General features: G+C 46.8%; 1 protein-coding gene and 1 long non-coding RNA gene across 5 annotated transcripts; both read right to left on the bottom strand.

The window, feature by feature from the left end:
- Positions 1-1,765: 1,765 nt before the first annotated feature.
- Positions 1,766-6,509, bottom strand: LOC122475068. Its single transcript, XR_006295085.1, has 2 exons — positions 4,502-6,509; positions 1,766-3,553 (listed from the first exon to the last, which is right to left on the bottom strand). It is a non-coding gene; the product is annotated as an uncharacterized LOC122475068 (long non-coding RNA).
- Positions 6,510-11,140: 4,631 nt separating this feature from the next.
- Positions 11,141-88,494, bottom strand: SPIN1 (spindlin 1). Of its 4 annotated transcripts, none has more exons than XM_043566715.1 (6): positions 88,305-88,494; positions 51,087-51,296; positions 34,570-34,618; positions 25,152-25,405; positions 19,974-20,207; positions 11,141-14,635 (listed from the first exon to the last, which is right to left on the bottom strand). In XM_043566715.1, the coding sequence occupies exons 2-6, from the start codon at positions 51,136-51,138 to the stop codon at positions 14,436-14,438; spliced, it is 789 nt and encodes a 262-aa protein (XP_043422650.1). In that variant the 5' UTR covers positions 51,139-51,296; positions 88,305-88,494; the 3' UTR covers positions 11,141-14,435. The 4 variants fall into 4 exon arrangements, with proteins under 4 accessions (XP_043422650.1, XP_043422652.1, XP_043422654.1 ...); XM_043566717.1 differs by lacking the exon at positions 88,305-88,494 and adding an exon at positions 87,641-87,774; XM_043566719.1 differs by lacking the exon at positions 88,305-88,494 and adding an exon at positions 87,641-87,774 and having other exon boundaries at positions 25,270-25,405.
- Between the last annotated feature and the right edge of the window lie 33,402 nt (positions 88,495-121,896).

Below are 121,896 nucleotides of genomic sequence, written 5' to 3'. Positions count from 1 at the left end.
GCGTCTAACTCAACTCCGTTCCATCTTCTCTTGGGTCGTCTTGTTAGCGTTCCTTCTAGATTCTGGATACCGATCCTTTTATCAGCATGATCCGCCAACACTTCTCCCCGTCTGTAGCTTCTCTCATCCACGATAGCTCACGATACAACTTTCTGGCTTTGGTGACATCTAACGTGTCAGCCTGGCCCTTTATGGATTCGCTTTTGGGGGTGGTATAGGAGAAATCTCTGCGAACCCAGGGCCACGAAGACTCTCACCTAGGATTTCTTCCGAGTTTTCCAGTGTTAGCCCTTACGTTCAGGCTTGTCCATGGGGCACTCTGAGTTAGTATTTGTATACAGTAAAGGGCCAAACTACATCCTTCTGCATGTGGATATCAAATTTTTCCAGCTTCATGTACTCATCTTCTCCCTGTTGAGCTGCCTTGGTGCCTCTGAGGAAAATCAACTTACCGTGAACGTTAAGTGCTGGTTTCAGGATTCTCATTTGTAATTCCAGAGAGAGACTGATCTAGACAGATCCTTATACCACTAACACACTATTTTAATTATGGTACCTTTACAGGAAGTTCTGAAATCAGGAAGAACTTTATCCAATTTTGTTTTCACTATTCCTTTGGGAATATTGGGAGGCTTTTGTATGTCCCTAAAAATTTTAGGGTCAGCTTAATTTCTGCAACAAAGCCTGCAGGGATTCTCAGAACGATCTCCATATTAATAACCAATGAGTCTTCCAACCCAGGAACATGAAATCCCTAATGTTTGCAGTCTTCAGTGTACGATCTTGTATTAAATTTATTCCCAAGTCCTTTAATCTTTTTGTTGTTGTATGGATAGAATTAATTTCATTTCAGAAAGTTCACTAGTATATAGGAAAATGTGGTTGACATCTACATATAGATCTAGGTTTCCATCATGTTGAATTCATTAGCCCTTAAGATTTTTCACAGAATCATGTCATCTGCAATAAAAACTTTTTCTTACTTTTCTCTCTGGATGCTCACTATTTTGTTCTCACTGGACTCCAGTACAATGTTGAGTAGAAAGGATGAGCGTGGATGCCCTTGACGTTCCTGATCCTACAAGAAACACAGTCATTCTGCCATCACGGGGTACGATGTTAGCTGTAGATTATTTTGTTTTTAAGATTTTATTTTTAAGTGATCTCTACGGCCAACTTGGGACTTGAACTCACAACACTGAGATCAAGAGTAGCACGCTCCGGGGAATGAGCCAGCCAGGTGCCCCAGCTGTAGATTTCTTATGGAGGCGCTTCATCAGGCTGAGAAAATTCCCTCCTTTCCCACATTTTTTGTTTTTATTATGAATGGGTATTACATTTTGTCAAGTGCTTTTTTCCCACCTGTTGAGCTGACTTGTGCCTTCTGTTAATATGGTGGAATGAATACATCTGGTTTCTGATATTAAAACTCACTTGGTCATGTACCTTAACCATTCTATACAGGGACATCTTGTTTATAGCTCTTCACAAGTACTGCTTTTTTTAAGATCAAAGGTTTGTGGCAACCCCGCATCGGAGGTCTATCAGCATTTTCAACAGCATCTACTCACTTCTTATCTGTGCATCACATTTTGGTAATTCTTACAATATTTCAACCTTCATTATTATTATATTTGTTATGGCTATCTGGGATTAGTGACTAGAACTCCCTGAAAACCTCAGATAATGGTTAGCATTTTTAGCAGTATTTTTAAATAAGGTATGTACCTATTTTTAGACATAATGCTATTTCACACTTAACAGATTACAGTATAAACATAACTTTTATATGTACTGGGAAACCAAAAAATTCATTTGATTCGCTTTATTGTGACATTGGCTTCTGGAAAGCAACCTGCAGTATCTCAGAGATGTGCCTGTGTGTCACTAGAGTTGATGAAGTTTCTGTAGCTATACTCAGAATTCATGAAGGATACCGGTCCACAATATTCTCATTACGTTTTTGTCTCGCCCTACTATCAGGGTAATAGGAGCCTCAGAGCACACAGCTAGTTAAGTATACCCCTCTTCTATTTTCTAAATCTGTGAAAAGATTGGCATGATTTCTTCTGTCAACATTTGGTGGCATTCACCAGTGAAGCCATCTGCCCTGGCCCTTGGCTTTGTTTCAATTTGTTAAAGGCCTACTAAAACCCTCCATTTCTTCTTGACTACATCTTGATAGCTTGTGTCTAAGATTTTTCCATCTCACTTGACTTGTCCAGTGTGTTGGCATGAAGTTGTACACAGCATTTATTTACAACCCTAACTTCTGTAAGGTTGTTAGTAATGTCCCCTCTTTTGTTCTTGGTAATGGCAATTCATGTCTTCTCTGTCACTGTAGCTCAAAGTATGACAAACTTGTGGATCTTTTTGAAGACCCAGCTATTGGTTTCGTTGATTCTTCCATATTGTTTTTGTTTCCTATTTCACTGATTTCCATACTAATCTTTATTCTTTCCTTCTGTTTCCTTTGGACTTCTGTTGCTTCTCTTTTTCTAATTTTTTTAAGGTAGAATCTTAGACTATTGATTTAAAATCTCTTTAACAGAGTATTTGCAGCTATAAATTTCTAAGCATGGTGTAGCTGCATCTCATAGATTTTTGAGGTACCGTGTTGTGATTAACACTTACTAGGAAGTAATAATCAATTTATAAACACTTCTTTGATAATCACTTGTTACAGTTTTTGCTATAGTCAAACTCCCTTCCAGGAGGGTAACAAGGAATTTAATATAAAACATAAGATTGTTATAGCTAACTAATTCAACTCTGTATCGCATATACTGGAAAGTCACATTAAGCATATTATGATCTCTCTTTCTCTGCACAGTCTAGGAAGCAGGCTGGTGTGAGCTCTCTGGAGAGTAAACATGGATGCACTTGGTACTACACCGTTGCACACACACACCCAAGTCATAACTGGGATGGTCTGTGGGTTGAGATCCACCCTCTTAAGGACAAACATCAATTCTGTGAAACACACAGATAAGGTGGTTACTCACAGAAATTCCAAGGGTATATGACAAATGCATTGTGATAAATACTATTATTTTGTTCCTATAATAAAGTAGTTGTTTCTTATAATAAATAATACATATCTTCCAAAGTCATAAGGCAACATCAATCCATTTTCCAGGGTTATGTTAACACAAGGATGCAAGAGCATCTGCGAATAAAAATCATTCTGGTGTGGGGTTCCTTCTGTCCGGCCATTCAGGTTTTCTTCCTGCGTTGCTCTAAAACTCAGCAGTTAGGCTTTCAGGAAGAGAACAGAGCTGATCTAGAAGGCAGTTTTGTTTCAGATGGAGCCATCAACATCATTAGGGTGCCGATGCCGGAGGGTGGTTCTCCATCCAGAAGGCCAACAGCAGACCAGGGCTGCCTAGCTGAGGTCACAGGGGAACCCACAGCCTGGCTCATGGACGGCTTAACACAGGAATGCCACAAGCCGATAATCTGAGCAACCGCGGAAAGCATTCGCAACTTGAGCCATTTCCAGAGTTCCAACGTCCTTTAAGAATAAGATTCTTGTATTGATGTAAAACGTAATCTGGAGGTTTAAAACAGAGGAAGAGTCAGGTCACAGTCATTAGAGACATAAAAGCATTGCCTCATCATCCCAGAGTTACAGCTCTGCGAATACTAAAAAAACCAAACCCGTGACTTTTAAGTGGCCCCGAGACCCACGATGGCAAGTCTCAAACATGAATGTGCATCAAATTATTCTGGGTTTCAGGAGTTTTCTTAGACTGCAGTTTCCTGGGCCCTGATGTCTGTGTACTTGTGAAGTCCAGGGGTCTGCATTTTCACTATGCCTCACCCAGACCTCCTCACACTGTGATCGGGAACACTGGACCCAGGTGGGTTAGCATCTCCTTCTTGCTGATCATTTTTAATGACCATCCACTTCTGATGATTAACAACATCTATGTACAGTAAATTCCTATATCTTGGGTCTGGAACCCGTCTGCCTCAGAGGAGTCCACAGCTTAAAGCACCATGTCAGACACTAAGGAAAAAGCACATAAAAGCCACTTTTCACAGACGGGAAGGTAGCAACTAAGTTTTCTGGAAGGGCTTATTTGGGCTTATGACGACCGTTTTAATGGCCTTCGTAAGTATGTTCAGTGCTGACAGCCTAAGGGACACAGCGGCCTGGAGGAGGCCAAGTGGCCTGGGGGAGGCCGAGCAGCCACCGGGGCAGGTGGATCTCCCACCTTCTGTCTCTGTGCCCCGCTGACCACACGGCCATCTTCCCAGGGACTACACTCACACTGGCTACCAGCCTGGGCCGTGCCGCAGACGTCGCAGCACCAACACAAAGGTGGCCCGGGACGCCCGCCACAATGTTATGGGAATGCTGGCCGGTGGCCAGATCCCCTGAAAGAGAATGGGACAGCTGGGGAGCTTCCCAACTCCAACACGGTCTCAGCTGAGCACTCGGCCGACCAGAGCAGGGAGCACTAAGGATGGTATCCCGGGTGAGCCTGGGACGCACCTGTTCCGAGCGTTCTGTCCAACACTCACAGGTGCCCCAGTGCTGCATGAATGACTTTCCTTCTTCCAGCAAAGTGCTTCCGTCTATGTCCCACTGGGAGGATTTTCTTCTCAAGTCACTCGAACCCAGAACTGTTTCAAAGGATACTCTAGATAGTACTTCCCAGGGAACTAGGTCTTAACCCATCTGAAAACATTCAAGACACAAGATTCTTAAAATCTTGCCTTTAAACATCATAACAAATCAAGCGCAAAACTGAATTAACATGATCCTTAAAAAGGATCCCGAAAAAAGACATGACAATTTTACCTTATTTACAGACATTATATTTTCACAAAGTGCAGAGGAATTCTGGTAGTATGTTTAGTTAGTAATAAAAGGAACTTCATTTTCTTAGAAAAATGAACAACTAGTCTCAGAACAAAGCAGATGATTATGATGACCTCTAAAATCAATTTCAAAAACTTTCTAATTTACCTTTAGTTCAGGGCTGAACTGGCATGTAAACTACTAAGTAAAACCTACAATTCCTTCCAGAGTATCAGGAAAACATCCAAGTGCCTTGGTTTTCAATTTTCTTTCTTGAAAACACTTAAATGTTTTTGAAATCCACCAAATTAAACAATATCCCATCAGAAGGGGAAGGCTGGTCTTTTTTTCCAAAGGAGTGGAGGTAACCCCACGGAGCCCTGCTAACTCAGCAGCGGCCATGAGGATGGGTGTCCAGCCGAAACCACACAGCTCTTCACCCCACGGCCAGCTCAGTGTAGCAACTACATAAACTACTGATAAACAGGGAAAGCACAAGACACATACTTTTAGGATGTTTCGAATAACGTAGACATGGAAACTAGGAAAAAGGGTTTGGACTTTTCTGATGGTAAACGGGAAATGGCAGGACAGCTCTCTGGGATCCACACTGAAGCTGCAGGGGTGTGCACGTGCCCTGGGAGGCGGCCAGTAGAAGGCCCGGGCCTTGGCCCTGCTCCAGCGGCCCTGGTGGACTCCGCACTCTGAACGCTCGCTCGCGCGACTGCTGGACAACTGGGAACAGTGCAAACCCAGAACACGCGGCAATCTGCGCTTTGCATTGTGTCCCATGCCGCTCTCTGGTTGCACAGAGAAGTAAACTGCCCCAGCGACAGCCAGAGGACAAGGGCTCCTCCGGGAGCACAGCGCAGCGGGGAGGACACTGGTTAGTAACAAATGCTGTCATGACCCCAGGCTCATCGGCCAGCACCCTGACATAATGGGGTGCGAGGCAGCTCGCTGACCAGGTGATCAGCGGACAGCCTGATGCAGGGATCCTCAGGGCAGGCATGAGCTTGACCACTGTGCACACAACACTGTCACTTACTGATGACACATTTTTGCAAACACTGATCATCTTTCCTGAGTGCTTTAAAGAAAGGGGAAATTGTAGTAGTATTCTGGATAAACAAATGAGAAGTTTGGAGGTTGAAATAAACCATATAGGGAGAGATGCTGGGGCTCAGAGACGTTTTCAAACAGAGAAAAGAGACCAGACCCCAAATCCTGCCAGGCTGGTCTCCTGGGGCCTTGTAAACTGGCCCCGTGAAGGCCAGGCACCACACTTTGCATTTCCCGCAATCACAGCACCATGTAACCACACACACTGGCATGTCTGAATCACAGACCAGTGACCACAAGGTTTAGGAGCAGTTTTGGTCAACTGCCCCTTGGGGGTCACAGCTCTGGGATGGTGGCAACCACACCCATGTCATCTGGAAGAAAAGCCATCTCCCATGGCACTGCTTAAAAATTCACAACTAAAGGATGGGGGACTTTCAGATTAAGTAAGTATACCTGTTTTGTTCCTTATGCAGTTGTTGGTATATGTCCACATTTACACAACAGACTAGAGAAAACGTACGCTTTTGCCACTGTCTGAACGGCATTAAAGCTCAATTAGGTCAGAACTAACTTGCTTCTAAGTTGTAATAAAGATTCGCAGGGCAGCAACGTTTGCAATGCCCGTCTTAAGAAGTTCAATTAGGGGCGCCTGGGTGGCGCAGTCGGTTGAGCGTCTGACTTCAGCCAGGTCACGATCTCGCGGTCCGGGAGTTCGAGCCCCGCGTCGGGCTCTGGGCTGATGGCTCGGAGCCTGGAGCCTGTTTCCGATTCTGTGTCTCCCTCTCTCTCTGCCCCTCCCCCATTCATGCTCTGTCTCTCTCTGTCCCAAAAATAAATAAACGTTGAAAAAATAAAAAAATAATAAAAAAAAAAAAGTTCAATTAAACCCTCTCCTCCAGATGGAGACCCCCAAGTTCTAAAACATTCCAGTATCTGCTTCCTCAGGACAAGAATGTGCTCTTGGAGCCCGCACTCCGCAGAAGATGCAGGTACGCACCAGCCTCCAGTCTCTCCTCTGAGTATCTTGCTGGCTATTTCTTTGGGGCGCACATTAAAACGGAGTAAGAATCTGTGATACTTTAAGTAACACAACCAGCTTCCCTTAGAAAGTGTGTGGGGACCAATGCTAATTATCCACACCAGAAACTTAATGATGGAAATCAAAACCTAAGGTGAGTTTTAACACCTGCAAATTTTTCTTCCCCTAGAAACCTGATCAACTTTTTAAAACTCCAGTTTGGGGAGGTGGGGGCAATTTCAGATTATAGTAGAAAGGAGAAGCAAAGCGGAGATGCAATTCACGGTGCATCAGGCCCAACTCTAGGTGGACGAGGCAAGGATCACCACGCCCCCACCCCACCCCTGCACAGCACAGCTACTCTTCCCGGGACATCTAAAGAACACGGCATCCCTGTGTGGCTGCAGGACGCTCTGGAAGAAGACCTGCTTTCTACATTACAACAAACCGGGCCGTCAATGGACTTTCTCGAAGCAGGAAGGACCCCCACGACCGGGTCCTGCACAGCAGGGTGTAGAGGACCCCCCACGATGACGCTGAGAACACAAGCAGACTCACGTGCGTCCCTTTATTCACAAAGGTCAGGGTCACAGTCTACTTCTCCATCACGATCAAACAGAAACTGTAGAACACCCCGCTGACACGTCTACAGTGCTTTACGACAACGTGTGGGGATGCTGGGAGATGCCAGTATTCCGGGGAAAGTACCAACGAGAACCTCCCTGCTGACGTCACAGGACCCAGAAAGCGTGAGCGGAACTCAACAAAGGAGAGCGGAACATGGCAAGGCCTGAGGGACAAAGCCATCTGTGTGAGGCAGGCCCTGCACGACTCGGCACATCCCCTCTGCATCAGGCTCCAGTCTGCACTGCGCTGGACACAGGCGCATCTACAGGGAGTCAGGCAGGGCTCCCACTCACACATGAGAGCAAGGGAAGGGGTGAGCTGACGTGCCCGAGTGCGCCCAGGGAGGCAGCTCCCACACCTAGAGCTCTGCGATTCCCTGCCTTCCAGGGCATGAAATTTACCCACCCTTTTATATCGAAAGAGAACATTAGGGCCACTTTAAAAATAATCAGTCTGTCAAAAGTAATGCCCCGCCGGAGCACCTGGGTGGCTCAGTTGGTTGAGTGTCTGACTCTTGATTTTGGCTCAGGTCATGATCCCAGGGTCATAAGATCGAGCCCTGCATCAGGCTCTGTGCTGAGTGTGGAGCCAGCTTGGGATTCCTTCTCTCCCTCTCCCTCTCTCTGCCCCTCTTCCCTACTCGCTCTCTACAATTAAAAAATAATAAAATAAAAAACAATGCCCTGCCAATAAGATTTATTTTCCTTGTTAGAAAGCCCACCCAAATTTGAATATAGGGCTATGGGCTGCACTGTGTCCCCTGAACCACCAGCTGGAGCCCTAACCCCCAGGACCTCAGAATGGGACTGCATTAAATGAGTTTATATGGGAGGTACCTGACCCAGTGTGACCAGTGTCCTTATAAGCAGAGGAGATCAGGATGGATACACATGGAGGGACAACCCTGTGAGGGCACGGGAGGAAGACAGTATAGTATCTACACTCCAGGACACAGGCCTCAGGGGAAGCCGGCCCCACCCACGCCTGCATCCCAGACTTCCAGCCACCAGCACAAGGACAGGGTCTGTGGTTTAAACGCCCCTGTCCCATCTGGTATCTGCTGCAGCCACCTGAGTTAATGAACACACCAGCATGCAGTGTCCTTGCAAACACTCCCTTCAGGGGCCCACCACATGCGTGATGACTCAGGGCACGACCCTTGTTAAAAACAGACAATCACGAAGTAAAACAGAGAGAGGGCCAGTGAGGACAGCTGACACACATCGGTATCCTTGTGAACGTGTGTGAGTCAAGCAAAGGGACACCCGGTAACAGGTGTCAGTCTCCCCTCCAGCTGCAGGACAACACAGACCATGGGTTCCATCCCCTCCAATCTTCCAGTCCCTAATGCCTGCTCCCCTGAGGGCTGTTCTGAAGAGGACACAAACCCAGGGCTTGAGACAACTGGACCTTAGCCTTACAGGACAACCCAAAGCCACATTTGCTAAAATAAGGTCCCCATACATGACACGCAGAGTCCCCAGTGAAGAACCACCTCTAGGGACAGAGCCACTCTGCATCTCCCTGGTGGGTACACCCAGCACATGTCACGTGTACACACACACACACACACACACACACACACACACACACTCCTGGGCAGAAGCTACCAGATTGCTCACACACCCTTCAGAACACAAATTCAAGGCAAAGCTCTAGAGCCACTTTTGCGTCTACACCCCAAAGTCCATTCAGAGTGCAAATTCAACCTGGACCCCTCAGCAGCTCTACCTTAGCACTGACGTTTGTGGAAGGCCTGAGTCTGTCCTGTTCACATCATACCTGCCACAGCTGTTCCAACTCACAGACAGCTTGGAAGTTACGTGCATGTCTGATCCAGTGAAGGGCCCTGGGTAGCTGATGCGCTGTTTTGGGCGGTGCTCCAGGAGCACCCAAGTCCAGAGCACAGACTGAAGGTGATGGAGGACAGAGGTAAGAGGCGGCAGGATGCGCCCACATTGCAGTCAGCAGCCTACTCACCCAACAGGAACGGCCAGCACAAAAACGAAACGCGAGCCAGTGCCCGCACTCCAGTGTCACTGTCGCCTGGACTGGCAGGGATCAATGCGCCACCTGGTCCAACATCCTCGCATAAAAACTAAGCAGAAAGAATGCAAGGTCAATTTTAGGCAAAATGATGTGCCAAGGCAATAACCCTAAAAGCTGAGTCAACTAAGCTGAAGGGTTTCACAGTGAGTAAGAGGGCAGACAGAGACCATCTGACAAAGTCCACAGAAATAACTCAAAGACTCACTCACCTAATTCTCTGAGACTCGGCAGCCTCAGACCGTACAAACATATGACACAGAACAAACCAATTACTGTAAAAATTAGGTGTGAGGTTGTGGTGTTCTGTGGGTATAAGAAATGCAGCTTTTGTAAGAATATGAATGTAATGACATATTTAAAATATCTTTAACTATAAAATAGTTTCTACAATCTCGAAAGGGAAATTTATATTTCTTCAGCATAATTGGAAAATAAGAAAACACTTCCTGCCCTCACTTAGGAAGCAAGGGTACAAAACTAGCCACAGAGATGGCTGGACTTTGGGTCCTTCAGATCCCTGCACTGAGGCTGGTGATCCTCCTGGACCAGACACGTGGCCTCCACGCCCTCCTCATCGGCACCACGGAGAAAAGGTGCGCCTCCCCTCCCCCCATCAGAAGTCTCACACGGCGATGGCCAAGGACTTCAGAGCATCTGTCACGCTTTACTCACCACCAGCGCCGTGGCCGTGCCGAGAGCGGTCAAACCGGCAGGCCCACCCATGATTCTCCAAGCCGTGCAGACCCGCTCGCTGGCCTATAGACGGCAGCCAGCGACCATCAACTTCTGACGAGACTTGCTGTCATTTGTAGGGAAAACGCTTCCCGAGCTACATGTGCAGTAGCACAAAAAGGCTGAGGTGTGGCAGGAGGAGGACGCGAGATCCGGCCTCCAGCGGGCGGGCACCTCCACCCAGCCCGGGCCGGGGGGGGGCATTCCTGCTGCCAACTCTGGCAGCGAGAAGGTGGCCTGTCCTACCCCAGCCTTAACCACAAGATCCTTTGGCCCAACTCAATAGGGAAACAGCAAAAAACAAATGTGATTACAGACACATTGTGAATCTACTTTCTTCCTGATCATGATCGCCCAGAAGATAAAACACAACACGCACCCGTCCCGGCCATTAGGCCATTACCTATGCGCTTCCTCGTCCCTGCCGTCAAGACATGGGGCTTTCCCCCTACAGACTCACCAGTTGGTACTGAAGTATTAACAGCATTACAGGCAATATACAAAGCAGAACTAGATGTGAAAGTATAAAATACATATTATTTAATTCTATTTAAAACAATTCAGTTTAAAATTTTATGATAAATTTTCTCATTAGCGGCGAATCACAAACTGAATATTTTGGACTAGTGAATGTATTTGGGATATTGATCACTGCCCCTCTCCCCTTGGGAATTACTGAGTGTTACCATTCAAGTAAAAGTCGGACTTCTTTCTGTCTCTGCATATATCTGACATTTACACGTGGTGAAAGGATCTTAAAGTAAAACTTTAAAAACTTTTTCAGAAGCAGGTTTAACACATCACATTTTGCTTATGAGCACAAAATTTACAGTCAGAAGTTGCACATAAAGGGTTTATTTTAAATGTTTTAAGGATAGGATAGAGTTACATCATAATTATAAAAATTACTTACAGAATTAACAGATTTATATTGTTTATACTTCTAAATGCAGAGAACAGGGAACTGTCTACACATTGTATAAAATAAAATTAAAATTAAAAATGAATTCAAGCTTGAAAGATGAGGTCATTTACCTAATTTTAAAATGCGAACACGAAGACCTCTGAACTATACACATTCGTTCAAACTGCACTAACGGTGGAAAATACAAAAAGCGCAGCATTTCCAAGGAACCACAGACATTTCAACCATAATTATTTTCTGTTATAATAATTGTTCCTGTTTTGTCTTTGGAGAACTTTCTTTTTTTTTTTCTTTTTTTTTTCTTTTTTTTTTTTTAAGACAATCAGCTTAAGAATGTTTTCAGGCACTACAATTTGTGACAATCAGAACAGTCTTCTAATGGGTCCACAGCGTTCAGAGATTCAAGCCCAATGCACTTCGGGGTTTGGCACGTAAAACAATAATAGGAATGAACTCTGGCTTAGAAGTAACTGTGAGAGTTTCAAGAATGCACAGTCCCTTCAAATGCTGCACGACAGACAGGGCTGGAAAATCACCTTCTGCTGGCACTACACTGCTTCACCAGTGCATCTGTATCCTACGACCACTACAACAGCACAGGAAGCAAATATACAGACAGCTGAAAACAAATAAAAACAAAGATAGAAAACAAAAAACCTAAATATCTCTCACATGCAAGTTCAGTTAGTTACATTGAACATCCTACTTAGAATAGAGCATGCAAAAAAGGATGGTCTGCGCTTAAGGTTCTCCTCTGAAGCTTCACGTGGCAGCCAGACGTCACACGCACACGACACAAGAACACTACAGCAGGTCAGTGAGGAAGGCCAGGACATTTTATACAGGTTCAGGTCTTGTGCGGTCACAAGTCCCGTGATAATTTTGGAAACTAATGTTGGGCTCCCAGAACAAGGAACCAACATCCCAATACCAGGAAAAGGCAAGCAATGCATGCAGATCGGAAACGTGAGCCTAAAACGAAGCCTGAAATCCCGGGCAAAGGAGTGGGATCAGTCACCACAGAAGTGGGAGTTAAGCCGCCGAAAGAAAAGAGAATGGGGCAAATAAAAGAAAACAACAAAAAACCCCTTCCCCTTCCTTCCGCCCTAACGGCAATACATGGAACGCTGACTAAAATGAGGACGCCAATCACGTGTCACATTCGTCTGGAGAGCGGCAGACCGTGTGGTACTGAAGGTGCTAGGGGTACTTGCAGAAAAACCACAAAGCAAGTCAGTAAGTGATGCCGGAGACGCCTCCCCGGACCCGCCCCACCGGATGCTGCCAGGGGACACCGGTTCTGCAGCCCAAGGCCTCTGTGCCGCGCTCACGCCGCGCACGCGCCGGCCGCACCCACCCTCCGGGCACGCTTGTCCACTGGCGCTCAGGGAGCCGGGCTCAGCCTTGAGATTCCCATGCAGGGACTCTTAGAAGAGCCACCAGGAAAAGAGGTGACAGACGTGCAGCAGGACACCTGTCCGAGCAGGAGGAGCGTCTGAGACCAGGCACTCGGCCGCCGCCCGAGGTGAGGTGAGGCGCGGCACGCCACACACCGCGGACACCGGGCGCTGCACCAGAATGGGGCGCAGGGCTACCATCCAACAGCGCGACAGCACGCGGACTTCCCGAAGGCAAAAGCGGGGGCCACGCGAACCACACGTGGGGAGGCCTTGAGGTACAGGATCTCCAACGCTGAGGCCACGTGGCCTTCTCGTACTGGACTGACAACACACGCACTCAACCTTCTGCCCAAAATGCAGGGAAGGTTTCCAACCTCCGCAGGAGACTGGTGTCACGTACTGCCTCTCTCCTAGCTGCCAAACCATCAGGGCTCATCCGACACAAGGCGACAGATGGCCATGCCGCCACTACCCCCACTTCTGCAGTTCTACTTCGGTCTATTCCTTGCGGGAATAAGCCACGGAAGCTGGTGCGGTGACGGACCCCGACGTGGTAGGGCCCACAGGACGGGAAGTGTCCACATCCACAGCACACCGGGGGCAAGACCGTAACAGCACCACAGAAGGTGTCAGGGGACCGAAGCTGTCATCTGTCTAGATGTTCTTTGTGGGGAAAAGCCGGGGGGGAAAGCCTTCTGACCACAATCACGTATCAGTAAGAACGGTAATAAAAAAAAGTGTCCCAGAGAACTTGTTGTTGGAAGGCAGCAATGCCATTCTTCAACTTGAACTTCTAATACGAAACCACTAGGTTCTTCCAGGAACTTACCACATACACACAAACCACTGACGCACTGCTGCCTCTCAAATCCATGTACTAGAATGCAGACTGCGGACTCGTACAAATAACAGACCAGTTGTGCCGTCCAAAATACGCCCGCATCACACTGTGTGGACCAAGTACCTGGGCTTCGCTTTAAAAAAAAAAAAAAAAAGTACAGTAAAAAATGTAAACAAAAATTTACAAAGCTTAGAATTAAAGGCAGCTTTTTACCCAGATTCCTGTTTTGTTAAATCCTAATGTGGGTCCAGCAACTGCTCACCAATGATTCATGTTTGGACTCACAGTTTAAAGCCTCCAGACTGAAAAGGTGTCTGAACTTCTGACTTTGAAAACAAGCTGAACATCCCTGTGTCTCCTGTGCCCACATTTAATTTTAAATAAGCAGCAGTAATATGCTAAGTATGACTGACTTCGGACAAGTACTCCTGTTAAACTGGAGAATATTATTTACCCCCCGCCCCAATCCACAAAGAAATGACTGCCAATTAAGTGTATGTGTGCGCGCGCACGCACAGATCTATGTGTGTGTATATATTACATATGTACACACACAGATATAGATAGGTAGATATAGATACATACATATCTCAAAAAAGGCAATAACAAAAATACCAAACTATGCTTGCATTGTGGCGGCAGAGTCGGAGAGCGCAACAGTGGCGGAGAAGTGGGGAAGATCTACTACAGTTTGAAATGACTATGGGGCTAGCCTAACTTGTACCAAACTTGCCTGTTAACTCCCCTCCAGACAGACAGACTTCTTTTAAGAGGAAGGAGTTCCTTACACAAAATGCTTTGTGTTCACATGAATTTGTACTATTCGGAACAAAACCAGTTCTGCTGGCAGAGATTGTGGGTTCGCAGGGACATTTAAGCTTTCATTAAACTGGAAAGCAATCAAGTCTTTATGTCTACAAATTATACATATAATAGTTCCACAAATTTGGCGAAGTCCATGATGCCATCTAGGACGTTTTCACCAAATCGTACACGTAGATATGGAAGTCGTCATCAAACTTGATGAAGTAGACGGACGGTTTGGCCTCCACTTGGTGGATGACCATGCCAGTCCTTTTAGAGCCGTCCTCTTTGGCATATTCCACTTGTTTGCCTACCAGGCTGTCCACAACTTCTCCTGGTTCCCTTTCTGCTGGAGGAGAATCATCTGCATTAAACAGGGGAGGAAAAAGAATTTGAAGTCAATTTTTCAGTATGTACCAACTAACAGGTCTATTTTAATAATAATTTTTTTTAATTTAACATTGCCCCCACTTTCTTACACCATACACAAAAATAAACTCGAAATGGATGAAACACTTAAATGCAAGACAGGAAGCCATCAAAATCCTAGAGGAGAAAGCAGGCAAAAACCTCTGTGACCTTGGCTGCAGCAACTTCTTACTCAACAAGTCTCTGGAGGTAAGGGAAACAAAAGCAAAAATGAACTATGTGGACCTCATCAAGATAAAAATCTTTTCCACGGCAAAGGAAACAATCAGCAAAACTAAAAGCCAACCAATGAAATGCAAGATGATATTTGCAAATGACATATCAGATAAAGACTTGGTCTGTAAAGACCAAAATCTATAAAGAACTTACCAAACTCAACACCCAAAAAACAAATAATCCAGTGAAGAAACGGGCAAAAGACACGAAAAGACACTTCTCCAAAGAAGACATCCAGATGGCTAACAGACACATGAAAAAATGCTCAACATCACTCATTGCTCATCATCAGGGAAATCTCATCAAAACCATGACGAGATACTGCTCACACCTGTCAGAATGGCTAACATAAACTCAGGAAACAACATGTTGGCGAGGATGTGGAGAAAGAGACACCCTTTTGCACTGCTGGTGGGAATGCAAACTGGTGCAGCCACTCTGGAGAACAGTATGGAGGTTCCTCAAAAAGTTAAAAATAGAACTACCCTATGATCCAGCAATTGCACTACTAGGTATTTATCCAAGGGATACAGGTGTGCTGTTTTGAAGGGGTACATGCACCCCAATGCTTATAGCAGTGCTATCAACAATAGCCAAAGTATGGAAAGAGCCCAAATGTCCATCAGTGGATGAATGGATAAAAAAGATGTGGTGTGTGTGTATACACACACACACACAGACACACAGACACAGACACACAGACACACACACACACACACACACACACACACACACACACACAATGGAGTATTACTCAGCAATCAAAAAGAATGAAATCTTGCTATCTGCAACTATTTGGATGGAACTAGAAGGTATTATGCTAAGTGAAATTAGCCAGAGAAAGACAAATATCATAGAACTTCACTCATATGAGGACTTTTAAGATACAAAACAGTTGAACATAAGGGAAGGGAAACAGAAATAATATAGAAAGAGGGAGGGAGATAAAACATAAGAGACTCTTAAATACAGAAAACTGAGGGTTGCTGGAGGGGTTGGGGATGGGGGAGATGGGCTAAATGAGTAAGGGGCATTAAGGAAGACACTTGTTGGGATGAGCACTGGGTGTTATACATAGAGGATAAAAGACTAGAATCTACTCCTGAAATCATTATTGCACTATATACGCTAACTTGAATGTAAATTTAAAATTTTTTTTAAAAACTTAACATCCCCAATTCATCCTGATTATCTACACCCAAGAGTCAGCAAACTTTTTATTCAAGGGCCAGACAATAAATATGTGAGGACTGAAGCCATGTGGTCTCTGTACCAACTACTCGGCTCTGCCTTATCAAGTGAGAACAGCCTCAGAGAATATACAGATGAAAAGTGTGGCTGTGTGCCAATAAAACTTTATTTACAAAAACACTCTGCCGCCCCCTCCCACCCTCAGGCCATAACATGTGAAGGATTCTGAAAATCATGACCAGAAATCCCTGAGGCTTGTGTTTAATTACAGCTGTGACTGCCTGAGGAGGTGAGGACCACACCAAGGAAAAGTCCAGGGAAAAACCTAAATCCACAAAACTTCTTAAAAGAAAGTTGGAGTTCCTTCAAAACAGGCCTTCAGAGCAGACAACACCTACAGGGGGGCGAGAATACGCTGCTTAAACTTCTCCCTGGTCTTTTCCTGCGAATCCTTTTTTTTTTTTTTTTTTTAATTCTTTTTTTCCACGTTTTTATTTATTTTTGGGACAGAGAGAGACAGAGCATGAACGGGGGAGGGGCAGAGAGAGAGGGAGACACAGAATCGGAAACAGGCTCCAGGCTCCGAGCCATCAGCCCAGAGCCTGACGCGGGGCTCGAACTCCCGGACCGCGAGATCGTGACCTGGCTGAAGTCGGACGCTTAACCGACTGCGCCACCCAGGCGCCCTTCCTGCGAATCCTTAAAGTGTCTTTCTCCTCCACCTCATTCCACTGCACACCATCGTCCCAGCCCAGGTTCAACATAAGAGACTTCTGCTCTGGAAACAGGTGCCGAGTGAAGCCCCTCCCCAGCCCAGCCATGACAGGATCTCTGAGGACCGTGGAGGCAGCGCACCTCTCAGACGAGCCCCCACCCCGAAAGCCTGAGTGCTGGAGAACACCGTCCCGAGCGCATAGGGGCTGCGAGGCGTCCCCGAGTGCACTCGGAAGGACAGCCAACTGTCCCCTCCAGCAGCGAAGACACAGGGGATGGGGCTGGGAGGTTCCAACTCCACCTCCAGAAAACTCTTCAGGGCCCGAGCAAGGCGAGCCCCTCTCTGTGTAGCCCAGCTCTGGCCCTGGAGCTCCGCGCGGCCCGTTGGCGGCCCGAGTGCCCAACTGCACTAATGACAGTCCACCTCACTGGCCGCGGCAGGTCCTCTTGCCCGAGGACGCAATCCTAACCCTGCTACTCTGACCACCGCGCGACACAACGCCAAAGTATGACGCTATCCGACCTGGGCAGGGAAGTGATGCCGAACCCGAGGTGGAAGTCCTTTCTTCCTCAGCAGCAGCACGGGCCCTCCCCGCTTTCGGGGCACTTCACGTCCACAAAGTTCCAAGTGTGTGGTTACCAGGCATGCCACAGCAACTGAGCCGAGAGGTGAGGGGCTCGCACAGAGGCCGCCCCAGCAGGGCATCACCACGGGTTCCAATGGTAACTTAATTTCCGCTCTTGCAATGCACGTAGCGAACAGGGGAGAGACGCTGGGGGGTAAGAGGGGCTGGGAGACACTGGGGACGGTGCAAACGCCTTCATAGTTTCCATCAGCAAGACAGCAGCTCTAACAAGGATACTTCTCTACCAAAAAATTAAAAATCAACTTCATATAGGCTAGAGAAATGCTTTTATTTTGAATTTTTTAATGTTTGTTTATTTTTGAGAGAGACAACATGAGTGGAGGAGGGGCAGAGAGAGAGAGAGAGAGAGACAGAATCTGAAGCAGGCTCCAGGCTCTGAGCTGTCAGCACAGAGCCCGACGTGGGGCTCGAACTCACGAACCGCGAGATCATGACCTGAGTGGAAGTCGGACGATTAACGCACTGAGCCACCCAGGCGCCCCAGGCCAGAGAAATGCTTTTAAAGAATGCTCTCATGAGAATTAAGTTCCTGCTATTTAAATACTTCCTGTTACCACCCGTGGCAAACGTACACAAGGCAGAAAGTCAGGGCCAGATGAGCACACGTCAGAGCAGTTTCCCTGACTGGCTCGTTGGCAGAACTCAGCAACAGAGATGGTTGTCACACCGCTCATGTATCGTGCGTCCGCCAGCCCCACCTGTTCAGGCCCAGGCACCCCTGTGTTGGGAGAAAGGCTAAAGAGTACTTTCAAAAAGAAAAGGCTTACCCAAAAGTGAAATTAAGAAAATAGTTCCATTCATAGTAGCATCAAAATGAGCAAAATGTTTAGGAATAAATTTCACAAAGGAAGTACAAAACTTCTACTCTGAAAACTACAAAACACTGTTGATAGAAATCTTTAAATCTCGGCAACGGCAGTATAGCCCATGCTCGTGGGTCAGAAGGCGTCACGGTGTCAAGACGGCAGTTACCCCCCAAGTTATCAGAGCTTCGACACAATCCCTGGATGAATCCCAGCTGACTGCTTTGCAGAAATTAACAAACTGATACCAAAATTCACGAAATCGCAAAGGATCCCGAAGAATCAAAACAATGGTGAAAAAAGAACAAAGTAGGGCTCAACCCTTCCCAGTGTCCACACTGACTCCGGAGCAGTGTGACCAAGCGCCGGACGTACGCAAACACAGCCTGGGGCGACGAAGCAGGGCTGAAGCCCAGTGGCACCCCCCACACGTCTGCAGCCAACTCCCTCTCAACAAGGCGGCAAAACCACCCAACAGGGGAGGGAGCAGTCTTTCCAAATAATGGTGCTCAGACAACGTGCAGGAGAATGAAGATGGACCCTCTCACCACATCGTAAAAGTTAGCTCAAAATGTATCAAAGACCTAAATAGAACTAAAGACCCACAGGTAAGAGCGACACCTACAAGACTTTTAGAAGAAAACAAAGAGGTAAATCTTCAGAACCTTGAACTTGGTAAAGACTATCAGAGAAAACACCAAAAGCACGAGCTACAGGAGAAAGAATAAATTGGACTTCGTCAAAATTTAAAACTTCTGGGCTTCAAAGAACACCATCAAGGAAGCAAAAAGAAACCGACAGAACAGGAGAAAGTGTCTTCAAGTCCGACGTGTCAGGAGACCTGCACGGAGAACACAGACCCAGACAAGTCAGTGACAGACAGGTGGCCTGACTGAACAGGCAGACAACGCGAACAGACACTTCTCCAGAGAAGACACAGAAATAGCCAACAACACGGGAAAAGGTGCCCGATGTCTCTAGCGATCAAGGAGATGCAAACCAAACCCATGACGAGCTAGCATTTTGCAACCATGAGGACAGCCAGAGCCAAACATCAGGTAACACAAAGGGGTGAGGGTGTGAAGCAATCAGAACCATCAAACATGGTCGGAGCATGTGCAGAATGGTGCAGTGGCCTTGTGAATCAGTCCGGCGGTCCCCCACACAACACAGCAGTAACCACAGACCCATCAGTCCCACACCTCTGTGTCCACCCAGGAGAAGGGAAGGCAAACATCCACTCAGAAACCTGCGCACAAAGGTTTATAGCAGCATCCTTCATAACGAGCAAGAGGCGGGCGACAGCCCATACGTCCATCAACAGACAGGTGGATACACACGCATAGATTACACTTGCACTTGGCCAGTAAAGGAATGAAGCACCGACACATTACAACTTGGAGGAGCCTGAAAACACTGCGCTGAGTGAAGGAAGCCACTCGCGAAGGAGCCCGTGTTACATGCTCCATTCACCCCCACATCCACAATCTAGGACAGATCTACACAGAAAGCACGTTAGTCTTGGCAAAAGGTGCAAAATTTCACAATCTACACTCGGTGCAGGACTAAAAGAATCATCCCTTAACCCTAGTAATCAAAGTAAGAAAGATGAATCTACAAAAAATAGTTAATCAAATATCTTGTTCTAAAATTCAAGTTCCTTTGGAATTATCAAAAATAAAAGCTGACAATCCACACTTACTTGAATCGGGCATGATGCGAAGGTCGCCTTCTTTATAATCATCTAAGAGCTGGTACATGTACAAGACGGGGTCCTTCTCGTAGGTGATGTAGAACCACGTGTTCATGATAGGGGCGCGAGCCAAGACCATCCCCCTCCACTCGTCCTTGGAGCCATCCTCTGTCTCAAACATGTGCTCCACCGCCTTTCCGATCATCGTGTCGGCCAGGTGCGCGTCGCTGATTCGAGAGCTTGCTGGGGACAAGAAGCAGACAGCGGTTCATACAGGATCCTACCGACACGTACTGTGTGTGAAGACTGAATTCACACAAGGAGATGGCCTGACGTGTGAGCAGCACAAGAATCAGCGGGCTGGCGCCCAGGCCCCACTGGAGTCCACAGGCTCTGGGGGTCCCAGGTCAGTCACTGCGAGAACCTGCTTTCCTTCTTTTTGTTTTCCGAACTCAACTGCTCTTGGTGCGGTACCTTGTAATTAGAACTTTCAATGGTTCGTTCGAGATATACAGTGGGTTTTGGTAGGTTTAATAGCTATTTTAAACTTCAAGGGGCGCCTGGGTGGCTCAGTCGGTTGAGCATCCAACTTCGGCTCAGGTCATGATCTCACGGTCCGTGAGTTCGAGCCCCGCATCGGGCTCTGTGCTGACAGCTCGGAGCCTGGAGCCTGCTTTGGATTGTGTCTCCCTCTCTCTCTGACCCTCCCCCATTCATGTTCTGTCTCTCTCTGTCTCAAAAATAAATAAAAACATTAAAAAAAAAAAACAAAAAAAAAAACTTCAAGATAATTCTAGGCTTGCCTGGAGCTGTAGAACAGGAGCATTCCCACGCACTCCTCACCCACCTTCCCTCTGGTAACACCTTCCATGACCACAGGGCAGTTATTCAAACTAAGAGGTCACCCTACCCCAGGCCTGAGGTCTTCCTCTGGGTCTATAATCTGTTTCCACAGCAAGCCAACTGCTCCTGGCGCTACACCACACTGGGCTGTGCTTTCGCTTGGAACGCCCCAGGGCTTTCACTTCAGCATCTGAGTAACTGCTTCTCAGCGCCAGCCCAGCCGTCCTCTCCCTCCTGCCTCCTGCCAGGGCCCTGCCTGCACGGTCTCCTCCCAGGGGCTCTCCGGGACCAGGAGTAAAAGCCCGGCCGAGACCATTGCCTCCTCCGGCTTTATTCGTTAATGGCATTCCCCACCATCGGCAGTCATCCTGCTTGGCCCGGGCACCCGGGAGGCAAGCACAGACCCCTTCCGTCTGCTTTCCGATACCAAGAGCACCGCACTCTGACACCGGCCGTACAAATTAATCGACGGCCCTGCCGTGTTCGTTAAGGGGCAGGTGGAAAATCACAACCTAACTTGTTTTTAATACTGGGAAAATTACAGAAGGTCCTAATGATTTTAAGGTTTCTCTGGCCCTCGCATTTTAGACAACTGTCTTTTAAAAAAAAGCACTTCTATTTTACTCATTCATAAGTGCTTTTACTTCTGTTAAAATTCAAAGGAACACAGAATTTCTGAAGATACTGCTAGCCAATTTTATCAGAAGGACACTCTAAATACATATGGTGCTTCTCTTTGCTTACATATGCAATAACTATCCAAAATTACACAAAATTCCCCAGTGTGCACTAAAAGCCCACTCGCGTTTCTTCAGAAGTTCTCAAACTTTTTTTTTTTTAATTTTTTTTTCAACGTTTATTTATTTTTGGGACAGAGAGAGACAGAGCATGAACGGGGGAGGGGCTGAGAGAGAGGGAGACACAGAATCGGAAACAGGCTCCAGGCTCGGAGCCATCAGCCCAGAGCCTGACGCGGGGCTCGAACTCAAGGACCGCGAGATCGTGACCTGGCTGAAGTCGGACGCTTAACCGACTGCGCCACCCAGGCGCCCCTCAAACTTTTTGATCTCAGGACTCCTGTATAATTTTTGAGGATCTAAAAGAGCGATTCTTTACATGGATAGCTACCAAAATCTGCTACTAGAAATTACAAGTAAGTCTAAAAATATTTTTTAGATACTTACATAAAGCATTTTTAATAAAAAATAACCATATTTTCTAAGATTTAGTAAGAAGAGCGGGATGATTGTACATTTGTTTTAATCTCTCAATGTCTAACTTCACAAAAAGAAAGCTAGATTCTCCTATCGGCTTCAGCATTCTGAAACATCTGTTACACGCTCTTCTGGTTGACATATGAAACCCAGCCTCACAAAGATGTGTTGTTGAAAAGGGGGAGTATTCTATTAGTCTTGTCAGATAATTCCAGATACTCTTGTGACACTACGTCACAGCTCAACAAGCCTGTTAAAGGTTAACCGCATGCAGAATCTGAAATCATTATCAGTAAACCTGTCACGCTGTTCTGTTAAAACTCACTGATCTCCAAAATATGTAAAGAATCCCTACAACTCAACAAAATCAAATAACCTGATTGGGAAACAGGCAAAGGACCTGAACAGACATTTCTACAAAGATGACAGACAAGTGGCCAAAAAGCATATGAGAAGGTGCTCGACATCACTAATCACCAGAGAAATGCAAACCAAAACCGACAAGAACAACTGGTGTTGCCGAGGATGTAAAGAAACTGGAGCCCTGTGCACTGTGGGTGGGAATGTGAAATGTTACAAACACTGTGGAAAACAGGACATGGGCTCCTTAGAAAATGAAACACAGAATTACTGCATGATCCAGCGATTCTGCTTCCAGGACTATCCTCAAAACAGAGGAAAGCAGGGGCCCGAAGTGCCTGACCGCCATGTTCATGGCAGCACTCTCCACAACAGCCAAAAGGTGGAGGCAACCCAAGCAGAGCGACGGGCGAGCCGAATGCGGGGTCGACACGATGAGTACCGCTCAGCCTCGAAAGGGAAGGAGATGCTGTCACATGTTACGTGGGCGAACCCTGAGTACACTATGCTGGGAAAGGAAGTGGTCACCAAGACAAATATTCTATCTAATGGTATCTAATGTGACCCAATTCATAGAAACATAAAGTAGAAGAGCTGGGGGGGGAGGTGGGGAACGGAGCAACAGATTTACAAGATGAAAATGTTCTGAAGATTTGCTCCACAACAACCTGAATGCACTTAACACTAACTGAATTCAACACTTAAAAATGGTCAAGGTAGTGAATTTCACGTTCTGTGTTTTTACCGATGTCACAAGCCTCCTGACCTCGAGGGCCCCTGACCACACATGGGGCACCCATACACTGTGCCACCACAGGCCTTCAGGCCGGGTCCCCTCCTTAGCTTATCGCAAACAAAACTGCAAGTACAGTCTGATGTATAACCTGAGGCTGATCGTGAAAGACGGTTTCCTTCCTACGTGGAACGTAAGCGAAGGGCAAATAATCTTCCAGACTGAAGCATGCGAGAAGTACCAGAATTAACTACTCATTAAATTCAGCACGTGAAATACTGCTGGGTTGCATAGACGCCTTTGGATTTCCTTTTTAAAATGCTTTGCTTTTTACAAAAACAAGCCTGATCTCCCATTGGAAACAGTAAGAAAACCATTAAGCAACTCAAGTCCATCACCAGAGATACTTATAGATTTGGGGGTGTCTTGGTTTGATCAAATCACGTTTTTACCAAGAGGAAATGACCTCCTCTGTCCTATGATGACAGAAGAGCTCACACAGGCCGGCAGGGCAGTCTTACCCCAAAAGGGACAGACTAAACATCTAGATCAGAAAAAGGATACACGACAATTACTTAGTACAAACAATGGATTTGAAAGTCTAGGTTTTTTTTTTTAATTTTTTTTTCTACGTTTATTTATTTTTGGGACAGAGAGAGACAGAGCATGAACGGGGGAGGGGCAGAGAGAGAGGGAGACACAGAATCCGAAACAGGCTCCAGGCTCCGAGCCATCAGCCCAGAGGCCGACGCGGGGCTCGAACCCACGGACCGCGAGATCGTGACCTGGCTGAAGTCGGACGCCCAACCGACTGCGCCACCCAGGCGCCCCTAGGTATTTTTTTAAAACCTGAAGGTAAGACTCTTCAATGTAAGTTTCTCACACTGGAAATAGGCTAACGTCAAGATCAAGAGGAAACAGAGGATGTGCCTCGTGAGGAAGGAGGAAGGTCCAGTGGCACCAAGAACAGGTAAAGACGTGACAAATGCCAGAGATGTAACATTACACAGTTACCTTTGATAATAATAAAGACATGAAGATTTCTGCGAAAACAGAACTGTATTTACACGGGATAAATATAGATTTAGCATCGTCATCTAAAGGGAAGGCAAACAGAAAACTTGCTGCTCTGGCAAAGAGTTAACTTGCTAGGGAAGCACGTGTGTCCCAAGAACACAATGGCAAAAACAAAGGGACAAGGGAACAGAGTAGTTTCCCCTTTTGACAATCTGGCCCCACACTTCTACCCACAAGTCCACATCTGCTGAGACTGGGTTTGTTAACATAGAGGCTTTTCAAGACAATTCCAAAAGGATCAACCAGCGCTCAGGCACGAGCAGCATGGCCGTGGTAAGAAGAAAGCACTTCAAAGTGAACACTCTTTAAGAAAGTAATGTTAACGTGGGTGCGCCCTACTCATCCTAGAAATGATATTTTACCTTATCCTTAAAAATAAAATCAGTCGTTATTATTTAACTGACACCTTAAGCCTTAAGGAACTAAGCTCTATAAGGGGGCTTATTTGTACAATATTTAAGAAAAGAAAGGGCCGTTCATTTCCACATTGTGCAAACATCCATCTAAAGAATGCAGACTAAAGCCCACGGGTTTGGGCTGCTTGAATTTTGGCTGAAAATACAGTTATCACTTATGTAATAACACACAATGAAAGATATACTTCACATAAGGATTCTAAAGTAAGTGCATAAGCTACTATAATCTGATGAAAGAGATACACAAGATATTTGAGCTAACAAGAAAACATTCTTACCCATCAGAGTCCACATGAACAGTGAGCAAAACGTGGGAAATAATGTTAGAAATTATCAGTTTGTCAATTTGTTCAGCAATCATTTCACACATCTTTACACCCCTGACTTGAACTGTGGTTTCAGGTGACTGACTTAAGAGTATATCAGGAGTGCCTGCACTCCAGAAAAAATAAAAATACCAATAATGCAAAAGAATAATCACAAAGCAATCACTTCGACAATCATTTGTAAAGAATACAACACACAAATAGTAAAGAGAACTTACCAACTCTATCGGGGAGGACTTCGAGCGCAGATACTCTTTCATCTTTATTAAGTTCTAGTCCATAAACACAGTCAAATCCATCGTATTTTATAAGATACAAAGAAGGATTTACAGGCACCTGGTCCAGAACGGTTCCTTTCCACTGGGTGACAGGGCCATTCCCCTCCTTCCACCCATGCTGAATCCTGCAGCCTACGATGTTCCTCCGGGGCTGGGAAACGGGTTTGCTCGGCCCCACACTGCTCCGATGTTTTCTGCATTCACACATAACACACGTAAGGTATCATGTCAGAAGTACACACCCCGACCCCCAACCCTACTGCTAGTGAGCATGCTCTCCGGGTCCAGGCGCCCCCAGGGGCCCTCCGGGTCACCGTGTGCACACGTCCTGCTCCCTGTGCGCCCTGTGGGCAGGCGCAGGAACAGCACTTGCCACAGCAACTTCACCCTGATATGGAACACGAGCATCGCTTTCTCAACTGTGAGTTTCTATTACTGCAGGCAACTCACAGTGACCTCGGTTAATCATAGAGAAGGGCTGACCGCATAAAATACGCATACATGCACACGGCTTTACAGAACATGAACCCGCTTCTCGTCAAGCAGAAACGTGCAACTGTTCAATCTCACCCACTGTGGCGCCCACATGATGAGCCCCCACCACCTTAATCAAGGAGAAAAAACTAGACCTTTAACTTCTCTTTAACCAGCAGTCCAGGCCGGCTGGCATCCAGGCATTACACCGTTAGTACTTCTCTAGGAAACAGACTCTGACTTGAATTTTGAAATTGTAACTTGAAACAAGACTTGAATTTTGACAAACACTTAATGTATTATCAGAAATTATTGGAGCAACACCAAACCACATTCTTTCCAGATTATTAACAATTGGAAAATCTACATGCAACGTTTACAAGCAGCACACGTGGGTCCTGGTATCAGGGAAGGCATCTGGGCTCCACCTAGGAGTCTCGGACAAGGAACCAAGCTGGGCGTGGACAGAGAGGACAGCCAGGCCCCGGGGCACTGCACATGCTCAGCCGAGAACGTCCGGTGGTCAGAGATCTCTCGTCTACACCACGAGCGAAAGTCGTAAGCAACTGGCATACACACAAACTTTGAAAAAAACAATTTATTGTAGGCTGTGATATTTAAAGCTACGATGTACGGACTTTCAAGGAGGCGAGCTGGTAAATCTAGAGGGAGTGTGACACAGAGGAACCTTGAACGCTGCCCAACGAGGTCCGCATCTGTTGGCGCAGGCCTTTCCTCAGCAAGAGGGAGATCATCCCAGATGGAAAACTGCTCACGTCGGGTGGAAAAGGGCTCCCAAGGTTCTGAGCGGGTTTTCTGCAGGCGCCCAGCAGACCTGCCTTCCAGGAGGATAGGGTTCACAGGCTGACAAGGCAGGGGGGGGGGGGGTGGTGGCTGAGAAGGGAAGACCCCACAGAGCCCTACGGAGACAGAGGGGCTCGGAGCTCTGCAGGGGATGGCCATCCAGGGAGCCACCGCCCTCCTCACACATGGGGCCCGAGAGGACAGTGGCACGGCCGCACATGGATGACACGGAACAGTCGGGAGGCACACGCACAGGCCATCTGCCCACAAGGGAGGGAGATGGAAACCGTTCCCCACAGCCAGGCATACACCAGAGGCCAGAGCAGGGAGTGAGAACCAGAAAGGAAGCCGTTTCAGAAACGAGGACTAACCCAGAGGAGCACGGCCAACAGATGCGGCGGGGCCCGCCTGGGAGGACACGACACAGCTGTGACTAATGGACATGGGCTCCTAGCTGTTGTAGGACATTAGGACACTGACGCAACTCACGGAAAACCCCGAGAGAAACAACACCCATATGCACAGGCAGCCCTGGGAAAACAGACCCCACCTCTGACGCGAACATCCTCCAGTTAAGACAAATTCTTTAAGGAAAAGAACATCTCGTGGGCATCCAGGCACGAGGACCACATCACGGGAGAACGAGACAGTGACACTGGGGCCACCAAACAGCAGAGTTTACGGTTCTCGGCAAGGGGAACGTGAGCCAAGGCCTCCACACTGACCGCAGAGGCCCGGGAGGTTACAGGACGGTTGCAGAGAACCGAGGAGCGCCCGGGAGCTTCCACGGCGGCCCCACGGTGGCCCCACGGCGGCCCCCTGCCAGCCCTGGGTGCGTCCCCACGGCTGCACGAGGAAAGGGAAAGAGAGGGGTGCGCAAGGCAGGGCCACCCACCGGACAGAAGAGTAGCTGGGACAATCGCCCTCCCTTGGATGCACGGAAGAGGCAGGGCCAAGAGCTCACGTCAGCGCTGCCCGCCCAGGAACTCAGCAGCAGACACCGCGAACCTCAGCCCTTACGTATCGCTGGGAGAGCACAGGGATCTTCAGCATCATGTGTCTCCTCAGACAACCAATTACCATCTGTGAGATTTCAGCAGAAGTCCCAGCGATGCATGCTGTGTACAGCATCAGGCTTTCTTCACAGCAAAGGAACAGGCTGATTCCCAACCTCACTGACTAAGGAATGCAGTCACATGCACCGTTTCCTAATTCACACAAACATTCCACCATTACTACCAAAATTATAAGCAAATACAGCATTTCTGCCAGTGTGACGGTTTATCTAAATTTGTCACCCTGGCTGGGTCACAGTACTCAGCTATGTGGTCAATCATTACCCTAGATGTTTTCTGTGAAGGCATTTTTCTAGAAAGGCAACCTGTAAATCAGCAGATGGCCCACCATAATGTAGCTGAGCCTTATCCAATCAGTTGAAGGTCTTAAGAAAAAGTGTTCTCACAGGAAGCAATTTTGCCCTGGGACCGGAGCTGCCACACCAGCCTCTGATCTCTCTCCGTACGTGCACAGGCACACAATCACCCCGGTCCTGGCTTTTTGGAGAATACAGATCACAACCAGAAGAGCTTCTATCCTGGATCCAACCCCTCAACTAGCAGTTGACCAATCTAAAGACAGCTGTGCAAAATTACCCACCCCATTTCATTTTTCAAGAGGTAGACGTCACACCCAGCACAGAGCCCAACGTGGGACTTGAACTCACAACTGTGAGATCGTGAGCTGAGCTGAGATAGTCAGACTGACTCAGCTTAACCGACTGAGCCAGCCAGGTGCCCCTCTCTTACATTTATTCTGGATCCTTCACCCACCGGCCCTTCCTTAGCAGAGGAACACAGCACTTTCCAGCCTCTCCTCCATGATCCCACTCCCCTGACACTGCTCACCTTCCAGAAAGCCTCGGACCAAGCTCTCCTGAATTAGGTAAAACAGACAGGCTTGAATTTCAGCCTCTCTATCAAACTGATAGATAAGAAACAAATGTTTCTTCACCTTTTCTTGAACCGTGTCTCTTTAATTAACAAGCCTTCCTATATCGGCCGTAAACGTTCGCTTCCTCTCCCGATTCCTCTGTGAGCTCTGAGGGTCGGCCTCGTCTGGGTGCGGTGGTGCCGCCCGCAGACTCCTGGTTAGCTCTCCCGCTGTGTGTGACCCTCTCTCATGCGGTCAGTGCTCCTCAGGTGCCCGACAGTCGCCGGCGTTCCTGTGCTCCGTGCCAGCCGAGACCACGGCGTCTGGAGCGCGGGTGTACTTCTTCAGGCCCAGCTGAGCCCCGACGTCTGAGCAGGAGGTGTGGGATCGGAGAAGCAGCAGTGACCCAGGAGGCTGCAGAGTGGCCAGGAGCGGAGCGAGCAGAGGCCTTGGGACAGAGACGAGGGGCAGGCAAACCTCCTCCATGGCTGGTTTCTCCTCCGGCCACCTCGGCTGCAGCCAGCCTTTGTAGTCTCCAACCCGTACAGACTCCAGGGTCCACTCTGGATCCGCACTTTTCGGAGGGCTTCCTTTTCAACTCAAAGTGGCAGAGAGCTCCTCAGCTCAGCTTAATTTCTTTTAATGTTTTTTTTTTTTTTTTTTTTTTTTTTTTTTGAGAGACAGAGAGAGACACACACACAGAGCGCAAGCGGGGGTGGGGGTGTGCAAAGAGAGAGAGGGAGACGCAGAATCCAAAGCAGGCTCCGGGCTCTCAGAAGAGCCTGCTTGGGATTCTCGGTCTCCCTCCTTCTCTCTCTGCCCCTCCCCTGCTCGCTCTGTCTCTCTCACAAAATAAACAAACTTAAAAGAAATTAAGGGCTGCCTGAATATGGCGCCGCGGACCTACATTCTCCCTGGATACACGTGTTCGTAACAGCCCTCGAGCTCGTGTGCGTCCCTGCGAAGAGTCTAGGGGGCTCTCCAGGCCCAGCCTCCAGAGGCCGACACACACACAGTGCTGCCACAGGTGGACGGCAGGCACCTCGCTCTGGGAGCACGGCTGAACTTGCCGCCACACGCAAATAAAGGGCTGCACTGAGTCACGATCCCAACGATTCGAGGAGGACAGCACAGAACGCCAGAGGTACGCACCTGTGAGCGCGTTGCTGGTTCTCTCCACAGCCGCCTCTGGGAACAACGGACAGGCCCCCGGGCTCTGGAGGGATGCGCCGCTGTTGGTCCTCACGACTGGGACCGGCTCTTCTCGTACGCCCATGGGGATGCCCCCGGGGAGCAGACGGGGCCGGCCAACCCCTCGGCAGAAAGCCACTCTCCCTGTACGGCAGGAGCGGATTTCCCCACGAGCCCGCGTACCTCTCAGATGGGCCTCGGAGGAGACTCTGGCAGGCGAGCGACCACCCGGAGCGTGTGGGCAAGGCCCGCACCTGGCCCCAGATTCCTCGATCCCAGACCTTCTAGCACACGCTCCGGGCCGCCGCTGCCCCAGGCACCATACCTTAGGGAGCACCAGTCAAAACCGACACTAGTTTCCACGTACCCATGTTCCCCAAAAGGCAAGCTGGATTGCAGGGGCATTTTCTGTGCCTTGCCGGACACTTTAAGGAAGTCTGGAACACACCCCGCTAATTGTTCTGTCACCCAGAAAAGAGATTCTGTGTTCAAAGCACATCCTCCTCCCCGGGACTGGAAGATCTTATTTTGGTGGTCAGTATTTAAAGGGACCACACTTCTTCAGCTTCAACCAGCACCATTCTGCCGTGAACCAGGAAATGCCACTCACGCACCGTGTACTATGTTGCACAAATTAATTACTGACACTTTCCTTATTCTATTTAGTACTGTCTTCTAAGAGCAGTTCCCTTACTCGTGTTGCAGCACATTTCAGAAGAAACTACTGATTGTATCAACATAATTGTCTTTTTACAAGATGCACACCAGTAAGGAGAAAGTTTTTCTGGTTCTTGTTGCTTAATAAAAGTTGTACAGCTGATGCTGCCATTGCCGGCTCAAAATGACGATATAAAAACAAGATGGGGAGTCGGGGTTCCATCCACACACTATGGGTTCTTTCATTACTCTGTCCCAGAGAATGCCAGAGCTGTCTGCGGCAACCTCCCAATGCCAAGGCCTTCCAATACACTATTCACTTCCTTGGTGTAAAAAGCACTTAAAAGTCGATTCAGAAGTATTATTCTTTTTGTCCAATTTAAGACAGCACCACCACACTTCATGTAGATGCCTGCTTCACTGTTACCTTGTCTGTGTAACCTGCTTTTCCAATATGAGACAAGCAACCACTCCACAAGGAAGCACGGTGTGGTGGTTGTGTGCTCTAGAATCCTGCTGTCCCCTCTGGGAGCCCTGGCTCAGTCACTTCTCAGCTGCATGACCCCAAACTGGTCAGTTAACCTCTTGCATCAAAGGGCCCAGGGTTCCTACTTGACAGGGGTGCCATGAAAAGTACCTGAGGACACGCCAGGGACTCCAGGAGGAGGAAGGGAGAGGAGGAAGTGGGGGACAAGGAAGATGGGAGGGGGAGGAGGAGGGGAGTTGTCTCTGTCGCTGTTGCGGTCAGTGACTGGTGCTTGTGATTTAACAAATGGAAAAGCACTGGCTGGAAATACCTCTACTTAGTGCGTAACAGCCCTGGTCCATTTCTCTAAAAACACACCAAAACCCGTCGTGTTTTCTGACAGTGCCTTGAAATGGAAAGGCATCCACTACTCCAACTAGGGAAGACAAAGAACCGGATTTCTGTTTGAAGACTGCAACAAAGAACCGCTACGGCTAATCTCGCCTGAGATCCCCCCACTCTACCTTCCCTTCAAGATGCACAGCTGCCCCTTAAAGCACGGACCAGGGCGCTGACCCCCAGTATAACTTCTGACTCCCTCAAAACTTGATAGCTTGATCGGAAGCCTTACCAATTACATGAACAATTTACACACACTTTGTACACTGTATGTAACCTCTGCTGTACTCTTACAATCCAGTAAGCCAGAGAAAAGAACATATCATCAAGAACATTATGGGGGGGGGGGGGTGGCACCTGGGTGACTCAGTCCGTTAGGCATCCAACTTCTGCTCAGGTCATGATCTCACAGTTCATGAGTTCAAGCCCCAGATCAAACTATCTTCAGATCCTCTGTCCCCCCCTTTCTCTGCCCCTCCCCTGCTCGTCCTCACTCTCTCAAAAATGGGGAAAGAAAGAAAGAAAGGAAAGAAAGGAAAGGAGAAAGGCAGGCAGAAAAGGAGGAAGGAAGGAAGGAAGGAAGGAAGGAAGGAAGGAAGGAAGGAGAAAGAGGAAAGAAAAAAGGGAGAAGGAAAGGAAAGGAAAGGAAAGGAAAGGAAAGGAAAGGAAAGGAAAGGAAAGGAAAGGAAAGGAAAGGAAGAAAGAAAGGAGAAAGAGGAAAGAAAGGAAGAAGGAGAGGAAGGGAGGGAGGGAGGGAGGGAGGGAGGGAGGGAGGGAGGGAGGAAGGAAGGAAGGAAAGAAGAAAAGAAAGAAAGAAAGAAAGAAAGAAAGAAAGAAAGAAAGAAAGAAAGAGAAAGAAAGAAAGAAAGAAAGAAAGAAAGAAGAGAAAAGAAAGATCACAAGGAACAGAAAATACACTCATAGTTAGTTCTGTGCCATACTTAAATCCGGGCACAGGTGGCCCTGTGCTGCTTGATCCCATGTTGTTCAAGGGCCAAGTATACTTTCCCTGCAGATGCATTTCCCAAACAACGTCCTGCAAAGCTGGGAAAGGCCTGCCTACCAACTTGTTCCCAAAATGTAGTGGGGGGCCTGGTCGGCAGGAGGCATGGAAGTGTGCTGCCTTCACTTGAAAAACCAGAACAAGATGCGGCTACACAATGTCCCTGGTCTGCTGCAGCAATGCTCGCACTGCCACGGACCCGACTCCGAGTCCTGCTGATACCCACGGGGACGGGGCTGCCACATTCGTCCCCTGGAGCTCCTATGACTCCCTCCGCACGTGCAGTTACTGCTCAGATTCCCAGAAACACAGGAGGCGAGAGGAGACAAGGCCACAGGTCAGCGGCTGCAGGCGGTGGGTCCCTTGTGCCTTTCCTCACTCGCTGTTGGGCCACAGTGGAGGCAGCAAGGGCAGAGTGAGGCTCCGGGTCTGCTTTTCTGTTCGTGGTTTCCATAAACATCTTGCTGGCAGAAAGCCTTGTCTATAGAGAAAAGCTGACGCCCCACCATTCCAGTCCAGACCAGGATTTTTAGGTGCGGTAAGCAGGGTCCCAGGCAGACAGAGGAACGTGCCAAGGCGCCCAGCTGAACCACCCAGCTCCCCGCTTCGAGCCAGCTCCTGCCCAGGGGCCTCGCCACCAGCCTTGTGGGCCCATCCAGAGGCAGTGAGCAATGGCCACCTGTTGTGAAATGTGCAGACTCTTTCTTTCCAACCGTCTTCAGATATGCACAGAGATCAGAAGACAGGCAAACAGGACTGAGAGTGTGTCCTTTCTTCCCGTGGCGCCCTCTGGCTACAGAGTACCAAGTTCAAGGCTGTCTACTGAAAGCTTGTTTTCACTGAAACAAGCACCCGACTGAGCTCCCTGCATTGCAGAGCACAGGGGAGCAGATTCTTAGAAGTTTTAACAGATAGGCGTTTATTTATTGTGCTTGGGGGTGCGGGGGGCATTACCAGCACATCAGAGCTACGAGTCCATGGAAAGCAGTGCTTACGAGCAGGCATGTGAAACCCTCGCACAAACCCAAGAATGCCTGAAATCCTAACTAAAGGAACTTCCAACCAGAGATATCCAGAAATGTATAAAAATGGGTAAAACTGAATGCACATTACACTCTGAAAGCCAGTTATTTTAAACTAACTGGTAAAATCTATTTTGCATGAACTGTTCTGGTCTTGCAAATCAACATCTAACTTGCTTCTCTTCCCCACTAAGTTTTTATCATTACCTGATATTACAGCTTGTATTTGTTTTGTTACCTCCCACTTGGGCCAAGAGATGGCTGATTACTTATGGCAATGGTACGCCATGAGTGGAGATAGAGTACATAGATTACCAGCTCGGTGGGCGTGGCAGAACCACGAACATTAGTAATGGGCATACCAATGAAATCTGGGAAATGCCTTATCAACCCTCAGGGACACATAGACCTCAACTTCACAGTTTTACACTGTAGGACACTTCGTGAACCTAACCTGACAAATATTTACATCACTATGCATGCACGCATTTACACGGGGGGCACGTGTGCTCAGATCAGCGACATTACGGAAGGGCACGTTTAACGTCATCCAGATGTGCCACCACAGCCAAGGCGCCCTGGGCCCTTCGACCACACAGGGTGGTGACTTCGGTATGAACAATTTGGAAAGAACTGCTTTACTGAGAGGCTCGGGAGGTGCCAGCTAGGGTCAGAGGGCCTGGTCTGTAGTTAACAGTCTACCATCAAGACCAAACGATCAGAACCTACTTGTTAGAGCAGCGCCCATGGTGCAGCAGCGGTGACCAGGACCCAGTGGGTACTTGTGCAATCTATTCAAATATGTAACTCAGTACAAGCACAGTCTTATTTAAGACAGTACCTCAATTTTCTTTGTAAACGTAACTATGTCATACACAAAGATTAAAGGGAGGGAAAAGTGGCTTGTTCGCTCTGGTACCTACAGAATTTAGGACTTGTACTGGTCACTTGAAATACACAGCCTTTTAAAATATCTTTCAACAGGCGTATTCTTTCTCTAGATTTCAAGCTTCTCATGTACTTGAAAATGTAGAAAAGCAGTGAGCAAGCAGCTGTCGGCATACTACTCAGGCCCTCCAGCCACAAGGCCCTCCTTGTCAGCAGCGCATCCGAGACGCAGCCGAGAACCTGCATGCCGAGAGCACGCAGCCCTTCCCAGGAGGGAAGTGGGAGAGCACCGCCCTCACCACTGGGGCTTCCTGCAGACAGCGCAACCCCTGGGAGCTGGAGGGGAAATCATCGCCCGGAGGCTTTCAAGAGTGGAAGGACAGGCCTAGGCAGCCATAGGACAGGCCAAAGACAGGGGGCATGACCTGCTCAGCACGGAGAAGAGGGCAGCACGATGGCATCTCAAGTCCTACGTCACCTAAGGCCACAACCTGTTATCTAAAAGCAAGTTTCAGAGTTGCTTACTTGTGGGACGTCCTTTTCTTCATCATGCTTGCAGACACACCAGCATGGCCTAAAAGAGAAGTGAGCATAAGTCAATAAAAACTGGACACAAAAATACTTCAGACCTTGGAAAAAATGAACTTCTAAAAAACTGCTATGCAAAGCATGAAATGGGGCGTCTGGGTGGCTCAGTCAGTTAGGCGTCCGACTTCAGCTCAGGTCATGATCTCATGGTCCGTGGGTTTGACTGCCGCACTGGGCTCTGTGCTGACAACTCAGAGCCTGGAGCCTGCTTCGGATTCTGTGTCTCTCTTTCTCTCTGCCCCTTCCCCACTAGGGCTCTGTGGGTGTGCCTCTCTCTCAATATAAACAAACATTAAAAAAAAAAAAAGGCATGAAATGAAAATAAGCCATAAAGAGCCAACCTGTAAGAAGTCATTTGTTTATTTAATTGTTAAGAAGGAAATAAAAGGGGTTCTAGGAAAATAAGATAGCAAGGACAACAGCTCATCTCCCCAGATCTGCCATAAAAAACCCAAAATCACATGGAACAAAAAACACAACACAAGTGACAATCTGGCCGTAAAGTACTAAGTTACAGAAGCTGTCTTCCTGCGACAAGCCACTAGAAAGCGGGCAGATGTGAGACACCTAGACCCAGGCACCGCACGGCTGAGGCACAGGACCACAGCACCAGAAGGCTGTGCACCCGCCCGGCCCGTGGTATCAGAGTGATGTGCAGACCCGGCCCACAGGGGAGCAAGGAGAATGGGATGGTTGTGCCCCAGGCTGGGAGGACAAAGGGGCGGGGGCGGGGGGGGGGGGGCGCAGAGTGCTGGCGAATGGGATCTCAAAGGGACTCCAAACATCTGGGGGTGGAAAGGGATGGCAGTTGTTCAAAGTCCGGCCAGCCACCTCTTCAAACCCGTAGGGCAGTTGGTAAAAACCACACAGAGGTGACCCCTCAGCAAGAGGGCTGCTCCAGACCCACCCGGGCATCTGGTGGCCAGAACAAAGTCCAAGCACGGCCACACAGTCCCAATGCGCCACCACACGTCTCAAATGGCCCGCACCCCAACAGAGGCCACTCGACACGCAGGAAAGTGGCAGACCATACCCCACGCCAAGGGGGTTACAACCAGAATGTAATTAACAGCAAAGATGTTAAAAGAGCTATAATCTGCTCAAATATATAAAGGACGACAGACAATACTCAAAACAGAAAAATGTGGGGAAGAAAAGGAAAGAAATAAATCAAAGTGGTGAAAACACATGATCTGAAATGAAGATGAGTGGACATGGTGAACAGCAGACCAGACCCAAAGACGGTGGGGACAGGAGCGGCCGTGGGGACCCTCACGGCCCGTGTCAACTGGCCTGACACATGGCAAACGGGATGGTTTACCACACCCACGAAGAGAGGAGCGCACCGGGAGAGAAGAAAGAGCTAGAAGCAGCAGTGGCAGAGAGTTCTCCAGATGTGGTGCGCACACAGCCACGTGGCCACACAGCCAGTGAGCTCAGCCACGCCCACGTGGGATGAAAACAAGGATGAACCTGCCAGGGCGCATCCTAATCACAGTTCTGGAAACCAGTGGCCGGTGAAATACTTTAAAACAGCCTAACAGGGGCGCCTGGGGGACTCAGTCGGTGAAACATCCGACTTTGGCTCAGGTCACAATCTCACGATTCACAGGTTCGAGCCCTGCGCTGGGCTCTGTGCTGAGATTGCGGGGCCTGCTTGGGATTCTGTCTCACCCTCTCTCTCTGCTCCTCTTTTGCTCACACACACACTCTCTCTCTCTCTCAAAATAAACAGTAAATTTAAAAAAGAAACAACACAGAGAAACAAAGATTATACTGGCTCCAGATCCACTGCCAGAAAGAGCGTGAGCCCAAACAGAAGACGGTGGAGAAAAACTCATGGACTGAGAGCACTATCTCCGGCCAAAGGAGCTTCTAGCCTCAACGGTACAGATAATGGCATCAAATGAAGACTGTCCAAACACGAATTCAGAGACTATATAAAAAAGGATGGGACAACTGCTAGCATCACACAAATTAACCTCAGGACAAAGTTATCAGGGATCAAGACAACATTTCAAAACGGTAAGAGTCAATCAAGAAGCCGGCACATTTAACAGGTTGACGGTACGTGCACTGGGTACAGAACACTGGAGTTCATGAGGCAAAACCCGACGGCCCTGACAGGAAAAATCAACACATCCACAATTAGACATTCAGATGTGAGCTCTCCTCTCTCAGTCACAGAAGTAAGGAGTGGGTGGAGAATCAGACAGGATGCAGAAGACCAGAACACCACAAAGAGCCTACACTACACGGGTTTTTTCCCCCAAGTTCACCTGAGATGTTCACTCAGACACACCATCTGCCACCCATAGCACAAACCCTCCATGCACTTAAAACAACGCGAACTCCTAGGAAGTTTGTTCTCTTACCGCATCAGAAGGGAAAGAGAAATTAATAATATCTGGAAACACCCCTGTTTTTGAAAATTAAACCACAATCTTGTTTAATCCACAGTTCAAGGACAAAATCACAATGAAATTTGACCTTGAAGAAAATCAAACTGGAAACGCTATCCGTGGGATGCGGCAAAAGCACCCCTGACTACAGTGATCAAAATCCACGCTAGGCAGCAAAATATAAAGAAAACAAAGAACGTGTGACCACAAGCTCAGTCTAGCGGTCCCCTGACTGGAAGAAGGCGGCTCCGGGGTTATCTGCAAATCCGCCATCCCTGGCCGTCCCTGAGAGCATGCATGCTCACACACACTTCCTTACTTCCACTTACAATTCCAAAGTGAAGCGAACACGCAGACACACGGCCAACCGGTCAGTGCAGGGCTGTCTGTCCCTGTTCATGAAGACGGTGAGACAGGCAGGTCCCGGGTGCCCAGCGCCGTCCTCCCCGCTGTCCCCAGCGGCCCGGGCACCCCCACGCAGACAAGCAGACAGCTCACGGACAATGGAAGACAGCCTGGAAGGACACCAAACTTCCCTGAACGCCCCACCCCCCCCGCCGCCGTCACCCCGGAATGTCTCTAGGCTTGGGGTGGACAGGATGAGGAGAGCGGACAGGCAAACAGACCCGACGGTACAGGATCGCTGGGGGTCCACGGTAACTACCCTACCCCCTTGGTGTCAGGGCCACCTTGCCTCCCACATGGAGCTCACTGGGACAGGGCAGCCGGCCTTGCACCTGTCTGCCCCCGCCCCCACGTGCCAGGCAACGCTGGGGCCCACCTGTCACCTCGTGTCCCGACGGGGCTCGCTCTCCCACCACAGGAGGGCTGTGGCAAGATCACCGGAGAGGAGCGAGCCGCTCCCAGGGAAGCCTCTGCTCTGGCGAATGGGCATCGACACTCGTGGAGACACGGCCCCTTGGGTGCAAACGCTCCAGGCTGGGTGCACCACCACATGTGCAAGGACCCCGGAGCTCTGCAGATGGACTAGGAGGACGCACGGCGGTCCTCAAGGCCACCGAGGCCTTCACAGTCACCACACAGAGCCAGAGGCACGAACACGGAGAGCGGGAGCTCTCGGAAGCCTGCACGTGAGGAGCGGAGTCCTCCCTCTGCCCGAACAGGGAAGAAGCTGCACAAGATCAGGAATCTTTCAAGTGGCCAGAGGAGGAGTCCCAGGGTGAACAGAGACAGGCCTGCAGAGGGACCCACACGGCGCCTCGGGCAGAGCCTGCAGGGGGAGCAGGTGGAAGAGCCGACCCACAGCCTCTGCGCCCACAAGTTGGGGCCCAGCCCCCAGTGGCCAATCTTGGCAGGAAGGGAGGGAGGGTCCACGTGCTCCCGGGTTTCACCTCTGGGAGTGCCGCAGTTCCAGGTGAGGGGTGAGGGGGGGTGGGGGGGGAGGTGGGAGAGGAAGGGGAGAGAAAACTCCCCTCCAGCCCCCAGTAGAGGGAGGGGAGAAAGTAGCCATTCAGAGACAGAACAAAGTGTTTGGTTCTTAACAAGGCCCATCCCCAAGAGCCCAATCCCTGCCCAAGGGCAGGGAGATTAAAAGTCCAGCTGCCGCGGCGGGTCCCGTCCCACAGCGGACAGGAAGAGGACACAAGGGTCAGCCAGTGGCACAGACCCATTAAGACACGAGGCCTAGTTAGAGCACTACAGAATGTATCCCACCCCCCACGCCCCATCGAAGGTCACTAAAGGCTTGTGAGCTCCTTTCATCTGGCACATCCTGTCCAACTTGGTCAAAAACTTATAAAGCACATGAAAAAGGAAACAACACGGTTTGAAGAGACAGAAAGCACAGGAACCAGACTCTGGCATGACGGGTGGTGGAACGATCATTCCAAGAATTCCAAGTAACTATCAAAATTAATTAAGCTAGAGGTTCTAATGAAAAAAAGCAGACAACGTGCAAGAAAAAAATGAGTAATGTAAAAAGACAGGTAGAAATTATCAGGGGAAAAAAGACGGCAGAGGTCAAAACACCAGAAGAGAAATGAAGAATGTGTATGAGGGACTCATGATGGAGAAAGTGCAATCCAAACTACAAAAAGCAGGGAAAAGTGGGAGAGACAGTAGAAGAAAACACAGGGCAAGGAACAGGGCACAGTAAGAAACAGAGCAGACGTTAATCCAGTGAGCCCCAGACACGGCTGAGAAAAGAGTCTCTGAGCCGCAGGACATGCCAACAGAAAGGTCCAAACCTGAAAAGCAGAGCAAAGGACAGGAAAAAACAAATCAGAATAGCCAAGGACCGTGGGGCGACTACAAAGAAGTAACATGTACAAGGGGAATGTCAGGAAGAAAAGATGGAGACGGAGGAACAGAAGAAAACAGTCAAAGCAATAATGACTGAGGATTTCCCCAGATTAACGTCAGACGCTAAACCAGAGACGCAGGAAGTTCAGAGAACGCCAAGCAGGATAAATGCCCGAACACCGCATATAAGCGTATCATAGTCACAGCGCAAATCCAGGGCAAAGACAAACTCCTGAAAGCAGCCAGAGGAAGACACGCCTTATGGATGGAGAAGCAGCAAAGAGCAATTGCATCCGCCTTCTCCTCGGGAAGCACGGCAGCAGAAAGGAGTGAAGTATCTAAGTGCTGAGAGAAAACTAAAAACCCAGAATTTTGTATTCTGCTAACCTTCAAGAGTAAAGAAGAAACAGACTTGCTCAAACAAACAGAAGTTAAGAGAATTTGTTTCCAGAAGACCTGCACTTCAAGAAATGTTGAAAGAAATTCTTCAGAGAGAAGAAAATGAGTTGAGAAACTCGAATCTACATAAAGATCATTAGAGACCATCTTTCTGAACAGAAATGGTAACATTTTTCCAGAATATTAACAATGTATTAGATGATTATAGCTCACACATAAGTGAACTGGATTAGTTGTAAATGGATCCTGCAGACTCTAGGGCAGTCTCTTAAAGCAAAAGAACAAGGGCAATGAATAGAAAATAGTAACAAATATAGCAGGTATTAGTCCAATAATCACCTTAAATGTCAATGATCTAAGTACACCAATTAGAAGACCAAGTCTGTCATAGTGGATCAAAATAAAAGACCATATTGTACACTTCTCACAAGAAATCCACTTTAAGGATATATACTTACATTTAAAATAGTGGGAAGGAAGAATATATACCATGCTAACACTGATCAAAAGAAGCGAGAGGAGCTACATTAATTTCAGTCAGATTCCAGAGCAAGGGAAGTCATCAGGGATAAAGAGATAGATTATGATGGGGCGCCTGGGTGGCTCAATCGGTTAAACGTCCGACTTCAGCTCAGGTCATGATCTCACTGCTCATCGGTTCGAGCCCCGCATTGGGCTCTGTGCTGATAGCTCACAGCCTGGAGCCTGCTTAGGATTCTGTGTCTCCCTCTCTCCCTCTGCCCTTCCCCTGCTCACGTTCTGTCTGTCTCTCAAAAAATTAATAAATATGTTTAAAAAATTTTTAAGAGATACATTATTATAAAGCAATCAATCCTCTAAGAAGAGAACAATCCTTAACATGTATGTACCTCACAACAGAATATCAAATCAAGGGAGGCCAACGTTGTACAACTACACAGTGGGACACTTCAATAACCCTCTATCAGAAATGGACAGGTCCAACAGGCAGAAAATCACTGAGTGCACAGTCAAACCCAACACCACCACTGATCAACTGGATATAATTGACATCAATAGACCACTTCATCCAACAACAGCAGAATACAAATTCTTTACAAGGTCCCAGAAGCATTCACCAAGACAACATTCTGGCATAAAATACATCTTAAAATTAAAGGAACAGGGGCGCCTGGGTGGCTCAGTCAGTTAAGCATCCAACTTTGGCTCAGGTCATGATCTCACGGTTCGTGGGTTCGAGCCCCGCGTCAGGCTCTGTGCTGACAGCTCAGAGCCTGGAGCCTGCTTCAGATTCTGTGTCTCCTCTCTCTTCACCTCTCCTGCTCATTCTCTGTCTCTCAAAAATAAATTTTGAAAAAGCTAATAAATAAACAAACAAATCCTGCAACTGCTCGCAAACCACGATAAAATCAAACTAGATTCAATAACAGAAAAATAGCTGGAAAATTCCCAAACACTCAGAGATTAAGCAACACACTTCTAAATACACTGTTCAAAGAAAAAATCACAACACAAATTTAAAAATATTTGGAACTAAATGAAAAGCAAAATACATTTTGCAAAATTTGTAGGATACAAGGAAAGCAATGCTTACAGAGAAATCTACAGCACTGAATGCATGTATGGGAAAAGAGGAAAGATTTAAAATTAAAAATCTAAGCTTACACCTTAGGAAATTATAATAGGAAACCATATTAAATGTAAAATAAAAGAGGTTATAAAAGAACAGAAATCAGTAATATTTTAAACAAGACATCAACAGAGAAAAACCAATGAAATCAAAAGATCATCGTTTGAAAATACCAAAATTGATAAATCTCTAGCCAGGATAACTAACAAGAAAGAGAGAAGGCATAAATCACTAACATGAGAAATCAAAAAGGAGACATCACTACAGACCCCATATACAAAATCTACATGACAACTACAAAACTGATGAAAGAAATCTAAATGGAGAGATACCTAAATGGAGAGATATTCCATGTTCATAGACAGGAAGACTCAGTATTGTCAAGATGTCAGTTCTTCCCAATTTGAACTATGGATTTAGTGCAATCCCAATCCAAATCCTAATGAGTTATCTTGTGGATATCAATGAACTGGTTCTAAAGTTTATAGGGAGAAGCAAAAGATCCAGCACAGCCAACACAATACTGAAGGAGAACAAAGTTGGAGAACTGACACTACCCAACTTTAAGACATCCTGTAAAGCTACACTCATCAGGACAATGTGGTACTGACTCTTTAAAAATGGACAAATAGGGGCGCCTGGGTGGCTCAGTCGGTTAGGCGGCCGACTTCGGCTCAGGTCATGATCTCATGGTCTGTGAGTTCGAGCCCCGCGTCCGGCTCTGTGCTGACAGCTCAGAGCCTGGAGCCTGTTTCAGATTCTGTGTCTCCCTCTCTCTGACCCTCCCCCATTCATGCTCTGTCTCTCTCTGTCTCAAAAATAAATAAACGTTAAAAAAAAATTAAAAAAAAAAATGGACAAATAGAACAAATAAAGAACCCTGAAAAAGACCCACATATAGTTAACTGATCTTTGACAAAAGAGCAAAGGCAATACAATGGAGAAAATACAGTTTTTTTAACAAATGGTACTGGAATAAATAGACATCCACCTACAAAAAAAACGGATTTGGACAGAGACTTTACATCCTTCACAAAAATTAACTCAAAATGGATCACAGACCTAAATGTAAAGTGAAAAACTATAAAACTCCTAAAATACAACACAGGGAAAAATCCAGATGACCTTGGTTATGTTGATGACTTTTTAGATACTACACCAACAGCATAATCCGTGAAAGAAGTTAACTGATAAGCTGTACTTCATTGAAATTAAAAATTTCTGCTCTATGAGAGACACTACCAAGAAAATGAGAAGACATGCCAGAAGAAGAAAACACCTGGAAGAAAACATATCTGAAGGACTTGTTAACCAAAATATAACAAGAACTCTTAAAATTCGACAAAAAACAACCTGATTAAAACATGGGCCAAACACCTTAACACCAAAGATGATATATGTAGAGATGGCAAAACACATACAAAAAGATGCTCTACACATCATATGTCATCCAGAAAATGCAAACTAAAAACAAGGAGACACCACGACACACCTATCAGAATGGCCGAAATCCAGAACACTGACAACACCAACCACTGGAGAGGATGTGAAGCAATAGGAACTCTAATTCATGGCTGGTGGGAATGCAAATTGGTGTCACCATTTTGAAAGACAGTTCGGTGGTTTCTTACAAAATTAACCATACTCTTAACCATATGATCCAGCAATTATGGTCCTTGGTATTTACCCTAAGAAGCTGGAAACATGTCCACACAAAAACCTGGGCACACGGATGTTTATAGCACCTTCATTCTATGATGCTCAAACTTGGAAACAACCAAAATGTCCTATAGTGGGTGACTGGATAAATAAACCATGGCGTGTCAACAAATAGAATGTTATTCAGTAATAATAAGCTATCAAGCCATGAAAAGACAGAAGGAACCTTAAGTGCATACTGCTAAATGAAAGAAGCCAATGTGAAAAAGCTACGTAAGATTCCAACTCTATGACATTCTAAGAAAGGCAAAACTATGGATACAATAAAAGGCAGTGACTGCTAAGGGTTGGGGGAAAAAGGAATGAATAGTTGGAGAATAGGGGATTTTCAGGGAATAAAACTACCCTGAATGATACGAGAATGGTGGATCTGAATACATCTGTCAAAACCCACAGAACGTACAGCACCAAGAGTGAAGCTCAAAGTAACAATGGACTCTGAGCAATCATGACATGTAAATGTGGGCATGCCAATGTAACAAGTGTACTATCTGGTGGGGGATGTGGCTAGTAGGGGACGTTGAGGGGCAGGGGACCAGAGATGCACAAGAAATGTACATTCTGATCAACTTTGCCTCGAACTTAAAACTACTTTATGCAAAATAAAGTCCTGGGATTCCTGGGTGGCGCAGTTGGTTGAGCATCTGACTCTTGATCTCAGCTGAGGTCATATCACAGTTTGTGAGTTGAAACCCCGTGTGGGGTTCTGTGCTGATGGTATGGAGCCTGCTTGAGATTCTGTCTCTCCTCTCTGCTCCTCCCTCCTCTGCTTGTGCACACGTGCTCTCTCTCTCTCTCAAAAAAAAAAAAAAAAAAAACTTAGAAAAAAAGAGAAGTCCTTTTGCAAAGTTCTTTTTAAAAACGACTTTTTAAAAAAAGAGGTACTAGACTTATTCTTCCATCATTAACACTGAGCTAAACAGCAAACAATACCTGCAGTGCTGAAGTAAAATGACTTTGAACCCTGAATTCCATACCGAGCTAAATTACCAATTGAGGGTATAGACATTTACATTCATGTATGGGTTCAAAAGTTACACCTCCCACAAATCTCTGGAAGTAACTGGAGGATACTCTCCAGAAAACAAGACAGAAAAGCATCATAAACACACAGGATCCGAGAAACCAGAGATGTTTAAGTCCAGCATGACATCTGTGATACAGGATGAGACCCATGCAGACAGGAGTAAGAGGCCAGGGACTTAAGGAGAGTGGTCTCCCAGAAGCTGGCACCACACAGCAGCAAGTGTAATTTGCTAGTAACTCCAACTTTAAAAGAGCTTCGAGGGGCGCCTGGGTGGCTCAGTTGGTTGAGCGTCCGACTTCAGCTACGGTCATGATCTCAGAGTTTGTGGGTTAAATCCCCACATCAGGCTCTGTGCTGACAGCTCAGAGCCTAGAGCCTGCTTGGGATTCTCTGCCTCCCTTTCTCTCTGCCCTTCCCCCACTCATGTTCAGTCTCTCTCTCTCTCTCTCTCTCTCTCTCTCGATAAATAAACATTAAAAAAATTTTTTTAAAAATAAAAGAGCTTCTAAAGGTAGAAGAAAATTGGAGATAAGAACAGAAAAAGGCAGGCGAAAGAGGCCTCACACATGAAACTACAGACTCCTTTGTCACCCATCTGATGAACAAAGATTCATAAGCTGACAACACACTACAGAAGCAAGATGGGGGAGAGAGACACGCTTCCACACCGCTTGCTGGTAAGAAGGCACAATGGTACAAAGCCCATGAACACCTCACAGAATCACGTAGGCATGTAAGATCTAATTCAGCTCTCCTAAAAACCTATCCCAGTGATGACACACTGGCAAAACAGACAAGCCTATTCACTGCAGTATCATCATTTCTAATACAGAAGAGTGGAAACAACCTAAATGTCCAAATAACTAAGCATAAATGAATACAAGGTACTATTGAGCTGTGACGAGTGGGGAGTAGGCGCTCTACGCGCTGCGAAGGGGTGGTCACCGCACGCTGCTCAGCGGAAGAGTGACAGAGGAGCAGGTAGGCATGTTTATAGTCACTGGGCGCCGATGGCAGTTTGTCACTGGAAGTGGGTGGCGTCACTCACCTGAGGATCACAGATTTTCCAACAGAAAACAGAACGAGACCCTTTACTAGGTGCTGCATCTATTTGCTGATTGAAATGTGAAAAGAAGTAGAGCCATAATTTACAAAATTAACTCTTCTGTGACTCACAGAAGTTACTTAAACTGGACTAAACCGTGACGGGTAACAAAACCACATACACTCAAACTGTTCTAGCAGAAGCTCATTGGGACCCATCTTCCAAAACACTCACACCTCCTTTATCACGCTTTGCTGTAGTGGTAGTGTCCTTGCAGATGCTCCGTTTTTTAACAAACCGAAGGCAACCCTGTGTCAAGCAAGCCTATCAGCGTCATTTTGTCTACGGCATTTGCTCACTTCATGTCTCCCTGTCACATTCTGGTAATTTTCACAATATTTCAAGCCTTCTCATTATTTTTATATTTGTGACAGTGATCGGGGAATCAGTGCTTCTGACTCGCTGAAAGCTCAGTTGATGGTCAGCAGATTTTAGCAATAAACTCATTTTTGATTACACTATGGTGCATTGTTCAGACATAGTGCACACTTAACAGACTATTGCACAGTGCAAACATAACATTTATATGCACTGGGAAACCAAAACATTCATCTGACTTCTTTTGCGGGGACACCCGCGTTATCATGGTCTGGAACAGAACCTCCAACGCCTCCAAGATGTGCCTGTAACCAGCGGTCAGCTTTGTGCGGACCCAGATTTCCCAAAGACAAAGACCCATGTCTGTTCCAGCAACCTGTTCAAATTAGGAACCCTCACCAATCTCGTCCACACCACACTGAGGGCCCCCAGCCCTGCCACCTCACTCATTCCTCCCTGTGGGAGCTCTGCCTCTTGTGAGATCTTCCTGGGAGGCTGTCAAGGAGACCCTGTCCCTGCTGCTGAGCAAAAGTGAGAAGCTCAAGAGAGAGCACTTCCCTTACCTAAGCAGCTTCCAAACAACTTTTCTGTGCCTTGCTAGAGGATCCACCTCGGATCTTAAGAGATTTAAGGAAAACTTCCAGGCGAAACAGACTAAAAAGCAAATCAACACAAAGACATTCCTAACAGGCCAAGCTAGTTCAAGAAAGTCATTTTAAAGTTTTTCTTTTAATTTTTATTTTTGAGAGAGAGAGAGAGACAGAGATCATGACCTGAGCTGAATGAAGTTGGATGCTTAACCGACTGAGCCACCCAGGTGCCCCCAAGAAAGTCTTCTTAAAAATGCAATTTATTGAGCACCTGGATAGCTCAGTCAGTTGAGTGACCAACTCTTGATTTTGGCTCAGGTCATGATCTCATGATTCGTGGGTTTGAGCCCCATGTCAGGCTCCACAATGACAGCACAAAGCCCGCTTGGATTCTTTCTCTCCCTCTCTCTGCCCTTCCCCTGCTCACTTGTGCATGCGTGCTCTCTCTCTCAAATAAATAAACTTTAAAAAATATACTTTTTAAAAAATGCAATTTATACCCTCAGAAGTATAAGCTACCTGCATCTATGAAATAGCAAACGGAACAAAAAAGAGCTCCTAGAAATTTAAAATGCTTACTGAAATCTTTTTTTTTAATGTTTATTTTTATTTTTGAGACAGAGGGAGACAGAGTGCGAGTGGAGAAGGGGCAGAGAGAGAGGGAGACACAGAATCCGAAGCAGGCTCCAGGCTCCGAGCTGTCAGCACAGAGCCCAACGTGGACCTCAAACCCATGAACGCGAGATCACGACCTGAGCCAAAGTCAGACACTTAACCGACTGAGCCATCCAGGCGCCCCTTACTGAAATCTTTTTAAAAGGCTGGGAAATAAAGTCAGTAACTTCCTAAGAATGAAAAAATGGGAATGAATAATTGGCAAAGTTTAGGGAAAAAAAGGTCAACCTGAGAAGCAAAACATCCAAGCTGCATACAGCCAGAGAGAGAGGATGGGTACCATCGGAAGGATCTTTGAACCCCCATGGGGGGACCGACTGAAAATGTCACCAAGTGAAAAAGACCCAACTAGACATTCACTGAAGTACAGGTCATAGCACATAAAGCAGCAGTCCAGAAGTTTCCAGAGGAGAGGCAAAGACCACTGGACACGTAGACAGGTTTGGAAACAGCATCCAACTTCCCAATGGCAGCACTGAGATCTGGAAGGCCAGAGACGGAGCAATGCCTGGAGAATTCTGAATGACAAGTGACCTCCACCTAGAATCCTGGGCTCCGCCAGCACGGGGGCAGCATGAAGACAATGTTGATGCAGGGTCTCAGAAAGAACCTCATCTTCTAGGTGCACTTTTGGAAAACCGTATCAGAGACAATTTCATACATGCAGAAAAGTCGAGAGTATGAATAAACGACACGTTCCACCTGCCACTTGAACCACCAACTCGTTCGCAGTCTACTCCGAAGGCTGCTTGAGGCCACACAGCCTCTTCCTAGGCAAAAGCACACACCAACACTGGAGGCACAGCGAGCACAAACAAGGAGGATCCTGCTACAGAGATGAAAATGAAGTTCCAAGGACGACAGGCCACCAGCAGCTAGAGGCCATGGCTCAGACGACAACAGAGCTGAAAGTGCGAGAAGAGTCCCTGGGGATCCACGGACAGCTGCGCCATGTGTGGCACTGGCCACGTGGCACAGTACACGGAGTTTTATAAAGCTGTTGGATGGTTTGAGAGACCAAGTGCAAACAAATTTTAGCAAATATGAAAAAATTAAGAAATGGCTAAATTCCAGGGAAAATAAAATGTACCAAAAAAAAAAAAAAAGTCATCGCACTGCCTTACTTGGTTCAGCACTGTCAGAATCCAGAGAAATTTGTTTCTGCATAGTATTAACGAACACTTAAGGTAAATATCAGAAGGAATAGAGGGCCTGCTTTTTGTTAGAAGTCTTTGGCACTACTTGACATTTTCAACAATGAATTTTCATCAACTGGATAAAAGTAAAATCAAAGTTTTAAAATTATTTTAATTAAACAGAGCAAAAGCAGTTGCTAAATAAATCTGAGCATTATGTACATGGCTATGTATCATTACCATTCCCTGTACCTATCGGTATGATTAAACTATGTCACAAAGGAGAAAAACGGAAACCTTGGATAAACCAGTAAAAAAATGGAGCCTGACTTTAGGGGGGAAAAAACACATGAAAAATAGTATAGTATGTATATATATAATTATATATATGTAACAGTACAGTACATAATAGGACTCGCTGTCCAATGTCATTAGGTGTACATAAATTACTACTTTAGTAACCAATTAAATTCCAACAGAATTACACAGATAAACCTAAGTTACTTTAAAATAGAAATCTCTGGGGCGCCTGGGTGGCACAGCCAGTTAAGTGTCTGACTTCGACTCAGGTCATGATCTCATGGCTCATGAGTTCGAGCCCCGCGTCGGGCTCTGTGCTGACCGCTGGGAGCCTGGAGCCTGCTTCAGATTCTGTGTCTCCCTCTCTCTCTGCCCCTCTCCTGCTTATGTTCAGTCTGTCTCTCTCTCTCAAAAATAAACATTAAAAAAAAAAAATAGAAATCCCTAATATGTTGAACTAGATACATAAAGAGCACACAAATATTCAACTTTCAAATTGTTATTGATCACCCACGCTCTGTCAAACATAGATCCCCGAACTGGGAACCGCCTACTGATCTATTTACTGCTGTGGGGATTTTAAGGCATGACCTCAGATTCCTCCCCCCGCAGCCCCTCCCCCCATCAAGCACAGTACTGGCTCCCTCTCTTGAACCTGGGTCCGCCCCCAGGAAGGCCTCCAGGAATGCAATGCAGAAGTCAGCCAGTGTGCACACCAAAGTTCCAGGCCTCACCAGGAGAGCCCTGCAGCTGTGCCGGTTTCTCTGGGGACACTTGTTCTGGGGGCCTTCGGGTTAGTCCAGCTCCCTAGAGGCCCACAGAGGAGGAGAAAGGCCCTACCCGGTGAGGTTCTCAGCTGTAAGCTCTGAGATGGCAGCAGCCTATGGTCACAGCTGAGTCACCGTACCGACCCTGGAAGGCCTACCTGGGTTTCCTGCTGCAGGAGAAAGAGAACCCCCCCTTTTGGGTGAATTTTCTTTATTTGTAAATGGGCACATTCATAACTGACATAGGAGTTTAAAAGCAACAGAGCCTTGGTCTATGTTAATGGGAAGAACGGTTGAAGACAATTTTATAAACAATACTGATCAAGGGATCGGCAATTTTCCAGAATTGAACACCACCACACAAGAGCTGGGAACAGTAAGAGACTCCACGGTCTCATGTTAACGTATCTAATGGGCCACCTGGAACAGAGTACCCACTCTGTCTTCAGCCTATACCACACACTCTTAAAACTGCCAAGGAATAAGAAAAACACAAGATCAAAGTACTGGCTAGGATTAACAATCTCTCTCTTAAGAGCAAGAGCCTCTCTCGGTTTAGATCCTTCGGGCACTTACACCACGTGGCCCACCCCGCGACCCACCGCTGTAATCTGCTCTCCCACCTGACAAAGACTTCAAAATCAAGGAAGAAGACAGGAGTGCTGAATTTGGAATGGTGTGCATAAAAAGAACTCTGGAAAATGAATTACTGTTTCAAACGGCAGAAACACGGGAGGTTTCACTGATCAACAAAACACCTGACAACAACTCTCGCAATTAAAATAAAAATATTTTCTTGTAAACACCATGATCAACAATAACAATGCTTTTCCACAGAACAGCTATAGTGTGCCGGGCACCCAACTGCGCCCCGACACACGAGCTCATTTATTCGTCTTCAGAACCTCCGCAGGTACACACCACAACACACCCCTGCTTAGGCAGTAAGAACCAAGGCTCGAAAAGACGCGACGTGCACCTGTGTCTACGCGGCCGTGAGGGCCCGGATCTGAACAACACACCGGCAGATGGCTGACACTTCAGTCTGTCATCTCGGCCCAAAGTAGAGACAGATGCCAAACACCGGAATCCATATTATCTTCACAAATGAGAAACGAAAATAAAAGAAGAGGGGTACTTAAATTTTTTTTTTTTTTTTTTTTTTTCAATGTTTATTTATTTTTGGGACAGAGAGAGACAGAGCATGAACGGGGGAGGGGCAGAGAGAGAGGGAGACACAGAATCGGAAACAGGCTCCAGGCTCTGAGCCATCAGCCCAGAGCCCGACGCGGGGCTCGAACTCACGGACCGCGAGATCGTGACCTGGCTGAAGTCGGACGCTTAACCGACTGCGCCACCCAGGCGCCCCAAGAGGGGTACTTAAAAATGTGAATCCCGGTGGCTCTTCTACAAAGGAATTCCAAACACTATAGTTAATAAAAACAAGGAACAGTTCTAAATCAAACAGCAACCATTCTGTAGGTTTATTAGTTTTGCTAGCATGATTCTCAGATTCACTCATCAAAGAATCTTAAAATGTTACGACAGATTTATTTCTGGCATGGAGAAGAGCTCAGGTCCTAAGCAGGACTTAACTATTTCACAGCGCGCCCTGTATCATCCTGGTTTCTGGGGAGGGTAAAAATCACGCAAAGTCTAACCTTCTGTTCTACTTGCACGAACTGCGGGCCACCAAAGTAGGAAGTAATTTCCATTAAATATCTCTTTCATTTCCATCCCTTTCATTCCAATAAAGTTCTTCCAAATCAACATACAAAAGCTTTTTTCATCAAAACTACTATAAACACCCTAAACCTCCTACTCCTCTAGTCAAACCCCTTTCACTTCTTTCTTCAAAAAGAAATGACAAATCCTCTCCTGATTACAACCCCATTAAGCAGGTATTTACGCTTCACTTGGCGAATCTGCTGGAGGTCCAACCTGCGGGAGGCGAAAGACCGCGGAGAAAACTACTAGCTTCGTCCCTGCCTTTCAAACAAGGAACCTGTTTCTCCACACGTAGGTGTACGAAACACTGGCCGTCACGGGGCTGGAAGAACAGCCAACCCTCGGAGCCGTGCGGACGCATCCGCGCAGGTCCCACGGTGGCACGCTGACCGGAGAACGCCGGGCCGCCCCGCCTACCTGCATCCGCTCTGGACCGCTGGCCAGGTGTCTTCCCGAATGGGGTCTTCATTCATCTGTATGTACGTGAGCAGCACAGCTGCCGGACTAGGGTGAAAATTGAAAGCTCTCCGATTTGAAACTTTTCCCGGACTCTCAACGTTCCTTTCAGTCCATCATCCAAGTGCCTCTTTTACAAGTTCAGCAGAGACATGTGTGAACATAAGGACTCTGTAAAAACAGCGAAGTAATAGTTCGTTACTAGAGCATCCACACAAGCGGGCTGCCAGCTGACGTAAAATTTTAAACACGACGTCAGCTATGAAGTGCCCCGCCCAGAAGCGACCAGCCTGATTTCTTTCCTCAGACCCGTGAGCCGAGGACACGGCGGAGGCGGCGGAGGGTGCACCTGCCCCTCACCCTACCCCGACACCCCCTTGCTGCCAGGATCAGTAAAAGGCGGACGCTAGGGCGTCAGTGACCACAGACACTGCTATGGCCCGTCTCCTCAACGGGACACAAAGACCGAGCCCACGGAGGTGGTGAGGGGGTGGCGGTCACAGGGAGGAAGGGCGCCAGGACAGCCGGAGCAGGGGCAGCACAGGAGTCAAGTTCAGGTCCGAAGCACAGCTGGGCACCAGGTCAGCAGGCCGGCCGCCGGGGCAAGAGAACAGCCAACAAGCCGGCGGTGCCCTTTAGGCCCCTCAGGCTTCCAGAAACCAGAGGAAGGGACCAGCAAATTCTGCACCCGTGCGACAGTCAAACCATCTTAGGGAAGCAGCTTATCCTGCAAACCAAATGTGACTCCGGCGCAGGGTCAGTCTGCACGAAACTCGTGTGGGGACACGCATTCTCCAGACCACGAGAGCGTCTACTGCAAACTGCACGGACGCACAGGACTGCTTTCGGCTCTCGCGTATTCAGTCCTCACGCGCACAACCACAGCCCTGTGTTCACAGGTTTAACTGAAGACCACGCTGAATTCATTTTCTAGAGACAAAAATGCAACAGAATGGAATAAAATTAAAAAGCCTAATTGGTGGAGAAGAGTCCGTTTTACTGCTAAAAGTTCTTAACTAATATAAAGCTTTCTCATTATTCGAGGAAGACAGACTCAAAAATGACAGGATCTGAGAATTAATTCACTGGGGGACCCTGCAGGCTGTGCTCACTGTGTGGGGCTCAGAAGGACAGAGGTGGCACACACAGCGAGGACACAGCACCCGTCTCTGGACGAGGCTCTTCCCTCTAAGGTTCCGGGCTCTGCCCGCCTCGCCGCCCAAGGGTGCCCGACAAGTGGCTACCACCCGTCTCCCAGAGTCCACTCTCAGCCGCTCAGCCTTGCTCCCAGACCTCATTCAGCGCCCGCAGCACCGACTCCCTTGGCAACTGTCCCGTGACAGCCCCGCCCTGCAGAACCCCGCCCACCTCCAGGAGGCCCAATGCAGCCCACGGGGCCGAAGCCCCTGCCAGCCGGTCCTCCAGCCACCCGGGGACCCGGGGCCCACTCTCCTCTTCCGTGTTCGGCAACAAGGACTCTGCAGCTCACCCCTCAGGTCTTGGACATCATCGCTTCAAAACAGCTGCCCCTCCAGCCCCCACGCCTCCAGGGTCACAGCCCGCACCTTCTCATCACCAAGAACCACAACATCCTCAACCACCTTCGATCGTCCCCTTCCGTCACACGGACATGCCCACCCACGCTTCCCGGCTGCCACCATTCCCTCCCTCCGTGGCCTCACCACCGTGCCACTGTCCACGGCCTTCCTCGGGGACTAAGTGCCCTCCTCACTACTCTGATTCCTGGGACATCCACGACAGCTCCTCCCCTGCCTTCCTCCGTTTTCTTACTCTTCTTGTCTTGTCACTCGCTCTCCTGGCAAACCCTGACCCAGCCCCCTCCTACGGTGCCCACATCGTAAGCCATCAGGCAAGGCCAACAAACTTATAATCTCCTACCTGGAGTGAGCATCCAACGACAGTCCCTGCCTGGGTGGGCAAGTGGCCACCTGCTAGGGGGACGCCCCCCACACACCAGAGAGGACTGCTCCCGCCACCACCTGACCCTGACTGGCGCCCCCTGCTCCCTTCTGCCCCATCTGCTCCCCCCTCACCCGATGTACCGTTTCCCAAATGGAGAGCACCGGACCCCTGCTGCTCTTCACAAAATCACTTCGAAGACCGGGGAACGCTGTACCGTGCACACATCGGCAGGTCGGAGCCCGGTGCACTACACTGGTTCCGCAACATGGGAGACCAAGCCCGCTCCTGTTCCAAGTGCGCCCTCCTCACGGGCACGTCCAAGCTTCTCCTGGTACCAGTCCCCGCTGCGGTCCCCAGGATGAGCGTCACTCCTCTAAAACGTGCAAGGCACAGCCGCGGGGTGGGGGAAGGCTACACAGGGAGCTTTCTGAACATAAGAAAGCCAGACTTTAGATCAAAGTCCCCTCCCATTTCTGAGATGCAGTTAATATTCCAACTGCCTAATCTTATCCAGAAACAGAGAGCCCAAGCAAGAGAGGCACACTCTTGAGCTCTCACTCACACGAACACTGTGCTGTCCCCACACTCACCGTATGATGCTTCAAAAAACTTTCCTAAAACAATATCTCACTCTTGACTGGAAAGGGCAAAACTTATTGGGAAAAAAAAAAAAAAACTTTTACATACCACCTTTACCTTATTATGTTACTCTAACGTGATTAATTTAGTAAAGAAGACAAATTGCAGATAAACTTTTTTTTAAAAACTTTACCTGCTGAGACAGAAAAATCTCATTATTTCTAGGAGACTGGGAATTATCAAAGTTTCTTGCAAGTACTTACAGAAAATGCTGTCAAAAGACAGAGAAAAGGCGGTGCTAGGTTTGGAGAGGCCTGGCAGATGTTGGCACTGCGGGGTGAAGACCGGCGGGGAAGGACATCCCTGCAGGGGCCACGCAAACAGGCACACCTCCCAGCCTCCAGACCAATCTCCAGTTTACAGTAAACAGGTGACACGGGAGCCACACTCAAGTGCCCGCAAGACAAGCAGGCCAGACCCTCCGAAACGTCCATGGACTCTTCCAGCCAGAGATGTGAACCCCGAGGACACGGTCTGGAAGGGAAAGCTGTACAGGACACTTAGGGCAAGTGGAGAAATGTAAACAGGACTCTTAGGGCGCGGTGGAGGACACCGTGGGAGCACACACCAGTGATACTGCGGGAGCACTCGAGCACAGTCACCCTCAGAAAATGCGTGCTGAGATTTTTGGAGGCAGACAGCTATAATATCTGCAAGGGAATTACAAATACTTCAGGAAAAGAAAATGAAATATACATAGGATAAAGTGAAAACAGCAAACTACAAATTTCTGAATCTGACAGGCATGCTAATGTTACTCTTTGAACTTTTATTTAATTTGAAAATTTTCTTAATAAAAAGTTGGGGAAGACAAAATCCTGGATTTTCTTTTGCCAAATCCATCTCTACTAAATACAGCCAACTCTCCAGTCTTGCAATTTTGCTAAACAATCTTTAAAATGTGCCATTAGGGGGCAACTGGGTGACTTAGTTAAGGGTCAGCTCAGGTCATGATCTCACAGCCTGTGAGTTGGGAGCCCCACGTCGGGCTCTTTGCTGACAGCTCGGAGCCTGGAGACTGCTTCGGATTCTGTGTCAACCTCTCTCTCTCTCTCTGCTCCTACCCGCTCGCACTCTGTGTCTCTCTCTTAACAATAAACATTAAAAAAAAATTTGTTAATAAATAAAATGTGCCATTAATTAGGTTTGAAACTCAAAATTCTCCTTCTGTAATAATCATAAAGGGTACCACACAATTCTCACAAACGGTTTCACAGAAAAATAAATGTCCCAGGATACACACCGCGGATAACACACTGCTGTGCGTGCACCTGCCCAGATGCCTCACAACCCCAAAGAGGCACACACAGTGACCACACTACTCTAGAAACTTAAAAACTGCAGCATGAAGTTAAAGTAGCTTGGCTCACGGTCATTCGGACTGCAAGGGGCGCTGCTAAGATAAACCTCCTACTTTAACAATAAACATATAGACGGTTTCCATAAAGGAAGAGAAAACACCACAAAAATCAACGACACTATATCCTATTTCCAAAAACGGTAAGAAATAACTGTTTCCACATTTCAGGTATAGTTAGTAATAAACATATAATAGAAATTAAGTTATCAAACTATTTGCTGCCAGCTGCTACCACCCAACAGTGCTATTTATAAAAAAAGAAATACATCTCCAAAACTAAGCAAAGATGTTAGGTCCCAACACCTGGACCACTACTGGAAAAGCAAACGGGAGCACTAGTGGCCAAAATACAGCGGTCTTAAAGAGGTTGTTACAAATGGCTCAACACAGACAGGAGGAGTGTGTATTACCACAAATATTTATGTGAAAAATGATATACCACTAAATTCTGAAGAGTCTAAATATTAAAGGAGAAATTATTTTCAAAACAAAAAATAAGATAAAAACAGAAAGGGAGACAAACCATAACAGACTCTTAAAGAGTCTTAAAGAGAACAAACAGGGTTGCTGTCAGGGTGTTGGGTGGGGGGATGGGCTAAAGAGGTGAGGGGCATTAAGGGGGACACTGGTTGGGATGAACACTTTTATGTAAGTGATGAATCACTAAATTCTATTCCTGAAAAAAGAAATGAAGTAATTTTCTTACTTACAATATAGTTACAAGGAAAAATATTCCTATCGTAAGAAGCGTCACGTCTGCAATTTACTGCAAGCTCTCAAATGGCTCCACAAAAAATGTTAGTGCAGCAACACAGCGAATGGGCCTCAGAGAAGGGTGTGCATACGACATAACGCAGCTACAGTTTCAACTCTTCTGTGTCTAGAAAATTTCATTTAAAAAGTCTGGGGAAAAGAACAGTAGAGGGAAGCGAAAAGCCAAGTTTGGAACTGGCGACAACACAGGTTTACTGTACGTGCTCAAAGGTCTGTAACTTACTTTCTAAAATGTGATTTTTATTTTTTTTTCAACTTTTTTTTTTTATTTTTTATTTTTGGGACAGAGAGAGACAGAGCATGAACGGGGGAGGGGCAGAGAGAGAGGGAGACACAGTATCGGAAACAGGCTCCAGGCTCTGAGCCATCAGCCCAGAGCCCGACGCGGGGCTCGAACTCACGGACCGCGAGATCGTGACCTGGCTGAAGTCGGACGCTTAACCGACTGCGCCACCCAGGCGCCCCTAAAATGTGATTTTTAAAAACAGATTAATGTTCAAGCTCGGTCAAGTTTACTATATGCCCAGAAATTTTCGCAGTAGAATGTTAAGAGAGAAAAAGGACCAGCGGTTTTAGTTTTAGACTTTGTAAATATGGAAAGAAACCCAGTGGAGTACAACTCAGAACCTTCCTAGGTTGACTGGAAATCTACTTCCTAGAATTTACTAGATAGTCCAATGCATGGCACTAAACAACATTACAGAGGCCTCTAGTGCAGGCTGTCTGTCCCCCTGACTCAAACCTCAAGATTAAAATAGAAGGCTCAAAGTGAATAAAGCCACCGTGAATCACCCAACGTTTGGCTAGAACACTGAGGGATATCTGAAGGCCTCCAGAGCCCCAAACTCTCACATTTCAACATAGGCAAAATGAATGGCCTAAATCACTACACACCCAAACACCACATTCCAATCCGGGAACCTCTGAAGCACAGACAAATGCACAGGTGTCATGAATCTGGACGGGGGAAATGTCGGTCTTCACTTTGCTAACCTTCACCTGAAAGCACCTCAGTCCACCCTGAATGCGTGTGACGAACACAGTGTGACCAGAACCCAGGACTTCCTCAGCAGGACGCTGTCTGTCCATCCCACGGCACGTGCTGCAGATCTCAAAGTAGCTTGTAAGCTCATCAACACTTTAAATTATGCCACGTGGCTGCCGTAGACCAGACCAGACCGGACCGGACCAGAGCAGACCGGCCGCCGGGTCAGCGCTCCTCCAACTGTGAAAACAGAACCAGTAACACTGCAAGACAAAGAGCCAAGCCAGCCCTGGTCCGAATTCCAGGGAGGCTTCCTCTGAATCTCTGGAGCTTCTCAGGGCGTCTAGGGGGCTCAGTCGGTTGAGCGTCTGACTCTTGGTTTCAGCTCAAGTCATGATCTCACGGTTTGTGGGATTGAGCCTGTGTCAGGCTCTGTGCTGACAGTGCAAAGCCTGTTTGGAATTCTCTCTCTCTCTCTCTCTCTCTCTCTCCCTCTCCCTCTCCCTCCCTCTCCCTTTCCCTCTCCCTCTCTCTCTCTCATCCATTCCCCTGCTCAAGCACTTGCACACGCTATTGCTCTCTTTCTCTAAAACAAACATACATTTAAATCCTTGAAGCTTCTGCAGTCTCTGTGATTCATGGTGACCCCTTGATCACTCATGCCAACAAGGTGACTGAGAATAGGTTTGGTCACACCAGAAAGACCAACCATGTCACTACAGGACTGAGCTCCGATCCCATGATGGCAGCCCAACTCCGGGGACAGAGGCTAGGTGTCGAATTCAACCTGATGGCCAACGATCCGTCAACCATGCTTACTTAAAGGAACCCCAATAAAACTCGGGACGCAGAGCTGGACTCCCTGGTCAGCAGTGCTCCAACCCCGTGAACAGTTTCACAACCAGTGGCACAGTAGGCGATGCTCCTGACTCCACCCAAGAGAACTCCAAGCTGCCCATTCAGATCCTCCCAGACCTCACCCTGTGGGTTTCTAGTTAAGGCTGGTCCCGATTTGGATCTAACAGAACTGTAATCAGGAGTAGAGGCACACCTTGGGAGATCCTGCAAATTCCATCCAGACAACCAGAAGTCAAAGAACTCTTTTGTTCCCCAGCGCATAAAAATGCTACGTCCACACTATACTGTAGTCCGCTAAGTACGCAACAGCATTATATCTAAAAAAACAATACCTCCACTTAAAGTTTATTGCCAAAAAACGGCTAACCATCATCTGAGCTTTCAGCAAGTCAGAATCACTGAACACAGATCACCATAACAAACACAAAGAAAAACTCTGAAATACTGCAAGAATCACCAAAAGAGGACACAGAGACAAGAAGTGAGCAAATATGGCGGTGCTCACTCAGCAGAGCTGCCACAAGCCCTCGATTTGTAAGAACACAGTATCTGCCCGACACGAGGAAGGGACGGACACTCAGGGAGACGAAGGACCTCGATTTGTAAGAACACAGTATCTGCACGGCACAAAGAAGGGACACTCAGTGAGAAGAAGGATGCCTGCACGGCGCTCGCCTGAATTCTTCAAGATGTTGCAGTGACTCACCAAAGCGGGCGGTGGGAACCCCCAAATTTGTACCTGGCTGGTCAGAGCCACAGGGGGCTGGGGGCCGCAGTGAGGGCAGCGCCTCGCCTGTGCCGTCTGACCTCACCTGCGCAGCTGCTGCGCCAGGCTGTGCTGCAGGGACACACAGGTCTACACTGCTCTCCGATGATCTGCTGATCGATACATGAAGGAAGACATGTCAAAGACCACCTTCAATTATTTTTTGAAGAGCATCAAAAGCCATCATTCAAGTATCCTAAAATAAAAAATTTTACCTGACTGTTAAATTTGTTTTTATAGTTTTATAACCACTTAAATATCACTGATTTCTACTGCGATACCCTCTACTTTATTTACCGTATTCAGAAATGCTACCAGAAGGTATCCACAGGCTGCAGCGGACTGCCAAGAGGCCCACAGCACAACCACCCCTGTATAAACCATGGGCATGGGGCACCTCTGAATCTCTTAAAGGCCATGCGCAGGTAGTGTAGAGAGAATGCACAGGTCCTGGTGGGGAGGGACTAGTTACCGAGAACATTCTCCTGAAAGCTAGAAAATCACAGAGATCTAGATACCCCAACGAGAACGATGAGGAACCAGGGCCGCTTCCAGGTCAGGTGTAGGAAGTCTACGAGAAGCCTGGAACATGTGGACATACCAGAAGCCAGGAAGTGGTCACTGGAGGGGCGCCCAAGAGACAGGGTTCTCTTCCGCTGTTTTCTTAACTTCTGTGTATGGCTCAAGATTTCCATGACAACAGCCTGAACACACACACACACACACACACACACACACACACACACACGGAGCCCATGTTCAAAAGCGTAAAGGACTGGACAGCAGCACGCAGAAACAGGGTCTAGGGAGGGAAACCCCACATCCGGGACAGCCTGGGTCCCTGAGAGCAACTGCCGAGTGTCGAGGGGCAGCTGTAAGGCTGACAGCTTTGCAAGGCAAGGAGCCGAAGACCAGAGCCCGAGGGCTACCTTGGACCAGCAAGGGGAGGAGGGGCCGGGAGCCAAGGGTGCCGGGAGCCAGGATCATGAATCGCTCTCAGGAACTGGGGGATGGCAGGACTCCAGGCTGAGAAGTGCCATCTGACTGGAACATCTACGCTCCCAAAACTGAGCTGAGGGGAGCCCAGACTGCCCACCCCCTCAGATGCCTGGCAGAAGCGAGCATAAATCTTCCCTAGAATACCAGTCCAGACTCCACACTATTCCCAACAATCCTGAAGGTACTGCATGTGCACGCACGCGCACGCACACATATAAACTGGCCCGCAAGGAGACAAAAACTGGCAGAGACAACAAATAAAAAGCAGACCCACAGAGCTGCCAGGTATTTGGAGTTGCAAAATCATACTTTAAATTTTTAATGTTTGTTTATTTTTGAGAGAGAGACAGAGACAGAAAGAGCATGAGAAGGGGAGGGGGACAGAAGAGAGGGAGACACAAAATCTGAAGCAGGCTCCAGGCTCTGAGCTGCCAGACAGAGCCCAACGCGGGGCTCAAACCCACAGTCCGTGAGATCATGACCTGAGCCAAAGTCGGACACTTAACCGGCTGAGCCATCCAGGCACCCCGCAAAAATCATACTTGAAAGTAAGCTGGGGGAAGGGTACAGAAATCAATGTAATTACTAAATGGAAACTAAAACAGCTGTCAGCATTATTTATGCTCTGAAGGATAAGACCTAACAGAAAAACTGGCAGAAAACCATTGTAAAATCAAGGACAGACAGCAAAGCGCCTTGGAGGTTCCCGGAGCAGAGAGAACCAGTTAGTCATGCAGGCAAAATTTAGTCTAGATTATTTTGCAAAACAGACTGGACCTGGGTCATTTCTTAATTGTGTCTCTGGAAATCAAAAGCAAAACGTGAACGACTGACCAATTCACTATCACTTAAGAACATTCTATCACCAGAGAAGCATCTCTGTAATACGCCCCGTAAGCCTCACTCCATGTTCTGGCCTGAGTCTTCCAGTTTGCAAACTGCGGTTTCGGTGTGTGCACGATAAACTTCTACTTGTTACTGCTATGACCGCTGGTCGTCCTCAGCTAGTTTGAGCTTTTGACATTTCAGGTGTCGGGAGCGGAAGGCAAAGAAGGCTCCCAGGGACTCAAGCCAGACAGCAAAGAGGTGCTGGTGCCCTTGGAGCCCATGGAGTTCCCTGCTTCCTCCCTAGAATTTTAAGTCTCTCCGGCTTCTGAGTTCTCCAACCGACCTATGAACAGTTGCTTTCTGCCTCTGCCCGGCTTCCTGGTTTCTACTGCCCTTTGTTGAAACTTTAAGTCACCCATTCTGTTCAGAGGGGGAAACACGTGACTCCCAGAGATTTGGAACAGCTGTTGGAAACTCGGGCCCCTCACAGGACATCTCAGGAACGCCAAAGGCAAATAGGTCCCACCTGGCCCGTGGACCAGGCTCCTCTGCCTTTCTTGAAAAACAGGTGAACTTTCGGGTAATCTGGAATTTAACAACCACTGCAGGGAAACTGCTTCAAGGAAGTCCACCTTACGGGGCACCCTTAGAGGCCGGTGGATCCCCAAGCTTCTGGGAGACAATGGAGTGCTATTGGACTGGTAGGCAGAAGCTCCTAAAACACAAAGTGACTTCCGTAACTGTTCTAAAAGGGCCTTTACTGCACACAAATAAAAGTCTTTAGTAAACTCTTTGGCCATCTGAGCAAGGAACCTGAACTTAGTCCAGCTGCCAAAAACACAATCTGGGTCCAACTATTCTTTTCACTTTTATATCTGAGACATGACTAAAATCTTTCAAAACCAAAGCCGTAACACCTGTTTGTGCCTATCTGCACGTTTACGATGCCTATGTGCACGACACAGAGGTGATATATTTCTACCTCTGAAAGGTATTGCCAGATTATGAAGTAATCTGTGACTTCCTGTTTCTCAAACTGCGGTCACAGATCCTTGGTGTGATTAACATTTATTTAAACAGAGAATATACACATTATTGTAGCTACCTATACACATAAATGGACAAAGATATATTCAATTTATAACTTACAAGCAGGTTATGAATTCACTTATCCATGGATAAAAAAGTTTTTCAGAAAGGAAAGAGTTTTGGGGTGCCTGCGTGGCTCAGTCGGTTGAGTCTGAAATCAAGCCAACTCTTGATTTCGGCTTAGGTCATGATCTCATGGTTTGTGGGCTCAAGCCCTGTGTTGGGCCTACTCGGATTCTCTTTCCACCCCTCTCTCAAAATAAACATTAAAAAAAAAATTGTAAGCATGCAGGCATGCCATACACTGAAAAAAGGAAATACATGTCAGTTTACTAAGCTTTTATTTTAGTTATTTATAGGAGCGTATATATGCATGCTGAGCCAAACACGGTATTTTTTGCTGTGCAATGATCCAGTATATTTGAAAGCCACTGTTCTCAAACCACAGTACACTGAGCCACAAAAAGGTCTGTACAGCCAGCTGGAAAGATCAGTACAAGAGCCACTCTTTCAGTCCTATACACACATAGTGATAACCCCCCAAGAAAGGCCAGGCTGCAATCACGCTCCGATAGGCTCATACTTTCTTGCCTTGTGTTTCCAGAATTGCAGCCAGGCAACAATCTTTATGTAAAAGAACATCTCTTATTTTTTTTCTTTTAATGTTTCTTTCTTTTTGAGAGAGGGACAGAGCGTGGGCCGGGGAGGGGCAGAGAGAACGGGAGACACAGAATATGAAGCAGGCTGCAGGCTCTGAGCTATCAGCACAGAGCCCAACGCAGGGCTCTAACTCATGAACCATAAGATCATGACCTGAGCTGAAGTCAGATGCTTAACCGACTGAGCCAATGAAGCACCCCTCCTATTTCTTATTATTACAATTCATCCTTCAACACTGGGGTTGGGACACTGAATTCCAGCAACATCGAAAATCCACATATAACTTTTGTCTCCCCAAAAACTTAACTACTAATAGCTACTGTTGACTGGAAGCCTTACCAAAAACATAGAGTCAGTTAACACATTTTATACATTACCTACATCATATGCTATATTCTTACAATAAAGTAAGCTAAAGAAAATGTCATTAGAAGTCATGAGAGGGGCGCCTGAGTGGCTCCGTCGGTTGAGCGTCCGACTTCAGCTCAGGCCATGATCTCTCAGTTCGTGAGTTCGAGCCCCGCGTCAGGCTCTCGCTGACAGCTCGGAGCCTGGAGCCTGCTTCAGATTCTGTGTCTCCCTCTCTCTGCCCCTTCCCTGCTCGTGCTCTCTCTGTCTCAAAGATGAATAAATGTTAAAAAAAAAAAAATTTTTTTTTAAGTCATGAGAAAAAAACATGTTCACAGTACAGTACTGTAATTATTGGAAAACATCTGCGTATAAGAGGACCCAAACAGTTCACGCTTGTTGTTCGAGGGCCAACTGAATTGTGAAGTCTGTGAATTCTGGCAACAGCACCCCAGATATTTACAGCTCTGCTATCCCCTTTCAAATCTTCACTCAGCAATGATGAGGGACCTTGTGGCCCCTACCTGTCCTGTCACTACCACTCGGGCAGAGCAGTGTCAGGAGAAATCCAGACACAATCTCATATTGCCATTTCCAAAAAACAGCTGATCCATTTCAAGCCTATCATGTACAAGGAATTTGTACTCATTCAATGTAATATATAAACACTTTTGTTATCTTCTAAGAATAAACCCGTAATCTGTAACAACTGCCCAGCAAGTTTCTTTTCTAGAGAAGAGTCCTGAATTTAGGAAACTGCGAACATCTGGAACTAATAAAGTTGCAACTGTCAGCAAAAATTACGTATGTATGTATGTATACAATTTTCTTTCATCATGATAAGTGTGCCCTTTAATCTCCATCCCATCCATTCCTCCCCTCTGGTAACCACCGGTTTATTCTCCATACTTAAGAGTCCTGTTTCTTGGTGTGTCTTTTCTTCCCTTTGCTCATTTGCTTTGTTCCTTAAATTCCACACAGGAGTGAAATCACATATTTGTTTTTCTCTAATTTGTTTCACTTAAAATAATACTCTGTACCTCTTTATCCATGTTGTTCAAATGGCAAGATTTGCTTCTTTTCGGTGACTGAGTAATATTCCATTGCGTATCTCTACCACATCTTCCTCAATTTCTCAGTCAACAGACGTCTGCACTGCTTCCAGTTTGGCTATTGTTGGAAATGCTGCTATAAACGTCAGGGGCACGCACCCCTTCAAATTAGTGTTTTCATACTTTGTGGGTAAATACCCGGTAGTGGAATTACTGGGTTATGTGGTAATTCCATTTTTAACTTTTTGAGGAACCTCCGTAATGTTTTGCACAGGGACTGCGGCAGTTTGCGCTCCCACCAACGGCACAGGAGTGTTCCTTTTTCTGCACATTCTAACACTTGTGGTTTCCTGTGCTTTTTATTTCTGACAGGTATGAGGTGATACCTCATCGTGGTTTTGATTTGTGTTTCCCTAACGATGAGCGAGGTTGAGCATCTTTTCATGTGTCTGTTGAATATCTGGATGTCTTTTTTGGAGAACTGTCTGTTCATGTTCTCTGCCCAAATATTTTTTTAACATTTATTTTTGAGAGACAGAGCACGAGCAGGGGAGGGGCAGAGAGAGAGGGAAACACAGAATCCAAAGCAGATCGTGATCTGAGCCAAAGTTAGATGCTTAGCTGACTGAGCCACCCAAGCTCTTCTGCCCAATTTTTAATTGTATTATTTGGTTTCTGGGTATTGAGCTATATCAGTTCTTTATATATTTTAGATACTAATCCTTACCAGATGTCATTTGCAAGTATTTTTTCCCATTCCATAGGTTGCCTTGTAGTTTTGTTGTTTCCTTCACTGTGCAGAAACTTTTTACCTTGATGTAGTCCCAAAAGTTTATTTTTGATTTTGTTTCCCCTTCCGTCTAGAAACATATCTAGAAAAAACGTTGCTATGGCTAATGTCAGAAAACTTACTGCCTGTTTCTTCTTCTAGGATTTTGATGGTTTCGGTGTCACATTTAGGTCCCTAATGCACTGAGTTTATTTTTGTATATGTTGTACAGAAGTGGTCCAGTTTCATTCTTCTGCATGTTGCTGTCTAGATTTCCCAACACTATTTGTTGAAGAGACTGTCTTCTTCCCATTGGATATTCTCTCCTGGTTTGTCAAAAATTAACTGACCATGTAATTGTGGGTTTATTTCTGGGTTTTCTGTTCTGTTCCCCTAAACTATGTATCTGTTTCTATGCCAATACCATACTGATTTAATGACTGTCACTTTGTAATATAACCTGAAATCTGGAGTTGTGGTATCTCCAGATTTGTTTACCTTTTTCAAGACTGCTTTGGCTATTTGAAGTCTCTGTGGTTTCTCACAAATTTTAGACTGTTCTGGTTCTGTGAAAAATTCTATTGGTGCCTTGACAGAAACTGCACTAAATGTGTAGATAGCTTATGGGTAGGATGGACATTTTTAACAATTTTGTTCTTTCAACTCATGAGCATGGAACCTTTCCATTTCTCTTTGCATTATCTTCCATTTCTCTCATTAGTGTTTTACAGTTTTCAGAATACAAGTGTTTCACCTCTTTGGTTAAGTCTATTCCTAGATACTTTATTTTTCTTGGTGCAGTTGTGAATGAGACTGTTTTCTTAGCTACCCTTTCCAATGTTTCATTATTGGTGTACAGGAATACAACAGATTTCTGTACACTGCTTTTATATCCTGAAACTTTACTGAATTCATTTATCATATCTAGTACTTTTCAGTGGAGTCTTAGGAATAGTATCATGTCACTTACAAATAGTGAGAGGTTTACTTCTTCCTCACCAATTTGGATGTCTTTTTATTTTTGTCTGATTGCTGTGCCAAGGACTTCCAACACTATGTTGAATAAAATTGGTGAGAATGGACACCCTTGTTTTGTTCCTTACCGTAGGGGAAAGGCTCTCAATTTTCCCCACTGAGGATATTAGCTGTGGGTTTCTCATATATGGTCTTTGTTATGTTGAAGTTATGTTCTCTCTGGACCTACTTTGTTGAGGGATTTTATCATGAATGGATGTTATACTTTGTCAAATGATTTTTCTGCATCCCACTGAAATGATCATACGACTTTTGTTCTTTCTCTTGATAACGTGATGTTTCACAGTGATTCTGTCGCAATATCAAACCACCCTTGCATGTGAGTAGTAAATCCCACTTGATCATGGTGAACGATTCTTTTAATGTATTGCTAGATTCAGTTTGCTAATATTCCGTTGAGAACTTTTGCATCTGTATTAATGAGATATTAGCCTGTAGTTCTCTTTTTTCCTGGTGTCTTTATCTGGTTTTGGCATCAGGGTGATACTGGCTACATAGAATGAATTTGGAGGTTATCCTTCCCCTCATATTTTTTGCAACAGCTTGAGAAGAATAGATAGTAACTCTTCTTTAAAAGCGGTAGAATTCACCTGTGAAAGCCATCTGGTCTTGGACTTTTTTAGGGGCGAGTTTTTTGGTTACCAATTGAATCTCCTTGCTGGTAATCAGTCTGTCCAAATTTTCTATTTCTTCCTGCTTTAGTATTGGTAGATTATGTTTCTAGAAATTTTTACTCATTTTTTCTAAATTGTCCAATTTCTTGGCATATATATTTTCACAATGTTCTGTTAAAATGGTTTGTATTTCTGTGGTGTTGACTGCTGTTTCTCCTTTCTCATTGATTTTGTTTACCTGGGTTCTTTTTTCTTTATTAATGAGCCTTGCTAGAGGTTTATCAATTTTGTTGATCTTTCCAAACAACCAGCTCCTGGTTTCACTGATCTGTTCTACTGTTATTTTAGTTTCTACATCATTTATTTCTGCTCCAATCTTTATTGTCTTTCATTAGCTGCGTTTCCATTTTGTTTGTTTTTTCTAGCTCCTTTAGGTGTAAGGTTAGGTTGACATTTTTCTTGCTTCTTTAGATACTCCTATATTTCTATAAACTTCCCTCTCAGAACCACTTTTGTTGGATCCAAAGATTCTGGACCATTGTGTTTTCACTTCCATTTCTTTCCATGTAATTTTTTATTTTTATTTTTCAGTTGACCCATTGTTTAGTAGCATCTTGCGTTACCTCCATTTATTTGTGCTCTTTCCATATTTCTTCTTGTGGTTACTTGCTACTTTCATAGCATTGTGGTCAGAAACAAATGCATGGTATGACTTCGACTTTTTTTAATTCGTTGATATTTGTTTTGTGGCCTAATATGTGATCTATTATGAAGAATGTTCCAAATGCACTTGAAAGGAATGTGTATTGTGCTGTTTTAGGATGTAATGTTCTAAATGTGTCTGTTAAACCCATCTGGCCCAGTGTGTCATTCAAAGCTACTATTTCCTTGTTGATTTTGTTTCAATGACCTGTCCATTGATGTAAGTGGGTGTTAAAGTCCCCTACTACTATTGTATTATTATCGGTAACTTCCTTTATATTTGTTATTAACTTTTATGTATTTGGGTGCTCCTGCACTGGGTGCATATAGTTGTTCTATCCTCTTGTTGGGTTGTCCGTTTTATTACTATATAGTGTCTCTCTTTGTCTCTTATAACAGTCTTTGTCTTCAACATCTACTTTGTCTGATATGAGATCGCTACCCCAGTTTTCTTCTGACATCCATTTGCGTGATAAGTTTCTCCATCCCATCACATTCAATTTTCAGGTGTTTTTACGTCTGAAAGGAGTCTCTTGTAGGCAGCATACGGATGGGTCTTGGTTTTCTAATCCACTCTATCACCTTACGTCATTTGATTGGAACGTTTAGTCCGTTTACATTCAAAGAAATTATTGATACATATTTGTTGCCATTTTCTTGCTTATTTTATGGTTACTTCTATATATTTTCTCTGATCCATTCTTCTCTTGCTCTCTGTCATGGTTTGTTGGCTTTCTTTAGTGATATACTTGGATTCCTACCTCTTTAGTCTTTGCATATCTATTACTGGGTATTGAATGTAGTTACCATTAGGCTTGTGTATATCCTCTGCAAGTAGCAGTCTTTATTGATGGTCACTTAAGTGTAAACCCATTCTTTACTGCTCTCCCTTCTTAAGTATACAGTGTCATATTTTACATCATTATATGAATCTTTTGGTTTTTACAGAAATATTCATTTTTTCTGTTTGGGGGTTTTTATTACTTTTCATGCTCTCCCTTATGATCTTTCCTTTCCACTCAGAGTCCCCTTTACTATTTCTTACAGGACTGGCTACTGAGCCCGTCATGAACTCTTAAGTTTTTGCCTGAGAAACTTCTTAGCTCTCCTCCTATTCTGAATGATGATCCTGCTGGATACAGTATTGTTGGCTACGGAAGTTTCCCTTTCAGCACTCTGAATACGTCATACCACTCCCTTCTGGCCTAACTTTCTGCTAGAAAAAAATCTGCTCACAGCCTTCTGCTGTTTCCGTGCATATAATGGTCTTCTTTTAGTGCTTTTTTTCGAGGGAGCATGCATGCAGGGGCCAGGAGGACAGAGAGAGGGGAGAGAATCCCAAGCAGTCTCCACGCTGTCAGCAGGGAGCCCAACACACGGCTCAAACTCACACTGAGATGAGCTGAGCTAAAATCAAGAGTTGGGTGCTTATAACTGAGCCACCCAGGTGCCCCTTAATTTTTTTTCTCTACTGCTTTTTGCCATTTTAATTACTGTAACTGTGCCTTGGTGTACATCACTCTTGGTTGAATTTTTCTGTGGGATCTCTGTGCCTCCTAAATCTGGGTATGTTTCCTTCCCCAGACTCAGGAAATTTTCATTTATTAGTTCAAAATATATTTTCTGCTCCCTTTTCTCTTCTTCTTCTTCTTCTTCTCAGATCCCTATAATGCACATGATATTCTTCTTGATGGAGTCAGAATTCCCTAAGACTATTCTCAAGTTGCATAATTTTCTGTTCTCCTTGGCTCAGCTTCATTACTTTCCATTACTCTGTGTTCCAGATCATTAATTTGTTCCCCCCACTTCATCTCACCTATTTACTCCCCAGTGCATTTTTATTTTTATTGTGTTCTTGGTCTTTTTTTTTTTTTTAATCTCTGCATTAAGGATAAGGATATCACTGAAGTCCTCTACTCTTTCCTCGAGTCCAGTGAATATCACTATTATCACTACTGTGAACTCCCACCAAGCATTACTTCTACTTGTTTCACTTGGGTCTCTTGCTGTGGTTTGGTCCTTTCCTTCATTTAGGAGATATTTCTCTGTCTTCTCATTTTGCCTGACTTTCTATGTCTGTTTCTGTGTTAGGAGAATCGGTTACTTCTCTTTCTCTTTTCAGTAACAGCCTTATGAAGAAATCCTATTGTGCCCTGAAGTACAGGGTCCCCTGCTCCCCAGGGCCTGCAGCTTCGGGGAATGTCTCCTGTGTTACGTGTGTCCTGCTGCGATGTCTTGGCCACTTCTTCCTTCAGTCCAGTTGTCTGCAGAGGCTCTCTGCGTATTTGCCTATTGTGAGTAGTTTGGTGCCCCTATTGTGAGCAGGGGTGGTCCACTTGGGAAATGAGATGTGCACCTGAACTAAGGTCCCACAAAATGTGCGGGTCAGGAGTTGACCAGGTTTGTGTTGGTCTTCTAGGGGAAGAGCCCACAGCACTGGGACTAAGGGGAGCACGACTGGGAAGGATGGATTTGCCAAAACATGGTGGAAGGTGGGGAGAAGTGTTGGTACAAGCAACTTAGGTTGTTGATTCCCACAGGTGGCCATTTTTTATTCTGGGGGGCAGGGGAGACAAAGCATGCCTGTCAGCTCCTTTGTCCCCAGGGATCCCCCCTGTGATCCCTGTCTCCCCAGGCCACACTCTTGAGTTGAGCAAACCATTCTCCCTCCCGGCTGCCACCACTGTTTTTCCATCTACTGTTTCCACACTGCACCTGCTCAGGCTGCTGGTCATGCTACCTTTTGGGAGGGGGATTCTGCTTCCTAACACCCCTCAGGCTCTCCCAAGCCTACTGAAATCCCAGGCCTTAAGTCCTACTGATTGTAAGAACTTAGGAAATTTGGCCCCTCTCGCTTTCAAAAGCAAATATTACTGGGATTCGTCCTGCGTGTTTCTGGACAACCTGGTTTCTGCCCTCCTCCTTGCTGCCAGCTCCCTACCCACCACAGCGTCCGTTTTGCTCCCGACTGCATCTTCACCCTTCCTACCTTCTTTGATGTGGCACATTCAAGACCTTTAGTCATGGAGTCTGTTTTGCCAATCTGCACGTTGATTTCTGGGCTATTTAGGTTACTGTGAGTGTTACCTCGTTGTATCCATGTGAAGGAGCTCCAGATCCTCCTACTCTGCCATTTTCCCAGCCAACTACCAAAAAGGTATTATTTTACACACATTTGTACTACTAGAAATAATAAGGATGAAAAAAAAGTGACTATACAAAAAGATAGATGACTTCAGTTAAAGAAAAAAGATACGAGGAATGGAGATGCACTGCTGTTAAAAGACGTTAAGGACTTTTATCCTTATCCCAGAATAAGAAAAATAAATAAATAAATAAATAAATAAATAAATAAATAAATAAATAAAAGGAAAAAAACAGCAAAACCTAAGCAGACATAGAAAGTTGTAGTAGGTTAGAAATTTTATGTTTATGTGTGGTCAAGCTAAGATTAAGATTTCAGTTAAAAAAAAAAAAGAATTTTAATACCAAAAGAGCCCTAGTACAAGATTAGAATTTAGTTTTCTGTTATATAGACAAAGCTTTTTCTTAGACTACTGGTCTGCTCTTACAAAAGAAATTATAATCAAAGATTTTTCCATGCCTTTAATGTAATATCTTCAAAGAACAATTTCCTGTGTTCCATATTATCTTTATCAGGTCTTTTATTCCCCAGAAAAATAACAGAATCTTCTCTATTAGAAGAGCTAAATTTGGGGAGGGGGGGGTTACATGTACTTAGCACTGAAATCTCTTCACCACCACTGACTGGACAACCAAGTACTGCTTCACAGACCCATGATCCTGTCTGATCAAGTATTTTAAATACTTTGACATTTTTTTTTTATTTTTTTTTCAACGTTTATTTGTTTTTGGGACAGAGAGAGACAGAGCATGAACGGGGGAGGGGCAGAGAGAGAGGGAGACACAGAATCGGAAACAGGCTCCAGGCTCCGAGCCGTCAGCCCAGAGCCTGACGCAGGGCTCGAACTCACAGACCGCGAGATCGTGACCCGGCTGAAGTCGGACGCTTAACCGACTGCGCCACCCAGGCGCCCCAATACTTTGACATTTTTAAGAAACTTCCCCAAATCAAATTCTGAATGAGGAAAGAAAAACATTAATTTAACGATGTAACCTTTTGCTGGTGGAGGGTCTTGCCCCAGTACTGATGGCTGTTGACCCCGCAGGGAGGTGGCGGCTGTGGCATTTCTGAAAACAAGACAACTCTGAAGTTTGCCACGTTGAACTGACTCTTCTTTCAGGAACAATTTCTTCAGCACTGACGCTGTTTGATAGCGTTTTTACCCACAGAACTTTTTTCAAAATTGGAAACTTTTTTCCAACTTCTCAAACCCTGCCAGCTGCTCTACCAGCTAAGTTCATGTCATATTCTAAATCTTTTGTTGTCATCTGAACAATCTTCACAGCATCTTTACCGGGAGTAGATTCCATCTTGGGAAACCACTTTCTTTGCTCATCCCAAAGCAGCAACTCCTCACCTGCTCAAGTTTTATGACATTGCAGCAGTTCCATCCCATCATCAGGCCCCACTTCTGATTCTAGTTCCCCTGCTGTTTCCACCACATCTTCCACTGAAGTCTCGAACCCCTCAAATCCACCCATGAGGGCTGGGATCAACTTCTTCCAAATTCCTGTTCATGTTGACATTTTGGTCTCTTCCTGTGAATCTAATGGCGTTTAGAATGGTGAGCCCTTTCCAGAAGGTTTTCGGTTGACTTTGCCCATACCCACCAGAGGAGTCACGATCTATGGCAGCTATAACCTTACAAAAGGTATTTCTTCGATAATAAAGTCAAAATTACTCCTTAATCCACAGGCTGCCAGATGGTTGTTGTATTACCAGAATGAAAACATTAACCTCATTGGACATTCCATCAAAGTTCCTGGGTGACCAGGTGCACTGTCAATGAGCAGTTATATTTTGAAAGGAACTTTTTTTCCTAAGCAGGTCTTAACAGTGGGCTTAAAATGCTTAGGAAATAGGGGCACCTGGGTGGCTCAGTTGGTTAAGCGTCTGATTCCAGCGCAGGTCATGATCTCACAGTTCATGAGTTCAAGCCCCATGTCGGGCTCTGTGCTGACAGCTCAGAGCCTGGAGCCTGCTTTAGATTCTGTCTCTCTCTCTCTCTCTCTCTCTCTCTCTCTCTCTCTCTCTGTCTCTGCCCTGCCCCTGCTTGCACTCGGTCTCTCTGACTCACAAAAATAAACATTAAAAAAAAAACTTAGTAAACAATGCTATAAATAGATGTGCTGTCCCCACGCTCTGTTGTTCCATTTCTAGAGCACAGGCAGAGTAGATTTAGCATAATTCTTAAGATCCCTAAAATTTTCAAAATGGTAAATGAGCACTGGCTTCAATTTAAAGTTACCACCTGCGGGGCGCCTGGGTGGCGCAGTCGGTTAAGCGTCCGACTTCAGCTCAGGTCACGATCTCGCGGTCTGTGAGTTCGAGCCCCACGTCGGGCTCTGGGCTGATGGCTCAGAGCCTGGAGCCTGTTTCCGATTCTGTGTCTCCCTCTCTCTCTGCCCCTCCCCCGTTCATGCTCTGTCTCTCTCTGTCCCAAAATAAATAAAAAACGTTGAAAAAAAAATTTTTTTTAATAAAATAAAATAAAGTTACCACCTGCCATTACCCTCAAACTAGTCGGTGTCTGATGGCATGCAACGACTTCTCTCCAGCTGTGAAGGTCATAGGTACCATCTTCTTCCACTAGAAAGCTGTTCCACCTATACTGAAAATCTGTTGTTTAGTGGAGGCATCTTCACTAATCCTCTCAGCCAGATGCTCTCAATCACTTGTTGCTTCACCTTGTCCTTTTAAGGTCACAGAAATGGCTTCTTTCCTGAGACCTATAACCTCCACCAGCTTCAAACTTTTTTGTGAGGCTTCCTTACCTCCTTAGCCTTCATAGAATTGAAGAGTTAGGGCCTTGCTCGGGGTGAATCTTTGGCCGAATGGAATGTCGTGGCCGGTTTGATCATCTACGTAGACGACTAACACTTCCTATCAGCAGCAAGGCTGTTGCACTTTATCATTTGTGTGTTCACTGGAGTAGCACTTTTAACTTCCTTCAAAGACTTCCTCTGCAATCACAACTTGCATGACTGGTACAAGAGGCTTAGCTTTCAGCCCATGTGGGCTTTCACATGCCTTCTTCATTAAGCATAATCGATTCTAGCTTGTGATTGAAAGTGAGAGACATGTGACTCTTCCTTTCCACTCAACACGAAGAGGTCACCGCAGGATTATTTACTGGCCTGATTTCAATATTGCTATGTCTCAGGGAACAGGGAGGCCTGAAGAGAGGGAGAGATACAGGGGAAGAGCGAGCAAATAGAGCAGTCAGAACACACAAAACATTTTAAAGCTGACCATCTTATATGGGCGTGGTTCGTCGTGCCCCAGAACAACGACAACAGTAGAATCAAAGATTAACTGGTCACACATCACGACAAAAAAATACCACAATAAAAATGTATGAGGTATTGTGAGGATTATCAAAATGTGACACAGAGGCATGAAGTAAGCAAATACTGTGAGAAAAGCAGCGCCAGGGTGCCTGAATGGCTCAGTCAGTAGAGCGTGCAACTCTTGATCTTGGGATTGGGGTTCAAGCCCAACGTTGGTGTACAGATTGCTTAAAAACATAAAATCTCTCGGGTTCCTGGGTGGCTCAGGAGGTTACGTGTTCAACTCTTGATTTCAGCTCAGGTCATGATGTCACGGTTCACGAGATTGAGCCCCTCACTGGGCTCTGTGCTGCCAACAGAGAGGCTTGAGATTCTCTCTCCTTCATTCTCTGCCCCTCCCCCACTACTTGCATATGCTCTCTCTTAAAATAAACAAAGCATTAAAACAAATAAAAATAAATAAAATCTTCAACAAAGAGAAAAAAGGCACCAACAGACTTGTTCAACAAAGGGTTGCCACAAACCTTCAATCTGTTTAAAAAAAAAAAAAAAAAAGCAGGGGCAGCTGGGTGGCGCAGTCAGTTATGCCTGATTTCGGCTCAAGTCATGATCTCACAGTTCGTGAATTTGAGCCCCACATCGGGCTCTCCGATATCAGCGCAGAACCTGCTTTGGATCCTCTGTCCCCCTCTCTCTCTGCCTCTGTCCCCCCTCTGCCTCTCCCTAGCTCATTCTCTTTTTCAAAATAAATACATACACTCAAAAATAAAAATAAAACAGTATCTGTGAAGCACAATAAAGCAAATCATGATAAAACAAGGAATGGCTATATTAAATTACATGGGAAGCATTATCAGATAAAAAGTAATACTGGGGAGCCTGGATGGCTCAGTTAAGCATCCAACTCTTGATTTCGGCTCAGGTCATGATCTCAGAGTTGACGGGATGAAGCCCCATGTGGTGTTCTGCCCTGACAGTGCTGGGACCTGCTTGGGATTCTCTCTCTCCCTCTCTGCCCCTCCCCAACTCTCTCTCTCTCAAAAATAAATAAACACTTTTAAAGATCTGAAACGTCCTGGCACATTATAAGTCATAATTCTTATTATCTTTAAAAACTGTATATCACAAAAATAACCAAAACCCCTTGTCAATTATATTATAATATCTCATCTGATCTTTAACCATCACCAAATTTTAAGTCTTTTATCACAGTTATTGTTTTATTCTGGTGTTTTTAGAAACCTGTACCTGCAATAATGCTTTATCTTCGAGGAGATTCATGGAAAAGACCCTGATGAGTACTCTACAATAAAGATTTCTGAAGCTCTTAAAATCATAAAACTGAACTGAGAGTAAGAATTTCTAAAACTCTGAAGTGAAAACTGATGAATTCATAAAACTGCTAATAAAAGATGAAGAATAATTACAGAAGACTAAATGAGCTGATAAAGATAATCGTTAATTTTAATGACTTCATTTCAAACATTGCTAGCTCTTTAATATTTTGTTTTACCGATTTAAATGACTCCCTTTTCTCCTCTCTTTAAGTTATCTACAGCTTAACATCAATTTCATAAAGTTTATCTTTACAACAAAGGTTGACAATATACGTTTCTGCGTGAGTTCAATGAGAATCTGTTCTCCTTACTTCTTATAACAGGAAACAATTAGACAAGTCCTCAGCTAAACATTTTAGCCTAAAGAAGCTGTTTTATTTTTAAAAGCTTTTTTTTTTAATGTTTATTTATTTTGAGAGAAAGAGAGAGAGAGAGAGAAAATCCCAAGCAGATTCGATGCTGTCAGCACAGAGCGTGGCACAGGGCTTAAACCCACGAAACATGAAATCATGACTTGAGCCAAAACCAAGAGTGGGTCACTTAACTGAGTGAGCCACTAGGCTCCCCTTGAGAGAGACTTTCAAAGTTCGATCTGAGACTCCTTACGAACAGTTCCACCAAGTGGATTTGAAAAGAGCCTTTATGGTCAAGTTGCCATTTTTGCTGCACTTATGTAAATAACCAAGCCAAGTTTATCAAAACTAGACTTAATTTGAAAAATCAGTCTTCCTGTTCTTTTCAACAGAAATAGTAATAATTATAAAGATAAAAATAATATTGAATAATACACCTTTCTGGATATCAGATTGTAGTCTGTTGTCTTTGAGGTGTTTTTTTACCTGTAAACTGAACTGGTTCCCAAATTCTAGTTTCCCCCACTATTTGACTAGAACTTAACATTTCCAATTTTCTCCCACTTTTTTGACACGGAATCACTACAAAACTAAAATTAATTTTCTTAAAGCCATATAAACTAAAGCTGGACAACCTGATATAAACTTCAGAGTAACTACAATTGTTCATGTGTAGACAGTCCTCATGCCGCTGCTATGTGGCTGCTCAGAAAGACCACCAGGGACACTCACACTGCAAACCAGGAACATCTGTCAGCTTGCCACTGCCTGCCCCTCACTCCATCTGAAGATGCTCAGAACCCTGTATTTAGAAACCTTAACTAGCTACTCACCAAACTTAGAAAACTGAATTTATAATTTGCTCGAACTACTAACCTTTTTCTTTTGTTACCAAAGAAATGCCTCATTAAATTACCTGATCGCTCACATCTTACAGAGGCCAAATTTAGGTGGAAAACCTGCCTCCAACACCACCCCCTGAAATACAATATCCTCTTGTTCATCCTGTCCTACATATTTTGAGAATAGGTGTTTGCTAGGGCATTATGTTGTGCCTATGTAATTATTTTTTCAAAAAGTGTAAACTGACTTAGGTAAAACCTGAATCCAATTATAGTCCATTTATTTGATTGGTTAAATCTTAGCTCCTGGGAACCCCTGCTCTGGGGAATTTTTCAATCCCTGGCTCTTGTTCTCCTCACTATATTCTCTCAAAGGTTTTAAAACTATTTTTTTTAACATTTATTTATTTTTGAGAGAGTGTACTCAAGTGCATGCACTGAGGGAGGGGCAGACAGAGAGGAAGAGAGAGAATCGCAAGCTATCTCCACACTGTCAGCACAGAGCCTGATGTGAGATTTGAGCTCACGAACCAGGAGATCATGACCTGAGCCAAGATCAAGAGTCAGATGCTTAACCGACTGAGCCACCCAGGTGCCCCTCTCTCGAAGGTTTTAAATGCCTGTTGGCAGCCACTCACATGACAAATGGTATCCATCAGGATCAAACAACTGGATGATATCAAAAACAATCACATGAATAATGACAACAGTGACTACATGGCCTCCAGCCTGATGACTCTACTAATGGAAACAGCAAATGTGCTTATTCTTCTGCCTGTCTATTTCAACGGTAGTAATCAAGAATAACAGTATAATAGCTGGTCATACTCTCAGCCTGCTAAGCCAATGACCAAAAGGATATAATTGTTAAAATCAAGGACAGGCAAAGACCAGCCTTGAGGATCCCCCATGCAGACAGAACCAGTTTACTCATGCAGGCAAAGCTTAATGCAGCTTACCAGGCAAGGCTAACTTGACCTGGATCATTACTTTCTTGTGCCTCTAAAAATTACAAGCAAAACTTGAACGGTTTCCCAAGGTTGATACATGGTAACCACTGACTGATTCCATATTATTTAAGAGAATTCTAACATCATAACTAATCTCTGTGAATACAGTCACTGCCTTCTCACCATATAAGCTTCTTTATAACAATATACCTGTAAGCCTCATTCTATGTTCCGATTTGACCGTTTACAAACGGTCATTTTGGTGTGTGAGCACCAAACGTTTACTAATTACTACTTCAGTTATTCATTGGCCTTACTCTGGCTATTTTGAACCTTTGACACTATCAAAGAGCCAAATTTTCCAGAAATGAAAAAAGTACAATAAATTTAATGGAGACATTAACAGTAGCCTAATCTTATTAAAAATTAGCGAACTAAGAGAGACCGGAAGAAAATATCCAGAATGAAGCATGCAGAGGGTAAGAAACTGAGAGGGTTGGGGTGCCTGGGTGGCTTAGTCGGTTAAGCATCCGACTTCAGCTCAGTTCATGATCTCCTAGTTTGTGAGTTCAAGCCCTGCACCAGGCTCTGTACTGACAGCTCAGAGCCTAGAGCCTGGAGCCTGCTTAGGATTCTGTCTCTGTCTCTCTGTCTCTCTGTCTCTCTCTCTCTGCCCCTCTGCTGCTCATGCTCTGTCTCTCCTTCAAAAATAAATGAGCATTAAAAACAAAAGACAAAAGAGGGGAGCCTGGGTGGCTCAGTCGGTTGAGCGTCCAACTTCAGCTCAGGTCATGATCTCACAGTCTGAGTTCGAGCCCTGCAAGGGGCTCTGTGCTGACAGCTCAGAGCCTGGAGCCTGCTTCAGATTCTGTGTCTCCCTCTCTCTTTGCCTCTCCCCTGCTCATGCTCTGTCTCTGTCTCAAAAATAAATAAAAACATTAAAAAAAAATTTTTTTTAAAAAGAAGAAAAAAATTGAGAGGGTCTAATATGCTTCCGGTGGATTCTTAGAAGGGGCGGAAGGAGGCAGGAAGCAGAAAAACTTTAAAAGATGGTGTCTACGAACTTTTCAAAAGAATGAAAATTACTTTAGTACATATTTACTAAGAACTAAAAAACAAAATATAAATAAGTATATACCTAAACACATCACGGTAACATTGTTGAAATCCAAAGACAAAAATGTCTTAGAAGTCTTAAGTAAAAAAAGATAGTTTCCACTCATGGGAGCAAATATTAAACTGACAACATACATCTCATAGAGAAAATGAAGCTGAAGATGTAATTCGGTAACTTCTTTCAATGCCTCAGAAGAAAAACAAGTTAGGAAATTCTATACACATCAAAACTATCCTTCAAAATCAATTTGTGAAATTTTTAGCTAACATAATCAGAGAATTCACTCTTAGCAGCCATACAACAGGTGCAAAACACAGAGTATTCTTCAGGCAGAAGGAAAATATTCAAAGATGGGGGACTGGAATTACAGCAAGGAATGAAGAACAATAAAAAGGATAAATCTAAATAACTATTGATTATACAATATTTTTAAGATAAAATAGATACAGAACTAAAGCAGCACAATAGTTGCAATGAAAATGAGATAAATGGAGTTTAAGTGCCCAGGAAATGGAGGATATACCCAAATATTATATTTTGAGAAGTCAAAGATGCAGGTTTTAAATAATTTCCAAGTTAATTGGGCGCTTGGGTGTCTCAGTGGGTTAAGCATCTGACTTCAGCTCAGGTCATGAACTCATGGTTTGGGAGAGCCCCACATTGGACTCTCTGTCAGCACAGAGCCCGCTTCAAATCCTCCGTCACCCTCTCTCTCTCTCTCTGCCCCTCCCCTTCTCAAAAATAAACATTAAAAAATAACCTCCAAGTTAACAAAAAAATAAAGAACAAGGATCCAAAGAAAAACAAGAGAGAAAAGGGCACATTAAGCAGGTTTAATAAAGAGAAAGCACGTATTAAGATTTAAACCCAACTGTGTCAGTTATTTTGTTAAATGTCAACAGACTGAATTTTCCAAACGTAAGAAATATTGTCAGACTAGGTTTTTTTTTTTAATTCTAACTATACATTTGACAAAATAATCACTCAAAATGTAAGCACACAGAAAAGTATGAAAATAAAGGGTAAAAAGAGATAACAGACTGTATATACTAACCAGAAAAAAAAAGTGCAGCTATATTAATATTCCGCTAAGTAAACTTTATCTCTAACAACACTTTTTTCTTAAAGAGGAACACTCAATGACTTTATAAGACTCAACTGATGAGGAATATATACACCTATAAACGTGTATGCACCTAACAACATATCCTCAAAATATATAAAGCAAAAACTATCAGAACTAAGAAGGAACAGACAAATGCAAGATCAGGGTATCAATATATTTCTCTTTTGAATCGATACATCCAGTAGAGTGAAAGAAAAAACAAGTAAAGACACAGGAGAATTTAATATGACTAACCAAGTTGAACTGGCAAATATAGGCAGTGCATCCAACAAATGCAAAAGCACATTCTTTCCAAGCACGCACTGGATATTTACAAAAATTCATCATATGTTGGGCCATAAAGCAAGCTTTAAAATTTTCATAAGCTTTTAGTGTTCTGACTACAATGGAATTACAGTATAAATATAAGTAGAGCACAGAGTATTATTACAGTAGTGAAACTACTGTGTTTGACTCTGTTATCATGGATATATATCACATATTTATCAAAACTGCTAGAGTATACACCATCAACAGTAAATCCTAACATAAACTATGTACTCAGAATGGTGATGATGTGCTAACACAGGTTCAGTAACTGTAACAAACAAATGTTCAATCTGGTGCAGGATATTGATAATGGGGGAGGCTGGGGACAGGGGCTGGGGGATCAGGAGATCCAGGAGAACTCAGTACTTTCTGCTCTGTTTTGCTGTGAACTTAAAACTGCTCTTAAAAATAAAGACTTATCTGTAAGGATAACCCCAGAAACCTTAGTTAAGAAAACTCAACACAAAATAATTCCCATTTCCCACCCCTGCCTTCCCACTCCTCTTCTTTTCTCCACCCCACCCTTCCTGTATTTCCCTCTGCTTTCTGCCCACTGCAGACACATAAAAGACCAGCACGGTAGGAAGCTGCATCTGGAAACATGATCACTGGCAAGAGGGAAGGGATATGGAAAATCTCACTACTGCTCTTAAAGTTTATGTGATGAATCTCTTCTGCTCCCATTTCACTGACCAAGATAAATACATGGCCACATCTAACTCAGGAACCAGAATGAGATACTACCATACACCCACTGAAATGTCTAAAATTACAAAGACCAACAATACCAAACATTGGTGAGGATGTAAAGCAACAAGGATTTGTTCACCGTAGTATGAATAGAAACTGATATACCCACTTTGGAAAAGTTTGGCATTATCTACTAATATTGGACAGAACATATGACCCAGCAATTCTACTCCTGAGTGTACTGAACAGTAAAGCATGCAAAAGAAACACATACCTGAATGTTCACATCAAGCCCACGCTCGTGAATCCTGTGACAGCCATGAAAATGAGCCTCCTGAATCACCTACCATGGGGAGGTGCGCTACTCTGAACTCACCATCACCCTTCCCACCAGAACCACACTTCCCACAGGCTGTTTCTAGCCAAAGATCGGCCACAGGCAGAATACTAAAGCAGGCTTATTCCTGCAGGACAAGAGACTCCTGTGACTCCCAACTCTGGCTGGAAGACTCCTCACTGGCCTTGCTTAAACGTTCTTAAAACTACACTGCAGTCACCAGACTCTGCCTACCAAACATTCTCTATCCCTTTCTCTTCCGTATGCAACAGACCAGCAAGGTGCTGACCGCACCCTCACATGTATTTCCTCTGCTACATCTAAATGTGATCCAAACTTGCTGTCTTCTGGCTCTTTGGAGGCTTGAGCCAACAGTCTCAAACCAGGAACAACCCAATATTCATCAAAAATGGAATGAAGAGCCATGAAAAGTACAATTCATACGTGAATAAAAAAAACCCTAGTGACCACATGGTTACATGAACGGCAATTCCACAGTTGGTGTGGATTGAACAACACCAGAATAAACCAAAGAAATTACTAGTAGTTGCAACCCAAAGATTAGGGGTTTTTTTTCTTTCTTTTTTAAAAACATTTTTTGTAAGTAATCTCTACACCCAATGGTGGCGCTTGAACTCACGACCCCAAGATCAAGAGTCACATGCTCTACTGACTGAGCCGACCAGGCACGCCCCACAAAGATTAATTCTAAATTAAGACCATTCCACAGACCTGCCACTCCAGGATCCAACTATCCCCACCACATTTATGGATCCTGCAGTTCCCACTGTGATTTCTGACCTTAACAGTGACCAGAGCCCTCTAGGATCCTGGGGCTCCCTTTGCAGCTGCAGGGTAAGGCATGAGCACGGAATCCTCCCAGAGTGGGTGACCAGGCCTGTCACAACATTCCAATCTCCCTAAGCCTTTGGATGCCTTCTTCCTCCATGCTATACCAACAGTTCTGGCATCTCAGCTTTGCTTAGACAGACCACCTTTTGTTTGTTTCAGGCAATCAACCAGAACTCTAATCCCTCAAGCTACAACACTGATCCAGAACGTCTGCTGATGAGCCCACATCAACAAACACGGCCTAACCAACCTTCAGGTCCCTTCCACCATAATCCCACCCCCCTTAAGATCCATTCCCACAAATATTCCCCAGGTTCCTACCTATACAGTGGCAAACCAAACCATCTTTTGGGTCACACTCTGCACCTCCCACTTTGGGGCCTGCTAGGACCATCCCTGGGGGAGGAAAGGCAATTACAGGTTTTCCAGGCAAAGGGAGACGAAGTTCCTCACACAGGTGACAGAAGCGCTGCTTCTAATGGCAAAGGAAGCCCGGCAGAATTTAGGTCTCTAACGTCATGGCAAACTGACCGTATGTCCCTAATCCAATTCTTAGAATCCCATTCTTTATCCATCAGCACTCCTTACAAATTTGGAATTCAAGATGAATTTTTTACAGCAGTCACAGAAACTTTCAGGTCCCTTATGTGGAGTCTGAGTTACGAATTTAAAACCCTGAGCTCATCATTTCGCTTTGTAATGTTTTAACTTGGCTAGACTGAACCACATCCCCGGTTCTAGTTTGGGCGGGCCAGGGGAGAGTTCTCGTGCAGCACCTGTGGCTGCACATGTGCAGCCTGCATTCACTGCTCTTCTGGTCGCCCTCACCGATGCCAGGCAGACTCGGCCCTGCAAGGCTGCTGTGAAGGCTTGCCCTTCCCCCAGGTTCCCAGAGAGTCCTGCCCCCCCGTACCACAGGTGCGGTGAGCTCCAGGACAAGGGCCCACCTTGTGCAGGGCACCCACAGCACCAAAGTCAGAGGCAACAGAACTGACACAACTTTCAATTCATCCTGTACAGCAGACCAGACATACCCACAAAGCACCTGGCCAACTACTGCCCAGGGCACGGGTTTGAGCAGTCACGACCCAAGCACCAAGCTGAATACTAGAAAACTAATCATGGGCAAAAACAGGAACAATTTCTGTTTTCACGAAACTCAACATTCTAAAGAAAATGAAAATTCATTACGTTACATTCATTTACAGTATAATTTTGAGAAGAGCAGTAAGGTCAGCAGTGTCTCTAATAGGAGAACTTAACTACAGGGAAGTCAAGAAAAAACTCAAAAACTTCAGAAAGTTGATGGCTGTGGTAGCAGGTAATGGATATACAGAGTTCTCTGGACTATTCTACCTTATTACAAAAATCTGCGAACTCACACAAAAAAGAATTTCATGAAAAAGTGATACTTAAGACAAACTTTAAAGAAAGACTAGGGGAGTGCCTGGGTGGCTCGATCCCTTGAGCATCAACTCTTGATTTCGGCTCAGGTCATGATCTCAAGGTTCATGGGATGGAGCCCCGCGTCGAGCTCTGTGCTGACAGCCCTGGGCCTGCTTGGGATTCTCTCTCTCTCCCTCTCTCTCTCAAAAACAAACAGACTTAGGGAGAAAAAGAAAAAAAAAAAAAAAAAAAAACCTGGAAGAACCGAAACAAGAACCAAAACAAAACATTCCAGGCAGAAGAAAAGAACCAGTGCCCCGTGGTCTGGCGGAGAAGGTGCCGGGCACAGAAGAGAGGACAGGCGTGGCTGGAGCAAGGAAACCAAAGGGAGATGTGACGCCCGTGAGGCGAGGCACAAACGATAAAAATTACACATGCCTGTGAGGTCGTGTTATGAAATTGTGTCCTTAAAGCAATGGGAAGCCACTGAGAGTCTTAAGTAAAAAGGTGACATAATCAGACCTACCTTCTTAAACTGGAATTTTTTGACACTAACAAAATTTCAAACATGTTTACCTTTTACCCAACAATCTCACTATCTTAAAGCTATACCTGCAAAAACACAAAATAACAACACATCTACAAGGTTATTCCCTACAGCAGCACATATAACAGCAATAAAATACAAACAACCTGTGTTCACCGTTATGAAACTATAAGCACAAAAGAATGGAAAAGAGCTTGTATAAAGCAATCTCCAGAATGTATTAAATTAAAAAAAAAAAAAGAACAAAAAACAGAGAAGTGTTGAGTTCTACCTTTTGTTTAAAAAAGGAAAAGATATAAAAATATGCCAGTGCTTGTATCTGCAAAAACAAAACACTGGAAGAATAAACCAGAAACTAACAAAAAGGGGGCACGAGGGGAACGGTGCAGGAGACAGGAACGGAATGATGTGACCATACCTCTGTAACACGGCTCTGGCTTCTGAACTGCGTAAATGTTTTACATACTGAAAAAAAATACATTAAGCAAAATGAACGCAATCATTAAGCACTAAAGATTTCGTGAAAATAAACCCAATTAATAATCAAATTGGTAAGAATCGGAAAGAAAATATTTTCAAATCATTTCATAATTCCAAATGTCAACTGTGCATCCTTATGTAGATATATTTTACGAACAAAAAGGACTATAATGAAATACAAACCAACACTATGCTGTTACTGGTGTTTCCAAACGTCATTTACACTGCAGGACAAAGGGAAGTAATGTTGCAAAGAATGCAAATTTTCAATGTTAGAGAAAAAAGGATGAACTCAAAGGAAAAGCCCTGAGTTGTTAAATACGAATTGGAAATATCAATACAAAATCAAGTTGCATGTATTTCCCACATCTGTCTAATGAAAGTAGGGGCATCCCAGTAGCAATAAGGAAACACAGAACCAGATTTTGGTATCTAACTTCCACTCTCCAATAAAAGCAGCTGAAAGAACTGGCTGATAAAGAAAGCACAAAGTGAGTTATGAGCATCTGGTATCAGAAAGCAAGAAACGGTTCAAAGATTAATGGGGTGGCACCAAGGGAAGACACCCGGCTTGAAGGGACTGCATGGTGCCCAAGTTAAGACAAGCCGAGGAAAAAGAATGAGGGCTACTTGATTAAAACACTGAATATACCAAAGCCCATGGGTCCACAGTGGTCTAAAGAGAAAAAGCAAAAAGAGCAACTCACAACAACCCAATCCTGTACGCAGGAAAAAGGACATTCTGACCACTTGTCAGGACCTAGATTAATTACTACGATTTAAGAATAAGACTAACTAATATAAAAACATATGGACATGTAGATTCACATGCCTGTGACTACAGAGATCATTTATAGATACACACAAGGCCATATACATACGCATCCAAAAATTACACGTAGGCTGTAAGGATATAACTATAAACAAACTAAAACTTATTATAAATACAATCTAAGTTTTTTAAAAAGGTGTTCTGCCTTTTTAAAAGACAACACTACAATCTAACAACACCTAAAATGGTATAAAAAATATTTTACTAGTCTCTTCATTTACACTCTCGATATCTGGATAAAGTAAACATATGCTGAATGTATCCCTCTCCCTCCACCGCCTCCACCCAAAACACTCATCACATTCAACATTCTAGTGACTCCAGACTGACTCCCCTTGTCCCAAATGACTTCATCCACCGCCTCCCACAGGCTGGACTAGAGATCCTGTGCTGGCAGATTCCTTCAGTCCACCTTTCATGCTGCTTAATGCCTTCCAATGGCTTTCCCCACCTACAGGGTAAACACCAACTGCCTGGATATGGTATGCAGAATTACGTCAAATCTAGCCCCAAATTCTTGCTACACAGAATGGCCCTGCCAAACTACAGCTGGTGTCAGCATCGGTACCCACAGGGCACCTACTACAGGGACCCAGAAGTTTACACTTGACGAGGTAGGTGTTCTAACCCCATCTAACAGATAAACACACGCATAGGAGTAAATGCTAACACGGGGCAATCTTTGGTTGGGATTCAAATCCAGGATGGTCTCAAACACTCTCTGCGCACCTCTGCTGTGGCTGTCCTTCTCTGCTCTCCTGCTCTATACTCTTGATCCTTCTCGGGCATCGCCTTCTCCGCCAACTGCTCTCAGCATCAAATTCCCTCACCACATGCAGGCAGATCTTCCCCACCAGACTGAAAGGTCTGCAAGGGCACATCTTTATGTATTATGCCCATACAAGACTCGTTTTATTAAGAACAATGATTCAATTAAAAATTGCATTGAATACTGGGGCACAACTTATCAAACTGTTCACTTCAACATTAAAAATACCATGCAAAGTTCAAAAGCGGGAAGAAAAGGAAATCAACAATGACTGGCAGGGGCTGTTGCATTTCAGGACTGCACCGGGAACCCTACAAATTCAGTTAATGCTCAAGATGGCCTCGTGTGACAACTCAGAAATGGCAAGTTCAAAAGGCCAAGAGGTGGCGGGGTGGGAGTGGGAATCAGTCGCGTGGCTTCAGACCAGGACGGAGTGGGGCTGGATTTCCACCCAGACACCACAGAGTTGAAGGCCACACTATCTCCATGGCCAACTCCAGAGCCCACAGCCTTCTCACAACACCATAACGTCTGCCAAATTGAACAACATACTTGGGCAAAATAGTTGATTCCCTCTTCCAAGTTCTTCTCATTCAAGGAACAGGGAAAGAAAACATTTAATTAAGCATCAATAAACATAAGTATTTACGTAGATATGTATTAACTGCTCTTTCTCAGCAAATTAAGATCCTGTTAACAGCTAAACCAAAAGAAATACTCAACAGCATTATTTTTAATCTCTAAATAACCCATGTGATTAATTCTTCAGATACAGCATCCCTACCATGTAATTTTAATGTACCAACAAAAAACTGCTAACAATTAAGAAGTACAGTGGGTGAAGCTGCAAATGATGGACAATCAAGTAAATCACCGGAAACTGAAAACACTATTATCAAATTTCTCAACTTAAGGCTTCAGGTTAATAATTCTCATATCTTGTGACTAAGAGCCAAATTTGAGATACTGCCATAAGAGGCACAGGCACACACAAACCCCATCAGCGTCCCAGTTCACACTTAAGGGACAGGTACCATTATCTAAGACGCTCTGTACGGACAGCAATGACCAACACTTCATCGTCACCTGAATTTCATGGGTGTTAACAAATGTTCCATTAAAAACACATCAAAAAGAGATCTGCCACTGACCATGGGAACAGTACTGCAGTATTTCTCAAGGCCCTTAATTCGATGAAATGAATTGTGACCCTAATGGAGGGCAAAACACAGCACTGTTTCCCAAATTTAGGTGACCAAGGAACCCTCTGTTTTTCCTGTAGTATATCTTAGATCTAGAGTCACAGAGACACTACCTTAAACAACACTTCAGATATTCCAAAACTAAGTAAATGCCTTATTCTGAATTGGTAACTAAGGGTACTGTCAGAAGCAGTAGTGGTGGAATTTCTGGGATTTATCCAAAGCTTTAAAAAATATATACACATATATAGACAAATATATATTAAACATAGAGAACTACAGGCCTTTTTTACCTTACACATTTCACAACATCTTAACAGTAACCATTTCGCTACTCAAGACCAAAACTAAAAACATCCTATTTTATTTCTCACTAGAAATTAATACCTACTATCCATAATTTTGACATAAACATTGCGCGACCTTTACTCGTTATCAAGTCTAATAACGAATGTTTTCTGTAAACTCCTGGCTCTTCCAATTTGGGGGTGTCTGCCCATCAGCCAAGGCTGGGGGAAGGAACTGAGGAGGTTCCTGGTTGATGTGACCCCATGTGAAGTGTCACCACCTCTAAAAGGATGCTCACAACCTCTAAGAGCATTCTCAAACTCAACCTGCCCCGGATACACCATCAAGGGCAGGCTGGATTTCCATTTCCTAACAAAAGCTGTGTGGAAAGCGGTCACAGCCCTCTCCCTCCACCCTTTCCAGACCAGAGTTCCTTCCAGAAAATTCCAACACAGGAAAGTTACAGGTGTTCACGTCTCGGAAGGTATGTCGTCTCCAGCTGCCGTGGCGTCACACGCTCGAGTGTGCCCGGTGCCGCCTCCTGATGCTCCCGCTAGCGCAGCCCCTCCACCCGCGTATCCCACCCCGACGTGCATGGAAACTCCCGCTCCGACCCCAGGTCCCCCAGCGCACGGCACGCGACACCGCGTCCGCACGACCCCGCTGCGTCAACATGCGTGGTGCGCCCCCCTTGCGGCCGCTCCCACCGGGGCCCCCAGAGCCCACCCCGAGCACTGCGCAGCTTCTGCGTCGCCCCATCCATCCCGGCGCCCGGGGCGCAGCGCGCTCAAGGTCACTCGGGAGGCTGGGGCGCGAGGGGCGGCCCCGGGCGGGGGCGGGGCGGGGGGGGGGGGCGCCCCGAGCCCGCAGCGCCCCGCCCCTCCCCCCGCCCGGGAGGGGGGGGTCCCGTCCCGCGCCACGCCCGGCCGATTATGCAACGCTCCTGCGCCCCGCCCCCGCCGCCCCCCGCCCGCCGGCGCCCAGGCCTGCGGAACAAAGCGCGCGGGGCCCGCGGCCGGGCGGGCCGGGCGGCCGCCATGTTGGCGGGGGCGGCGAACAAAGGCGCGCGGCCGGAGCCCGAGGCCCCCCACCCGAGACCCGGCCGGCAGGGGGCGCTGTGCAGGCGCCGCCCGCGCCCGGACAATGCACCGCGGCCCGGCCGCCGCTCCCCGGGCTCCGCCGCCGCCCCGCAGCGCGCCCCGCCCGCGCCCCCCTCGCGGCCCTCGCTCTCCACCCTCCGACCCGCGGCACGCGGGCCTCACCTGCCGGCCGCCGAGGCCGCCGTCCGCAGCCCGCGGGCCCCGCCGTCCCGCGCCGCACTCCCGCCCCGGCCCGACCGAGCCAGACGGCGCCGCCCCGCCCCCGCTCCGCTCCGCGGCCGCCGCCGCCCGCCCCCGGCCGCACGGCGCACGCGCACTGCGCTCGCCGACTGCGCCGGCCGCGCCGCCCGGCCCCGGCCCAACGGGCCGCACTGCGCAGGCGCCGCAGACGGCGGGCGGGGTCTGGCGGCAGGGCGGAGCCTAGAGGGCCTCGGGGCGCGGCCTGGAGCCCCGAGCGGATCAGGGGCAGCTCACCTGCAGGCGGGGCGGGGCCCGGCGCTGCAGCGGTACGCGGCCTGGGAGCCGGGCTAGGCGGGAGGCGGGACTGGGCCTGGTGCGACTCACCAGGCCGCGAGGCGGGGAAGAGGCGGGACGGAGCGCGACAGGGCCTGGCGGCTGGGTGGAGCCCGGCGGGCGGCGGGCGGGGCCTGGGGCTGCTCACCTGGCGGCGGGTAGGGCGGGCCGGACGAAGCTGGACCTGGCCCGGCGGCCGGGCGGGGAATGGCGCCACTCACCCGGCGGTCGGGCGGATGCGAAGGGACGGCGCGGGACGGGGCCTGGGGGCCGGGAGGGGCCTAGCGACCGGGCAGGGCTGGAAACTGCTCACCTGGCGGCGGGGCTGGTGCGGCTCTCACGGGCCTAGTGGGCGATGGGGTCTGGCGCCGCTCACCTGGCAGCTGGGCGGGCGGGACCGAGCAGGGCGGGCCCGACGCCGCTCTCTCCCGGTGGCGGCGTGGGCGGCCGGGGCGGGGCCGGGCGGGGCTCTCACCTGGTGGCGCCGGGGGCAGCTGGGCGGGGCCCCGGGGCGGGCGCGCGGGGCCGGCCCCCAGGTGTGCGCCGGGAAGGGGCGGTGTTCGGGGCGTCGAGCCCCGGGAGCCTGGGGCGCCAGGGCTCGCGCCGGAAGTCAGGCATCCTGGGAAGTTTCGTTTTCGTTCAGTGGGAGGACTTTCGCGGATGGACCTGCCCTCCTCATTCTTGGATCTAAGCAGTAAGTCTTCCTGCAGCGCGCACGCCGCCCGGGTGGATGAGGCCGGGTACGGTGGTAGGGGCGTCCGCGGGCTGAGCCGTGGCTGCGTTGACACTGGCCACACGCCGGGTAGGGCGCCAGCCCCAGCCCGGCCCGTTCCCGGTGCGCGGACCCGCGGCCGCACTGCGCCGCCGCCGGGCTTCGCCCACCCACCTGCCCTGCCGGGAGGGGGAGGGGCGCTCTGCGGACCGGGGTCCCGTTCGGACCAGAACCGGTTCTCGCCCACCCACCTTCTTCGCCGGGCGAGGGAGGGGCGCCCTGCGGACCCGGGTCCCGGTCCGACCAGACCCGGGCCTCGCCCACCCACCTCTGTCCCGCCGGGGATGGGGGGAGGAACCCGGGCCTTGTCCACCCACCTGTGACCTTGAGAACCCAGCCCCCGACACACACAAGAGAAGTAGCCTAGCTCTCCTCCGAAATTGGGAACCAGGCGTTCCCAAGGTCGCTCGAGAACTCGTTTGACTTGTTTTACCCAAGATGCCCTTTGAGTGTTTTGTTGTTTGTTTGCGGGAGCATGGGGAGAGGAAGGAAAAGAGAAACAGTTTTGACTCCTGATGAGATGAGTGCAGGAGCTGAATCCTGGGTCTGAACCCCAACCCCCACCCCCGCACTCCACCCTGGAGCTCTGTGCTCGCAGTCCTCCACTCTCCGGAGCTCTCCCCTCCCCCACCCCGGCCCCCCACTAGCGAGGTGTCTTCGAGCAGGGAGCAGGGCACAGAGGGGACTTGGTTCCTCGAGCGCAAACGGGCAGCCACCTCGTAGTAAACCGCCTCACGGACTGCTGTCAGGTCGGATGACAGGACTTTTGGAGAACACGCTAGGCTCTCACGTGCAGCCCAGCGAGCTGCTAGTTAGCAATGCCCTCTGGGATTTTACTGGCACCTTCTTCTTTCCTCTCAAATAAGACTGATATGTGCCTGCTCAAGCAATTAAAGCTCATCTCAGGTGACACACTTGGCGAGCACAGGGAGTTCACAGGCCAACTAGAGGGCCAGTTTAGACACAAATACGGAAGCGTGTCGCTGTGCTCACCAGTGGGGATGTGTTGAAGGGTTGATACTTTCACTTGTGTTTCACGTGCACGGAGCACATCAGGAGCCCAGAGGAACGGGACGAGGCAGGTGCGGAAGAGTCCACTGGTTGGAACACTGCAGTGGCATCCCCTGGGTTTCTCCACCTTGCCACTATGGACATCTGAGGCTGAGTAATTCTTTTTACAGAGGATGTTTGGCAGCGTCCCTGGCCTCTACTGACCAGATGCCCTGAGCACACACCTTCCCCAACATTTTGACAACCAGAAATGTCTCCAGGCAAAGCTAAATGTGTCAGCCCATCCCCTCCCTCCTGGAGAAGTCCTGGTTTAAATTTTGCCTCTAGCGATGGTCACTGGGAGACAATGCACAGGCCAGGGTGGCTCACCTCCCTAGCAGACATAGGGTGGCACTTCCAAGGTACGCAACCACCATTCCTGCCAGAAGTATCTCACCCCCGCCCCTCAGAAGCCTTGCTCATTAGCATGCTGAATGTCAAAAATTACACCCATTTAAATCTGCCAAAAATATTGGGAGAAAATGAGAAAAGCTAGGGAATCAGGCCAGACACAGGAGACTGCAACCAAATCCATCACATGACCCTCGAACCTACACTACTTTAAAGGAAAGAAGCAACCAAAGAGATGAGGGGAACAGTTGGAGGATTTTACATATGGAATGTATTTCAGAGAGAGTATTATTGAATTATCCTTAATGTGTCAGTGTGACGATGTCTGTCACGAGAATGCCCTTGTCCTTAGGAGGTTTGTCTTGGATTATTTGAAAAATCAAGAGTCCTAGTGGCCACAACTTTCAGATGGTTCAGAAATATATGTATTTTACAGAGAGATAAAGCAAATGTAACAAAAATGCTAACATTTTGTGATGAGTGTGTGTGGTTCATTGTCCAATTCAAACGAGTCTGGAAAACTGAAGTTTTTCAAAATAACAGGTTGGAAAAGTTGGGCGGAGCCCCATTTATCTCATGAATCTCTAGGGTGCTAAGTAAGCATCCCCTGCTGTCTTCCAGCTCATTGACCAAGCATTTCCAGAAACTTAAATATAGAGCTAGTTTCTGCAAGTTTCCCAACCACACTTGACTTCTGGAGATTAGGTCAGAAAAGCCTACATGTATTTTTCCTCCTGCGGAAACTATTTCTGGCAAGTATCAATTGGCATGTTAACCGTTCCAAACCTCTACGAGGCGTCTGTCTCTTAATATTGAGTCCCTGGGCTCCCACTTGGGGAGAAGGGAATTTCTGCCCCAGAGATGAGCACATCTGTGGTGTGAGAGTGGGGTGAGCTCAGACCCACAGCGAACCTTGATGTATTGGTGTACTTACCCCGCTGACATTGATGTGATCGTTGGAAACCAGTCTTCAGAAGCTTTTTCAGAGTAGTTACGTTTATCATAAAATAATCCAATTCTTGAACATGGCAAAAAGTATTCTAAACGCATCATGCATGCTACACACAGGAATAATTCTCTATTCGTGTAACTAGGTGCATGAGTTTGACAGTCTGCTAGTTACCTTGTAGGTAAGGATGCTCTCTCACCATTGGCCACCTGGATCACCTCCTCCAATTGACCCAATGCCCTGCTACTCCCAGACTGTGGGGGCCGAGGCTGATGAACTGGGAACATTCAGGGTTCTTCCATGTCTAACACATCAGTCCTCAAGATCAGGGCTCCTGCTGGCCCTGCCACTCCCACCTGTGGCTACAGGTTTATGGCTAAACTAATTAGGCAGCCTTGTGTGAATCCTGATGAGATGGTGGCCTGGCCAGGACAGAGGCATCTGTTCTCCGATGGTCCTGATAAGGCACTGGGGCTAGATCTCTGACCAAAAGCCACGTTGATATACACTCTGCAGAGGTCTAGGGCTGTCATCCAGTGCGGAGGTGACCAGAGCCTGCAAACACGGTCAGCAGTGGGACCAGAAAGAAGGGACAGTACATCCGAGTCCACAAGAATATGCTCGGTGGAGGGAATCTCGCATTGATTGCTCTAGGGAAATGTTTGCTGAAAGAGTGACCCCAAGAGAAACCTCAGGAGCACAGGTCAGCCGTCTGGTCAACTGTGCAGCTTCCTCCCCGGTTGGCTCCTGCCTCCCTCCAGGTCATTTTCTACGCTGCAGGCAAAGAAATGCTTTCAGGTGTCTCCTCAGAAGCCTCCCATGACCACCTGCACAAGTGGGTGGTTCTCTGCTGTTCTCTTTTACACAGGTCCTTGTTCATTTCTCTCTGGAGCACCGATGCTTGTTTGTGCTTACGTACCGCACTGATTGGTTTACATGTGCATTGCCTGTTCCCCACCCTGTTATAAAGTCTAGATGGCAGGGACAAGAGCTGCTGTCCTCATCAATATACCTCCAACAGGGCAGGAAGGACCCGACAGCTATTTATTATGTGAAGGTATGACTTGTTCTGGGAATACTGGATCACGTGGATTTATTAGGACGCGGGGCTTATCAAGGGCTCAAATGCCAGCACGCTGGGCAGTTTCAGTTCTCATTACCTATGCTCCCAAGGTTGTGTCAAGGATCAAAATAAACCCTGTACAGCCCTACACACATACAAGGGAGTTTCACCATCCAGGAGGAGACGACTGAAGATGTTCAGTCGGCTTTGTGGGGTGGCTGCCGAGTCTGTCTAGGGCTCGAGAGAATTTAGAGAATCAGGAAATACAGGAGACGATGTGGAAGGCCCTGATAATAATGCTGGGGGACAGGATTTGGGCTGAACAGAGTGCTTTTGGGAAGGATAATATAGTAATAACTTCCAAGCCACCAGCAAACTGGATACTCGATAGTGGGGAGTTACTGCTTCATTGGGTGGTATTACCGTTGGGTTAAGAAGGACAAAATCCTCATTTAAAACACGTCCTAAAGATCTTGATCAACTGTTACGAGGATAATACAACTCTGCTGATTTCTCTCAGCAGATTAGTTTTGACTGTTTTCGAACTTTACAAAAATGGAACCAAACAATGACGGGCCTGCATACCACATACTCTTTAAGTAGCATTTGTGCCTCACCAGCAGTACTGTGTGCAACCTGGTGCTGTAGGGTACACCCCTGGAAGTGGGGTTGATGAATGAGGTACATGTGTTCATAGATTGCAACCTATACAATGATATCAGAATTTTAGATCTTTTTTTAAAAATGTTTATTCACTGTTGAGAGAGTGTGTGCACGTGCACAAGCAGGGTGGGGGGGGGGGGGGGAGACAGAATCTGAAACAGGCTCTGAGCTGTCAGCGCAGAGCCCAGGTCAGGGCTTAAACCCACAAACCACGAGATCATGACCCGAGCCGAAGCTGGACACTCAACAGACTGAGACACCCAGGAGCCTCCAGAATTTTAGATCTTGGCCAATGTAGTAGGTGAACAAAACCGTATCTCATGATACTTTACGTTTGCATTTCTCTTATTATAAGAGAAACCAGTCTTTTTCCATGTGTTTAAAAGTCATTTGATCCTAAGGAATCCACTAAAAACTATTAGAAGTAATAAAGGAGTTCACAAAGTTGCAGGATATAAGATCAATACACAGAAATCAATTGTGGATTTGTGTAGTAGCCATGAGCAAACAAAGTGAAATTAAAAAGACCGTTCCTACACTGTGGATGGACCTAGATGGTATTATGATAAACCAGACAAATACCATATTATTTCACGTATATGTGGAATCTAAAAAAACAAAGCAGAAACAGACCCATAAATGCAGAGAACAAACTGGTGGTTGCCAGAGAGGAATGGGGTAGACAGACAGACAAAATGGGGGAAGGGGAGTGGGAGACATAGGCTTCCAGTTACAGAATGACTAAGTCACAGGAATAGAAGGCACAGCCCAAGGAACGTAGTCAGTGGCACTATGATAGTGTCGTGTGGTGATAATACCACAATTGTGGGGAGCACAGCATAGCCTATAGACTTGTGGAATCATGATGCTCTACACCTGAAAGTCATGTAACGTATGTCAACTATACTTGATTTTAAAGAAAAATGAAAAAAAAAACTTTAATTAAAAAAAATACTCCTGGGGCAACTGGGCAGCTCAGTTGGTTAAGTGTCGACTTCAGCTCAGGTCATGATCTCGTGGTTTGTCAGTTTGAACCCCACACAGGGCTCTGTGCTGACAGCATGGAGCCTGCTTTGGATCCTCAGTCTTCCTCTCTCTCTCTCTCTCTCTCTCTCTCTCTCTCTCTCTCTCTCCCCCCTTCCCCATTTGTGTTCATGTGTACTCTCTTCTCTCAAAAAAGAATAAACTTTAAAAAAAATTTTTTTTAATATTCCTTGTATGATAGATTTCAAAAGACTAAAATAGGAATAAATTTAATAAAAGAAATGCAAATTTATACCCTGAAAACTGCCAAATAAGTTGTGTTGAAATTAAAGAACTGAGTCACAGACTAAAAGACTTAATGTTTATAGATTGCGATCCCTCCCCCCCAAATTGATCTCTGGGTTCAGTGCAATCCCTATCAAAATCCCAGCTAACTATTTTTGCAAAAATTGACCAATTTGTGTGCAAATTTAAGGGATCCAGCATAGCCAAAGCAATATTGAAAAAAAATAAAATTTGAGGAATCACACTTCTCAATTTTGAAACTTCCTACAGGGGTACTTGGGTGGCTCGGTTGAGCGTCTGACTCTTGATTTTGGCTCAGGTCATGATCTCACAGTCATGATTTCAAGTCCCATGTCTGGCTCAATACTGATAGCATGGACCCTGCTTGGGATAGAGGGCTTGTATAAAGAACTTACAATTATAAAACAACAAACAACTCAATTAAGAATGGACCAAGGGTTGGAGTAGATAATTCTCCCAATACAATCGGCAAATGGCCAGTAAGCACAGGAAAAGATGCGCAATGTCATGAACTATCAAAAGGGCCATATATGGTATGGTTCCACTTCTATAAATGTCCCTAACAGGAAAATCCATAGGGACAGAAAGTAAACCAGTGACTGCCCAACACGGGGTGGGGTGGCGGGAGAGGGGTGGTAATTAAAATCCTCCAGAATTGTGGTGATGGATGATATGAATATACTCCCCTTTAAATGCCATTGAATTGTACATTATAAGTGGGTGAATTGTCTAGTACATGAATTATATCTTAAAATAAGCTGCTAAATAAAAGGATAAAACATGGGGCACCTGGGTGGCTCAGTGGGTTAAGCGTCTGACTCTTGGTTTCAGCTCAGTTCATGATCTCACAGTTCATGAGTTCAAGTCCCACTCAGGCTCTGTGCTGGCAGTGTAGAGCCTGCTTGGGATTCTCTCTGCCCCTCCCCTACTTGTTCTCTCTCTCTCTCTCTCTCTCTCTCTCAAAAGAAATAAACTCAAAAAAATTTTTAAATAAAAGGATCGAACAGAAAAAAGTCATTGGATAGCTATTTCTTATTTATTGTCCATGGCCTCAGTCTACTCTTCCATTTGGATTTTTATTTTATTTTTCTCCTTTATTTACAAAAACTCTTTACATGTTGAAGAATATTAGTCTTTTATCATATGCTAGCAAAATTTTTACCTAACTTTTCATTTGTCCTTTTTTTTTCTGGTATCTGTTTTCATGCAAAGCTTTAAAAGGTTTTATACAAATTTATTACTCTTATATCACTTCTTCAGTTTTTACCATGTTTAGAAAGACCTTACCTATGATGAGATAATACATTTTTTCCTCTCGTGTTCAGAAAACTTTTTTTTGTTGTTCTTTAGGAATTTAGAATTACAGATTATGGGGCACCTGGGTGGCTCGGTCAGTTAAGGGTCTGACTGTTGGTTTCAGCTCGGGTCATGATCTCACAGTTGCAAGTTTGAGCCCTGCATCCAGCTCTGCGCCGACAGCACAGAGCTGGGGATTCTCCCTCTCCATTCTCTCTATGCCCCTCCCCAGCTCATGCGCACACACACGCGCTCGCTCTCTCTCTCTCTCTCCCTCTCTCTCAAATAAACTTTTTTTTTTTAATTTTTAAAATGTATTTATTTACTTTGAGAGTCAGAGAAGGCGAGCAGGGGAGGGACAGAGAGAGGTAGACAATCCCCAGCAGGCTCCTCACTGTCACCGTGGAGCCTGATGCAGAGCTTGAACTCACAATGATGAGATCATGACCTGAGCCGAAACCAAGAATTGGACACTTAACTGATTGAGCCAACCAGGCGCCCCTTAAAATTTTTTTTAATGTTTATTTATTTTTGAGAGAGAGAGAGACAGAGAGAGAGAGAGACAGAGTGCGAGCAGGGGAGGGGCAGAGAGAGGGAGACAAAGAATCTGAAGCAGACTCCAGGCTCTGAGCTGTCGGCACAGAGCCCGACGTGGGGCTCAAACCCACGAACCGTGAGATCATGACCTGAGCCAAAGTCAGACACTTAACCGACTGAACCACCCAGGCACCCCAATACATAAACATTTTTAAAAAAGAATTATAGATTATAACTTTAAGGACTAGAAACGATTAATTTTGACTTTGTTTTTAAACATATCTCCATGTTTTTAATGTGGCTTTCATTGTCAGATAGCCAAAATCTTTTACGTTTATTCTCTATCATGTTTAAATATTAGCCTGTATCATTCACAAATGACTTCCCTAGAAATCCAGAACAAGCTTTCCCTAGGGTCTGGAGTGGTGCACGTGTGTGTTGTCCCTGTCCCTCGGGGGCACACCTTGTTGACTAGGCTGGAGCAAAGAGCCCCGCACCCTCTTCCCTGGCCTTATTGGCCTCAAGGACATAAAGGCTCCCTTTTTTAATTTAAAAATGGGAGTAATCATACAATGGGAGAGATTAAATCTGTGGAGCCACAGTGCTAGCAAACAATGACCCTCAGCAAGTTATTTTCACGATGTGCCTTCAAGGCTGGCCTTCCACCAACTTCAGTTTCAGTGTGTGAGGTTAGTGTCCCTGCCAGGCATGAAGCTGGGCCTCACCACACCTCTTCTGGGTGTGAGGGTGACCCAGAGAGGCTGAGCAAAGTCTGGGCACACACAGTGAGCACTGGCATTCCAGAGGACAACACACGTCCAGGGTAACCTCTCTGGCATGCAGCCCGCGGCCAGGACAAGACCAACAGGGAGAGGCGCCTCCCCCGTGATCTGTCCCACCCCTGACTCTCAGGGTCTCGATCCTTCGTGGCATCACCAGACTTCTCGGCCTGGGAGGAGGGGAGCACTTGATCTCAGGAGGGCAGGGCTGTCCTCATTTGCTCTTGCCACATCCCCAAATCCCAGGTGTCCTGAGGGACTGGCATTTGAGTCTCAAACCCAGCCCGAACACTTCCCGCTTCTGCCTCAAACTACAATCTCTGCCTTGAGAAGCCCACTTGGTAAATCAAAAGCCAAGAATTCTGTTCTCTTCACTTCTTCGGATCCCCCCTCCCTTGAGGCGAGGAGGTTCAAATGTTCTAAACAGATGAATTCCTAGCACGTGTGATCCACAGCTGAAAGCTTCTGAACACACATCCCCGCGTGCGAATGTGCTCCGGATGAGCGCATCAGGACGTGAAAGTCTGGCGGAGGACGGCTTTTTCCCTCCGCCTTTGACGTCAGCTCAATTCAGAATGATTAATCCAGCTCGCGCACTTGCAGGGCCGCCGTGCCCATGGTGATGTTGCGGGAGCCAGTGTTAGGAAACCCGTAGGCCCAAAATGGTGTCACTTTGACCGAGTCCCCAAACCAGGGCTGATTCCTAATCTTAACTGCCCTTTCAACGTCCCCTCCTGTGGAGTGGACCTCACCCACCACTCAGGACGTGTGCTTTTCCAGTGGCCAGGGAGTCTGCCGCCTGGAGAGGATGACCCCTTGCCCTCCCCCTGCAGTCAGCCTCCTGTGCAACAGTCCTTTTCTTCTGCAGAGGGATTTTTGTCCCCACCTCTACCTACAACCTTTCACGGCGCTGCACACCGACACTCTATGCCCTAGGACGGGTGTTGGCCGTTGCCGATTCATTTAATAAATAAGTGAATAAATAATAAGTAAATAAAACAAATATAAAATAGAATAAAATAAAGCCACCTGGGTGGATCAGTCGGTTAAGCATCAACTCTTGATTTCAGCTCAGGTCGTGAGTTCATGGTTTGTGAGTTTGAACCTCAAGTTGGGACTCTCTTCCACTCCCTCTGCCCCTCCCCTGCTTGCAATCTCTCTCTCTCTCTCTCTCTCTCTCTCTCTCTCTCTCTCTCTCAAAATAAATAGACGTTAAAAATTAAAGCCACTTACGGGAATGCAAGCTGGTGCAGCCACTCTGGAAAACAGTATGGAGGTTCCTCAAAAAACTAAAAAATAGAACTACCCTACGACCCAGCAATTGCACTACTAGGCATTTATCCACGGGATACAGGTGTGCTGTTTTGAAGGGACACTTGCACCCCCATGTTTATAGCAGCACTACCAACAATAGCCAAAGTATGGAAAGAGCCCAAATGCTCTTGGATGGATGAATGGATAAAGAAGAAGTGGTATATCTATACAATGGAGTATTACTCGGCAGTCAAAAAGAATGAAATCTTGCCATTTGCGACTACGTGGATGGAACTGGAGGGTATTATGCTAAGTGAAATTAGTCAGAGAAAGACAAAAATCATATGACCTCATATGAGGACTTTAAGGGACAAAAACATGAACATAAGGGAAGGGAAACAAATAATATAAAAACAGGGAGGGGGACAAAACAGAAGAGACTCGTGAATATGGAGAACAAACTGAGGGTTACTGGAGGTGTTGTGGGAGGGGGGATGGGCTAGGCTAAATGGGTAAGGGACATTAAGGAATCTACTTCTGAAATCATTGTTTCACTGTATGCTAACAAATTTGGATGTAAATTTTAAAAAATAAAATTAATAAGAATAAAAAACTAAGCCACTTAGATCTTCAGATTTGCTAGGTTGAGTTTTGTTATTGACCAGTAGGCAATGAACACTAAGAGGAAAAGCTTTCAGTATGCCCAGGAGAGGCTCTGGGCTGGCTCAGTCAGCAGAACCCGTGTCTCTTGGTCTCCAAGTCACGAGTTCAAGCCCCACATTGGGTGTAGAGATTATTTTAAAAATCCTCCTAAGGGAGATAAATTCTGGTTCTCAAGAGCAAATGTCAGCTGGCCCCTCTTCTTGGAGCAGCAAAAGGCAAATCATTCCTCGGCTGCCCTGGGCCACCTCCCCTGCAGGGAGCAGGACCCTTGGGGGGGGGCGGGGGAGGCTGCTCCCAGCCCCTCCCCCAGGACTGCAGATCAACAGCTGCACTCTGTGTCCAACTCTTTCTTGATAAGAAAGGACAGATGTGGCCCTCATTTTGTTAAAACACTTTTTTTTTAAGTTTTATTTATTATTTGGTTTTTGAGAGAGAGTGTACAAGCAGGGTAGTCAGCAACCTTCACAAATTCATACACTAGATTCTTGCAAATGGTCTGATAATGTTTATGAAGAGAAAGATCACCTTTTAAAATAAAAAGTCCTTTCAGTTGTTTTCACATTTTAGACTGAAATCACAAGACCGTCGTGCCCCCAGATCCTTACACTTTAAAAATACTTCAAATGCCAGCTACGCACAAAAATATGAATGCTGTGTGTTCGATTAATGTCAGCAGGTCCACACCTACTCTCAAATCTTCCTGGAATGAAATACATTTAGGGGCGCCTCCGTGGCTCAGTCGGTTGAGCATCCGACTTCAGCTCAGGTCGTGATCTCACGGCTCGTGAGTTCGAGCCCCATGTCTGGCTCTGTGCTGACAGCTCGGAACCTGGAGCCTGCTTCAGATTCTGTGTCTCCCTCTCTCTCTGCCCCTCCCCCACTCATGCTCTACCTCTCTCTCTCTCTCTCTCTCTCTCTCTCTCTCTCTCTCTCTCTCTCAAAAATAAATAACCATTCAAAAAAATTTATAAAAAGAAAGAAAGAAATACATTTACACACCAGAGACACGAGTGTGTGGCCTGGCACAGGTGACGGGGAGCAAAGCCATGAGTGGGTGAGGACGCCTTCCCAGGCCGTGTCCAATCCCTCCGTTCCATGCGAGGAACATATTTCTGAGCCAAAGGGCAGCCCAGCCCACATTCCAACGACTCAGGTTCTATGTGGTAGATAACCATCTGCAGACTTCCCTTTAAGACAGTAGCTAACCTCTCTGCATTCAGCATTTCTGCCGTTTTGTGGCCATAAGATATTTAAGTGACCGTTCTTGGATCCTGTGCTTCCTGAGGCCCTAACTGTGCACACACAAATTCAAAGGTCTCTCGGAGGAGTCAGGACACGCCACCCAAAAATATGTCTCTTCGGAATATTGATTATTTTGAGATGAAGGCACTTGAAAAAATGCAAACACCGGGAGAGGCTTTCTCTGAACCCCCGCTCCTCAGCCTGAGGACAGGGCCTCCCAGGGGAGGACAGCTGCCCTCCATCCTGAGAGCCCATCCACCAGCAAGGCTGGCTCTGATCAGAGCAGGGGACACCAGAAGCCACCACCACAGCCGGACAGACTTTGTCCGAAACTGTTGTTAAAGAACAAAAATGCAACCCAGGAAGTTTGAAGGTCTCCTTGGCTTTCTTACTGCACTCAGGAACCAGGCAGCGGCCACCTAGCAGGCAGAGGGCACCTCTGGGGAGCTGCGCCACCGGGAAGCATCGTGTAGGCAGAAAAGGGGCAGAACTATTAGCACAAGGAAGAAAGGACTGTTGCAGGCAAGGTCACGGCCTCTAAGGGGAAGGGCGAGGGTCTCATCCTGAAGATCTGGGGGATGGCAAGGGCCCAGGGGGCAGATCACCCCACTGGTGCCGTGCAGAACATTCCTCACTGGCCGGTTAAGATTGGGGGAGGTCGAGCCCACAGCGAGTTTGGGTGTTAAGCCCCAGTGTCGTGACACCATCTGGGGCCCTGTTTTGTTTCTGACAGTATTACATGTGCCATCTTTTCTTCCTAGGGCCCAGTCATCCTTCCTAAAAAACGTGTCCCCTCCCCTGCCCCTATCAAGACACACAGAAGCGCTCGCATCTGACTGCCCTTCAGGACAGTCACTTTTCTCCTGTGACGGCCCGTTCACCTGATATTAAAATCTAACAAATCAGTGTGCCTTTGGTTCCATCACCAGGCCTGTCTCAGACTATTTCACAGACCTTGCCCCCCCCCCGCCCCGTCCAAGCACTCATCTCCCCAGATGGTCTAGAGGCACAGGCACGGCGAGTTAAGACGGACCTCGGCAGCCTCGAGTCTGGAGTCCGTGCCCCTCACCAGAGCCGGCTCTGAGCTGGGCCCTGGAGGAGAAGGGGGACGGACAGGCATTCCAGGCACAGGGTCCCAGGGCCACCGGCCACCCCACCACGGTCACCTTTCTGCCCCCGATGCATCGATGTTTCCCGATACTAGGGAGATTGTCCCTCATCACTCGCTTTGAGCAATGTTCTTAGAATATGGCTTCGAGTCATTCTCCTCATGTTCCTTCTGCTTGGGGTTGTTGAGCTCTGTTTTTTGTTCCTGCTTGTTTGCTTGAGCTCTGGGTTTAGAGCGTTCATCGAATCCCCTCCCTCCATACAAAAATATCAGGCCACTTTCGTGCCCCGCAACTCAGTGTGGTTGCATTTTGGACGGTTTCCATCGCTCCATCTTGGCTAACCTTTCCTCTGAGTTGTCTAAGATGCTGTGAATCCCATCGGGGTAGGTTTTCCTCTTAGACTTGTATTTTCGCTTCTTGAAGATCTTTCTATTCAGGTCCTTTTTTCTATGTCTCTTTTGTACACATGCGTTCCTTCCCACCACTTGCACATTTGGAAAATATTGATCTCAGCTGTCGTAACACCGTCGTCTTCTACTTCTAACATTGGCACCTTTCTGGATCTGTCTCGATTGATTGATTTTTCTACTAATCATGAGTTATATTTTCCTGCTTCTTTGCATATTTGGTAATATTTTATTGCATGACAGATATCATAAATATGTCCTTGGGTACAGGGTTTGGGTTTTGTTGTTTTTTGGTTTTGTTTTGGGTTTTTGTATCCCTTTGAATATTCTATTGAAGATGCTGGAAAGGATTTGGCCCTTCTGAGACTTGTTTACTCTGGAACTAATCAGTCCCCACTGCTAAAAGAATACCCTTTTTCAACACGCTGTTTTGGGGGAGTCTTTCCAGTCTGACTGGTGGAATGTGAGTTGCTCTCGACTGTATGAGCCTGAGGGCTGCTCCACATGACTGATCTTTCTCTGTTCTCCATCCCCTCAGGTACTCGCACTTACCAGAACCAGGTCAAGTCTCTGCAGACAGATTCCCAGAGTTGTCTGTGATCTCTCCTCCGCAGCACGCTCCCCTGTGAAGCCCGACTCCCTTGGCCACCCCAATCTCAGGGTTCCACCACTCCCTGGTGACACCTGGGCCCCCTCCCGGTTCTACGGCCATCAAACTCTCTAGGCGGTAACCCAGGGGCCACTGGTTGGCAGAGTTGTTTCCTATATTTGGTCTGTTGTCTGGTTGGGTGAGGCAGAGGCTACAGTCTGTGCCATTAACCCACTCTTCCGAGAAAGAGAACACTCCTGTTGTGATCCATCCACGGCCAGTTCTCCGGGACCTTCCTGGAGGGCCGGGAAGTGGACGAGCAGTGGACGAGGGGCCAGTGTCTCCACGTCCCCACAACACCTGGTGTAGTATGTCTTTGATTATAGCCATCCCTGTGGGTGTGAAGCGGTGTCTCGTGGTGTGGGCGTGCATTTCCCTGATGGCCAATGATGTTGAACATCTTTCATGGGCTTATTCGTCATTTGTATATCATCTTTAGAAGAAGGTTGATTCAACTTGTTTGCCCATTTTAAAATTGTATTATATATCTTATATATATATATATATATCTTATATACATCTTATATATATATGTTATATATATCTCTTATGTATATCTTATATGTAATATATATATCTTATTTTTATTTTGAAACAATTTTAGATTGAAATGCAATTATGAGAAGTAACAGAGAGTGCCCAGGTGGGTCAGAGGGTTGAGTGTCTGACTCTTGATTTCCGCTCAGGTCATGATCTCACAGTTCGTGGGTTCAAGCCCTGCATCAGGCTCTGTGCTGATGGTGCAAAGCCTGCTTAAGATTCTCGCTCTCTCCCTCTCTGTCTGCCCCTCCCCTGCTAGTGTGCGCATGCTCTCTCTCTCTCTCTCTCTCTCTCCCTCCTTTTCTCTAAAAAAAACAGAGAGAGAGAGAAAGAACACAGAGAGACCTCATTTCCCCCCAAGGTAACATGTTGCAAGACCATAGTATAATATCAAAATCAGGACATCGACGTTGGTACGGTCAAGATTCAGAACATTCCCATCCCACCAGGATTCCCCTTGTTTCCTTTTTTGTGACCATTCTCACTTCCCTCCCACCCCTAACCCCTTCCCAACCCCTGGCAACCACTAACTTGCTTTTGCATTTTGATAATTTGTCGTGTCAAGAACATCATATAAATGGAATCACACAGTACCTATCATTTTGGTATTGAGCGTCTTTTTCCTTTGGCCCATCTCCTGGGAGTTACCCCCAGGTCGCTGAAATACTCCGTTCCTTGTGACTGCTAAGTAGAGCTCCAGGGGATGGAAACACTGCAGCTCATCTGCCCATTCAATCATTGGAGACATCTGGGTTGTTCCCAGTTTTTGTCTGTTATGAGAAAAGTGGCCGTAAACATTCATGTGCAGGTTTCTGAGTGACATAAGTCTTCATCTCTCTGGAACAAATGCCGGGGAGTACAGATACTGCATAAAACCTGTGGTTTAAGTTGTTTTAAGGAACTGCCAGTTTTCCAGAGTGGCCCTACCACTCTCCCTCCCCGCCAGCCCTGTGTGAGCGATTCTTTTTCTCCTCATCCTCACCATTGTTAGATGTGGTCAGTGTCTTATGATGGCCATTCTGACAGATGTGCATTGACAGCCCCCTGTGGCTTTAAGGTCAGTTTCCCTAATGGTTGATTATGCCGTGCATCTGTATTAGCCAGGGCTCTCCAGAGAAATAGCACCAACACAAATATGTACTTAATGATGCCTTTATCTTAAGGAATTGGTTCTTACAAGTGTGGGGCTGGCAGTTCCAAAATCTGTAGGGCAGGCTGGAGACCCACACGAGAGTCAATGTTGCAGTCTGAGGCCAAATTCTGTCCGGAGGCAGAATTCCCACCTCCTTGGGCAGCCTCCGTCTATTTCTCTTAAGGCCTTCAACCGATTGGATAAGGCCCACCCACATCATGGAGGACAATCTCACTTACTCAAAGTCTGCTCAGTTAAATGTTAATGTCATCTAAATTATACCTTCACAGAGACGTCTAGACTGGTGTTTGACCAAATATCTGGGTCTGATGGGGTATTTATTTGCTAGGGCTGACATAAGAAATGCCACAGGCTGGGCAGCTTTAACATCAGGAATTTATTTTCTCACAGTTCTGGAGGCTAGAGGTCCAAGATCAAAGCATCAGCAAGTTGGTTTCTCCGGAGACCCCTCTCCCTGGCCTGCAGGTGGCCTCCCTCTGTGCGCATGCCTCTGGTGTGGCCTGGGGTGTGTCCAGACTCTCTCCTCTTAAGGGAATACCAGTCTGATTGGATTAGGACTCACCCTAATGGCCTCATTTTAAGCTAATCACCTCTTTAAAGGCCTCATCTCCAGATATAGTCACAGTCTGAGGTCCTGGGGAATAGAACTTCAGTGTGTGAATTTGGTGGTGATGGGGGGAGGGTGCTCGCTTCAGCCTATAACACAGCTTAGCGAAGCATCTTTAAAATTAACCATCACGGCATCTTTTCACATACTTGTTTGTCATCCATACATCTCTTTGGTGAAGTGTCTCTTGATGACTTCACCCATTTTCTGGTTAGATTATTTGGGTTTTTTAAAACATTGTTCTATGAGTTCTTTATGTATTTTAGGTACTAGTCTTTTTCTGAATATGTGGTTTCTAAATATTCCCTCCCATTCTGCAGCTTGTCTTTTAACCCTCTTAGCAGACTCTAGCAGAATAAGAGGTTTTAATTTTCATGCGGTCTAATTGTGTGTCCCTGGAAAGAGATACACCGAGGTCCTAACCTCGGTACTGGTGAATGTGCCCTTATTTGGAAACAGAGTCTTTGCCAATGTGATCAAGTTAAGGTGAGGTCGTACTGGATTGAGGTGGATCTTAAATTCGAGACTGGTGTTCATGCACAGAGAAAGACACGTGAAGAAAGAGGATGAGAATGAAGTGATGTGTCCACAAGCCATAGATGGATGGCAGTCGCCACAACTGGAAGAAGCAGGAAGCATCCTTCCCTAGAGACTTCGGGAGAACCGGGACCCCGCCAACGCTTGGATTTCGGACTTCTGGCCCCCAGAACTGTGAGAATAGACTGCTGTTACCTTAAGCCGCCCAGATTGTGGGAATTTGCTGTGGTAGCTCTCTGAGGCTAATACACACTTAATCCAATTTTTCCTTAAGTGGGCAGTGCTTTTGGTGTCCAGTCTAAGAACCCTGTGCCTTGCCCCAGACCCTGCAGATTTTCTCTTATGATCTTTTTCTAAAAGTTCTATAGCTTTACATTTTACATTCAAATCTTTGATCCACTCTGAAGGCATTTTCTCTATGGTATGAGACTTAGTTTCAGAGTCATTTTGGGTTTCTTTTCCCCTCATGGCTATCCAGTGGCTCCAGCGTTGTGTGTTGAAGAGGTTATTTTTTGTCTCTCATACTTCCACGGAAAATTATTTGGGTGTACGTGTGTGAATCTATCCCTGGGTTCTTTATTATGCTCTGTCGATCTGTCTCTCTCTCAATACCACACAGTCTTGATTGTTAGAACTATAAGTCTTGAAATCAAGTAAACTTATTTTCCTACTTTATTCCTTTCGCTATTCTAGCTCTTTTGCCTTTCCATACAAATTTTAGAATGAACTTGTGTATATCTGCAAATTATCTTGCTGGGATTTTGGTAGGCATTTCATGAAACTTGTGTATCGATTTGGGTAGAGCTGCCATTTTGTCAAATTCTCTGATCCATTAACAGGTAGGTCTCTCCACTCATTTAGGTCTTTTATTTTTTTTCATTGGCATAATGTAGTTTTTACCATACAGATCCTATAATGTTTTGTTAGATTTACACCTACATAGTTTTTTGAGTGATTTTGAGTAGTATTGTGTCCACATGCTTATTGTTAGTAGATAGAAATACAGTTGACTTTTGCATTAATTCTAGGAGGTTTTTTAATACCTCGTGATTTTCTCGTAGGAAATCATACCATCTACCAATAGCGACAGTTCTGTTTCTTCTTTCCTGATCTGTACGCCTTTAATCCTTTTCTTGTCTTATGTACTGCATAGAACTTCTAACATGGTGCTGAATAAGAGGTACAGTGGGTATCCTTTCCTTGTTCCTGATCTTAACAGGAAATCGCTGTCTTTTATTATTAAGTATAATGTTAGTTGGAGGTGGTTTTTTAAGTGTATTTATTTGTTTTGAGAGAGAGAATTTATATGACAAAATGTTAAATTTAAAATTTATATGGAAAGGCAAGGGAGCTAGAAGAGCTAAAGGAATAACGTAGGAAAATGAGTTTACTTGATTTCAAGACTTATAGTTCTAACAGTCAGGACTGTGTGGTATTGATAGACAGATAGACACACAGAGAGAAGGAGAGAGAGAGAGAGAGAGAGAGAGAAAGGGAGAATCCCAAGCGGGCTCTGCACTGTCAGCACAGAGCCTGATGTGAGGCTCAAATGCACAAACCATGAGATCATGACCTAAGCCGAAACCAAGAGCTGGACCCTTAACCGACTGAGCCACGCAGATGCCTCAATGTGTAGGTTTTTATCAAGATACAAGCTAAGGAGGTTCCCTTTTACTCCTATTTTTCTGAGATTTTTTATCATAAATAGATGTTGAATTTTGTCAGAATCATTTTCTGCATTGATTGATATGATCACACGATTTCCTTTTTCCTTTAAAAAATTTTTTTGATGTTTATTTATTTCTGAAAGAGAGAGAGAGAGAGAAACAGAGCAAGAGCGGGGAGGGGCAGACAGAGAGGGAGACACAGAATCCAAAGCAGGCTCCAGACTCTGAGCTGTAGGCACAGAACCCAACGCAGGGCTCAAACCCACAAATGGTGAGATCATGACCTGAGTGAAAGTTGGGCGCTCAACCAATTGAGCCACCCAGGTGTCCCTTCTTTTTCCTTTTAAAGCTGTTAGTAGTGGATTACACTGATTGGTTTTCCAACATTGAACCAGTCTTACATCCCTGGAACCAACACTATCAGGTCATGGTGTACAATTTTTAAGCACACTGTAGAGCTCTATTTGCTATATTTTGTTAAGGATTTTTGTACATCTACTCATAAGGGATATTGGTCTGTGGATTTTTTTTTTTTTTTTTTTTTTTTTTTTTAGTTTCGTGTTTTGTATTTTCTTTATCTGGTTTTGGTATTAAGGTAATACAAACTTTATTAAATGATTTGGGAGGTGTTCTCACCTCTGCTGTTTTCTAGAATAGATTGTGTACGATTAGGACTCATTTTTTTTTTAATGTTTATTTATTTTTGAGAGAGACAGAGACAGAATGCGAGTGGGTTAGGGGCAGAGAGAGAGGGAGACACGGAATTGGAAGCAGGCTCCAGGCTCCGGGCTGTCAGCACAGAGCCCGACGCGGGGCTCGAACTCAGGAGCCGTGAGATCATGACCTGAGCCGAAGTCAGACGCTCAACTGACTGAGCCACCCAGGCACCCCTAGGGTTCATTCTTTAAACATTTGGTAGAAGTCTCCAATGAAACCATTTGGCTCTAAATATTTCTTTGTTGAGAGTTTTAAATTATGGTGTCAGTTTCTTTAGTAATTAAGGCTATTCAAACAATCCACTTCATGATGGGTGAGTCGTGGTGGTTTCCCTGTCCCTCCTGCTAAGTACAACCAAAACAACTGGACATTGTATGTGAAACAAACATGGTGAGACTCCGAAGTGCAGAGAAGAAGGCCAGCTGGCAAGGGAACTTGGGACCCAAGGAACAAATCATGATGAGTCCCCTGAGTTTTCTTTTTGCCTTGTAATCAACCAACTATAATCTAAATTTACTTAATTCTTTTTTTTCTCTCTCTTTCTTTCTTTCTTTCTTTCTTTCCTATTATTTTATTTCCCAGAAATGTATGTCTTTGTGTTTAGTTTCATTACATTTGAGAAACATCTTGGGGACCAGTCACCATGCCGGGTGTTGACAATATATGTACAACCCCTTCCCACAAACAGTTTACAATCTAGCCACAGCAACAGTTACAGCTAGTATATTAAGGAAAATTTGGGGTACAGTAAGATCCACAGATCAGAAGGGGGTTCTGGCTTAACCGGCCTCACATGACCATGACCTGTGGCTGCACATCCCCAGCGTCCTTGCTGCACGGGAGTGCCCGTATCTGACAGTCTGGACACCTATTGCCATCGTCCTGTCTTTAACAAGAATCAGAAATTTTTTTTTCTTTAACAGGGCCACAGTCTTACAAAGTTTGGATTGGATTTCTAAGCTTTGAAAGGTTAGAAAAAAATCTAACTCATGGTTAGATTTTTCAGTATAAAGCTTGAACTCATGATTCCCTCTGACAGGGCTCAGGGTATCTTGACGCCTGGGCATTTGAACATTTTAAGCTGAAGGGATTTGAGAAATGACAGGCGGTAGACGGGTTCTCTGACCTCCCCTTTCCCTGAAGCTGGCTTAAGACCCTCATATGACCGGTGCCTTCCGTTTGCCCTGAACAGCAACACTGAGAAAAATCTGGACGAACAGACCTTGATTTTGGTTTACTACACCGACCTTCCACCTCATCCTGTCTTGTGGCCCCACGACTGTCCACTCTTCATCAAACCTGGCACAAAAACACTCAGGCTTAACCATTTCCGTGGGTCTTCACTTCCTTACGCGGGCTCCCGTGTAATTTAGAACTTACAAAAAATCCATTTGTCTGCTTTTCTCCTCTCATCTGTGGCATCAGTCTTTGCTTTCTTTTCAGGAACTTTCTTCTTCCCTTACGCTTTCTTACGGTAGCTATCTTGGATTTTTCATTGCGAGCTAAGTTACGTGAAATTAAATTAATGGCAACTTATTATTCCCCAAATAGAAGGCAGTCTAGAGACCTGGCTCCCTTATGGTTCTGCTGAAGCCTCCAATTCCAGCAAGAGTTGGGTTTGTTTGGTCTTCCAGAGTGGAAATCTCAGCAGTGCGTGTGCTCTGGAGTCTACTGGGAAGTGAAAACCAAAGCAAAACATGTTGATGTCCCAGCCCTAGCCCAGAAATTCCGATTGCCGGTTACTGGCCTGAGCTCCCACTGGAGGACCTGCCGCCTCCATGGGGGGAGAGGAGCACTCCCTGGGGTGGGCCAAGCGTCTGGCCTCATATGCAGTGCTCCGGGGCAGGTGTGCTGGGGGTTGTTCCTGCCCAGTGGTCTGGAGATATAACTGAGAACAAAATCTTTTCACACCCCAGAAAACCGCCATAAAGGCCGAAAAGAAAGAAAACAATGCTGTGGGGAGCCTGGGTGGCTCAGTTGGTTAAGCATCCGACTCTTGGTTTTGGCTCAGGTCCTGATCTCACGGTGAGATCAGAGTGGTTTCCTTCTGCCTCTGAGGTGCTTTCAGGGGGTTGTCTGTCACATTTGGGTTTAGTGCTAATTTGATAACAACACTCTTTTTTCTCTCTCTTTTTTTAATGTTTATGTATTTATTTTGAGACACACACACACACACACACACACACACGGCAGGGGGCGGGAATCCCAAGCAGACTCCACGCTATCAGCACAGAGCCCAACGTGGGGCTCAAACTCAGGAACTCTGAGGTCAGGACCTGAGCCAAGAACCAGAATCCGAGGCTTAACTGACTGAGCCCCCCAGGCGTCCCCTGATTCACACGTTTTATGAAATGATTGCTGTAGGTTCAGATAGTCCACCTTCTTGTATAGACTCACTGCCTCCCAAAGAAATATATTTCTGATACAAACCCATCTTGTTGGCACTGTCACTAGCACCAACTATTTTTTAAAATGCTATTTGAGGGGCGCCTGGGTGGCTCAGTCGGTCGGGCGACCGACTTCGGCTCAGGTCATGATCTTGCAGTCTGTGAGTTTGAGCCCCTCGTCGGGCTCTGTGCTGACAGCTCAGAGCCTGGAGCCTGTTTCAGGTTCTGTGTCTCCCTCTCTGTCTGCCCCTCCCCCGCTCATGCTCTCTCTGTCTCAAAAACACATAAACGTAAAAAAAAAATGCTATTTGATTGAATATTTTATTGTGAGGAAGCAATTTCATTAGAACCATGTACCTTATCTCTTTGCCGTAAAGTTAATCCTTTTACATATTCGGTATATTTTATAAAAGCAGACTTTGTCTCAGAGCATTGTGGATTCACAACAAAATTAGGGGTAAGGTACAAAGGATGCCCACAAGCGCCCCCCCCCCCCCACACACACACCCATGCAACTTCCCCACCGTCAGCGTCCCCACTGGATGGAGCCTTGCCTGTAGTCTTTTCAGCACCGAATGATATTCCATTCTCTGGAACCCTAGCTATTCTCTAAACGCGAGCTTCTTCCAAAATTTCTTTACAAGCTACCCCTCACATTAAAGTGGATCAGAAGGCAAGTGTCTCGCAGGGAGAGAGGGACATCACTCCTAGGAGCACTAAATGGTAGTGCTATTTGATGTGGGAAACAAAGCCAAAAGAAAAAAGAATTTCCTTATGCCTCCAGCCGACTGACAAAGCCTTGGGACAGGCCAAGTGACCTTCCCGTAGGAGCTCAGCTGCCTGGATGATGACACTTTGCTGAGGGCAAAAGGCAACCTTAGGTTGACATTATCCTGACCTCTGGTATCCTGTAAATCTACTTTAACGTATAAAACTTCCTTTGTAAAGTTCCTTTATCTCTGCCCCCAAGATATATGTTGGTAATCATCCTCTAAGCGTGGGGCCACCTGATATAAATCTGATCTCGTGACTGAGTTTTTACGAAACAGTAATAAATGACCTTTTCCTGACAGCAGCTAGCCCCTCAAGGTCCTGGAAACCTGGCTTCCAAAATTCCTTAGAGACTTACACTGTCCCTGACCCCCTCCCAACCTGAGGGTACATAATCAGTCACCCCTCACAAACGGAAAATGTCTTTAGAATTCTTTCTTGACCACCCACTATGAACCCCAACATTTCCACATCACTATTTACTACCTTTTTGTTCTATTTCTCAAGGTGTTCAGAATCCCAGTGAACAGCAGGTATGTAATTTATGGGGTGCCCCTCGGAGATGCCATTCAGTGACCTCCCGATATTATTAACCTAACCAACTGGCTGTAGTGTTTCATTTTTTTTTTTTTTTAATTTTTTTTCAACGTTTATTTATTTTTGGGACAGAGAGAGACAGAGCATGAACGGGGGAGGGGCAGAGAGAGAGGGAGACACAGAATCGGAAACAGGCTCCAGGCTCTGAGCCATCAGCCCAGAACCTGACACGGGGCTCGAACTCACGGACCGCGAGATCATGACCTGGCTGAAGTCGGACGCTTAACCGACTGCGCCACCCAGGTGCCCCTATTTTTATTTATTTTAATGTTTATTTATTTTTGAGAGAGAGAGACAGTGAGAGCAGGGGAGGGGCAGAGAGAGAAGGAGACACAGAATCCAAAGCACGCTCCAGGATCTGAACTGTCAGCACAGAGCCCGACTCGGGGCTCAAACCTAGAACCGTGAGATCATGACGTAAGCCAAAGTGAGATGCTTAACCAACTGAGCTACCCAGGCGCCTCAAGACTGAAATTTCCTTATCCACATATAATCCTTTAAAGGAATACACTCACCCCAAAATTCACAGGGTTCCTGTGGCTGCGGATTATTGCTGAACTCCTTTTGTAGCTAAGGAATAAAAAAGCTGGCATTTATGGGGTGCTTACTACGTACTGGGTGACGTGCTAAGTATTTCACATTGCTAAGTCATTCTGTTTTTACAAACAGACTTAGGAGGTACGGACAGTTATTACCTCTGGTCTGGATAATGAGTGAACTGAGGCCTGAAGAGAACCCACAACTCCTCAGCTGGAAGAGACAGAGCCAGATTTTAAAAAAAAAAAAAAATTTTTTACGTTTATTTATTTTTTGTTGTTGTTGTTTTTTTTGTTTTTTTTTTTTTTAATTTATTTTGGGACAGAGAGAGACAGAGCATGAACGGGGGAGGGGCAGAGAGAGAGGGAGACACAGAATCGGAAACAGGCTCCAGGCTCCAAGCCATCAGCCCAGAGCCTGACTCGGGGCTCGAACTCACAGACCGCGAGATCGTGACCTGGCTGAAGTCGGACGCTTAACCGACTGCGCCACCCAGGCGCCCCAACGTTTATTTATTATTGAGAGAGGCAGAGCATGAGCATGGGAGGGGCGGAGAGATGGGGAGACACAGAATCCGAAGCAGGCTCCAGGCTCTGAGCTGTCAGCACAAAGCCCCACGAGAGGCTCAAACTCACAAACCGAGAAATCATGACCTGAGCCAAAGCAGGATGCTTAACCGACTGAGCCACCCAGGTGCCTCAGAGAGGGAATTATAAACGCTGCAGTACTGGTGCCATACGGACCCCTGTCACCATGACTGTCCTCCAACCTGGGCAGCATATCTGGCCACCATTAAAATTTTGAGGTTATTGGGGCGCCTGGGTGGCGCAGTCGGTTAAGCGTCCGACTTCAGCCAGGTCACGATCTCGCGGTCCGTGAGTTCCAGCCCCACGTCGGGCTCTGGGCTGATGGCTCAGGGCCTGGAGCCTGTTTCCGATTCTGTGCCTCCCTCTCTCTCTGACCCTCGCCCGTTCATGCTCTGTCTCTGTCTGTCCCAAAAATAAATAAACATTGAAAAAAAATTTTTTTTAAAAAATTTGAGGTTATTGGGGCGCCTGGGTGGCCCAGTTGGTTGAGCATCCGACTTCGGCTCAGGTCATGATCTCACAGCTCATGAGTTCGAGCCCCGCACTCTGTGCTGACAGCTCAGAGCCTGGAGCCTGCTTCGGATTCTGTGTGTGTCTCTCTCTCTGCCCCTAACCCACTCTGATCCTGTCTCTGTCTCTCTCAAAAATAAACATTAAAAAAAATTTTTTTTTAATTGAGGTTATTAAGGGCTGTAGGGAACCAAAACACTCCACCCACAAATAAGCCACTTTGGCATAAGGATTATTTTGAGCTGAAGACAAGTGAGAAACAGCAGAGGCCAAAGCAAGCTCTCCGCCCTCCCCCCTCCCCACCGCTCCCCCGCTTGCGTCAAAGCTGAAGGTAAATCCGCATTTGCGAAGGTGTCTCCCGGGACGTCCGGGGAAGATTCTACATGACAAAGCTGCTAAAACCGCCGCCGCGGGGGCCAGGACACCTGTTCCTGAGCCCCGTCCCCTCCCCACAGGTGGGCTGTTGGCCGGACGCCACACGAGCCCCGCGGTGGCCGCCCCTTCGAGTGTCTGCCCAGCGGGAGAGCCCCCCAGGGAGGGCGGAAGCAGCCTTCCTGCCCCGCGGGGCTAAGGCTCTGCTCACAGTGGGGCCGGGCACGCTCATCAGTGTCCCGGGGGGCCGGGTGGGGGCCCAGGATACGGAAGAGCAGGCGGCAAGGCCGGTGGCGGGAAGGGCGGGAAGCTCGTGGTGCCACCAAGGGGGGGCCTCCTTGCCCATCCTGAGATCAGGAAACGTTTATTCAGTCACCGAACCAAACTCCTGTTGCTAAGCCTGGGGCGTCGGCAGGGGTCCGGGCGCGGGGAACCGACCGGGTTAAACACAGCAGCAGGAGGCTTTATCCCGTGGTTAGGGAGGAGGAGGGGGTCAAAGAGGGAGGGAAGGCTGAGGTTTCCGCCTCCCTCCCTTCCCCCACCTGCCCTTCCAGGGCCCTGTCCCCCTCTCAGGCACGGGCTCCCGCCAGTGGAGACTCCAGACCCGGCTCGGACTGGGTGCTCCGTAAATGTTGGAGGACAAAAGAGGGGTCCCCGAGCTCAGGCCGCGGGGCGGGACCCGGTGGGGACGGCGCGCGGGGCCGGACCTCGTGGGGACGCGGCGCGGGTCCTGCAGGTGGAACCGAGAACCAGTGTGTGCGTCCCCCCGCCCCCACTCCCATCTCGATTTTTGCATCTGTCGGGCTGGTTCGTCCCTGGAACAGGTTTTGGGGCACTCCCGGACAACCGGGGCAGCAAGCCCTCGCTGTCCCACGTCTCCGGACCACGAGGGAGGGAACACGCGGGTCTCCGCCTCCTCCGCTTCCGAAATTAAGCACGCGCGCACGCGGTGTCTGCGGATTTAAATCTGCTGCTTCACCGGGACTCTTGTGCCCGACCTTCAGACAGGCTCCTTGCTCGGCCCCTGAAGACGAGCTCGGCAAAGAATCCTGCTGAGTCGGTTTAGCCCGGATTCCCCCCCCCCCCCCCCCCCCCCGCGGATAGCGGACCCCTCACCCCACCCCGACGTCAGACCACGTTCCCGCCTGCCGCAAGCATCCCATCGGGCGGGTTTCGCCGGAACCCCCCACCTGGCTGGCTCCGTGGGTGGTTTTCCACCCACGCACCCTCCTTCCCCCGCGTGTCCCACACCTCCGCATCCCTGCAGCACCGCAGCTGGGCCCTGCCCCCTGCCCCGCCGCCTGGAATAAACAGCTCCTCACCGTTTGATCAGGTGACACTTTTGGCTTGTTGCGGAAGGAAACCGAAGTCGCTTGTTTCTTCTCGTTTCGTTCCTAGGAGTGACCAGTCTGTGCTTGGCAGGAAGGGGGGCTTCACCCCCAAATTCCTTCCTTCTTTGGTGCAGGCCAAGCGGCGCTTAGGAGACGGCAGTGGTAGGCAGGGAAGAATTCGCTTCTTTCTCAGAGCTGGGTGGGAACGCTTGTCTGTCCGTCGGCCCCTGGTGTCGTGGGGACATGGCACAGGCGCCGGTTCCCTGCAGCTCGCCCCGGGGCTCCTCCACCTCGGCCTACTTGCTTGGTAAAGACTGGATTTGTGCTCATCTGCTTCCCCTTTATTTTTTAACCAAACCTTCTGCAAACAGGAGGGAGGAAATCAGAGCTAGATTGATTGATGAACAAACACAAATCGGGTAGGAATGTCGCTGCCACTTGTACGATTCACCATCAGAACTGTCACCCTGCTAAGGAGATACGTCAGTTAAGCAGACAGGCTCTTTTGGTGTTGCTGAAGCCCACACTGGACTTCGTTTTCATCCCCACAAAGTACAGAGACAGCTTGCCGGCCAGAGCAGGAACTGGATCCCCTGGACGGTTCAGAGCATCATTCCTGGGGCCCCTTTGCAGGCAACGTGTGATCTCTACAGTTAGACTCTTTTGGATATCAAGTAAGATTTATATAGGAAAAGGGAATCGATGTGTTAATGTAATCCAGTGTAACCCAGCCAGCGTTGAGTTCACTCCTTGGTGAGTCACAGATGGACATTACAGCAGGTGAGCCTTCGCACAAGGAAACTTTATTTGCAGCAAATAAGGAGCTCGTGGAGAATAACTCCGGGAGCAAGGGTGGATGGGTCCCCTTTGTTTAGGATTAGGACGAATATTTAGGTAGGGAAGCCTGGTCACTGAACACAAAGGCCAGCATAAGTTCATGTGGTTCTTAAGGAAACACGACCGTACCTGTAAATGAAGCTTGTGCTTTTTCCTGAGGGAGGGGGGAAGAATTTAGGGTTATAATGAGGTAAAGGGAACTGTCGGTCACTCTGTGGGTCACTGTAGGGGCCTTCTGTGCAGGTGCCAGGTGGGGATCCCACTCACAGCTCACTCTGGTCTAGGTAGGTGCTAGTGCTTGGCTGGGGGCAGGGTGGCGTTCAGTTTCCTTGCTGTCCCCGGGGGGTCCTCTGAGGTAAGAGATCAGCCGGACAGAACAGTTTAAGGAAAAATGTGGGACACAGATGGGTGGGGACAGCAGGTGAGCCGCAGAGGGCAGGTCCCGGGGTCTAGCTGGAGAAGCCAGCACAGTTTACATTATGGCTTCAAAAGGTCTCTGTCAAACCAAATAGAAAATGTGTAAGATCATAAACTAACATTTTAGATCATCTTTCTGGAGTGTGATTTCTCCTCGGCCTGGAGCTTAGAAGCACGGGCCCAGGGGCACCTGAGTAGCTCAGTGGGTTAAGTGTCAGACTTTCAGCTTTAGCTCTCCAGTCATGAGCTCACCTTTTGTGAGTCCTGAGTCCCGCATCGGGCTCTGCACTGACAGTGCGGAGCCTGCTTGGGATTCTCTCCCTCTCTGCTCCTCCCCGACTTGGGCTGGCTCGCGCTCTCTCTCTCTCTCTCTCTCTCTCTCTCTCTGTCTTAAAATAAATAAATAAATTTTAAAATGTTTTTTAAAATAAAAAAAAAGAAGAAGCAGGGGCCCAGCTGTCAAGGAAAATTAAGAGAGAAGGAACAAGCTGGTGTATGGGATGGGGGGCAGGGAGGTGTCAGTGACCTTAAAACCACAGCCTTTATTCACTGAGGAAACAGAACTATAAATACCAGATCGGTTAAAAACCCGACAAAACAAAATACACTGGTTAAAAGAAAACCGTAGGCCCAGAATGGAGTCACTTATGTCAGGGTCCTCTCGTCAGTACGCCAGGACTTATCTAACCTGGCTGCAGTTTCCAACCCCAGAAATGTGACCTTCAACCAATGGACACAGTTTCCTGGTCAGCACTAGGCGGTCCACTGATAGACCCCTTCTGCTCCCCCAGAAGGGCGGCCCTGCCCCAAACAATGCATTCTTTGCTAATAATTTCCTTTCTTCCACTCCCTCTCTGCCTTGTTAAAAATGTTTTCTCTTCTGCGGTCCCACAGAGCTCCCCTCCACTTGCTGGGTGGGGTGCTGTGGATCCACAAATTTTCGTAAAGCCAATTTGATCTTTTAAATACTCAGCTCAATTTTTTGTTATTTAACACAGACAATAGGTGATAGTGAATGTATAGTTATTTGGGGGAAACTACCATGATTATTCTAGATATTAGAGCTTGCTGAAGGGTAGCGGAATACGTCACCCCAAAAGATGCCTCTTCGACACGAGGACGATTTCGAGAAACAGCAGAGAGACGATCTGGGAGTCCCCTTTGTAGGGGACCGTTGCCTTTTGTAAAGGAAATCGCCACTGTCCGGCTCCCTTTCTGTACCAGGAAGAGGACGAATCCAAACCACAGCGGAGTCTCAGTGGTGGGGAAGGCACCGACTTCAAGCCCTGTTTGCCGGCTGTGCTGGATCCCGGCCTCCCCGCCCAGCGTCTTCCTTGATGGTATTTTACGAGGCGGCATGGGCCATCCGGGGAGCTGGGTCCCTCCCACGTGTACGTGAGGTTCACGTATGAATAAACTTGTTTTTATCTGTCTTTAGTTGCAGGGGCGGGTCTCAGCCGGGAACTCAGAGGGTAAAGGAGAATTATTCTTCCCCCTCTACACTGCTGAGCATCCGTGTAAGTTCACAGATGAGTCTCTAAATTGGTGATAAACATTAGCTTTCCAGCCTCAAGTTTCTGATCACAGAAAGGAAAGAGGAAGGTTGGCTGCTCAAACTGCTGTTCTGTCCCCCACGACCGGGGGGGGGGTCTGTAGCTTTCACGCTCCTTTCAGTGGGGACGGCTAAGGATTCTTTTGTCTCCTGTGTCCATGGAATAAGTGATCCTGTCCACCACCAAGAGCAAAGGCACACCTTCCTCTGCCCTTCACCCCAAGGGGCGCGTGGTTCTCACCTCTTGGGACAGCTGAGGCAGCCTGCCTCCGGCCAGAGGGAGCTGGGGGGATCCAGCACCTGCTCCCCGGCTCTCGTGCCCACAAGCTGACTTCCCAAGGGGCCGAAGAACAGGAAGCCACACGGGGGGCTCGGTCTTATTGCCTCTTGTGCTGGGGCGTCACCCACACACCTTCCCCTTCGCGGACCCTGATGAAGGGGTCCCTGGGGTGCACCTCCTCCCGGGAGGAGCCTTCTGTTTTTCTTTGTTATGCCTTCAGGATGGCAAGGCCCCCGGTGGTGCTGTGCTCCATCACCCCTAAGGCCGCTCCGCAGAGCCCTCTGCCAGGAGCTGCCCGGCACCCAAGTTCTGGCCTCCGGCACCAGGAATGCACCGTCGGGGGCTGCATTTGGCGCGTATAAGCCCCAACAAGAGTGGCTCAGATCACAAGGACTTATGTGAAAGGGGGGTGCGGCCAGCGGCCGGTTCCAGGACAGCTGTTGGTCTGCGCAGACACCCGCCGGGGCGTGTGCCCCTTTCCTGCCTCCCCAGACTGGAAACTGAGCAATTTCCACTTCTCCTCCTGAGCTGCCACCAGCAGCAAGACCAGCCCCCAGGAACTCGTCACAGGCCCGTTCTCTGTCTTTAGGTTTTCATCTCTCATAATGTCTTTTTTTTAATGTTAGGTATTTTTTTTTTAATCTTTATTTATTTTTGAGAGAGAGACAGAGTGCAAGCAGGGGAGGGGCAGAGAGAGAAGGAGACACAGAATCCGAAGCAGGCTCCAGGCTCCAGGCTCTGAGCTGTCAGTACAGAGCCCGACGCGGGGCTCGAACCCACAAACCGGGAGATCATGACCTGAGCCGAAGTCGGATGCTTGACCGACTGAGCCACCCAGGCGCCCCTCTCATAATGTCGTAGTTTTTTATTTGCAGTAAAATGCAGGTAGCATAATACTTACCGTCGTAACCATTTTCAAGCCTGTGGTGCAGACGCTAAGTGCGTCCACACGGCTGTGCGGCCACCCCCGCCATCTGCCCACAGAACACTTAAATCTCTCAGAACTGAAACTCTGTCCCCACTGAACACCAAGTCCCCATCTCACCGGGTTTAATTTTGTGGTGAAGAATCTCAGCCTCTCCAAGTACGTGAGAGACTTTCGAACATCTGTGTGGTTCCCCGAATCATTTCCACACCCCACCTCCACCCAGTCTTTATAGAAGTATTTCTCTTGTAAACCGTAGGTTCTTTTTTTCGCGCAGGGTGGCCTGTGGAAGTTTGTCACGGGAAGGCTCAGTGGCTGGTGGCATTTTGCACTGTTGCTTCGGACGGAGGTCATGTCCCCGCAGGGATTTGCCAGCGAACTTTGAGTAAGAACACAGGGGCCCACCGGCCCACCAGCACGCGTCACATTGGGGTGTGTGGGCAGGGAGCCTGGGGTGAAGAGGGCACAGGCACCACTAAAGACATGAGTCATCGGTCTGCCGTTCTTTTTAGCCGCTAACATGGTTTTCTACAGTGCTAAGGGGCCATAGTTAATTTAAATCCCCGTCTGACGGACAGTTAGGTGCTTACAGTTTTTACTATGATGAAACGTCCACTTACACCTGAGTGTTTCTTTTTGAGAGATGTCATTGCTGTCATATAGTACACATCCACTTAAATTTTTTTTTTTAATGTTTATTTATTTTGAAAGAGAACACAAGCAGGGTAGGGGCAGAGAGAGAGAGAGAGAGAGAGAGAGAGAGAGAGACCCAAGCAGGCTCCATGTTGTCAGCGCAAAACCCGGCGTGGGGCTTGAACTCACAAACCGTGAGATCATGACCTGAGCCGAAATCAAGAGTCAAACGCTTAACCAACTGAGCCATCCAGGCACCCCTAAAGATTTTATTTTTATTTTTAAGCAATCTATACCCCCGTCGTGGGGCTTGAACCTACAACCCCGAGATCAAGAGTCACACACTCCACTGACTGAGCCAGCCAGATGCCCCCATGCTTTTATTTTCTTTGCAGCTTCTATATTTCATATCCTGATTATAAGCACTTTGTCTTAGTCCGCTCAAGCTGCTATAACAAAATGCCACCAATGTGGGGGGTGGGGGGCTTATAAACAGCAGACTTTTTCCTCATGTCTGTGGGGGCTGGAAGTCCAGGACCAAGGCGCCAACAGATCGGGTGTCTGGAGAGAGCCCACTCCTGGTTCCTAGGGGGCTGTCTTCTCGATGTGCCCTCACACGTGGCTCATGGGGCAGGGGGCTCTCCGGGATCCCTTATGTAAGGACACTAATCCCATTCCTGGGGTCCATCCTCATGACCACTTCCCGAAGGCCCCACCTCCGAATGTCATCACACTGTGAGTTGGGTTTCAGTGTATGAGTTTGGGGGGGACACACGCAGTCTACATCGGTACTTCCCCACCCGAGGATAATAAAAATAGTCTCACTTGGTTTCTTCTAGGACTTCTATAATTTAACTTTTTTACCCGTAGATGCTTAATCGATACCAAAATTTTTGAGAACGTGTGATTCTTGAACTGAGAAGATGTCTCAACACTATTCTTTCTCTCCGTTTCTGGACCTTGATCTTTGTCACGTGAAAATTCCCACCCGTCAGGCTGTGTCCAGCGGCACCAAAGCCACACTGTCTTCATTCCAAACCATTGTGACAGGACAGCGTGCTCTCAGGCGTCCTCAACTGCCAAACTGTCCTGGCAAATCTTGTTATTTGTTTATTTTGTTTTGTTATTTATTTATTTATTTGTTTATTTATTTATTTATTTTTGAGAGAGAGAGAGAGAGAGATTGAGAGAGAGCATGAGCAGGGCAGGGGCAGAGAGAGAGGGACACACAGAATCCCAAGGAGGCTCCAGGCTCCGAACTGTCAGCACAGAGCCCGACGCAGGACTTGAACTCACAAACCATGAGATCACGACCTCAGCCGAAGTCGACGCTTAACCGACTGAGCCACCCAGGTGCCCCAACAAAAGATTTATTTTAATGCAATTTAATGCAATTTTAATACAATCCACTGTGGTTTTTTTCTAAATTTTACATGAATGGTATCATAGAAGTCACAAAGTCAGCAGCTTTGCTTGGTCCGCATTCTGTTTTCAAGCTTTATCCAGGGTGGTCTGTGTGGTCCTGCGTTGTTTTCATTTTGTGCACTGCTTGTTGAGTGAGCTATGCATTGTCTGATCCACTTCCCGCGTTCATGCAGCCTCCCCAGACCCCGCCGCGTGGACTGTCCCTGTGTTGGTGCCAGGTGAGGGCCTCCCTGCCTCCCCGGGGCTTGTCCTCACGGCCGGGGCTGCTGGTGCAGTGGGCGAACAGAACCGGCTCAGCCACCACAAGGACGAGGACGAGAATGGGGCTCAGTCTCAGCACGTCGGGGATGGGGGTGTGCCTGTGAGGCAAGGCCAGAAAGGTCTTGGTCTGACTCCTGGATGAACCTCAAGGCTGGAGGAGAGGAGAGGGACAGGGCAAGAGAGGGGCAACCTCGGGGGAGGTCCCCTCCACGCGTTACATTTGAGAAGCCTCTAGTCCTTGGTGGGGTTCAGAATACATGACCCCATATTGATAACTCTGAATTAAAGATGCTGGAGAAACAGCCCACGAAGGAAGGACACTCTGACCGCCTCCCTCACGCCACCCTCCTGACCACGGAGACGAATCTCCCCCCGCCAGAGGCACCCTCCCCACACAGGAGGCTGGTGGGAAATCGAGGGATGGAGGCTGTGTGAACAGACCTCTCCTCCTCCGGTTGTTTAGGACCCCAGCCCAAACCGCTGTCAGTTGTTCACAAATTCCCCGTTCGTCTGTCTAAAAGGCGTGAAAGTCGCCTGCTTGGTCACTTGTTCGAGTCTTCTGTCTTCGTGGGGCTCCTGCGCATACATATTTACCTACGAAATTGAATTCCTTTCCCTCCTGTAATCTGTCTCATGTTGATCTCCTCCTTGGGCTGGTCGTGAGAAGGACCCAGAAGAGACCCAGCATCACCGTGTCATTGTGGGGAGTCCCCATACTCCAGGCCTTGTCCCTCAGCAAACGTCTGACCTCCCGGAACAACAGTCTTCCAGGCCGCCCATGAGCTTTCTCTGCCTGGAAACGTGGACTCACGTGCCCTGGGTCCTCTGTGGGGGGAGAAGAGACTCAGAAACACCCAGTGGTCGTCGAGCCCACTGTTGTCACGGGGGAAACACATTTGCTCTATTTTTGTGAGTTCACACTGGCCTTTCCAATTTGAATTCGGACACGTTTTTCTCCACGACACATTTAGTGAAATCCTAGAGCCCCAGGCAAGGCTGTAACTGTCTACATGTATTACCCCCACCCCGCCCCCCTCGCTTGGCTGCTCCGACAATTTGTTGGAAAGTGTAGTAAATACTGCACAAAGAGCATGTTATTAAAAACTGCAATCTAGGTCCTTTATTTCTTTGACTATATGAAAACCATTTTTTAGAAGTCTTGCATGCTGTGCAGCAGCCCTGCAGGGG

The sequence above is a fragment of the Prionailurus bengalensis genome, chromosome D4 (genome assembly GCF_016509475.1).
Source record: "Prionailurus bengalensis isolate Pbe53 chromosome D4, Fcat_Pben_1.1_paternal_pri, whole genome shotgun sequence".
NCBI classification, from domain to species: domain Eukaryota; kingdom Metazoa; phylum Chordata; class Mammalia; order Carnivora; family Felidae; genus Prionailurus; species Prionailurus bengalensis.
This window is presented reverse-complemented; position numbering and strand designations above follow the sequence as displayed.

Coding starts and splice junctions, on each gene's coding strand:
- SPIN1 (XM_043566715.1), bottom strand. CDS start 51,138: ATGAAGACCCCATTCGGGAAGACACCTGGCCAGCGGTCCAGAGCGGAT. Junction 20,208..25,151: donor AGTCCTCCCCGATAGAGTTG/GTAAGTTCTCTT, acceptor TCTTGTCCCCAG/CAAGCTCTCGAATCAGCGAC. Junction 14,636..19,973: donor TCGCATCATGCCCGATTCAA/GTAAGTGTGGAT, acceptor TGTTTAATGCAG/ATGATTCTCCTCCAGCAGAA.